At 42.8% G+C, this 113,611-nt stretch overlaps 1 protein-coding gene across 2 annotated transcripts; it reads right to left on the bottom strand.

Moving 5' to 3' along the window:
• Nucleotides 1-47,895: 47,895 nt before the first annotated feature.
• LNPEP (leucyl and cystinyl aminopeptidase) lies at nt 47,896-102,319 on the bottom strand. Of its 2 annotated transcripts, XM_082302069.1 has the most exons (19): nt 102,141-102,319; nt 81,639-81,745; nt 78,773-79,613; nt 76,265-76,403; nt 73,896-74,027; nt 71,072-71,192; nt 70,193-70,347; nt 69,766-69,879; nt 67,518-67,649; nt 64,233-64,364; nt 58,552-58,712; nt 55,921-56,009; nt 55,057-55,237; nt 54,535-54,691; nt 52,973-53,157; nt 52,154-52,315; nt 50,642-50,782; nt 49,550-49,631; nt 47,896-48,563 (listed from the first exon to the last, which is right to left on the bottom strand). In XM_082302069.1, the coding sequence occupies exons 3-19, from the start codon at nt 79,588-79,590 to the stop codon at nt 48,432-48,434; spliced, it is 3,033 nt and encodes a 1,010-aa protein (XP_082158195.1). In that variant the 5' UTR covers nt 79,591-79,613; nt 81,639-81,745; nt 102,141-102,319; the 3' UTR covers nt 47,896-48,431. The 2 variants fall into 2 exon arrangements, with proteins under 2 accessions (XP_082158195.1, XP_082158194.1); XM_082302068.1 differs by lacking the exon at nt 81,639-81,745 and having other exon boundaries at nt 102,141-102,283.
• Nucleotides 102,320-113,611: the final 11,292 nt, after the last annotated feature.

The raw sequence follows: 113,611 nt of genomic DNA, 5'->3' as shown, positions 1-113,611 counted from the left end.
CGCAGGGCATGGAGGAGACACTGCCCCCAGGAGGGACCTGGCCCTCTCCATGGAGCAGCTGTCAGTAGCTAAAGGAACAGCTGAGATACAGCGGCGTCTGTAGCTGAATATATCTTAAGGTTCTGCATGACAGGTTCCTTCCCGTCCCTCATGTGTCTGTCCACAGAGCACAGGGGCAGCGTTAGCACCTGCTCTGGCTGCCTCTGTACCCGAGGAAGAGGCTAAAGAGGAGGAGGGTGCCAATGAACCTGCCCCTGCGGTCAGCCCACGGCCTGAGCAGCCCACATCAGTAAGTGCCTGCTTTGGTTAGCAGTGTCTTTGGTGTCATTTAGTCCCTCGTGTAAAAGCAGCCTTTGGATTTTGCGCCTTGAGTTGGAGAAGTGGGCAGCAAAAGCCGAGAGGTGAAGAGCCCTGGATGTGGCCGGCAGCATCTTCCTAGGGGCTTGCATTTGAAATGGGATTGGAGGGGCATCTCTGCCAGGCACCTTTCTGACCCAAAGTCATTTCTTGTCCCAGATCTCCACCTCCTCTGTCCTGGCACCTGCACGAGCTGCAGCTGCAGGCTCTGAAGAAGCCTCCAGTCCTCGAGCTGGAAACTTGAGCACGAGCAGCTCGTGCACCTGGAGCACAAGCAGTTCCTCTGGCAGCACTGAGGAGCTGCAGGAGAAGACAGAGGAGGAGTGCCTGGCCATGCTGAGTATGTCCTGTGTATTCCTTGTCTGCTGGAGCCTTGTGTGTGCATGTGTCAGCATGAGCTCCTCCCACCTCCTGTTCTCCTCAGCGGAGTGTTGGGTCCTGAGGCCTCCCCACAGGACCTGTTGTTGTGCTTTGAGGTGGCGAGAGAGCCCCGGGTGTTGCTCCTGCCTCTGAGGGCAGCTCGGCCTGGCTTGGCTTTGCCTGAGCTGCCCTGTACGCAGAAGGGAAGCAAGAAACAGAGATTGTTTCTGGCTGAGCAGGAGGCTGTGACCTAGCGAATGAGTGGGCCTCAAGGAGCTCTGTGGGCCCAGCTCCTGGGGGGCACAGCCAAGGTCATGTTCAGAACTTAGCCCGGTCCTAAAAGATGAGGGACCTCATTCCTAAAGCCCACGCAATGGGTTATAAGATGAGCTGCTGCTCTTGAAAGGGAGAAAGGCATTGTTTAGGCAAAGTGCTGAAAGGTGGAGATTGTGCCTCTGCTGGAAGCACTTTGCAATATTCTTCCTGTTCTGGAAAGGGCAGCTGTTGATAAAAATTGATTCCAGAACCCAAGATGCCTGCCTTTACATTTGCAAGGATTAAAGCTCTGGTTGAATGTCACAGAGTGTTTATTCCCAAGAACAGAAAGGTTTTGTTCTTCCTGCTGCCCTTAATGTTTCTAGACAACAATCACTTCTCTTGGTTACTGTTGTCTTTTCTGATCCGTGTCTCCTCTGACTGATTCTCCATGTGCTTAGTTTTTAGTTTAGACAGTCAGGCTTTGCGCAGGCAATCTGTGCTGCAGAGCTGACTGTTTTGTTGCTGTTTTGTTGCTGTGGTGGTAGCGGTGGTGGTGGTGTTGTGGTGCCGTTGTTGTTGTGGTTCGCTGACTGACTGAGCAGAAAGGGCCTGGTGTCCCCAAGGAGAGTGGGGAGAGAGAGTGGGGCTGCCTTTCTGATCTGCTGCAGGGTGGGATCTCTGTTGTGAAGTGAGCATCTTTCCTTTGGTTTCTTTCAGGGATGCTGGTGAGCGAGGGAGATCCCGAGGCTAAATACACAGAACTGGAAACTATTGGCAAAGGGTGAGCGCAGCCACCGTTCCCTCTTCAAAGGGAGGGGCTGTGTATTTTGCTGGTGTCACATCTCCCCAGCGTGACGTCAGGCAAGCTCCAAAGCTGTTCAGACACTGCGTTGAGATGCTCCCGTCCCTCAGTACTGGTCAGCATTTATAGCTGTGGTCCAAAGGCACGGCAAAGACACCTGGATGCTGGCAATGTCTTTTCTGCGGCAAAGAGCGGCACCTGGGAGATCTCCTGTCCCTCAAGTGTGTGGCACCTCTTTGCCGCTTTTTTTTTGGAGAAACCATTTTTACATGTCTCAAAAGAATACAGAATATGTGGGAATGAAAGGAGCAAAAACTGTGTTGCCTCAAAGGTCAAGTTAGCAGCTGAGAGCTGTCAGGGAACAGCTGTCAGTAGCATTTCTTTCCAGTATTTTGCTGAAAACAAGATTCAGTGGTCAGGATGACCATCACCTAGTCTAGAAGCCAAAAGCAGAGGAGAAAGAAGCAACTCTCTTTTATAGCTGAGGTGGCAAAAGCCAAAGCTTCAGGGAAACGCCGGTGCCGATGCACTCTAGAGGAAAAGGCATCACCTGCCTGATGGCAGAGCCCTCATGGATCCTGTGGGGATTTGGCCTTTCCTGCAAAGAATCCCCCAAGCTGTTCCCTTTTGAAAGCCAGCTCTGCTGACTGTAAATGGGATGGATTTGCAGCATTTCCTCTGGGAGCAGCCAAGTGTGCAAGAACTCGCCTGAGGAGTAGAGTCCTTCCTGTGTCTGCCGATGGCTCCGGACCCGGAATGAAGCTGTCTAGGGATCCTCTGTTTAGAGTACTTCTCCATTTGTGTGTGCAACAATGGGGGCCTTCAGCTGCTCTGGCTGTGGCTGGAGACTACTTTCCTTGCCAGCTGGAGGAAGGATCTGTCTCTAGATCTTTTCCTCCAATGGCTGTTCCATGAGTTCAAGGCTTCTCAGAAGGCCTGTGTGGTGTTGCCTGAGTTTGGCAGATAGACTCCAAGGAGAGGTGTGGGAAGGCCCAGCCGGAGTGTGTGTGCCTGGAAAAATCCCACCCATGTGCACACACGGAAAGAAAAAAGGGAAAAAGACCCAGACCAGAATCTGTCATGTCCCATTTGAGATTTGCCCCAGGCCTTTTCTTCCCGCTGGACCGCGGTGTCTTGCACTTGCAGGGACTAAAGGACTTCTCCTTTCTCCGCTGCTGTTTTGTTTCTAGGGGTTTCGGCACTGTGTGTACGGCAGTGGACACTGCCACAGGAGAAGAGGTAAGCGTCAGGCAGCGCCGCAGCTTCTGCAGCTCTCGAGTGCCCTCCCCTCTGCTGTGAGCTGTGGCTGAGCTTTGGCTGGCCAGTAGAGCTTTGCTACAAGGGCCAATGAAGTGCAGAGCAGTGTCCGCCTGCCAAATACAGTGGGGACAGATTTTGTCCTTCTCAGCTGCCCCAAGGAATGCGAGGAGGCCAAGCGGTTTCTCTCAGAGGAGGACACGCAGCCAGCTGGGTCTTAGTGCCAAGGTGGTGTCTTAGAGCATGGCACTGCTCTTTGGGGCCGCAGCTCAGGATTCCTGAATTCTCGTTCCTGGTTTGTAGCAAATACATGGGAATCATGCTGGTAGCTCCTTAGCCACCTGCAGGGCTGCCCTTGGGAACTGTGCTTCGAGAGGGAGGTCTGCAAGGGGACTCTCAAGGGCCTACGCCATGCTCAGAGCCCGGCGTGCATGGCTAGAGGATCAAGGCGTGGGTTATTCCTTTTTGCAGTCAGGCAGTAATTGCAAATGTCCATGGTGTGAAGGAAAGTGTTTTAGTGCAGCAAAACGAAAGCTCCTGAAGTGTGGAAGGGCTAGGGTTGTCTTTTTGGGAGGTAGCCTCAATGATGTTTTCATCATCACAGCATTTTTTCTGTAAAGTGTGTAGGGTTGTATTTCCTGGGGGTTTAACCCTCCGGATGCTTTTAGGACGGCATTTTACCCGTCATGTCTGTAAGAGTTTGCTGTGTTGTTGTGCAATCAAGAATGCCAGCGGTTGCTGGAGTAATGATCGAACCCCCTAGAGCTCCCAGTGGTTTCCCAGCAGTTTGGCTCCATTTTCACCGGCCCAAAATGGCTTCCTGCTTGCAAGAGGTGTGTGAGTGAAAATGCTGAAGATAAAGTAAGGCCCTGGGGGAAGGCTGTGGGCGTAGGGAGTGTTGTTAGAGCTTTGAGGTGGAGAGTTTAGAGCCTGTTTCTCCTGGGTGTACAAAGCAAAGGCTCTCTGGCTCTGTGTCCTGGGACTGGCGCCCAAGCGAGTGGCGTAAGAGGCTCTTGCAAGCTCAGCTACAAATTCCTCTGATGTCCAGTCACAGCGGTTTGGCCCCGCCCAGCTCTGTCATCCCAAAATCACTGTCTCCTCGTTCCCGTTGTGGTCTTGTGCCACAGCCTTCTTTGGTTCATGGTTTTCCATGTCGTTTCAGGTGGCCATAAAGAAAATCAGTCTCCTGCGAGAGAGCAGCACCGAACTGTGCGTGAACGAAATCCAGGTCATGCGCGACAGTAAGAACGCCAACCTCGTGAACTACGTAGACAGGTGAGTGGTTCTGCTCTTCTGCCGTGAAGGGTCATTCCCATCCTGCAAGCCAAAGGATCAACCACTCCTTTGGTGGCTGGCAAGAGAACGGAGCTGTTAATTCCTGTTTCTCTGCTGATCTACGGCGTCTTGGGAGGAGATTGCACTGGGGCTGCATTAATCTTTCCTGGCATACCTAGTTTGAAGTGCGCTTTCAAAGACCTGACTCGGCCCTATCTTACTGAGCCAACAGCCTCAAAGTTCCCCCCCCCCACACTTCATTTTGCTGGGTTTGGGGCTTGATTTTTTCCTACAGGTCTTAAGTGCTGACAAAGCACTGTAGATCTTATTTCCTTTGCCTGTTCCCAGTGTTTTGCATTGGTGTGGATACCAAGAAGTCTTTTAGACTGCACAGAGTTCAAGGCCTGTGGAGCCTAGTGAATGACTATTCACTTGCTCCTGCCTTCCTCCGAGAGAGACATGGAGACAAGAATCCATCAGGTCATGTAACTGTGCGCATTCATCTCCTGGCTGTTGTTTCCTCCTTCCAGCTACCTGGTGGACGAGGAGCTCTGGCTAGTGATGGAATACATGGACGGAGGCTCTTTACACGATGTCATTAGGGAGACTCGTATGGCAGAAGGAGAGATAGCAGCTGTCTCTCGGGAGGTGAGGGATGGCGCTTGTGCTTCCCAAGGCTTGGGTGGGATGGTCCTTCCCAACAGCTGGTAAGGAGAGGAGTGATTTCATCTTCCCAGCTTGCTTTCTGCCTTTCTGTTATGACTGGCAGCAGCAAGAGCATCTGAAGTGCCTGCCAGCGTGCCCTTCTCCAGCTGTGTGTTTGCCTCTCTGAACGCTTGCCTGGACCCTAAGTGTACTGCATTCCTTCCCTGTAAGAGCGAACGTGTTGGTGGCACAATCTCAGACAAGCGGCAAAGACAAAGAGATACTCTCGGGGCTCTCACAAAGCTCAGGCTCAAAGGAGATGCTTGCACCCAAAGGGTTGTTTGCAAAAGCATCCGCTGTCGTCTGGCTGGAGAGAGCACAGCCACTGCAGCAGCGCTCCTTCAGTGTGTGCTTGCAGGCCACTGGCCAGAGGAACAATTGCCCTTTCTCTCTCAGAAGCGAATATGCCCTCAGTTAAAAAGGCACTGCTGTCCTCATGTTGGAGCAGCAAGCTCTTGCCCTTGCCAGCAGCCTGTCCTGCCATGGCTCAGCATCCCCCAGCGAGTCAGTCTTGCAGGTTTGCCACTTCCCTGCTTGTGAGATGAAATCAGATGAGGAACTCTTAGGCTTGTGTTTCTTTTCTCTCTCTCAGTGCCTGCAAGGCCTGGATTTCCTTCACTCCAAGCAAGTGATCCACCGAGACATCAAAAGCCACAACATTCTCCTGGGCTTGGACGGATCTGTCAAGTTGGGTGGGTGTTGTTGGCCAGGCTCAGCCATGGCGGGCTGCGGTGTGGGGCTGCCTTTGAGTGACTGCCAGGTCCCCAAGAGTGGTGCCCGTGGCAGTGCAGGCTGCCCTGCTGCGAGCGCAGAGCACAGCTGCAACGTGCAGGGAGGTGTGGCTGGGAAGAAGGTGTCAGGAATGGCTCTGGATTGTGCGTGTCCCTTCCCAAGCAAGGCAGTTAGGGGCTAAAGCTTCAGGGGACTGAAAGCCACTGCCTGAAACTGGGGGCTTTTGCTCAGTGGCCAATTCCGTATTTCCTCGGCTGCAGGCCGGAGGAATGCCAGCCTGGCCCCTTTTGCAGCCAGATTCCACGCTGCCTTCTGGGACGTTGGTACAGTGGGGAGTTCTTTGGTTTGCTTTCCTAATTCACGCCGGCTTGACCAGAGGGCTTTTTTCTCCTCAGCTGATTTTGGCCTCGCTGCTCAGCTCACCCCTGAGCAGAGCAAACGGAGATCAGCTGTTGGGACTACTTACTGGATGGCGCCAGAAATTTTCACCAGGAAGCCCTACGGCCCCAAAGTGGACATTTGGTCCTTTGGCATCGTGGGGATCGAGATGGTGGAAGGAGCACCTCCTTACCTGAGGAAAACCTCTGCCACGGTACGCTGCAACTGCTCTCAGATACTACCGTCATTCTAACAAAGTCTGCCCCCGCTCTTCGGCCCGGGAAGCTTGCCTAACGCCTGACTACGATAGGTTCCAGGCCGCATAGTCTCTCGTGCTTCTTGTCCAGACCGTCCCCATGGCATTTAATCACAAACAGCACAAAAAAATCCTTTTGTGATGCCTTTTGCTTGATGGAAGCTCTGCCTAAGGGAGCAGTGAGCAGTGTATAAGTATAGATATTATTTTATGTAATAATCCTTGGAAACTGTAGAGTTCGACCAAAGTCCCTCTTGCAAATTGCCTGTAAGAGCTGGTGTCGTTCCTCAGAGAAGCAAAGTGTGCTTTTGCCAACGGAGTTGCTCCCGATTTGGTCAGCCAATGAAATCGGGGGCACAGCAGGAGCCTTTGCATAGTGGACTAGCTGTGACTGTCTCTGGCTTTGGGTTCTTTTGTGTGGGGTAGGAAGGGCATGTCCAAGCCTGTGGCAGGGAGGGAAGTGCCACTGGAGAGTGGAGCTTCTCCCGTGGGGTGTGGGTGAGCAGTTTGGCGTGCGAAGGAGACAGGCGGAGCGTGGCGTTTCCTTCTTCTCTAGGTTCGACAGCTGATAAGCACCGGGGGCACCCCGAGGCTGCAGAACCCCAGGCAACAGTCCGCTTGGTTGCGAGACTTCCTGCACTGCTGCCTGGAGACAGACGAGGACAGGCGCTGGTCTGCCCAGGAGCTTCTGCAGGTAAAAGGCCAAGCGGCTGCAGGGTGCGCCAGCTGCCCGCTGCCAGGGGCTTCTCATCCGCTCAATCCAAGGCATCCGAGGGGCACCAGTCCTAAGAATCTCCAGTCTCGGGGCTTTTCAAAGAAAAATGAAGGAGAATCCTGGGTGGGGATGGGTTGGAAGGAGCCTTTCAAGGTCACCCAGACCAAGTGGTCCGCAAGGAGCAGGGACGTCGTCAAGTAGATCAGGTTGCTCAGGGCCTCATCTGAGCTGACCTCAAATGTTCCCAGGGATGGGGCTGCGAGCAGCTCTCTGGGCGACCTGTGCTGGTGTTTCAGCACTCTCGTCGCAAAGAGTTTCTTCCTTAGACCTGATCTGAATCTGCCCTCTTGGTGTTGAGAGCTGTTATCCCTTGTGCTAATGCAAGTGTCCTTGCAAAAAAACATGTCCCCAGCATGCTGTGAAGCCCCCTGGAAGTCTTGGAAGGTGGCAAAAAGTTGTGCCCGGGGCCTTCTCTAGGCAGAACAAGCCCAGCTGTCTCAGCCTTTCCTCAGAGGAGAGGTGCTCCATGCTGAGATGGTCATTTCTGTGGCCCAGTTTTGTACTTTGGGAACACACTCAGTTTAATGTGGTAGCAAAAGAAGTGAAGTAGAATAATAGCAGGTAGGGAGGGCTGAAAAGGTGGTGGAAGAAGCCAATGAAACCAGCCCCTGGCAATAATTTTGAGATTTGGGTGTGGGAAGGAAGGAAGGAAGCAAGAAAGGAAGGAAGGGAGGGAGGAAGGGAAGGAGGGGCTTTGGGGAGCTCCCAGTGAGCCTCAGAGGGGCCTTGGCTTGGCCCTCCTGCCCCACTTGTAGAGGTTTGTGCCACCAAGGTGGGGACAGCTGAGCAGGACTTGGCCAGGCTGCCCATTGCTGCCTGGCACAGCCATGTAGACGACGTTGTGGCAGAAGGTGCCGCTCGGCTGTCCCTGCTGTGGAGGGAGGTGCCAGCGCTGAATCTGTCAGCCACTTGTGTCAGTGGTTTTCAGAACATGGGCCAAAATCCTATGGGGATCAGCCTTTCTCCAAGGGATTGGAGTTTCCTGAGGAATGCCTTACGCTCCTCACCTTTTTTTAACAACTAAAATAGCCCATGACCTTAGAAAAGGGCAACCTCAAGAAGCCTGTTGAGTGTCCTGATGAAAGGAAAACATGCAAGCTGCGTTCCCACAATATGGGCACAACAAAAATCTCAAGAAGCTGCAGACACCTGCAGGATTAATGGATTTATGGGATTGTGAGCCAGGTTTTCCTATGGTAGCAAGGTACTTGACGTGGAGACAGAGGTGCAGAGAGTGCCCTCATTTCTACATCTTTCTGGTAACCAGAGAAAGCCTGTTTGAGCCCGTGAGGAGTGGAGTTGGGAAAGCAGAAGTTAATTTCTTCCTTTTCTCTTTGGGCAGCATCCGTTTGTAACCTCAGCCAAGCCGACCTCCAGCCTGACGCCTCTGATCATGGCAGCGCAGCAGTTTATGGCCGACAGGAGATACTAGCCCTGGAAGAGGCCACTTGTTGTTTTTTTGTAGTTTGTAGTTTCTTGTTTGTTTAGATTGATAGTCAAAATAAATACTCTATAAAACCCTCATTGGAAGACTCCCTTTGTTCTCACCCTGTGAATAGGCTCTAAATTTGCTTCTGAATGGTCAGGTGCTGCTTAAACATGGGAAGACCCATGGATGGCGTCTGTGGCGTGGTTTGGAAGTGGGCAAAAGTGCGCTTCCTTCGTTATCTCCAGGCCACAACCTCGTGTGGAGGTACAGGCTCACAGTTGTGAATAGAGGAGGGCAAAACGGGGCAGAGCAGTGGTGTCACTGCTGGGGACGGCGCCGTGGCCCTGGTTGTGTCGCAGCTCCTGGAAAGGTTGGGAGTGTCTGTGTTGCTCTGGGCAGAGGGACAGGGAGCCGGGCTTCTTCGCAGGCTCGGGCGCAGGTGAGCGTCCAGCGGGCACGCGAGTTCTGCCACGGGAACTGAGGCTGACGCGAGGGAGTGACAACTTGTGCAGTTTGGATCTGTGTGAGCCACGGCTTCTCTCAGCTCAGCACCCACCATGAGGGACGCAACTGCCCAGACAGAGCTGGCCTGGGGTCACGCTGCATGAGAGCTTGGGAGGGGACACAGCCAGGGCAGGTGACCCAAACTGGCCACAGGTATATTCCAGACCATTTGACATCCTGCTCAGTGTTTCAAGCTGGGCACAAGAAGGAGGAAGGAGGGGACGTTTGGAGTGATGGCATTTGTCTTCCCAAGTCACTGTGAGGCGTGAGGGGACCCTGCTCTCCTGGAGATGCAAAACACCTGCCTGCCCTTGGGGAATGGTGAATGAGTTCTTTATTTTATTTTGCTTGTGCGTGTGGCTTTTGCATTCCCTATGCAACTGAATTGATCTCAACCTGTGAGTTTTCCAGCTTTTACCCTTCCGATTGTCTCCCCAGGGAGCCAGAATGGCTGTGTGTGGTGCTTGGTTGCTGGCTGGGGTTAAACCACAACATGAGGAATAGAGAAAAAGTGGTTTAAAAGCAAGAGGCAGAGGAATGAAGCTTCCAAACTTTGGGGCGGTGGTGGTTTTTCTGTTTTCCTAAGCCTGCCTTCCTGCAGCCTGCCCAGCACCTGCTCTATTTGCTCTTTGCCTCACAGCTTCCAGTTTTGCTGGGACCAGCCCATTTGGGCCCACTGCCTTCCTCCCAGCAGCACCTTCTGAGTTGTCCCACATTGTGTTGGTACTTTCTTTTCTTTCGTCCTTTCTTTATGTCCATAGCAGGCAGCCCTCTGTGGTGCATGGATGAGCCCAGGGAAGCTCCCAGAGGTGCACTTCAGATGGGCAAGTCTCTTGGAGATGCCACAGCACTGCAGCAGCAGGATGATGTGTATGCAGTGGATGTGTTGCTTGGCTTTCCATGTTTTCATCAATCCTACCCTTTGTAGGCCTGTGTCCCACCTTGTTCAGTGGCAAACATGTGGGGAAGAAGGTCTACAAAAGTGCTTCCTGAGGTTTTGTCCCCCAGCTATCATTGAAGGAGTGATTTCCTTTGTTGCTGCAGTGTTCAGCTTCTCAGCGTTCAGCTTCTCAGCGTGGGCTATAGGAGCTTGGTGTGTTTTCAGAGTTACTCCTAGATGCCTTGAGGTTACGGGCTAGGAGGGCTTTTTGTGCTGCTTTGCAGGCTTTTTTTGGCGTTCGCTGTAGAGAAGGTCTGGTCCTATGCATGAATTCACAAAGCAGCCTAGAGCGGCCGCTATTGTGATGTCAGCGGCCGCATCCCGGCGTTGTCAAGGCAAAGTTGCCGTGTGCAGAGCAGCTCTGTGGCATGCTCACTGCAGGCGGATCCTGCTGATCGCGGAGGGCTCTGCCAGCAGGCTGCACCCTGACGGGACTCTTGAGTCTTTTTGGTTTTCCCCACAAGTCTTGTCCGGTGCAAACTTGAGCAGCGCTGCTCAAGCCATGGAGGGAGTGTGTGCTGCAGTTTGCGCAGCGTTTTCCGTGGCTTATTCTGGGTACTTTTTCACCCACCTGGCACGTAAGTAGACGTTTTTGTTCGGTGAAGCATATGGAAACCAAATTGCCATGAAGATGCCTTTAGTGGGGTAAAGCTGCTGTCAACAGCTCCAGCTAAGAAGGGGGTGTCTGTAGCCAGCGGGGTGTGGGCAGCATTTGTAACGTAGCCTTCAGGGGTTCTGCTCCCCCCCATCCCGGCAAGGCCTGTGGCAGTGGAGTGTGGAATCTCCTCAGTTTGCTGGCGGAAGCAAGACATCTTCCAAGATGGGAAGATGCGGAGAGCCTGGCAGGAGTCCTTGTAAAAACTGTGCGCTGCTCTCTAGGACTGAGGGGAAGCATCTTCTCGTCTTCATTCCCCCATCCCAAGGATGTGCCTGTGGAACTTGACATTTCCTGCGTGCTAAAAGAGCCATTCTCTCTGTGATGAAATCACAGAATCAGCTTGGAAAAGGCCTCTGAGACAGACATTTTTAGAAGAGTTCTTGTATGCTCCTGCACCCAGGAGCTGTTCCTGTGCTGTGTCACAGTAGAACTGCCACCACGGCTGAGGGGGACTTGGGGGAAGCTTTTCTGTGGAATCATTTTCAGCAAGCTCATGGGAATTGCTGCGTGCAATCTCTTCAGAAAACTGAAGTACAGGAAAGGGAGGAGCTGTAGCTCCTGCTGGGTGGGGTGGGGCAGAAGCATTGACTGCTGCAGAACCACTCGGACTATCTTAGTCTCAAGTTTCTATGGGTTGAGTGGCCAAACAGGACAACAGGTAGACCCAAGGCAGTATTTTGTGCTGCTGTCTTGCTTGCTGTGTGGCACACGGGTTGCTGCTGGAGGGATGTAGTGAAAGCAAAACGCTCTGCCCTTGGGTTGACTTCTTGGTGGGTTTGCCCAGTGCAGGCAGTTTTCTTGCAGCATCTGGTTCTTCTTCCCTTGTGTGTTGCAGGTCACATTGCCCATGCCTGGAGAGAATCCCGTCCGTGGGTGAGTGGGAAAGGAGCCTTTGGCGTTGGTAGCATTTGACAATTTGGAGCAAGCTGTGAGCTGGGCCTGTTGCAGTCCAGTGCCAGCCTGGTCAGATGAATGAAAGTACAGTCCAGGCTCTTTGCAGCAGCAGCAGCAGCAGCAGCAGCAGCAGCAGCACCAGCTGCAGGGGATCCCTGCCTATTTTTTCTCCACGTTCCATTTCAGAGCTTTTGATCAGATGAAAGTGGGGTTGCTTGGTGCTTTGAGCCATGATGGAATTTCTCCTGTACAAGAGAGTGCAGTCCCATCTACTTGGCCCATTTTACTTGAGTTTGAACAACTGAGGATCCCATTTCTCTGCAGATGATTTCTCCTTAGTGCATCTGGGTCTAGAGCAGAGTATAAAGAAGGTTGCTTGTCCCTCATGCTGCTGTCTGTCTGCAGAGCACAAAACAAACCTCGGAGCGTCCTCTGGCTGTGTGTCTTCCTGAAGAAGAGGCCAAAGGGGAGGAAGGTGCCAACCCAGCTGCATCTGCTGCCACCGCAGGGCCTGAGCACCCAGCATCAGTAAGTGGCAGCTCTGGGAAGCCCTGTGGCTGGAGCAAAGCAGAGCTGCAGGTTTCTGATCAGACAGCATCTCCCGTGCGTGGCTGAAGAGGCTGAGGCCTGGAATCTTTCCAGCACTTCCAGAGCGCTTCCCCCAGCCACGAGCCCTTGAAAAGGGGTGTGGAACTCGGACGTTTAGACATCAGTTTCCCACTATTCTGACAGGGGCCGTGAATTTATCTTAGCAAGAGACAAGAGGTAGCATTAGGATGTCTTTGCCCTGGGGTACAAGGGAGGCCCTTAGTGCCCTGTGGCTGTGCAGGCTCTCTGTCCCCGCTGAAGAGAGCAGTGCAAAGATGCAGTTCACAGCCTTGCAGGGCATGGAGGAGACACTGCCCCCAGGAGGGACCTGGCCCTCTCCATGGAGCAGCTGTCAGTAGCTAAAGGAACAGCTGAGATACAGCGGCGTCTGTAGCTGAATATATCTTAAGGTTCTGCATGACAGGTTCCTTCCCGTCCCTCATGTGTCTGTCCACAGAGCACAGGGGCAGCGTTAGCACCTGCTCTGGCTGCCTCTGTACGCGAGGAAGAGGCTAAAGAGGAGGAGGGTGCCAATGAACCTGCCCCTGTGGTCAGCCCACGGCCTGAGCAGCCCACATCAGTAAGTGCCTGCTTTGGTTAGCAGTGTCTTTGGTGTCATTTAGTCCCTCGTGTAAAAGCAGCCTTTGGATTTTGCGCCTTGAGTTGGAGAAGTGGGCAGCAAAAAGCCGAGAGGTGAAGAGCCCTGGATGTGGCCGGCAGCATCTTCCTAGGGGCTTGCATTTGAAATGGGATTGGAGGGGCATCTCTGCCAGGCACCTTTCTGACCCAAAGTCATTTCTTGTCCCAGATCTCCACCTCCTCTGTCCTGGCACCTGCACGAGCTGCAGCTGCAGGCTCTGAAGAAGCCTCCAGTCCTCGAGCTGGAAACTTGAGCACGAGCAGCTCGTGCACCTGGAGCACAAGCAGTTCCTCTGGCAGCACTGAGGAGCTGCAGGAGAAGACAGAGGAGGAGTGCCTGGCCATGCTGAGTATGTCCTGTGTATTCCTTGTCTGCTGGAGCCTTGTGTGTGCATGTGTCAGCATGAGCTCCTCCCACCTCCTGTTCTCCTCAGCGGAGTGTTGGGTCCTGAGGCCTCCCCACAGGACCTGTTGTTGTGCTTTGAGGTGGCGAGAGAGCCCCGGGTGTTGCTCCTGCCTCTGAGGGCAGCTCGGCCTGGCTTGGCTTTGCCTGAGCTGCCCTGTACGCAGAAGGGAAGCAAGAAACAGAGATTGTTTCTGGCTGAGCAGGAGGCTGTGACCTAGCGAATGAGTGGGCCTCAAGGAGCTCTGTGGGCCCAGCTCCTGGGGGGCACAGCCAAGGTCATGTTCAGAACTTAGCCCGGTCCTAAAAGATGAGGGACCTCATTCCTAAAGCCCACGCAATGGGTTATAAGATGAGCTGCTGCTCTTGAAAGGGAGAAAGGCATTGTTTAGGCAAAGTGCTGAAAGGTGGAGATTGTGCCTCTGCTGGAAGCACTTTGCAATATTCTTCCTGTTCTGGAAAGGGCAGCTGTTGATAAAAATTGATTCCAGAACCCAAGATGCCTGCCTTTACATTTGCAAGGATTAAAGCTCTGGTTGAATGTCACAGAGTGTTTATTCCCAAGAACAGAAAGGTTTTGTTCTTCCTGCTGCCCTTAATGTTTCTAGACAACAATCACTTCTCTTGGTTACTGTTGTCTTTTCTGATCCGTGTCTCCTCTGACTGATTCTCCATGTGCTTAGTTTTTAGTTTAGACAGTCAGGCTTTGCGCAGGCAATCTGTGCTGCAGAGCTGACTGTTTTGTTGCTGTTTTGTTGCTGTGGTGGTAGCGGTGGTGGTGGTGTTGTGGTGCCGTTGTTGTTGTGGTTCGCTGACTGACTGAGCAGAAAGGGCCTGGTGTCCCCAAGGAGAGTGGGGAGAGAGAGTGGGGCTGCCTTTCTGATCTGCTGCAGGGTGGGATCTCTGTTGTGAAGTGAGCATCTTTCCTTTGGTTTCTTTCAGGGATGCTGGTGAGCGAGGGAGATCCCGAGGCTAAATACACAGAACTGGAAACTATTGGCAAAGGGTGAGCGCAGCCACCGTTCCCTCTTCAAAGGGAGGGGCTGTGTATTTTGCTGGTGTCACATCTCCCCAGCGTGACGTCAGGCAAGCTCCAAAGCTGTTCAGACACTGCGTTGAGGTGCTCCCGTCCCTCAGTACTGGTCAGCATTTATAGCTGTGGTCCAAAGGCACGGCAAAGACACCTGGATGCTGGCAATGTCTTTTCTGCGGCAAAGAGCAGCACCTGGGAGATCTCCTGTCCCTCAAGTGTGTGGCACCTCTTTGCCGCTTTTTTTTTGGAGAAACCATTTTTACATGTCTCAAAAGAATACAGAATATGTGGGAATGAAAGGAGCAAAAACTGTGTTGCCTCAAAGGTCAAGTTAGCAGCTGAGAGCTGTCAGGGAACAGCTGTCAGTAGCATTTCTTTCCAGTATTTTGCTGAAAACAAGATTCAGTGGTCAGGATGACCATCACCTAGTCTAGAAGCCAAAAGCAGAGGAGAAAGAAGCAACTCTCTTTTATAGCTGAGGTGGCAAAAGCCAAAGCTTCAGGGAAACGCCGGTGCCGATGCACTCTAGAGGAAAAGGCATCACCTGCCTGATGGCAGAGCCCTCATGGATCCTGTGGGGATTTGGCCTTTCCTGCAAAGAATCCCCCAAGCTGTTCCCTTTTGAAAGCCAGCTCTGCTGACTGTAAATGGGATGGATTTGCAGCATTTCCTCTGGGAGCAGCCAAGTGTGCAAGAACTCGCCTGAGAGTAGAGTCCTTCCTGTGTCTGCCGATGGCTCCGGACCCGGAATGAAGCTGTCTAGGGATCCTCTGTTTAGAGTACTTCTCCATTTGTGCGTGCAACAATGGGGGCCTTCGGCTGCTCTGGCTGTGGCTGGAGACTACTTTCCTTGCCAGCTGGAGGAAGGATCTGTCTCTAGATCTTTTCCTCCAATGGCTGTTCCATGAGTTCAAGGCTTCTCAGAAGGCCTGTGTGGTGTTGCCTGAGTTTGGCAGATAGACTCCAAGGAGAGGTGTGGGAAGGCCCAGCCGGAGTGTGTGTGCCTGGAAAAATCCCACCCATGTGCACACACGGAAAGAAAAAAGGGAAAAAGACCCAGACCAGAATCTGTCATGTCCCATTTGAGATTTGCCCCAGGCCTTTTCTTCCCGCTGGACCGCGGTGTCTTGCACTTGCAGGGACTAAAGGACTTCTCCTTTCTCCGCTGCTGTTTTGTTTCTAGGGGTTTCGGCACTGTGTGTACGGCAGTGGACACTGCCACAGGAGAAGAGGTAAGCGTCAGGCAGCGCCGCAGCTTCTGCAGCTCTCGAGTGCCCTCCCCTCTGCTGTGAGCTGTGGCTGAGCTTTGGCTGGCCAGTAGAGCTTTGCTACAGGGGCCAATGAAGTGCAGAGCAGTGTCCGCCTGCCAAATACAGTGGGGACAGATTTTGTCCTTCTCAGCTGCCCCAAGGAATGCGAGGAGGCCAAGCGGTTTCTCTCAGAGGAGGACACGCAGCCAGCTGGGTCTTAGTGCCAAGGTGGTGTCTTAGAGCATGGCACTGCTCTTTGGGGCCGCAGCTCAGGATTCCTGAATTCTCGTTCCTGGTTTGTAGCAAATACATGGGAATCATGCTGGTAGCTCCTTAGCCACCTGCAGGGCTGCCCTTGGGAACTGTGCTTCGAGAGGGAGGTCTGCAAGGGGACTCTCAAGGGCCTACGCCATGCTCAGAGCCCGGCGTGCATGGCTAGAGGATCAAGGCGTGGGTTATTCCTTTTTGCAGTCAGGCAGTAATTGCAAATGTCCATGGTGTGAAGGAAAGTGTTTTAGTGCAGCAAAACGAAAGCTCCTGAAGTGTGGAAGGGCTAGGGTTGTCTTTTTGGGAGGTAGCCTCAATGATGTTTTCATCATCACAGCATTTTTTCTGTAAAGTGTGTAGGGTTGTATTTCCTGGGGGTTTAACCCTCCGGATGCTTTTAGGACGGCATTTTACCCATCATGTCTGTAAGAGTTTGCTGTGTTGTTGTGCAATCAAGAATGCCAGCGGTTGCTGGAGTAATGATCAAACCCCCTAGAGCTCCCAGTGGTTTCCCAGCAGTTTGGCTCCATTTTCACCGGCCCAAAATGGCTTCCTGCTTGCAAGAGGTGTGTGAGTGAAAATGCTGAAGATAAAGTAAGGCCCTGGGGGAAGGCTGTGGGCGTAGGGAGTGTTGTTAGAGCTTTGAGGTGGAGAGTTTAGAGCCTGTTTCTCCTGGGTGTACAAAGCAAAGGCTCTCTGGCTCTGTGTCCTGGGACTGGCGCCCAAGCGAGTGGCGTAAGAGGCTCTTGCAAGCTCAGCTACAAATTCTTCTGATGTCCAGTCACAGCGGTTTGGCCCCGCCCAGCTCTGTCGTCCCAAAATCACTGTCTCCTCGTTCCCGTTGTGATCTCGTGCCACAGCCTTCTTTGGTTCATGGTTTTCCATGTCGTTTCAGGTGGCCATAAAGAAAATCAGTCTCCTGCGAGAGAGCAGCACCGAACTGTGCGTGAACGAAATCCAGGTCATGCGCGACAGTAAGAACGCCAACCTCGTGAACTACGTAGACAGGTGAGTGGTTCTGCTCTTCTGCCGTGAAGGGTCATTCCCATCCTGCAAGCCAAAGGATCAACCACTCCTTTGGTGGCTGGCAAGAGAACGGAGCTGTTAATTCCTGTTTCTCTGCTGATCTACGGCGTCTTGGGAGGAGATTGCACTGGGGCTGCATTAATCTTTCCTGGCATACCTAGTTTGAAGTGCGCTTTCAAAGACCTGACTCGGCCCTATCTTACTGAGCCAACAGCCTCAAAGTTCCCCCCCCCCACACTTCATTTTGCTGGGTTTGGGGCTTGATTTTTTCCTACAGGTCTTAAGTGCTGACAAAGCACTGTAGATCTTATTTCCTTTGCCTGTTCCCAGTGTTTTGCATTGGTGTGGATACCAAGAAGTCTTTTAGACTGCACAGAGTTCAAGGCCTGTGGAGCCTAGTGAATGATTATTCACTTGCTCCTGCCTTCCTCCGAGAGAGACATGGAGACAAGAATCCATCAGGTCATGTAACTGTGCGCATTCATCTCCTGGCTGTTGTTTCCTCCTTCCAGCTACCTGGTGGACGAGGAGCTCTGGCTAGTGATGGAATACATGGACGGAGGCTCTTTACACGATGTCATTAGGGAGACTCGTATGGCAGAAGGAGAGATAGCAGCTGTCTCTCGGGAGGTGAGGGATGGCGCTTGTGCTTCCCAAGGCTTGGGTGGGATGGTCCTTCCCAACAGCTGGTAAGGAGAGGAGTGATTTCATCTTCCCAGCTTGCTTTCTGCCTTTCTGTTATGACTGGCAGCAGCAAGAGCATCTGAAGTGCCTGCCAGCGTGCCCTTCTCCAGCTGTGTGTTTGCCTCTCTGAACGCTTGCCTGGACCCTAAGTGTACTGCATTCCTTCCCTGTAAGAGCAAACGTGTTGGTGGCACAATCTCAGACAAGCAGCAAAGACAAAGAGATACTCTCGGGGCTCTCACAAAGCTCAGGCTCAAAGGAGATGCTTGCACCCAAAGGGTTGTTTGCAAAAGCATCCGCTGTCGTCTGGCTGGAGAGAGCACAGCCACTGCAGCAGCACTCCTTCAGTGTGTGCTTGCAGGCCACTGGCCAGAGGAACAATTGCCCTTTCTCTCTCAGAAGTGAATATGCCCTCAGTTAAAAAGGCACTGCTGTCCTCATGTTGGAGCAGCAAGCTCTTGCCCTTGCCAGCAGCCTGTCCTGCCATGGCTCAGCATCCCCCAGCGAGTCAGTCTTGCAGGTTTGCCACTTCCCTGCTTGTGAGATGAAATCAGATGAGGAACTCTTAGGCTTGTGTTTCTTTTCTCTCTCTCAGTGCCTGCAAGGCCTGGATTTCCTTCACTCCAAGCAAGTGATCCACCGAGACATCAAAAGCCACAACATTCTCCTGGGCTTGGACGGATCTGTCAAGTTGGGTGGGTGTTGTTGGCCAGGCTCAGCCATGGCGGGCTGCGGTGTGGGGCTGCCTTTGAGTGACTGCCAGGTCCCCAAGAGTGGTGCCCGTGGCAGTGCAGGCTGCCCTGCTGCGAGCGCAGAGCACAGCTGCAACGTGCAGGGAGGTGTGGCTGGGAAGAAGGTGTCAGGAATGGCTCTGGATTGTGCGTGTCCCTTCCCAAGCAAGGCAGTTAGGGGCTAAAGGTTCAGGGGACTGAAAGCCACTGCCTGAAACTGGGGGCTTTTGCTCAGTGGCCAATTCCGTATTTCCTCGGCTGCAGGCCGGAGGAATGCCAGCCTGGCCCCTTTTGCAGCCAGATTCCACGCTGCCTTCTGGGACGTTGGTACAGTGGGGAGTTCTTTGGTTTGCTTTCCTAATTCACGCCGGCTTGACCAGAGGGCTTTTTTCTCCTCAGCTGATTTTGGCCTCGCTGCTCAGCTCACCCCTGAGCAGAGCAAACGGAGATCAGCTGTTGGGACTACTTACTGGATGGCGCCAGAAATTTTCACCAGGAAGCCCTACGGCCCCAAAGTGGACATTTGGTCCTTTGGCATCGTGGGGATCGAGATGGTGGAAGGAGCGCCTCCTTACCTGAGGAAAACCTCTGCCACGGTACGCTGCAACTGCTCTCAGATACTACCGTCATTCTAACAAAGTCTGCCCCCGTTCTTCGGCCCGGGAAGCTTGCCTAACGCCTGACTACGATAGGTTCCAGGCCGCATAGTCTCTCGTGCTTCTTGTCCAGACCGTCCCCATGGCATTTAATCACAAACAGCACAAAAAAATCCTTTTGTGATGCCTTTTGCTTGATGGAAGCTCTGCCTAAGGGAGCAGTGAGCAGTGTATAATAATAAATATTATTTTATGTAATAATCCTTGGAAACTGTAGAGTTCGACCAAAGTCCCTCTTGCAAATTGCCTGTAAGAGCTGGTGTCGTTCCTCAGAGAAGCAAAGTGTGCTTTTGCCAATGGAGTTGCTCCCGATTTGGTCAGCCAATGAAATCGGGGTCACAGCAGGAGCCTTTGCATAGTGGACTAGCTGTGACTGTCTCTGGCTTTGGGTTCTTTTGTGTGGGGTAGGAAGGGCATGTCCAAGCCTGTGGCAGGGAGGGAAGTGCCACTGGAGAGTGGAGCTTCTCCCGTGGGGTGTGGGTGAGCGGTTTGGCGTGCGAAGGAGACAGGCGGAGCGTGGCGTTTCCTTCTTCTCTAGGTTCGACAGCTGATAAGCACCGGGGGCACCCCGAGGCTGCAGAACCCCAGGCAACAGTCCGCTTGGTTGCGAGACTTCCTGCACTGCTGCCTGGAGACAGACGAGGACAGGCGCTGGTCTGCCCAGGAGCTTCTGCAGGTAAAAGGCCAAGCGGCTGCAGGGTGCGCCAGCTGCCCGCTGCCAGGGGCTTCTCATCCGCTCAGTCCAAGGCATCCGAGGGGCACCAGTCCTAAGAATCTCCAGTCTCGGGGCTTTTCAAAGAAAAATGAAGGAGAATCCTGGGTGGGGATGGGTTGGAAGGAGCCTTTCAAGGTCACCCAGACCAAGTGGTCCGCAAGGAGCAGGGACGTCGTCAAGTAGATCAGGTTGCTCAGGGCCTCATCTGAGCTGACCTCAAATGTTCCCAGGGATGGGGCTGCGAGCAGCTCTCTGGGCGACCTGTGCTGGTGTTTCAACACTCTCGTCGCAAAGAGTTTCTTCCTTAGACCTGATCTGAATCTGCCCTCTTGGTGTTGAGAGCTGTTATCCCTTGTGCTAATGCAAGTGTCCTTGCAAAAAAACATGTCCCCAGCATGCTGTGAAGCCCCCTGAAAGTCTTGAAAGGCGGCAAAAAGTTGTGCCCGGGGCCTTCTCTTCTCCAGGCAGAACAAGCCCAGCTGTCTCAGCCTTTCCTCAGAGGAGAGGTGCTCCATGCTGAGATGGTCATTTCTGTGGCCCAGTTTTGTACTTTGGGAACACACTCAGTTTAATGTGGTAGCAAAAGAAGTGAAGTAGAATAATAGCAGGTAGGGAGGGCTGAAAAGGTGGTGGAAGAAGCCAATGAAACCAGCCCCTGGCAATAATTTTGAGATTTGGGTGTGGGAAGGAAGGAAGGAAGCAAGAAAGGAAGGAAGGGAGGGAGGAAGGGAAGGAGGGGCTTTGGGGAGCTCCCAGTGAGCCTCAGAGGGGCCTTGGCTTGGCCCTCCTGCCCCACTTGTAGAGGTTTGTGCCACCAAGGTGGGGACAGCTGAGCAGGACTTGGCCAGGCTGCCCATTGCTGCCTGGCACAGCCATGTAGACGACGTTGTGGCAGAAGGTGCTGCTCGGCTGTCCCTGCTGTGGAGGGAGGTGCCAGCGCTGAATCTGTCAGCCACTTGTGTCAGTGGTTTTCAGAACATGGGCCAAAATCCTATGGGGATCAGCCTTTCTCCAAGGGATTGGAGTTTCCTGAGGAATGCCTTACGCTCCTCACCATTTTTTAACAACTAAAATAGCCCATGACCTTAGAAAAGGGCAACCTCAAGAAGCCTGTTGAGTGTCCTGATGAAAGGAAAACATGCAAGCTGCGTTCCCACAATGTGGGCACAACAAAAATCTCAAGAAGCTGCAGACACCTGCAGGATTAATGGATTTGTGGGATTGTGAGCCAGGTTTTCCTATGGTAGCAAGGTACTTGACGTGGAGACAGAGGTGCAGAGAGTGCCCTCATTTCTACATCTTTCTGGTAACCAGAGAAAGCCTGTTTGAGCCCGTGAGGAGTGGAGTTGGGAAAGCAGAAGTTAATTTCTTCCTTTTCTCTTTGGGCAGCATCCGTTTGTAACCTCAGCCAAGCCGACCTCCAGCCTGACGCCTCTGATCATGGCAGCGCAGCAGTTTATGGCCGACAGGAGATACTAGCCCTGGAAGAGGCCACTTGTTGTTTTTTTGTAGTTTGTAGTTTCTTGTAGTTTGTAGTTTACAGTTCATAGTTTGTAGTTTCTCATTTATTTAGATTGATAGTCAAAATAAATACTCTATAAAACCTTCATTGGAAGACTCCCTTTGTTCTCACCCTGTGAATAGGCTCTAAAATTGCTTCTGAATGGTCAGGTGCTGCTTAAACATGGGAAGACCCATGGATGGCGTCTGTGGCGTGGTTTGGAAGTGGACAAAAGTCTGCTTCCTTCGTTATCTCCAGGCCACAACCTCGTGTGGAGGTACAGGCTCACAGCTGTGAATAGAGGAGGGCAAAACGGGGCAGAGCAGTGGTGTCACTGCTGGGGACGGCGCCGTGGCCCTGGTTGTGTCGCAGCTCCTGGAAAGGTTGGGAGTGTCTGTGTTGCTCTGGGCAGAGGGGCAGGGAGCCGGGCTTCTTCGCAGGCTCGGGCGCAGGTGAGCGTCCAGCGGGCACGCGAGTTCTGCCACGGGAACTGAGGCTGACATGAGGGAGTGACAACTTGTGCAGTTTGGATCTGTGTGAGCCACGGCTTCTCTCAGCTCAGCACCCACCATGAGGGACGCAACTGCCCAGACAGAGCTGGCCTGGGGTCACGCTGCATGAGAGCTTGGGAGGGGACACAGCCAGGGCAGGTGACCCAAACTGGCCAGAGGTATATTCCAGACCATTTGACATCCTGCTCAGTGTTTCAAGCTGGGCACAAGAAGGAGGAAGGAGGGGACGTTTGGAGTGATGGCATTTGTCTTCCCAAGTCACTGTGAGGCGTGAGGGGACCCTGCTCTCCTGGAGATGCAAAACACCTGCCTGCCCTTGGGGAATGGTGAATGAGTTCTTTATTTTATTTTGCTTGTGCGTGTGGCTTTTGCATTCCCTATGCAACTGAATTGATCTCAACCTGTGAGTTTTCCAGCTTTTACCCTTCCGATTGTCTCCCCAGGGAGCCAGAATGGCTGTGTGTGGTGCTTGGTTGCTGGCTGGGGTTAAACCACAACATGAGGAATAGAGAAAAAGTGGTTTAAAAGCAAGAGGCAGAGGAATGAAGCTTCCAAACTTTGGGGCGGTGGTGGTTTTTCTGTTTTCCTAAGCCTGCCTTCCTGCAGCCTGCCCAGCACCTGCTCTATTTGCTCTTTGCCTCACAGCTTCCAGTTTTGCTGGGACCGGCCCATTTGGGCCCACTGCCTTCCTCCCAGCAGCACCTTCTGAGTTGTCCCACATTGTGTTGGTACTTTCTTTTCTTTCGTCCTTTCTTTATGTCCATAGCAGGCAGCCCTCTGTGGTGCATGGATGTGCTCAGGGAAGCTCCCACAGGAGCACCTCAGATGGGCAAGGCTCCTTGGAGATGCCACAGCACTGCAGCAGCAGGATGATGTGTATGCAGTGGATGTGTTGCTTGGCTTTCCATGTTTTCATCAATCCTACCCTTTGTAGGCCTGTGTCCCACCTTGTTCAGTGGCAAACATTTTTGAAGCTCTATGAATGTTTCCTGAGACTCGGGATGCAGAATGGCTGAGGTGTTGTTTTCAGCCCTATCACTTCCTAGCTGATGTTACCTCTGAGGTAAATGGAGAAAATGAGAGGCTTTCAAATACAGGGAATTACACTGGATATTGAAAACGATTACTCTTCAGTAGTATTTCAATATAGAGCTGTAGCTCTCAACAATTGGATAAATTTTCCAATGCCACTCTCACTCATAGTGTATGCAAGAGAGTTCATCCAAGGCTTTGGCACTTCCCCCCTGTTGTCCTGTTGCCTTGTGCCACAACCAACCCGATAGGGTGTGTGATGTCCATTACAAATTCTTTTCAGGATGAACAAAGATACCAGATCACGTGTCAGGGAACTGTTACCTGGAAATGAGGTGAACAAAGAGAGCACAAGAGAGAAAGAGAGAGTGAGGGGGACTGACCCACTTCTTTTTATAGTTTTCCTGGTGCACACCTCTTGTGCAATACAGATTTTTGCCGCTGTTTCGGGCATTTGCAGTCAGCCCTTTGGTGCTCTCCAGGAAGGGAGCCAGGAGTGGGAGTGCACACAGCAGCACTGAACACAAGTCTCAAGGCAGAAAAAGAAGCTGGCTCAGCACAGTGCTTTCCCATATCTGCAACACCCTCCCTTCCAATCACAACTTTCCTGTTGCAACAGTCAGAATGTTTGAGATAAAACATTCTTATGCCTCGTGCTCCACAGTAGGTGATCCTGTAAGTTATTATCTTGTTGTGCATGAGACTAGTGGTTTACTATTCTAGTAAAAAAAAAAAAAATACTTGAAAGCATGGAGCTTTATAATATCTTGTGATATTTTGAAAGTGGAATGTAGTTTTTATGTTTCATGAAGAACTGGTGGTCTGGAGGGTGAAACATGCAGTAAATACCACAAGTCACCAGTGGGAGGAAAGCTACTTGGTTTACCTGAAATCATAGAATTATAGAATGGTTTGGGATTTCAGGGATGCTAAATACCATGTAGTTCCAAGCCCTCTGCTATGGACAGGGCCACCTTCCACTAGAGCAGGTTGTCCAAGCCTTGTCCAACCTGGCCTTGAACACTCGCAGGGAAGGGACAGATGCAGCTTCTTTAGGCAGCCTGTGCCAATGCTTGAGCATCCTCACAGTCAAGAATTTCTTCCTAACATCTAATCTAACCCTGTCCTCTCCTCTCCTTGCCGTTTCCCCTTCTCCTATCACTACATGACTTTGTAGTGTCCTTCTCCAGCTCTCTTGTAGCCCCTTTAGGTACTGGAAAGGGCTCTAAGGTCTTCCAGAGCCTTATCTTCTCCAGACTGAACAAGCCCAGTTGTCTCACCTGTCCCTCATAGCGCAGGTGTTCCATCCCTCTGATCATCTTGGTGGCCTCCTCGGCACTTGCTTTATCAGGTCCATGTCCTTCCTGTGCTGGGGGGGGGCAGAGCTAGACACAGTGTTCTGGGTGGGATTTCACCAGAGCAGAGCAAAGGGGCACCCCCACTGACCTGCTGCCCATGCTGCTGGTGAGGCAGCCCAGGACACAGTTGGCTTTCTGGGCTGTATTCCCAGCTTTGTTGAAACTGATGAGGTTCCCATGGGCCCACTTGTTGAGCTTGTCCAGGTCCCTCTGGATGGCACCTCATTCCTCAGGCATGTCACCTGCTCATCTTGGTGTCACCCACAAATTTGCTGATGGTGCACTAATTTACTCTGTTTTATGTCCTTGATGAAGATCGCACTTGTCCCAGTATGGGCCCCTGAGGAACGTCACTTTTCATTGATGCCCATGGGGACACTAAGCCATTGACTACTATCATCTGGATATGCTAGTCCAACCAATTCCACCTGCACTGAACAGTCCCATCAAACCCACTTCTCTCCCATTTAGAGCAAAGGATGTTGTGGGGATAGTGCCACAGTCCTTACAGAACTCCAGGAGATGACATCTGTACATTCCCTTTTCCATTAGTGTAGTCACTCCATCACTAAAGACCACCAGGTTGTTCAGAGGGACTTTCCCTGGATGAATGTCTGTTGGTTGGCCAGCAGGGCACCGTGCCCTCCTCCTGTGGTCCAGGTTCTTGTGGACTGAGTCATGTTCACAAGATGATTGTGGGGTGCACGGCACACACTTGGTCTGGGAAGCCAGCACAGGCTCCTGCCAGGAACGTACAGCAGGACAGCAACTCCCTGTACAGTCACTGTGCTTGCTGCTTGCTGCAAGCAGGTGGCAAATCTGCAACTTTCCCACTGTGTTCCATCGGCCAACCTTTTCTGTGGTCAGAATGAACTGTCCTAGAGACTGTACAAACATGATAAACAAAAAGGCAATGTGCTAAATGTTATTACTTCTCCTTCCTCCTTTGTCTGCCTTTAGTAATTTCTTCCTGCTCTCCAACAAGCGGATCACCCAAAATACAAACTTAATGTGTCCGAAAACAGTTTCCAAAGTTTTAAAGAGCAACATATATTATTTTTTTCTGGTTTTGGGTTTTTTTTTTCTTGATTGGTTGGTTTTGGTTTTGTTGTTCATTTAGCTTTTTAAAACACACCTGCAAAATGTGTAATTAGTGTCCTTATGAACAGTGCTGCTGGTATTAACCTCCTCTTCCACTCCCCAGTTTGATGCATATTTCCTTTTCCTCCTGCCCTCTTTTTATAGTGCTCTACCTTAATGTAGATTTTAGTGCATTCTATATTAATGTGTAGTTCTTTTCCCTCCCAATGATTGAATGAATTCTGATTGGTTGTACCTTCAGGCTGTTCCTATCTGACTGTACATCATCAAACTGCACATTTTTAACTAATGTCTTAGGCAAAAATTGTGTTAGGCACTATCAGAGTTTTACTCTTCTCATATGATGAATGCCTGGTCAGTCTTTCACTCCTGATGCCTCTGGTAGCACCGCCTCGGTGCTTGTTCAAAAGCTTTTCAATCATCATGGCTGCAGCAGGATTTCCTTTGTGAGGAATGGCCCTGGAGTTGTGGGGGCTCTTGGCTGATGGTGGAGTGCGGGGACCAGAGAAAGGCACCAGAATGGGGAGAAAGTAGCACTCAGAGACTTTGTCAGGGAAATGACAATTTATTTCCTTTTTTCTTGGCTGAAAAGTTCCTGGAGGCCTGCTAGTGCTATTGGCGGGGTGGCCTCTTCTTGGGTTGGGGAGAATCCTGGGGGCTGGGGGCTCTCCTCTTCTGGGCATGCCGGGGCTTCCCAGAAGAGCAGTTCCTGCCCTGACCAGGAGGAGAGGGGCTGCAGCCCTGACCGGATGGACCTGCCGCTGCCGCCGTCTGCTCCTGCTCTTCCTGGGGCTGGTCCTGCTTTGAGCAGGTGGGCATAGATAGGGGGTGGCTGGGACTCCGTTGGAGACCAGTTTCTGATGTACCAGCTTCCTCCTGTACCTCAGAGCCTGTGGGTTCTTTGGCAAGAGTCACCTCTTGGGAGCTAGTGTAGCTGGATCTACTGGAGTTGGTGCTGGCATGATGGAAGCACAGCAGCCTTCGGGCTTTGTCAATGCACTGGCCTGCAATGACATTGGTGATGCCATAGACCAGCGATGCTGTGTGCCCATTGAGGAGAGGCTCTAGCAGCTCAACCAAGGTCTCTGCATTCGGACCGCAGACACAGAGGCCGTGCAGGATGGAGGCCTCTGCAGCCTCTGCTCGCCACCACTGGTCCTGATAGACTGCTGCCAGCCTCCAGCGCAGCCAGGGAAGCACAGGGTCCAGCAGTTGCTGTTGCCTTTGGAAAAGTTCTGCCCAGACCTCAGGCAGGAGGCCACCCATCAACTCTGGCTCTGCAGTCCCCTGCTCATCTGGGGACAGCATCCTTTCTGGAGAAGTTGAAGGGGACACCCCAGGGTGATGGGGGCTGTTTTGGGCCAGGTGGAACGGAGCGCTCCCTGCCTGGCTGCTGTCCTCTGCCAACTCTTCTGAGGCCATGATGGCAAACTGTAGATAGTCCCATTCGCTCCGCTCAGAAAACTTGACAATCTCCATAGGTCTGCTGCAGAGTGGGCATGCTGGATTTGTCTTTGCCCACCGCAGGATACAGCCCAGACAGAACTGGTCATTACAGGGCAGAGCAGAGGCCACATCACTCCGAGTGTTGTGGCAGATGGGGCAGTTCCAGTCTGCCCCTGTGGCCATGTCTTCGTGTTGCAGCAGCCTGGGGAGAACTGAGGGCCAGAAGGAGCTTCCACCTGCAGGCACACTCAACAGAAGTCCAGACTTGAGCTAAACTGGCCCAGCCAGGCTCTGCAGGAACACATATAACCAGCGAGGGATGTGTTATCACAGTCCATCTCCTGGTGATGTTATTCTCCACCACCCAGTGATGTCACAGTCGAATGGATGTCTAGCCCCTGAATACAAGCAGTGAGGGACATAAGGTTACAATCTATCTCCTGGTGATGTCATCCTCCCACCCAGTGATGTTACAACGGGATATCCATCCCTGCATTTTCTTGTGCCTCTGCACACATGTCTGGGGCTACTGCAGCTCCATGTTAACACTCTCTCTTCTCACTCATGTCTTTGGCTCACCACCACAGTTAAATGGCAGTCACCAAAGCCTTGCCCATGTCTCCAGTTTTAATATCAGTTCATCATGGCATTTCTATGGACATTCCTGTGAATTTTTAGATGAATTTTGATTCCTTATTTTGAGCAGGATTTGTGCTTATGGATCTGATCTACACTCAGTTCATTTTTCCCTTTTCCTACCAAGAATTTCAGCACTGTGGAGGCCACAGTTTTTTCTGGAAGAAGTAGTTAAAAGATATACAAGGTGGAAGCAATAGAGTCCTTTTGAAAGGGGAGACCAGGTCAAACCCCACAAAAATAATGACCTGAAGGAACAGATACTCAACTGGAGAATCAGATCCACAACCTGGATTCCATTCACAGAGGTCTTTGCCAAACCATTCTGAACTCATTTCCACATTAGAAGGATGGGTCTTTGAGTGTATTTCTTCCACTTCCTTTGTTCTCCACTTTCATTAGAAGTAGAGAATTAGAACGACAAGAACAAATATAAAATTCACCTTTTCTGAAAAAGGAAACACCACAACAAAATGGGTCTCTTGCTCTGTTTCAATCTTCTCCCTTTTTAGCCTGCAGGAACTTTTTCAGCTCACAATTCAACTGGACCAGGTGGACAATAAAAATTAGTGCTCAACAGGTGTTTTCCAGTAAATGCATGCTTGGCTTCATACCTGAAAATTAGTGTAAAGGGAGGCGATTACTGCAAAAGCTGTTCTCAAATTTATAGAGAATTGGGTAGATAGGTAGGTGAGTAGGTGGGGAGGTAGGTAGGTAGATGGACAGACAGGTGGATGGACAGACATGAAAACTGTTTTCGTTACATTTCAAACTATGTCACATACAAATTTAATACAATTTTATATTTTATATTAACCCTAGGATGCTTGTCCATTAGAAATGTAAAGAAAATAAATGCATATGTTAGTTGTATATGTAACAATTTAGGCTAGACCTAAAAGGAAAGAGCATAAAAATTGGACAGTAACATCTCAGTTGCACATTATCATGAAGGAAAATTAGCAGTATTTCATCAAATATGCAGTATTTCAGGAAAAGCCCCACACCTTTGATATGGAGGACCAAGAGAGAGAATTAATGCCCTATGCAACTAAGAATGCTTACTGAAGTAATGATAAATTAACTCCCTGTTTGAGGCTCTGAAATGGATTTTTGTCTTCCCAGCCTTGTGAAACAAGATTAATCGCTTGAAAGAACAGAAATGGCAGCAGTAAAGTCAATAGCATGTGAGAGAGATGTATTGAAGCAATGATTTAGGAGGTTCAGTGTATAAAATGAATTGTTAGGATCAAAAAGGGTCAAAAGTCCTTGCATTTCATGGCTCTGTAGGAATGTCAGAAGAACGGGGAAAAAAATCCTTACTCCAAGTAAGTGAGACAGGAATGTTTTCTTGGAGTTTTTGTGCACACACCCCCACAGGCACAGGGATATTGTCCAAGCTGAAAATAACTGCAAATGATTCTGTGAAGGCAGAACTTTTTTAGCGATCTTGCCACTTTCATGGTCTTTTGAACTTCAATAACCTAAACAGAAGTATAAAAATTGATGACTGTAAATAATCAGAGTCTCTGGTAAAATAAGGCAGATTCACTGGTCATGCTGACAAAGCATTGGCGGTTTCACTTTGAGCCTTGTAGTCTCTGTTCCTTCACACAAATGGACTTGCTGCTGTTGCCAATCAACATGTTGGAAGTGGTTAGCACAAACAGATTGAGATACCACTCACCACTTGCCCCACCAGTCTAGCAGGAGATATATAATCTATTCTCCGGGCTTTCATATCCTCAGTATATACATGTATTTTGTCAGAAATTGCTGGAAGACTGAATTTAAACCACATTTTGTTATTTATTTAGTAGTGTAATGAAGGAAAAGACAGTCAGAAAATATTGAGGAGAAAATATCTGTAAGCCATACCAAAAAAAAATGCCTGACACAGCTCTGTCTAGGATTGCTAGATTAGCTTTCCTTATTCACTAGAAGCAAACTGTAATCCAACATCATGCTCTGCAGAATGTCAGTAGGATGTTTCCAGGGAAAACTGATTACAACTAGTTAATTTGTAATCAGAAGTTTAAAGGGATATTTTTCTCTATTACCAGTTTTACTTGCTGGTAGTATCCTTCTCTCTTATATATATAAGTGATATAGAGTATTACAGAATAAAAAATTCAAATAAATATGTCTTGTGTCTTCTCCAGTGCAGTTCTAGCTGTGCCTAGTGATATATTACTTTGCTTTTTTAATTAGTAAATGACTCCTAATTTTCTGTGTCACATGCAATTTCACATGTAACACAAGCTCTCTCAGTGCACCCTTTTTCCTACATACGAATATCTAAACAACAGATACCAAGTCAGTGTTGCCAGGTTTGGACACTTTTCATAGTACAAACACAAGAAAGTCAGTTAAATCCAGTGCCCATCTGCTAAGACATTTAGATACAAAGAGAGATACCAAAGATGCAGCCTACAGCAGAAAAATCAATGGAGTGAACACTGAAATGTTTGCTGTCAAACACATGCTAAAACAGTGTGCAGAACTGTGATTGTATTCGCTAGACAGACAAGGACTTGCGCATGCATGCTTTATAACGTGGCACAAGGCAAGAGCTAATCACTCTGAATGAAGCACTTGATATTCCTCACTCCAGGATATGCCAATATTGAATTATTTGCATTGGAAAAGACCCTTAAGATCAAGCCAAACTGTAAACCAAAAACCTGGTTATAAATACAAATCAAATTATTTAAACTTTACAGTTTCCTGCAGGGAGAGGAAAAGCATTGCTTTCCCAGGTGCAGCAGAAAGGTATAAGCCAAGCATGATATCCTGACAGCAAAACAATGACGGAGATATCTGGCAACAAGTGGGATCCAGCAGGGGTCTATCCTGGGATGTTTCCTGTTTAACTTGTGGGCAATGGGCAAAGCAAAGGAGAGCCACTGTGACGCTGGCAGATGATGGTAAACTAGGAAGAGGAGGAGGCTGTCCGTATGTGCAAGAGCAGGACTGCCATCCACAGGTACCTGAAGTGACAGGAGGAATGAGCTAAAAGGAATCCCGTCAAATTCAGCAAGGACAAAGGGGATTATTGCTTCTGCTTGACACTTTTCAGATCACAAATGGCTCCTGCATCCAGGTTATGATCAACAAGTCAAGATGGAAATTGGAAATATAGGACAAATTCATGGAAGGCAACCATGGGAGTGGGGCTGGAGCGCTCACCCTGATAGGTGAGCCTGTGGGTCTAGGACTGGTTCATGATCTGGAGCAGGAACAGCTGTAGGGCATCTGAAAGCACCTCGAGGCTATGGGGAAGGGATCAAGGGGCTAAGGCCAGGCTCTTCATAGATGTGCCTGGCAGGAGAAAAGAGAAAATGGCATCAGCTGAAACTAGAGAGGAAAAACTTAGGACAATGTGGTGGAGTGCGGGCCCAGAGAGGTTTCGCATCCTTTAACTGGTAAAGCCCCAGGCAACCCGGTCTGACCCGATGAACGTCTGTGCTTTGAGCAGGAGGCTGAAGGAGAGATCTTGTGAGGTGACTTCCAGCCCGAATGATTCCTCCGTTCTAATTTTCCCTGATTAGTGACTGCATCGATGTTCGGAGGTTCACTGCAGCGGCGCTGCCGGTGTCTGAGGGATGGCGGAGCACCGCGCCCCCTGCCGGCCCCGTGCCGTTACCCGGGCGCGTGCCGGGGCGGGGCCGGCGCGGCCCTCGCGCCGCGGCCGTTGGCGCTCGGCCGTTGGGCGGGCGCGCGCGCGCCCCCGTGTGTCGCGAGAGTCGGCGACTGTGGGCGATGGCGGAGACGCCCCCGCCGCCGTCAGCCCCGGCCCGGCCGACCTCGAGGTTGTGTTTCAGGCGCTCGCGGAGATAGTTTCTTTGTCCCACCCTGAACTGGATGCCCTCTTGGAGGTGACTGTTCAGTAGCGGTGCTGGAGTGTGCCTGAGAGCTTTTCAATGTTGTCACACGCCTGAGAAGTAAAAGCGTCTTTAATTAAGTGCTTGTTTATTAAAACAAAATTTAAAAAAAAATAGGAGGGGATCAGAACTATCCTGCATTCTGAAGCACGAGACCATTGCTTGTGTCAGACAAGTTCAGGTGCTCATTTTCAAAGGAAAAATGCACATTGCAGGTTCATTCATGTTGATGAAGTGGAAGCTTTTTAGCTTATGTCTTTGATCTTAAAGAGTATTTTGAGAATTGCCACTGAAGGCAAACATTTTTGTTGAAAATTCAGGGAAATGGTTAGATGGAGTTAATAATTTTATGTTTTCTGTGGAAAATACAATTTATGAGCATTTGGTTGGTATAAAGCATTTTCACGTGTTCATACTTTATGTCACCTGACAAGCTGTGAACGTCCTTTGCTCTACCTGTGGCTGGTTCTCCTTGCGTACAAAACTGTAAGTCTCACGTGCAGAGAGGGGCGTGGAGAAGTCGCTCTGTTACAGCACCAAATGCAGTCTCTCCTTTCAGTTTTGAACACAAAGGCAAAGCAAGAGGTTGACTGCATCTCTTGCTGCTGCACAAGATCTGCCTAGTCTGTAGGCACTCAAAATGCCATGTTTGTGTATGTGTTGAAGCTACTATTTTACTGTCCTCTCAGTATCCTGATGCCTTCAATTAAGTTTCTAGGTGGGAAAGCTGGTGCAAACTTGCCATTATTGCTCTCTCTGTTGCAACGATTAGTCTTCTTCCTCTTGGGTGTCTTTCCAGATAGATGTATATTCCAGTGAAATCCACCCCCAAAACTCCAGCCTGGAATATGCTGTTCTGCTCGGTGCTGGGTAGAGAGGAGCACGTCCTTGTCCCAGTGCACACAGAGGTGGCAGGACTCCTTCCTTGATGCCTACTAAGTGAATTGTCTCACCTGCGCTTTGAACTTTGGCAGTTTTGACAGCTTTTGAACAGTGTTTTGAGAGGTATGTATTTTCCATTGTTGAAGGCTTTGGCAATTAGAGTCCAGACTTCCTCCTTAGGAATAAAGGGATTAAGTGTGTGAGGCAAGGAGTTGTTGGGGAACAGGTGTTTTGGTTTTGAGTCCTCATGACTTATGTATGTGATAAGAAGGGCGATATTGGTCCTGGATGTGAAGTGGTTAAAGACTTGTGGCTTATTCTGTGTTTGAAGAGTAGTTCACGGACTACAAGGCCTTTGGTTTGACAGTTTCCCACCTTTGGTTAAAAATCTCCTGTCTTTAACTCTTGGCTCTTCCCAGACTTCCCTGGGTGTTTAGTTCGTGTATTTACCCAGCCTTTTTGCGTATTTTTGTATGGCTTCATCAAAAAATGTCTATTTCTATTAATATATACAGGCATTGCCTTATAAATATTTGAGTAAGAGCAGACTCAAGGTGGACAGTGTGATTTTTTGGAATTATCCATGTCTTATTACCCAGTGTGATGCCCTTTTGTCTTCTGTAAACTCATACATAGCAGGAAAAAAGCCTTCTTTTCCTTAATAGAAGGAAATGTTGCAGGCTCTGAATAATCATTCATCTTCAAGGTACTGATGGATAGGCTGTTTGCAGAAGAGACTAATATTCTTGAATAGATGATAATGAGAATATCTTTCTGTTTAAAGGTGGTTTTTTTTTTTTCTTTTAAGGAGAATATTTTGGGTCAGTGTGAGTCTTCAGGAAGTGAGCCTGTGAACATTGTGGCAGGAGAGCTTCACTTGGCAACATGAGCTGTGGGAACAGTTCCTTTGAGCCAGAGGACCCTGGTAAGAAGAGAGTCCACATGTTTTTAGAGATGACTGAGACAGCTGCGTTGAGCCTAGCTTTCACAGAAAGGGGAGATCAGAGTAGTTGATCCAATAGATGATGGTAGAGTTGTTGGAGGAGCTGCTACGGACTTCAGAGGGCAGTTTCTAGATCCCAGGTAACAATGTTAGTTAATAACTCATCTCACAATGCCCATCAGTTTCTACCATTTAAGTTAGGACTGAGGTCTCTTTGTCAGTACAGAGAAGAAACAAGGCTGGAGTTCTTTTCATGAGGTGTGAAGGTCTTTGTTCAAAGTTCTTGGGGGTGCCATTTACAGAGCTAGTGCTGCAGCTTTTATTGGGGTACTTCAAAACTTTAAAGTTTTGAAAACTTGGGAGAGCTCCCTATTCTGTAAACAGCAGGCCTCAAATTCCCAAGGGAGAACCTGCCTTTCAGGCCATGTTTTCTAGTCACTGATAGAAGTACGATTGCTGGGTGTGCTGCTGAGGGAGACATAAACAAGGCCCAGTGTTGACTCAGTGTTTCCTTTGCTTCCTAGATGTCCATCTGCTGTACCTTTCCAGAAGGGCTGCTCTACATGAGAGGAAGCTACCAGGGGAAAGCCTGTGAAAATGAACTACCTGGGATCCCCCTCTATATAGTTATACTTATAGATGTATTATGTTGTTGTCCTTATACAGTTAGAGGTGTGTGGATATTTAGAGAGATATACTGATATTTGCATGTTTAGATATAGGCAGTACAGTTGTAGCAATCTGCAATAAATTAAATTTTTAAACTGAAATTGATATTTGTGTATTTTTATATAGTCAGCAGACTCTCTGCCCATGTCTCTCTCCCAGGCAGCATGTGCATCCTGACCCAGCACTGCGAGTTCAGATCAGTCTTCCAGGGTGGGGAGGAATAGCAGAATCAATGCCATCACTCTCTGTCTTCCTTGCAGACCCTAAGAGCTGTGAACACCATGCTGGAAGCAATGGTACTCAGCTCTCCTGCGTCCAGTCTCGATAAGGTGCTGCATGGCATCTTTGAGTTCTGGCTTGTGAAAATCATGGGGGTCTCAGGGCTGTTCCTCACCCTAGATAGGAGGGATTTCCCTCTCCTGGGTGGCAGGCAATGTGCTGTGGGGAGGGTGCTCACTTCCCACTTCCCCTGGAGAAGCACCAGGGGCTGACACCAAGCTCTTTTGGAGTAGAATGGCTGCAGAGGATGGCATCTGCCTTGCAACAGGGTTGGCCTGGGCCTTTGTCCCAGGCCTACAAGGGACTCCTGGAGCAGGAACCCACCAAGACTTTGCTCAAGGTCAGAGGAAGCCTTGAGGGACCATGAAAGTCTTGCCCAGGAGCAGAGTCACACTGCTCCTGCGGGAGCGGGTGTTTGCTCCCAGGGCTCATCTGCAGCTTCTCTTTTTCCAGGTGCTGCTGGACTTCACCAGTTCTGAAACCACTGCTGTGCAGAAGACAGTCTTGGGGAGGATCAGGAATCTGAGTCGTGGGCTGGCTGACATTTCCAAATGGGAGGTAAGGCCCAGGCACCTTCCAGCCAGGCCATGCCACCCTCCCTGCTGCTCTCCCCAAAAGGCTGATATCCAGCTGGCTGTTTCTAAAGAAAGGCCTTTCACGGCCTGGTCTCACCTGGATCCAGCCCTGAACCCTGCTGTTAAGGAAACTTCCCTGACTGACCATCCAGAAGCCACTCTGGCAGCCACATTCACACCACCTGAGCTGGAACTGAAGCCCCTTCACAGCTACACCTCCCACACTCACAGTCTGAGCAGGACTCCTTACCAGCTCAACCCCAGGTTTCCCACAGCAGATTCTCAGACATCCAGGTCCTTCAAATAGCTTAATCATGGTGCAATAACTGAATAACAACAGCTCGAGCTGGTGCCTCTGAGGAGGGACTGTGAACAAAGGAACCCCTGGGCTTTTGTACCCTCACAGCACCGAAGTCTGGGGGTCTCAGCTCCTGCTGTGTCTCAGTGTCCAGTTCCCTGGCTGGTGCCACAGGTCCCTGTGCCCTTTCCTGTGCCAAGAGTTGGCAGTTCATGGCCTCTTGACTTGGGCTCCCATCCAGAGCTCAACCTACAGCTCTCATTGCAACTGCAACTTTCTCAATAGCCTGCCTCCCTAACAGGTAAGTGCCAGCCACAGTGGGGCATGAGGGGAAGGGGAAAGGCTCCAGAAGGGGGGGAAATCAACAGCCAGAGACTGTGTGAGGGAAATAATTAATTTCCTTTATCCAGTGCTGGAGTCCTACTAGTTCTGTCAGTGAAGTGGTTGCTTGCGTGGCTGGGGAGAATCCTGGGGCCAGCAGCCCTCCTCTCTCGGGCATGCCAGGGCCCCCGGTGTGAGTGTTCCCAGCCCTGACAAGGAGCAGTGGGACTGTGGCTGCTGCCCTTGATGCCTAAAGATGTTTGCTTTCTATACATTTTTCAAGTATTTGTAGATTTGTAGACTACTAATACATGGTTGTATCTTATAGTACTTTTCCTACCCTTTCCCCTTACCTTTTAGAACAGTAAGCTAACCTTCTAACACATTCCTTAAATACTGTTTTGTCTTGCTCTTTAGGCTAGCAAGGACACTGTGTTTTCCACTTGAACATAGAAGATATAACAAGAAAGCCCCTGGAATAACTCCAATGGGGCAGAACCTGGGGGCAAATTACCTAACCAAGTGCTCTTCTAATTGGACAATATTTGTTAGATTTGCTAATTTGCTAAACTTAGAAAAATTACAGAAATCTGGTGCCAAGTGTGCCCATGACCATGAGGGCAACTGGAAGCTTCCAATAAAGACCTGCTTTTTTTCTTACTATTTTAAGGCTGTTGAAAGAGTTTTCTCTTTTGATATTAAGCAACACCCTGGGCAGAGGAACTTGCCACCACTGTGTCCCCATGCTCTTTCTGGGGCTGCACCTGCTCTGTACCAATTTGCACAGGTGGCTGGAGGATGCGGAGGGCACAGAGGGCAACTTCTGACGTGCTGGGTTGGTCCTCCATGTCAGAGCCGTCAGGGCTGCTGGCAGGGGTTGGATGCCAGGTGGGAGCCTCTCCGTGGGAGCTGGTGGAGTGGGAAATGGCCTCAGGGCTGTTGTCCTGCTTCCCAGCAGTGTGGGAGCGCAGCAGCTTTTGGGCCACCTCACTGCATTGGTCAACAATGAAATTGACAGTGCCATCAACCAGCTGTTCTGTGTATTCCTCCAGGAGAGGCTGCAGCATCTGGACCATGACCTCCCCATTGTCATGGATCAAGTGGGAGCTTCAAGCAAGCCCTGCCTTAAACTCAGATTTTTGGCAACAGCTTAAATTGGCAACACCTAAAATCCCTCTGGCCTGCAAGTTCTAAGGATGGCAGATCAGGTCTACTTATAAAATGAGTTATTTATTGAATAGACAGCAGATAACAGAAAAAAGGCCTTAATCAGAGTTACTTACTACAGTATAAACCAAAAAGCACTTCTAGTAGGTTACATAGAACAGCACACAATATTACAGTACGTATATTAAAGCTAGGAAAAGAAATAATATAGCTTAGGAGTCAAATGTAATTTACCACTGAAATGATAGTGTACACCAAATCCTTTCACTCAGCCTCAGAGGAGTAACCACAAAACAGATGTCCCCACTTTGGGGGAAAATCCCACATATTTCCAGGGAATGTGCAGAAGATTTCCTGCTTTGTGAAAATTTTGTGTAGCTTTTGTAGTTTAAAGTGAGGTGTCTGTCAGTGAGAAATTCCAGCTTATCTTTCCAGATATCACTTCCACAGCAAAATGTTTGTTGTCAGCTGGGAGTGTTACTCCCATGGTGCGAAAGTAACTCACTACAAGACAGCTTGTCCTGTTTGCGTTATTTCACTGATTAGCGAGAAACAGGTAAGTTCTTCTGGGGCAAGATGCTCTGTTATTCCACCAGCTAAAAGCAACAGATAAGCTCTTCTGGGGCAAGATGCCCTGTTACACCCCATCTGGATCACAGAGGCATAGGGCATACTAGACTGGTCTCACTGCCAGCCACCATGAGGACCCTGCAGGCCCCTGCTTAGCTGGGGAGAGTTTCCCTTGCAAAGATTGAAGAACACCTGCAGGGCACTGGCAGCTGTTCCCATCCAGGAGACAAAGAGATCTTTCTGCCTGGATCCAGCGCTGGATCCAACCTGGCTGCTGGTCTCTGGTGATTCTCCCTGGGGTGTGATGACACACTCTAGGTATTTTTGTTCCTGCAGAGAAAACCTGACAGACTCTATCAGTCTTCTGCAGAGTGGGCACTCTGGTTTCTTCTCTGCCCAACGCAGGATGCAGCCCATGCAGAACTCATGGCCACAGGGTATCACATAAGCAACACCCTCTTGCTTATCATGGCAAATGGGGCAGCTCCACTCTGTTCCCATGGCTCTGTCTGTTCTCCATGGTAATTCAAGGAGTCCTGAGAAGCTGCTCCCCATCAGTGGCACTACCAAAGTGTCTCACACAGTGCAACAAAACGGAGAAACCTTGATCCCTTGCTGTCCCAAGGAGGAGAGGAAGAAATGCCCAAGATCCTGAAGGATACCCTCCTGACTCCCCGAGCCCTAGTGCCCTTCTCACCAACACCCTGGGGAGACTCAGCCCTCCAGATCTTGCAGGCATGCTTGACACACCGTGACTTTTCTGAGAGCCTAGGAAGATGGTCTCTGGCAGTTGAAAACATATAGGATTGAGACTCCTGTCTGTGATAAACAGATACTGGCAGTCAAGTGGTTCAATACCTTTCAGGTCCTGAATTTTTAATTAGATCTCAGGGCTAGGGGGGCTGGATTTTTCCTTTCTATCTTTTTAAGTTCACTCTTGAATCAGAAAATGTCATTAATTGAATGCAGTTTTTATAAGGGCAAGGTTATTTTCTTACAAAGTAAACACTGTGGACAAAAAGATAATGTGGCCTTAGCAGGCACTGTGCATATCAGCTGGGTATGCTGGTCAAGCATCACCTGTGCAGGTGATCTCTAGTGAAGATTTCTCTCCCTGCTGACAAGGCTTTGGGGCTCACAAGGCTTTGGGGCTCACAAATTTTTATTAACAAACTACACACTCAGTATGGCAATTGGTATATGCTTTGCCTCTATCTTCTAATAGTATGAGAAGAAAAAGCATAAAAGAAAAGAGGGAAGAAAAAGGGAAAAAGAAATCAGATAGGAGAGGAAAGAAGATTGCAGTCCTGGGTCCAGCACTGATCCAGCCAACAGCTGTCCAGGGTCCTGAGAGCATGCCACCCAACCTCTGTGGTGGTACATTTGTATAGGTAAGCTTTCCCCAGCCTGGGATTAGATTCCTCATTATTCATACAAATGAATTAACATGTGCAGCCCAGTATTCTGGACCTTTCTGGAAATGGGCTGGGGGGCTTTGAAGGTTTTTTGGTGGTCTTGATTCTCCCTCTATTGGTCTTGCTTGCTCCTTGACTCCACTCCTACACTTAAGCTGTCCTTTATGTTGTGTGGTCACCATGGACTGGAACAGGAAATTCAGCTGCAGAACAGTTCTGCCTTACCTTCATATGGCTCCCCTTTTCAGGCACATCCTGTTATAACTTGCCTGCTTGATGACTGTTGGGGCATTGGGGCATAGCAATGCATTAACTCTTTACTGCTTAGGTTTCTACGTTGGTCAAAAAACCCAGTTACCATCTGATAGGAACAAAAGTCATCCTTAGGGCACAGAGGAGAGTGAAGGGCTTCACATTCTTAATGGCAGGGCATTTTTGCCCTTTGTCTCGTTTTCCTAGTCTTGTGTTTCTTGCACTTGTTGTTGCAGACTTAAGGTGCCAGATGCTACTTGTCCACTGTAGAGGTATCAAGATCTGTAGGGAAGGCATTGATCTCTACAGAACAGAGTGTGAGGCCAAGTTCTTCCTAGATGAGGATAAAGGGATATCTGAGTTCAGGCTGCTTGGGCAATGATCAAGTCAGAAGGATTTTATAGAATTTGGATGCAGAATATTCTCAGAACAGAAAATACAAGTTTGTTTTGTTTTTTTGTTGTTTTTTTTTTTGCTTACAATTTAAAATTTTATTCAGTTCAATAAAATTCAAATTAATATAACTCAGAACAAAAGGGTTGTGGTCCGCTGCAGCCTGAACTGCAGCTGGTCCATTCTGCCATTCAAAACATTTTTTCCTTTAGGAACTGCAAGATCTCCTTCAGCAGATTAAAGAAATTCAGCAGCTTTTCACGTGAAAAGGGACAGGGCTGCATTGGTTTTGGAGGTAGCGTCTGCAAGGGGGTTGTGTAGGCTGGCACTGGAGTAATTGCTGGCTTTTTTCTCATCATGGCCTGGATCCAGTTGTAGTAGTACTGAGTGGAGCTGGAGACTGCAGGCCGTTTAGGTCTGGCACAGCCTACTCCCCAGCTGGTCACACCAATTTGCCAGAAGAAGTCACCACGTTTGCTTTGGCAGACAAGAGGCCCCCCGCTGTCACCCTGAAGCAGAGCAGAGAGGATTAAGGTGCTTTTGGGAGCCCCTGTCAGCAGTTAGAGTTAGCTCCTTTGCTCTCCCAGCCTGTCAGAACTGGATTCCCACCAGAGCAAAGCTCTGTTTGAGTGCTGGAGCCTGCGGAACCTTGACACCCTTGGGAGCAGGTTGGGGGCCTTTAAGGTAGGGCTCTCTGTCTCCCTGTGCTTGGATGTTGGCATCTGGACTTCACTGAGCAAGGACCCATGGATGGGAAAGGGGGTAGAAACTCCAGCGTCAGTGCGGAGCTGGGGCTGGGAGGGTTCTGGTGCCAGGGAAAGCATGGGCTGGGCTGTGCTTGGGTGGTATGATGGGGCCGCCCACACTGCTGGGTGCTGAGGGACGCATAGCACACTCCTACCTGGCAGGTGCCAACGCCGCCCTGCCCAGCACACACATGGTAGTCATAGATGTACCCCTGCAGCCAGTCGCTGCTGTTGCAGAGCTTGTTATTGATGACTTGGACCTTGGCCTGCTGCAGGATATCTCTACCTGAAGCTGTGAGCAGAGAAAGGAATGAGCTCCAAGCAGCTCCTTGCCCATTCTCCTAGCCTGTATGTGAAGTCCTTCCCTAGGGCTTGGCTCTGCCTCCAGAGAGGCGTTGGAGTGCTGTGTCACTGCTGTCTGGCTTTGGGCAGCAGGCCAGACCCATCTCTCCAGAGGCATACGTCCCACAGCCCAACTCTCATTTTGGCCTCTGCTGTCAGGAAGCCCCAGCCATCTCTCCCTGGTGTGCCAAGCTTGCCCTCAGGGCACAGGTCCTTTATGGGAACTCACATTTTACAATCCTGTCACCCCAGCCAGCAACGTAACAGTTTTTCAGCTCTGACACTTTCACTGTGGGACCAGGCAGGCAGGCGAGCTGAATGGAGGAGCTGCACGGGACTGGCCGGTCCAATTCCAGCAAGGCGATGTCGTTATACTCAAGTTTAGGAACATAGAGTTCATGAATGATCAGCCGCTTAATCCGACGCACTTCCACCTCATGGCCTGACTGACTCAACGAGGTGGCCCCAAGCACCACGGCCCACTCGCTGATGGGACTGGAAGGCAGATGGAGAGAGGCATGAGAGGGAGTAAAATCATGTGCTGTTACAGCCCAGCACTTCTCTGCCTTCTGCTTCCTGGGGCAGAGAGGAAAACAGCACTACAAAGAGTGAAAGCAGGCTCAAGATACATTAAGCTGGATGCTGCTAGGAAGCAGCAGCATGAGCCCAGTCTTCTCCCTGAGCAGTCTCTCAGCTGGGCTCTGCAATGCCCTGGCACTAGGCACACTGCAAGGAAATGGGATGGGAGTAGCACACGCTGGTGGTGTGGGGATATCCCCATGCCCAGGTCCTCCTTACTTTGTTATGTTGGTAAAGCAGTGGGCAGCTGTGAGGAGCCACTGTGCGTCAATGAGGGTCCCTCCACAGACATGCACGGATACTGGTGGTTTCCAGAAACAACGGATACTGGCAATTCCAGCCCAGGCCCCAGACCCTGGCAGGACATCTGTGCCACCTACGACGCGTGATGAGCCAAAGGTAGCATGCATGGGCCGGAGCCCACAGATCCCTCTGTAAGCAGAAAAATCATTACTGTCCTGTGCAAAGGCTTGCTGCTGTGCAAGCTGAAGGTCAGCCAGCTTCCCTTCCCACAAGGCTTTGGTTGCAAAGCCAGCAGGGCCAGGGAACTGCCTGGGGCGTGCGTCTGTCTGCCTGTTTCTGCTTGAGCCCCATAGACAAGTTGTGCCAGCAGCCCAGACGCTGGTAATAAACTGAGGCTCCCACCCAGGGTTTTGGAAGCTGTGGTATGGCCACGGGTGGCAAGTGGGCATCCTCAGAGAATGCCCAAAGCCTTGCCTGGGTCTCCCCACAGAATCTGGGGCTACTTACCCACAGGTGCCATGTGCAGACCCGCAGAGAGCCAGTAGGATGAGGATGCAGAGCAAAATCATTGCTGTCAGAAACACAGGTCAGCTGCAAAGAACGAGGACTTCTCACCTCCAGTGCCTCTGCCAAGGTAGTGCCCACAGCACTTCATTGCCCACATTGTACTTGGCCCTGGGGCTGATGTCACAGAGGAGCTTGTTCCATGTTCTGGGTATGGTGCTGGCCTCTGGAGGTGGGGGGAGGGCAACATAGAGTCAGAAAGGTCTGAATTGGAAGGTACCTTAAGAATCAACTAGTTTTAAGCCCCAGCCATGCACATGAACACATTCCATTACACCAGGTTGCTTGATGTCCCATCCAAGCTGGCCTTATACAGTAAAAAGAATGGGGCATTGTACTAGTTTGAAAACAAACTAGTGGGAGACACCAAGTCAGAATAACAATTTAATAGGGAAATAAAAGGAGGGGGGAAGAAAAAAAAAAAGCGGATAACACTGGGTTAAACTGACAGAGTTAGGATACAACCTGGCACCCTGTTAGTCAGGGTGGTGGTAGCAGTCTGGGAGAATGGTGGCTGCAGTCCTCCCGAAGTGGCGATCCTGTAGAAAAAGGGTCTGCTCCTCCTCAGGAGGTCCAGTGGTGGCTTTGTAGCTCCTGTCCTCTGGAAATCCAGTGGGAAGGCTTGTCTCTGGTGTTCAGTCTCAGATTATATCCACGATGGGATGCTTGGTTCCTCCCTCTGGGTGGAGCATCTCACAATGGGGTAATGAGTCATGAGGCCAAGTGTTGATTAGGCTCATTAACAGATGATAGTCCAGAGGGAGTTATCTATGAGTCATGCGGCAGGACAATGATGGGCCATTAACAGCAAGATAGTCTGGGGGGAGGAGGCAAGGAAACACTGCCCTACCTGATTTCAACAGCTCATGAGGATGTTAATAGAATACACTGTAACCCAGGACAGGCATCCACAGCTTCTCTGGGCAACCTGTGCTCATAGTGTGCCAGTGGTATAAGATTTTGCTTGTCATCCAAAACTCTTAACAGAATTCGCAGCAGCAACAACAACAACTAAAAGCAATACACATTCTGATTTTAAAACAATCTGTGACATTGTTTTCATTTGCTTTGCTTGAGACAGGAAAATCATCTAAACAAATGTAACTGTCTCAAGGCCCAAGTTTTTTTGGTGTTGTTTAGAAAAGTAACTATGAAGAACTCTAATTAAAAGTAATATTCCTTCTACAGAAGTGGAGTCCCTTTACAGCTGAGCCTGTTTATTTAGTTGCTTCCATTTGACTGCTAAACAGCTTACCCTTATTTCAAGAGGTACAGCAGAGGCTGTGCATTGGACTGCTATTTCAGTTACAGCCAACAAGTTCCTCTCCTTGATGATCAAATTCCAATTTCCTTAGCTTTCCTTTGATGAAGTTCAAGGAAGACCAGGGAGATGGAATGTTCCTGCCCAGATATCTAGAGTCCAGTTTCAGGTTCCCTGGTGTGCTGTACAGCACACACAGAGAAGGATCAGATGTGAGCAGCCTAAGACAACAGTGCATTTCCAGCGGCTGTCCCCCAGACCCAGAAGCCCCTAGGACCTGTGTTCCCTCCTTCCACTGCACCCTTTCCCTCCTCTATGAGTGGGCACAGTTCCAGCCCTTTGGAGGGCCCTTTATCTTCCTGCCTGACTTGCCTGCCCACAGCTGCATTTTGCAGGTGCTGGCTCAGAGAGGCCTTGCCTCGCACAGGAGAATGAGTGGGACTGCAAACATGCTCATCTGTGAAAATAGGCCACTTCATTTCCACAGCGACAAAGTCACCATCAGCCATTGCGCACATGTGGAGGAGGAGTGTGGGCAGGACAGAGTGGGCCTTTGGCACTGAGGCTGCCTTTGGATCAGCAGGCACTGCCCCAGCAGGAAAGGGTTGTGGTCCACTGCAACATGAACTGCAGCCAATCAATCCTTCCTGTTATAAACATATATTATAATATTGGCTTCTCGCAAAGTATAAAGGTAGATATTATATAATGTTAGAAATGCTTTTTGCTGTGTGGATGTAGTTTTCTCTCTTTTTAGCAAGAATGTTAGCAAGTGTGAGCAAGTAAGATAACCTCCAAGCGAGCAGAGGATGAGGCCTGAGAAGCCGCTACTCAACACTTTGTCCAGAGAACAAAAGGGCCCAAAGGCTACTCCACCTGGAGAACGGGCGGCCAGGAGGGTCCGAGAGCCCTTATCACCGCTCTGCCCGGGGGGCAAAGAGGCCCAAAGCTGCAATCAGCCCTGACTGTCTGGAGAATTAAGAGATCCACCCTACCATCGACCCTTACCTAGCGGGCCCAACCCCAAGAATCAAAAGAAATAAAACCACAAGGCAGAAGACTACGCATGCTCTAAAAAGGCAGAACCAAGGAGTGGCCATGCAGAACAGCTCTGGGAAAAGTTTTAATATGAATAGAGAACAGACAGTAAAAATGGTATAAAAAGGACTCACCTCTAGCATCAGGTGTGCTCTTGGCAGAGCACCAAGGCACCTGGCCGTTACCTCTTTGCTTTATTTTATGTGTCTCTTATTGTCTTTATATTAAACCCTTTAAATTCTCACAGGAGAGTGAACCTCGTATTTCACATTCCCTAGCATGCTTAAGGCTCCAGGCTGCCTGTCTTCAAGCTGCAGCTGGACTTGAGTGAGAGATGTGGCTGGGTTTTTTTTTCTTTGAACTCAGTAAATCTGGTAATCCCCTTCCCCTGCCTTGGTTACAGGGGGAAAGAGAAGCAAAAATACTTCAGTTTGTTGCTGTAGTTCTTTGGCTTTTAAGGCAGAAATATTCTTCATGCAGTGCCAGCAGTGGTATTTTGGGTGAGGTGGGCATGAGCTCTAGGCCTTTGGCTTTTGCAAAAGGAAAAGGAGAAAAAGAGAGAAAAAGAGAGAAAAAGAGGAGAAAAAGAGAAGAAAAAGAGGAGAAAAAGAGGAGAAAAAGAGGAGAAAAAAGAGGAGAAAAAGCAGAAAGGTTTTCCATGGAAAGTGTGTTTGCACCAAGGGAAGTCTGAACCTCATTGGGCTGAAGTTTCGCCCTTACAGGTTTTTGAGAGCTTTTATTGTTAATGGCCACGTCCTGTGACCAAGTGTGATCTGGGGAGGCTTGCAGGAGACTGAAACTTCGGAGAAGTTTGGAAGTTTGGAGAACTTTGGAGAAACCTTTGGAGACTGAAACTTGCTGTGGTCAAAACTGCAGGTTTTTGGTTTTGCTTTGGTTTGGTTTTTTCTCCCAGTTTGGAAATTCCACCCCCTCCCCCACCCCCGCCCCACCCTTTTTTTTCTCACCCTTAGGAAGTGCAGGAACAAGGCAGGAGATTTATTTTTGGTCTGAAACTCTCAGCCTCTCCCTCTGTAATAAATACTTACAGATTCCCAATGCATACATTACAGGTGATGTCATGGGCTGTTTTATATGGGTATGGGAAAAACTACAAGTCCATGTTTTTAGAACTGTGCCTGGAGGAAAAAGCATTCAGAGGTGTAATGGTTATGGACTTGCATGAACGCAGGGGTGGATGATGCTTAGGAGGACATAAGGGAGCTGTACACACCCAGCCCCAGCTTGTACTTTCCTCCTGCTATACAGATGAAGAGGCAGCAACTAACTGGGGAATGATGAGCAAGGCTGTCAATATTCAGTATGAGAAGTCAAGAGAGGAGTCTCTGCTGAGATCCTGGTAGAAGGGCCACCAGTAGCGTGTTTGTCTATTGCACAAAGTCCCTACACCAGTTGTACAGTGTTACAGCACATGCAGCAAAATGTGCCATGATACTACATGAATAAGCAGAGTTATTTCCACAGGCTTTAAAAAATATTACAGCTTTTAAACCAAAGGGGAAAGCCTCCCCAGAGGCTCTGGTGTGAGCCTTCACCCCAGGGTTGGATAATTCATAGTTTGATTTCTCACAGAGGCTGCTCCTACCTTGGAGAGGTCAGAAGAATGGTGTGATGCCTGCAGACGTTGGTCTGTGATTTTTCTTTTTTTCTTGAGTTCATTGTTATGGGACTGATTTGACCTTGTCGCCTTGTGCCATGCAAATATTTTAAAAATACCTGCTGTGTCATGAACAAACCTGAGTTGTCCAGCCAAAGCTGAAATTTGGGAAGAGGTTTCATAATTTCAGGAACACCTCTTGCCAGCACCTGTTGCAAAGCTTGAGCAAAATGGACTTGGAAGAAAGGACAAGTCTGTACCATTGAGGGATACAGTGAAAATTAAATCAACTGGTGCCCATCTGTTCTCTGAACTGGATGAGATCTGTATGAAAGACGCTGAACATGCTGAGTAGAAAGAAATGGCAAGGTAAATCCCTGCTGCTGGTTGTGATGGGAGAGAAGTGTCTACGATGGCAGTACCCTTGGGCTCTGCTTTCTGCTCACTGGAACACAAAGCTTCTGCAGCTGCAGGTGCTAATGTGAGGAGCCTTCTCTTGCCACCCCAGAGCTTTAACAAAGGGGTTGGAGACTTGGAGCTGAAGAGGAGGTAAAAGACAGTGTCCTACGTGGCCACTCTGTCCTTGCACAGCCTCTGAGCTGAGGAGCTGCATCACCAATGAATGGATGCAGCTGGACAATTGTTCCAATAGCATCAAAGACACTGAAGGTAATGTTGGAGCCACATCCCTCTGGAGTGGCCAAGCTTGGGTTGTTACAGCATCCCTCACTCCCCAATTACCCCTGTCCCAAGAACACATCCTTCTTCAGAAGTCCTGCTAGATCTTTAAATTCTGTAGTCATCTCTCATGCACTGCTAAGCTGGCTCATTAGGTCAATTCCTAAGGCATCCACGGAAACATCTGCTTACTACACTTCAGCCTATTTGTACAGCCCCCAGGATTTCATGTCCTACACTTGGTAGTCTCACTTACTAAGTACTACTTTGTTATACTTACGTAATCTTGCATTTCCTGGGGCAGCTTGAACAGTTCAAGTCTTTGTTCTGCACCTATGGCTAAGCTTAACCCTCATACCAACCCTAACCAGAACCCAACTAATGGGACACCCAGCTCTCTATGGCTCTCAGGGAGGAGTGGCAGTCCTCACCTTCCCTTGGTGGCTTTTTCACAGCCCTCCTAACACTGAGTTTCTGCTCTTTGTCTTGCACTGACACCTCACCCTGCCCGAAGCCCATGTCCAACATGAGCCGTGCCCGCAAAGGCTGTCTGCCTTGCACCAGGTCTTAGCCATTTCAGTCTTCATCAATTCCCAATACCCTCAAAAAAGGAGAATTATATTTAAGCACTTCTCATGGAAGAAGCTGTCTCCACTACAACTTATTAATAGGGCTGGAGATTCCCTAACAGAAAAACAATTTAAAAACCTCTACAACTGACAAAAGTATGCATATGCAACAAATAGTAAAATGAAAAAAACCTCCCCAACTTTCCAGAATTTTTTGGTACACCTTCTTGTCTAAAACTCAGCTCCATGTTATTTCTCCATAGTTATCACTAAAGCATTTTAATATAATAGTAGATTTTTAAAATTCTAGAGCAGAAATCAGGAAGAAGATGGGATCCTCTACCACAGTTTTGATTTTAAATTTTTAAAGACTCAATACTGTGGCCAAGGATGAAATAAAACACATGTGAGAGGAAAGAAAGGATAGAAAAGTGGAAGTTTACCATTGACTTCTAATTTAATTTAAGAAGTGATTAGGGAGAAAAAGCTGAGATATATAAATATATGTGTATATATATATACACACACACACACATACAAATACTCAAAGATGGAAATAGTATTTCTGTAGAATTTCAAAGATTTAAAATAAAGGAGGAATCAAAGTAATAACACATGACAGTATAAAAACTCCAAGAATATACTTAATTGCAATCTCATTTCATAATTTAACAACAGTTCTAAATCTGCTTCTACGAATCCACAAAAGATACACTGGTAGTGAAATGAAAAGGAAAAAAAGTATGCTTACTCTTGCATGTACTGTACATATATACTATACCTCCAAAATGGGTTTTTTCACCACTTCTGAAAGACACAGATTGCACTGCAGGTATTTGCCTTTCTAGTGGAGCACGTTAGGGTTTTAGCTCCTATTCTTTAAGGGAGTTTGAGGATTTGTCTCACAAGATTTTTCACAGTATTAGAAAAACAAATCATTAAAATCTAAATTAGAAGCTTTCCTAAAACTAATGCCATAAGGAGTGAGCAATGATGACAAATTATACTGTGATTTGCAAGGCAATGAAAGACCAGAAGTTTACAAAAATGAAGTGACTGACATATCTATCAACTGCAAATCCTCTGCAACAAGTGGTGAAATTGGAAGTCAGTCATCAAAAGGGCACAAATCAGTAGTCAGTCTAAAAGATGAACCAACCTGAAAAAATACAATTTTGTGCAGTTGGTCAGAGACCAATACAGCAAAATCAGTTAAAGTTCGATGATTAATGATGAGATTCTCAAAACTATCTGATAAATTCAGAGTAGAAGTTCCAAAGTCACACCATTGTTCCTGGAAATCCCATATCTAAACCACTTGGTTTTGCTTTCTGTTTCTTCTTTTCTATACTACTCTCCAGCCACTTTATATATCAAATTGTATACTATTAGCACAATATTTTTTTTTTTACGTGTAATTCCTAAAGAACACCATGAAAATAAAAAATCCAAACTTAAATCAAATTGGAATTGTATTTATTTCACCTCTCAAACTTTGTAACATTCACTACTACTTACATACTTGAAATACAATTCTGTTTCACAACAGCTTCTATATCTACAAATGTGGAAACCACATACAGTTTTGCATTAAGAACAAAAATCTACTGCTCAATGAGCAGTCTGCAAAATAGTAACAGTTCACGGTAACTCTTTCTTTCTTACCTGACTGCCAATATTAACCCCCCGCCAAGAAATTATAACACAACTCCAAAAGACAGGGCGTAAGTTTAACATAGAAAATTATATTTAATCATTTGTGCAGATGTTTGGTCTATAGATGAAAACAGTTTCAGGGTAAATACTTACATATTGCTCAAAAATGCTTCAAGGAAAATAAAAATTTATCTGAGACATGCCCTGAGCTATCTAGACTCCTTAATAGTGCAATGTTGCAGTGATGCCTGGTTTCACCCTGGCCTTTGCAAATGAAACACAGTAACTGCTCACAGAGCTCCTAAATGGCTGACACAGCACAGTATTATATGTACTATAGCAGTTCTTGTAGCTTTGCCAAGTTTCTCTCCATCCACTGGATATTGAGCTGAATTGTATCAATTGCATCTTTTACACAACGCAGTTGAGAACTCTCCTCTGACTTTGACTCAAAAAATGACTTGACCTGCATAGCAAGAATAAAGAAAGAAAAAGATCTTAATTAAAATCAACACTAGCCAGACAAATAGGTTCAGTAGCAAAGGCTACACACATGTTGCAGAAAATCAATTTTTGAGAATTGTTTGTATCTATGCAGTAAGTAAACCTCTCAAAGGAGCTCCCAAAATGAAAGAAAAGCATTTTTCATGACTACAGCAGCCATAACTCATTCGTTTTCAATATATCGTTTCACCAATAAACAGAAATTGATTTACCATATCACAAAGCCAACAGAGAGTACACAGAGTTCTGGAAAATGAGTCCTATTCTGTGACACAGAATTGGTTGTTGCAAGCGACCCTCTTCAGCATTCTGGAACAGCCCCCACACCCAATCATCATTATACCTGTCAATGCTAACAGTTAAAGTATTATAGGTCAAACCATTAACAACTATCTCTACCAAATTATCTGAATGAAAACATTAGACTAAATCTTGAATGATTCTTGATATATTAACTTCAAGACCTTGTTAGAGAAGATGACAGAGCTTTCTAAAAGCTATTAAACAATTATTGACTGATACTCAATTTCCACTATAACTCTTTGGGATTGCTGACAGGAAAAAACAGCATAAAGCCATTTTTATGGCACATAAAAATGTATCACATTTCAGAGGTGCAAAAAGCATAGCTTGTTTACAAATTCTAGACCAAAATTATATACAGATCAAATCATTATTTTGTGAGACACTGTGTATACACAACAGTATAAACCAGTAACTACGTTCAATTCTGTAATGCAACTCTGTCACAGACTCAGTATATAATCTCCCAGTGTTTATGGATATATTTGCCATGTTTGGAATAGGGAAAGCAACTGATGTATATCCTCACAAAAGGGTGTCGAGGATATAAGTAACATGTGAACATGTGTATTCATCATCGTTCAACTAAATGAAAACAGCATTGGCACTAGAAGATACCCGTTCCTGGTAGATTGAGCCACCAACCTCAAGCAGATGTGCCTTCGTTGCAAACTGAGAAGTTGACCAGCTAATGATATTCTGGATAGTATATGAGCCTAGGTGAAACCTGAAAGACGAATAAGTATTTTCAGCTAGGAGACACTTTAAGATGGAGTTTTGGTATATGTATACATTCTTTTCTACTATTTCTACTTTTTTGTTTAGTAGTTGGAAATTATTAAAAGCACTTAAATTCAGTACCTTACATTACAACTACAAACCTTATTTTTCAAAAGAAATATACCGTCCTAGAAATCCAAGCCTCTAGCTCCCTATTCCCTCTAAAAATGTAACACAAGAGCAAAAGCCATGGAAAATTTTCAAACTTCTATCACAAGTCAAATAATAAAGAACTGAGGACACCATACAATGAATATCAAGATCCGTGTTTGTAGTATGTATGTATTCTAAAGCTCTACTATAATTGAACTTGCAACCAGGTTTCATTTCAAGTGAAGTAACTTTGTAATATTGGTTATGAAGGGCTTCCTAGAGCAGAAGTTTTCACTGAGGAGAAACTTTTTTAGTAATGTGAAACTGTTTAAAATCAAAGCTGGGATTTAGAAACACAGGTTTCTAGTACTGTTAGATTTTGAAGACTTGGGGGGGGGGGTCAGCTTTCCTGCTGGGTACCCTTCAAACCCAGTTAAAGAGAACAGATTTCTGAAGCAAGTGGGATATTTTGGTTACTTGGTTTTAGGAGTGCTGTAACAATGCAGAAAAAATAAATGCTGAATTAATTCTCTGGATCATCTTCTGAATCCATTTGATCCACATAAATAGCCTGCAACTGAACCAATCATCTTAGAGACAGCAACCTTTCAAGAAAAATTAAGATCAAGATTGTTTAGAATTATGCTGAGGTTCTAGGAAGCTCCAAAGTCCCATCAACAACTGGTGAGACTTCAAAACTTACGTAGCAAGTTATGTTTGTAACCTCTGATTTTAAAACATTATTTACGATTTTAATGTGAATCTTTTTATATGAATGCAACTATTTATTGTCTTGTTTGAAAGAAACAAACAGGTGCTTTTACCACTGTGAGTTTTAAGTTTCAGCCGCATCAAAAGCCTTACTTTCGTGTAAGCTTTTCCCAGTTCTCTTTGACGAAGTCCCAGGCCAGCAAATACCCAGGCAAACTCTGGCTAACAGTTGCTATGATATGTGAAAGCTCCTGTGACCTGATGATTTCTCCTTCAAGACTGTTCTGCATTAGCCTAGGAGACAAAGCATATGAAAAGAGACAGGAAAAAAACTTCTATTCATATGTTCACATGGGTTTCCCAAAAGTCCTCAATTAGATGGAAAAAGTTTACATAATACATCAAGCAAGCAACTTCTGGCATCTGGAAGAAACCGATGTTACATTTTATTACAACAACTGTACTTACTCAGCTTTAATTTCCAGAAATCAGAGTGACCTTAGCTCTAAACCAAGTACCTGAATTTTCATTGGTGTTGGAAAAGATGAAGTAAATTCTAATAGTTTGTAAAAGAAAAACAATACATCAAAGAGGTAAGAGACGGAAGCTGGATTAGCAGGAGAAGTTTGTGCTCTCTATGAAGTACTGAGATTTAGTCCATAGAGGGGAACATAATGCAAAGTCAAAATGTCACCTAAAGAAAGGGAAAAAGAAGAGAAAAAAAACCCAAGCAAAAAAATACCTCAGCTTGTGGGAGACAGAGGAATAGAAACTCCTGCAATTAAAGAAGGCTTTGATTTACAACCCTGGAAGAGACTAGGTCTGGCTTAATTGACAGACATTTGTGGACTTTAAGCAAAAGGATTACAAACTTGTGTTCCTATCATTACAAGTAAAATTGTACACTGGGTGTTTTGGTGAAGGGTTTTAAAATATAATAGTGTGATTTTATATAGTTTAAGTTAAGAATGTAGATGGTGTAAGAGAGACAACTGTGTGTACGTGACATGAGAAGTTACTGGTCAAGACATAGCTGCATTGCAGTGAGAAGTGCCACAGGTGTTAGGTCATTAATCTAAAACAAAGTGTCGTTTTAAATATCTATTGGATTAGAAAGTTATAAATTACGATGTAACCCTAAATCTTGTGACTGGTCGCCATTACTCGGAGGTGTTGTAAAATCTCACGCCTCGACTGATGCGTTTGTTATTTTAAACAATAAATTCGTGTAGTTGCATAGTCCCATCCCTTAAAGTTATTTTCCTCCGACACATGAAAGCGTGGGAAACGGACATCAACTAGTTTTTGATTATAACGATATACCAATCTTTTAAGGTTCTATAGAACAGCCTGCAATTCTGTTACCCATACTGCGAAATCTAAAATTTTGTGTTACCAGTAGTACAAAGCCTTTCAGTTAAATTCTTTCCTCTTTATGCATATTCAGAATTTGGTGGTCTTTTGTGCTTCTCTATTACATAAGTTATTTTCAAGTAAAAAATGTCAGGTTCTTCATGTGTATAGAAGCCTGTGCAAAACATTTGGATGGATTTTCTTTAGTAATCAGAAATGTTTTCAGCAGTAGAAAAAAGACAATGCACTTTTCCAAGAAGATTGTTATCACTTGTAATTCACACAGCATACAACTTTTTGGCTTCTTCATACCAGATCAGCTTTCTGGCATCTTCTGTGCTGGCCAAGGCTTTAATCATTTTGCTTTTCTCTGCTTCAGAAACTGAAGAGGAGTACATCTTCAGGAGGAATTCCCAGCCATCATTAGACTTGGCTCCAACTGCAAATATGGCTTTCATAACATCACTAGGCAGACTACAGGGAAAAACAAAATCAACAAAACAAATAAACTAAGGGGGCACAAAAATGCTCACCTGAGAAAAGAAGAAAGAAGTCACAAAATTAAAAGATTAACCTGAAAGAGATGCTTCTCTTTCGAGCAATTTGATTCTGCAGCAATTGTTAAAGTTTGCTGGACTGAATTCATGCCAATCTAATACTTTCAGTCACTAGGAAAAAGCAAATAATTTAGTTGCATGAAAACAAAGTAAATTGTACAAAAAACCTGAGAGTTTTCTATGACTCAAAACACAAATGAATCCAGTGCAGAATGAATTCTGCATGATAAAAAAGTGTGCTTTGGCTTTGCCACTAAGTAATCTTCTTTCAACATGTAGCTCAGGAAAGGCAGATGACAGCAATTTGTGGCTGGTTTTGCTGTCACACTTAATGACACTGGAGACAAAGTCTAGTGCAGTCATTCTCTCACTGTGAAACAGCAATTACTTTTACACAGGGAACAGTTAAAGATAGATTTACGTTCTTTATCAATACTAAGCAGGTAGGGTGGTGTGATGGGGTTTTTTTTTCATTGTTCTGTGTGTTGTTGGGGTATTTTTCCCCAATACAATGGTGGCAGTGTAACAGGAAAACAGATGAGTAAAAGAAGTGGAAACTCAGTTTTTGTGGTACCTTATTGTTCCGTTAGACTTCATCCACGTCTCAAACATCTCAGTGGCAGTTGTTCTACAGTTTCTTATATCATGGGTGCAGGCAAAAGCCAGCAGTGTTGACCGGAGCTCTCGTTCAGACAGGGTCCCATCATCTGTCCAGTGCTGTTGATCAATTTTATCCCCAAGCAAGTGCTCTATTCTACGCTAAAGGAGGAAAAACTTACTAGCAATAGTTAATTCCTTCCAAGAGGATTTTTTGTATACAAAATTAGTTTAAAATAAGAAAAAAAAGTTGAGCTTTATAACTGTGGAAGCTAAACATTGTAGTTTTTCATCTATTTATTCCAATTTACACATGTTGTTTCTTAACTGTAGGAATAAGTATCACATAGCACATAAATCTGAAAGGTGGGCCAGGTTACATCTTAAATTGCACACGGAAACTGAAGACTACTCTTCAAGCCATGGCTCAGGCTGGCTTGTAAACAGCTTACAACCTCAACTAACTACAACTTCTGTATGTTTCTTTTAACTTTACCAAGTCACAGTTAATATACCTTTGTTTAACACAAAGAAACAACTTTTGTCTGTCTATAGGCTGAACACCCTTCAGTTTTGTAGCTCTGTAGCTTGCCAAAACCACAGCTGGATGCCTGATCAGCTACCACATCTCAGCTGAAACTTTTGAACTTAAATAAAACTGCATAGACACTGCATTGCAAACCAGAGCGTGGGATGTTTATAGCAGGTATGTAACAACTTTGGGTAAATTAAAAGAGTGCTTTTTGTTTCTTATGTTTCCTTAAGCACTTGCTAATTATCCCTACCTAGCATAAAGAAAAACACCTGCTATTTTATCTAATCATTTAATAATTTTCTTATAGACTAAATCCCTTTACTGACATTTTACAACGTAAAGCAGCAAGGATCATATTAAACCAGTGCATGAATATGGAGAAGAAGCTCCATAATAAGACGGTAAACAGAGATATGATAAGACATATCCTCTTCAAGAACTGAACCTACAGTATTGATTTCACTGCAAAGTCTGTAGCACTATATTGTATTAATCTATTACACAACTGGAACGGAACAGTGACAACTATCCTTGTGTTTCTATTTTTACAGAAAACAGTACAATTTTTTTCTCCTGTCTCTCTACAGAGCAATTAGATTTCCAGCCACTCTAACTTTTGAAAATAACTTTTCTATCTAAGAAAAGTACACGGATTCTGTTTAATTACATATTTGTGCTAAATTGACCTGTATGGACACTTTAAGATAGCCCCAGACACCACTGTGTTCCCACTGCACCACACTCCCTACAAAACAGTTTGGGGCATATGGGTATGGTATGGAAACAGGGGAAGGAGAGGGGAAGAAGCTGATCCAAAAAATGTAGCATTTCGAAACCAAATCATTAGAAAAAGCTGGCAAGACTGGTAACTCTCTAGAATCCCCATCCAACTTAGTGAAATTACTGAGTATGTTCAGCAGTCAACACGTAAAAAGATAATATAACTATAAAGAACATTATAGCTAATTATTTCAAATTATAATTTATGAAAAAGTAAGACGTACCATGACTCGTCCTGCCAGTTGTTGTTCACCCTTTTTGTCTAAAAGGTTGTATATAAGACTCAGCTGAAACAAAGCTTGAGTAAGTGGTGCAGTGCAGTTCTCTTTGTTAAGGTAATCAATCAACTCAAAGGCCTTTTCCAGAGACTCTCTTCCTAGACTATGGGTAAATGAAAACAAACATTAAAATGGATTACAAAACAAATGCACTCCCTGAAACAAGATCAGAACTGATGCTTTCCATTACACTAACAGAGAAATAAGACACTAAAGAAAACAGCGTCTGCCAGAAATGGAAACTATCATGTGCCTCTATGTGATCCCAATAAATGGATGATGCTATAAAGAACAGGAAGATAACATCTAGCACCAATATGGAAGCATCAGTGAACAGTTCCAACAAGGCTATTGACTGAATTAAAATGTCTCTAATGCAGCTGTTTCTAGAAACCAAATCTCATGTCTTCTGACTTGGAAAAAACTCCAAACAAGTATTAAACCTGTTGTCCCAGACAGAAGTCTTACCGTGCAAGGTTGAAGATACTGTTGATCAAATTCGCTCTGTCTTTAGGACTCAGAGCAGTGTGGTTCTTTTTCAACAGGTCAATCAGTATTTTCCAGTCTTCAGCATAGTGTACTATGTAATAGCCATTCATGTCCACATTGAATTTTATCCATTCCACCTCTTCCGGAAGTTCAATGACAGCTAGTGGACAGACACTATGTTATCAGCAGAAACAAATATTTAACAACTGTTTGTTCAAATCAAAGTCTGTGAAGTAGACTAGTTTCAGAGAGTGAATTCTTTCGTGCTATTTCCCCGTACTATGAAGAAGGAAAAGCCAGTACAAAGGTTTCGAAAGGCTCAAAAATTCCAGGTTGTACTTCCTCATCCTTCTTCCTACATCTGATTGAATGAACATTATCACAGTCTGCCCCAAGCTGCATCAGTTAATTCCTCTCCTCCTGTCCAGTCCTTCTTTCAAACAGCCCCATCTACTGTTCCAAATACAGTATCTTCCTACACAATTAAATAAAATAAATATTTCAGTGGAAAGTTACTTCCTAACATTTCAACAAACCGTCAGACCAACTTTCACATTTCTTGCTCTCTAAAGACCCTGCAGTTTGAGAGATTGTGTGTATGCACTGTGATGAAAAGCATAGGCTTTTACAAATTTCAAACCTGTGCTTCTGTTCCAGTTGCTGTCATTTATTTATACATACATGCTATAGGGAACCAACTCTCTGATGATGACAACAGCAGCAGTGCTTTCCTCCAGATCTCTGTAATTACTTTGTACCTGTATGTTTTCACCTTCACATCTTACTCAAGGGTGTTCTCAGAAAAATCATGTCAACTTGCTACCAAAGTTATGAGTCACGTACCTGACTTCTGATCCAGTAAATATGCATTAGTACAATGGGTAAAGTTGCACCTATTTGTAATGTAAGTGAGAGGAATATGCCACAGGTAACTGCAAAGGAAAACAAATGTTAACTGACATACTCTATACATACTATCACTCTTGAATGGTTTGTTTTGTTTCATTTTAAGCACTTTTGTATACTAATAATACTAGAATCACTGAATGCTAGAATAATAAAATATAAATCTCACCTATATAATCAGGACAAGATGAAAGAATAAATGCACAGCATGCACAGAAATTAATTTTTTAGTTCCACCATGTTGAGAAATGAGTAAATTTTATAGAACAGCTTGGAAGAAAAGGTTTTAGAAAAGACCTTTTAAGGTCATCTAGTTCAGCTCCCCTGCAATGAGCAGGGACATCTTCAACTAGATCATGATGCTCAGAGTCCCATTCAACCTGGCCCTGAATGTTTTCAGGGATGGGGCATTGACCACCTCCCTGGGCTACCACTGCCACTGTTTCACCACCCTTACTGTAAAAATACTATTCCTTATAGTCTAGTCTAAATCTACCCTTTTTTATTTTAAAACCATTGCTCCTTGTCCTATCACTACAGGACCTGCTAAAAAGTCTGTCCCCATCTTTCTTTTAAGTACCTGAAAGAGTGCAGTGAGTTTTCCCCAGATCCTTTTGTCCTCCAGGGTGAACAGCCCAAACTGTCTGTCTGTCCTTGTACGAGAGGTGTTCTGTCCATCTGATCATTTTTGTGAACCTCATCTGGACTCACTCCAACAGGTCCCTGTCCTTCCTGTGCTGGGGACCCCAGAGCTGGATGCAGTGTTCCAGGTGGGGTCTTACTAGAGGGGAGCAGAGGGGCAGAATCCCCTCCCTCCCCTGCTGCCCACACTGCTTTGGACGCACCTCAAGATACAGCTGGAATTCTGGGCTGTGTGTGCACACTGCTGACTTGTGTCCAGTACCACCAGTCCCCCCAAGTCCTCCTTTGCAAGGCTGCTCTTGATCTGTTCATCCCCCAGCCTGTCGATATCAGAGGCTGCCCTGACCAAGGGCCCACTGCTCAAGTTTGTCCAGATCCTTCTGGATGGCATCCCTTCCCCCAAGCACATCAACTGCACCGCTCAGCTTGGTGTCATCCACAAATTCTCTGCAGGAGCACTTGATCTCACTGTGAACATCATTGATGAAGATCTTAAAATGCAGCAGTCCCAATACGGACCCCTGATGGACTCCACTTTTCCTAGTACTTCTTTCCCAGTTCCAGCATGCTAGGTAGCTTGTCCAAAATCATATAGACAGTAAATCTCTGGCTGCATCAGAAATTCATCCAGTACTATTTTTACCTGAGTCCAACATTGTTTTTCTGATCTTTTACAAGTTTTAACTAAAATAAAAAATGATCCAAGTACAAGACTCAAATACCAATCCATGGTATAGAAACCATAATTAATTGCATACCACAGAGACTTTCTTAAGTGAACTGCAAGCTGGAAGAATAAATGCTAAGGAAGCTCATAATGATGATAAGGACTTGGCTATTTAGAGAAAACACAGGTCTGAGTGGGATGAAAGAAGCTGCACATATTAATCTGATTTTGACAGGGACCCCCTCTATGTATGACTCACACAGAGTGCTCTTCTTCAAAACCTTTTCATGCATGCCCCAAATTTACATCAATTAGAAACAGAAATTACTTAGCTTAAAAATCCTTCCCTTCCTCCCTTATCTGTCAACCCAACATTGAAATTTTCTTCCTCCGCATAACCAAAATAAAACAGAGCCCTCTAAATTCCTACATTTCAAGAGACAAATTTCTTTCACAGACCTAATTTTTGCCAAGATGGTGCAAAGGACTCAGTTCCTGTTAAAACTTCAAACAACTGAATAAAACCAGCAAAATCCCAGAAGAATTCACACTTTCATATTTTTGTTAGAAAACACTGTTGAAGGTAATAAGGTAAGTTATATTTGTAGTAAATGAAATTTTAAAACTACCAACTGCCACATCTTTGCTTCTTCAGTATTTGCATATGTACTTCCTTTTAGGTTTTGGTACAATGGATGTTGCCTCTGTTATATATTCAGTCATTTGATGTCATGCATTAGTGTCATCTTAAAATTTCAAAGCCAAGAAAGCATTCTTTCGAGATTCTCTACCTTCCTCTAGCAAAGCCCAAGATGTACACTGAGTTTTGGCAGTAAGAACCAGAAGCTCTAAAGTAGGATGCATGCATCTGTAACTTCTGTAAAACTTCTGCAACCTGCCTTCCTTCAGATTCTTGTTAAACACAGAACTTTCTCAAATGTAGAGAAACCTTTACTTATGAGATCTGCCTTTTGGTATTGAAAGCCAACTCATGATGTCAAGCTTAAAAGCTTCAGGAAAGGATGCATGTAAGAAACTCAGATTACAAAGGGTGTCACCAATTTTTACCAGTTGCTTCAGTGGAAATAGACATGGGTCTTCAGGTAGATACTAGATGTGTGAGTTTCTGTGCTGAATTCTCTATTACTACCTGCCTCCAAAGGAAACACTAAAAGGCCTGAATACAAGTGAGAAAGATATACAAGGTTTAAGACAGCAGCTTGCTTTTAATGGATAAAAGGTATTGAGAAGGTAATAACCTTGCATCTGATGTCCAATTTTCTGGTTCCACACGATACAAAAATTTCTCTTGTTGTACTGAAATAATCTTTCCCTTTCGGACAACAGTGACTAAAGGAAATCCTTTATGCACAATCCAAGTCTTCATCATTTTTTTTACATCTAGTGTTCCATTGGTAATCTGTAAAAACAATCATAACATAACAAGAAAATAGCAAATGGAGAACACTTAACTTTCTTCTTAAGTTACCAATTAAGTGGTACCATGATTTTGCATCTGTAAACAATTGCTTTGACAGCAAACTTCTACATTTCATAAGCAACAATTTAGGGGAGCAAGTAGTTTTTATTTTAAGTTGAGGGAATCCTAGCCAAGCAGTAGAAAGACAAACTGGAAACATCAGGTAAGTTGAACTGATATTGTAGTAAGGGTAGAGAGACGATGTTACAGAAAAGAAAGCTACAGTAAGATCCCAAACTCTTCCCATCCTTTCCCTTTCCTTATTGGTATGCTGACATTATGTGAGTGTTTCAAGTTGAAAAATCTTTTTTAAATTCTGAAATTAATATTAGAAATCGAAGTACAGCGATGGTATTTGTACAACAAACCCACATATCCTTTATAAATTTATTTTTTCCCCCTATCACTTACCAGCCTTTGCATAGCTTTACCTTTGACTTCTAATCTTCTAATCTCTAAGGAACATCCCCTCTGAGAACAAGTACTTTATAATGGCTATGTATTACCATCTCTTTATTAGCAGAGAAAACATTTTACCCTGAAAAAGATAGTATGTCCCCCAACTTGCAAAAATGTGTTTTAGGCTGAGCTATTGGGAACATAAGGAAATTAATACATCATTATTCAAGTTACATTAACTTTTACCAACCTATACTGTGTCTTTCAATAGTTCAGAGAAGCATCTTACTGCCCACTGTTCTCTGTTCAAGCCTGTAATATGTAAAGTTCACCCTTATGGGAAAATACGATACTATTTATGTAGAGAATGACCATAAACCTTCAATAGGGGTTTCACTTTCAGGAAAGCAATTCTATATCAAACACTTCAGATTTATAGAATTTGAAGTCTGCATGTTTGGGTTTTTTTACTTTTTACATACTCCCCAAAACCACTCTGGCTAAATCCTCTTTCTCTGTCTTATTATCTCAAGCTTTAACTGGTACTACAGTGTTGCCCACTGCTGGCTACCTAAAGACTGGCAGAAAGGTTTGTGTGTAATCTGTAGACACACGAGTAACTTTGAAATTTGCTCCACTGAAATAATTCTATTCCAATATAAAATCCCAAATCACCTGAAATAAACCAATTATTCGAAATTATTGGTTCACAGTTCATCTTCGCAAGAATTTACTGTCAATAATTTATTTTCTTGACATCTCTTCTTTGAACAGCAGCTCGTAACTTCAATGAAAACAACACAAGAAAATGATTTCATCCTTCTAGGCAATGTATACCAAAGTTTTCTTGCCATGTTGATGTTTCTTTTAATGCCTATGCATGTTCTCATCTTCACTCCAACTGTAATTAACAGGGGCCCTTTATGTTCCATTTCCACAGAGAAGGTTAAGACTTAAGAAATGATAGTGCATTTTGCCATGTGAAAAATGTATACAAAAATTTATGTTCAAAGAAAATGACACTCTCATAGTTTGAATTTTTAAACACCTTCAGCCTAGACATAATTAATGGCAGCACAAGGGAAAAAAGAGCCAGTCAATTTGCTGAATATCACAAGTTTGTTTTTACTATTACTATGCATATGGAAAACAACTGAGAAGTATACCAAGTATCTCAATACATGGTAATACTAATGAGTTAATTGTTACAAGGAAGACTCAGTGAAACAGTACATATCTAAACCAGAGAATGATCAAGAAGTCCAGACATAGTTACGGCCTCTTGAAACTTGGAAAGATTTTTGTTTCTTTTCCTTTTTTGAAGGAACTTCTAACAGTCCTGGACACTGGCTAGAGTTCAAGGGCACTAATAATGGTATCAAACAACCCAAAGATCAGATAGGAACACAATATTTTGTGTGACCTATTCACTTACTTATAGTTCACATGATTTTAATTACTCAGACATTTACTGGGGGAAAACATTACTAAGCAAAAACTTTCTATCAGGCTCCTAGAATGGACGAACCTTTGATACCAAGGACAGGGGAAATAATCAGCCATGAAGCCTGCCTAGATTTTGCTGTCTGTCAACAGAATCTGGCTCAGAATTTGAAGGTGAAAGATCATCAGAAAGCAAGAGAAACCAAGAATTCAAGAGACAAGAAGAAAAATATTGGACAGAATGAATACCAAAGCAAAAGAAAATGGGCACAGGGACAGTACATTTCAGTAAATTCAGAAGAGCAATAGAAAATCAGTGGGAAGAAAGGAGTGCAGAAAATTGACACCTTCTCAGGGAAGCAAAAGGATTAAAAGCCCAAATATAAACTAATCCATTGCAATACCAAGGGGAATATGAAAGCATATGAAAGTGTAGGCTGTGTAAAAACACAAAATGGACAGCATTAACACTCACATGCAAGAAGCCCACAAACCATACCAGAGACTCAGCCACAAAATGAGGTGCAGTCAGAAATGGACAGAAGGAAAGGGAAACATTATAAGAAGCATCAGAAAACACATAAAGAACCATTTGGTGGGCTCCTCCACACAGAAGGGTAACTTCAGTCAGACAGTTGTTAAATACCTAATGTCAGCAGAAATTTGGTAACTATTAAATTAGCACGAAATACAAAGGATTGTTTATCAATAAAAAAGGAAACCACAGTGAGTTTTCAGACTAGATGTTACTAAGTTTGTTGGATGGGATTTATTTAGCAACAGTAATACAAGCAGGTGAAGCAATCCCAGAGTTGGAAACCATTACTTTTTGACTCTTACAAGATGATAACTAAGGTTCCAAACAACTGGAGAAAGGGGTCTGCTGAGTTTGCAGAAAAGGTAAAGCAAAGAGTAGGGTAATAATAATAATAATAAACAACAATGACAACAGCTACTCTGAGCCAGAGAGACAGACAAAGCAAGTAGTCTAAAGTTTTGAGGATTACTCTTTTCCTGTATTGTGGTAACAGTTAAATCCTGCACCTAATTAGTTAAGCTCTCGCATTAATTAAATGTGAGGCATTTGTGAAAGGTTGAGGAGAGGAAAGTCTCTTTGGCATTATAAAAGTCACTTTTCCACAAGAAGAATTCTCTGTCACAAGAGTCACAGACTGCTATCAGCAACAGTCAATCACTAACGGGCCAACTAGTGACTACGTTATAACTAAACAGGCGAATTTACAGCCACCTGTGACAGCTGACTCCTGTTCTTCAGAAATTTGAGTATCATAAGGTAGATGCCAAGAACCAAAATTAAATATTACGTCAGTACCCTGCCTAGAACTCGGCTTCTGTGAGGGAACCTCACATGTATTTCAGACTTTAATATATACTATGCAATATACACAAACATTGGGAAATCTGTTCCTTTCCCTTATACAACTACCTTGACACTCCCTGAGGTACTCAGCAGCTCTTGCTTGTTAGAGTCACTGTCTCTCTAGCACATATTCACTCCCTCTTGAGCACTTCCTCTACTGCACTCTCTCCTACTCTCTTCCCCTTGTGTCCTTTTTCCCTTCAATCCTTATGCCTCTACCCCTTCCCTGCTCTCTGACCTTCAACAGCTCTTCATAGAATCACAGAATCACTGAAGTTGGAGAAGACCTCTGCAATCACCAAGTCCAACCTATAACTGAACATCATATCAACTAAAAGATACTAGTTGCTTCTTGAACACCCCCAGGGAAAACTCCACCACCTCCTTGGGCAGTCAGTTCCCATGCTTAACCACCCTTTCAGCAAAAAAATTCTTCCTGATATCCAACCTGAACCTCCCTCAGCACAGCTTCAGGCCATGCCCTCTCACCCTGTTGCTGGTTGCCTTGGAGAAGAGACCAGCCCCCACCTGGCTACAACCTCCTTAGAGGGATTTTGCAGAGAGTGATAAGGTCATCCCTGAGCCTCCTTTTCTCCAGGACAAACAACCCCAGCTCCCTCAGCTGCTCTTCATAGGACTTGTGCTCTAGACCCATCACCAGCCTTGCTGCCCTTCTCTGGACACACTCCAGTGCCTCAGTGTCCTTCCTGAACTGAGGGGCTCAGAACTGGACGCAGAACTTGAGGTGAGGCCTCACCAGTGCTGAGGGGGGGACAATCACTTCCCTGGTCCTGGTGGCCACTCTATTGCTGATACAGGCCAGGATGCCATTGGCCTTCTGGGCCACCTCGGCACACTCCTGGCTCAGTCTGGTTCAGCCACTGTCCACCAGCACCCCCAGGTCCTTTTTCATTGGGCCACCTTCCAACCACTCTTCCCACAGCCTGTAGCACTACAAGGGATTGGTGTGACCCAAGTGCAGGACTCAGCACTTGGCCTCGTTGAATTTCATACCACTGGCCTTGGCCCATCAATCCAGCCTGTCCAGATCCCTCTGCAGAGCCTTCCTGCCCTTCAGCAGGTGAACATCCCTGCCCAGCTCGGTGTCCTCTAAAAATTTAATGAGGATTAACTTGATCCCTGGGTCCAGACCATCAATAAAGATACTAAACAGAACTGGCACCACCACTGCCCTGAGGGACACCACTGGTGAGCAGCCCCCAGCTGGATGTGACACCATTCACCTCCGCTCTCTGGGCCTGGCCGTGCAGGCAGTTTTTAACCCAGCAAAGATGCACCTGTCCAAGCCATGGGCTGCCAGCTTTTCCAGGAGAATGCCATGGGAGACTGTGTCAAAGGTTTTGCTGAAGGTCAGATACACAACATCCACAGCCTTTCCCTCATCCACCAGGCGAGTCAGCTGGTCATAAAAGGCGACCAGGTTGGTCAGGCAGGACCTGTCCCTCCTAAATCTGTGCTGGCTGGGCCTGATTCCCTGGCTGTCCTGTATGTGCTGTGTAATGGTTCTAAAGATGATCTGCTCCATGACCTTCCCTGGCACTCAGGTTAGGCCAATAGGCATGTAGTTCCCTGGACCCTTATTCCTTCCTCTGTCCTTCCTGGTGTCTCTCCACCCTCCTTTTCCTGGCCTCTCTGACTCCCACAGCCTTGCTGACTCTGGCTCTCACTCTCTTCTGCTCAAGCCTTTGCTTTCTTGAGCCCTTCACACTCATTTTAAAATTAGACACAACCTTATGCTTGCCTTATCATTTGAGAGCTGCCTGTACAGTCTGCTTTCCTAAAATTTCAGCACATTTGTTAAAACAGAAGTTATCACAAACAAAGTCGCACTAGTCGAGAGTAACCCAAGACCTCTACGAGGCTGGATTTAGCTATTCCTTGAAAGTAAATTTTATCCTAAATTTTATTACTTTCATTCTGGTCTTAACACATGTAATTCAAGAGAAGATACATGCATACTGGATGGACACGCATGGCAGCACACACCCACTTACAGTGCTTTTTTGGGATGATACTCAATGTAACCCTAGAAGCTTCAGGAATCTCCCTATCTGTATGAGAGAACTTTGGAATAGGATGAGCAAAAATTTTGGAGTATTTACCTGCAGTCTATTATCTTGTATTTTTCATAAACAAGGAAACAAATAAAAACTTACGACACTTAAAGACATGGAGAAAAAAAAAGAAAATAAGAACCATGTGTTGAAGACGGATACCTCATTCATGCTGTCCCACAAGTCATCACTCTGGGCAGTTCTGTAGTTGTGATTATGCAAGTATACCTCAATGCCAGCTTGGAAAACATCCTTAGTGAGATAATGCTTCAGCATCAAAAGAAGTGAAGCTCCCTTTAGGGAGAAAAAAACAAAAAAGAAAATTCATCAGTAAATTGAAGTTACAGCACTTTTTAAAGCATATGCATATTATAGCTCTTTCACAGTACAGGAATAACTCAGAAGCTAGCAGATTTTATTCCAAATAATATTCTTCAAATAATTACCTTTACACTCAGTTGCCTTGAAAAAATATTCTTTTAATATTTCACAAACTCCAAATACAGTTACAGAAAAGGCTAATGCAGTTTGAAAATTTTTCCCACCTGCTTTGGAAAAAATATATTTTAAAGGCTCAAACTACAATTACAAAATGGACCAGTAGAATTTGACATTTTTTCCAATTAACATAGTCTGAAAAATATTGCCTTCTTACTGATATGTCTCTGCTGGATGCCATTTTTCATTACCAATACTCATCTGTATGGTACAGAACTGCACTTGTGAGTCAGTGTTTAACAGTCATATGATTTGCAGTTATATCAAAAACCTAAAAATACAGGAAAAAGATGAGATACACTTGATAGGCTGAAATTGACTGCAGAAGAACAAGTACATTTTGATGTGTTTAAATACAGCCACGTTTTGTTAAAAAAAAAAGTAGTAACTGAGTAGTTTTAGTATCAAAAGAGCTGTGAATGTTTCTATGTCACAGCCACTAATAAGTAAATCGCCTGATGACTTGCGTACTGTAGAACTGAATGCAGATGAGCAGCCATAGATCAAGAATAGTTTAAAGGTGCACTTTATATTTTTGGTGCTATTTCTAGGAAAGAAACAAGATGTAAAGGAGCAGACTTTAAAGAGATAATGCATTGTTCTCACACATTCCAAATTCAAGTTTTCAAATTTGAGTAACATCTTACCTGAAACTGAAGGCTTACCTCAAACTGCAGGAATAGCCCTCACTACAGTTTTTAATAATTTGGCCACAACTTCCTCTCCTGTATGCATCTATACTTAACCTACAGCTCTGCTACTTTGTTTTTCCTACTGTCAGAGACTTCCATACACTCTGTTGTTGCAGGTGGATCTTGTCCCACCCATGCATGTTAGGTTTACTGACAGTCTGCAAAACAGTCAGACTAAAAGTAATATTGTACAATAATTTCTATTCCAGACAGCAAAATGTAGAGGTCACCTACTAATCTGTGTCAGCTGGCAGTACAGCAAAACAAACTATGTTATACAATTCAGTAACAGACAGCCCTTCGTTTATTAGGGACTATACTGCAAATGTCTTCTCACTTAAATCGCCAAGAACTCTAACTAAGCTACAGGGACAAGAGTAGTGGAATACAAAAACTTCATGCCTGAATGAAATGCTATGCAATGAAATCCTCTGAAACACAGAAAGCAACCATGAAAACACTATTTCTAACAATTTGCAAAACCTCTTTTGGTCAGCTCTTAAAGGTATAGGTTGGTACAATTCTATTCAAAATTTGCAGATACTTATTAGTAGCAATAAAGTAATACAATCATTCTCCAAATATAATGTTATACTAATTGACTGAAATGCCAATCCAACCACTTATAGAACTTTTCTACTGAAACTATAGAGAGAAGTTTCAATCAAAGACTGACAGAATTTGTATCACTATAGTTGGCTACAGACATGATTGTGCCCAATGCATAGCTTCCAAAAGCTCACCAAAAAGGGAATTACTCGAGACAACACCTCTGAAGCATGAAACAACAGCCATGCCTTTCAATAAAAGGAGAGAATCCAAATTAATTTTGCAACCAAGGTGACCTGAAAATCACGCATATCTGTTCTTGCAGTTGAGACAGAGTCCAAAATAAATGGAAGCACATCACTACCCTAGGTCTATTTGGCATCTCAGACTATTCAAGGATGCCAGACAACATGAGTTGACCAGCTGAGACGTGCAAAAAGACATCAGAGGAAACAAACCAAAACTGTCATGGGAATGGCATTCCACTGAGCAGAGGAAGATGTAGTATTTAACTATTTTCTAGCAAAAAATAGCTGTCCCCATGATTTCTAACTAGATAAAAGTACAAGACAACAATGGAAAAAAATGTCAGCTAATCCAAAATAAGCAAACGAAAGGTTTTCCTCCAACACTACCAAAATCTGGTATCTAAAGCTGAGACAATGTAAATAAAAATTTTGCAAATACAGGTATTTCTTCTCTCATGCATTTTTAAGCAAGGCACTGAGAACCTTTAATAACATAAGCCTCACACACAACTCTCACTAGACATTAGGAATACTCAAGTTTCAGACAACCCGGATATTCAGTAAAATAATTTACATTTAGAAGCAAGCTTCCAGTTCAGGATATCTCTAAAATACTGGATTTTTTTTAAACCAGGATGAGTATAAAATTGAGTGATGACTTCAATGTTTTGTTTTTACTCTTTTTTTAATCACTTGATACTGTCTACTATCAGAGGAGGAATATATGCCTAATTGGATATGTTACTTCGCCTACTGGTGCCCTAGGGTGGCTGGTGAAATACATTACAAGGCACAGAGAGTTTTCAGTAAGACAAGTTCCTAGTACCACAAGAATCACTTTATGTTAGGGTGACCAGAAAGGCTTCTCCCAGGATGCACTGTTCTGTTAATCTATCCCAGTTTGAATTCCCTGGTTGGCTGTTGGCCTCTACCCCTCATCACTCCCCCAGAGCTTCCCCACTGGTCCCCATTCCCTAGTCCTGCCTTTTCCCCGCCCCTGGATTGAGTTTCAGGATCATGTTGGTATTTGCCTCTGCAACTTTGGACAGTGTAGCAGCAATAAATGCTCCTGCCAGAACACATGCAAACGCCCTTCTCGACTCTCTGCTACCAACAATACTACTGAACCCACCCGTGAGTCTGTGGGGGCACGCAGGACCCCACAGAGCAGAGCAGGGACACTATTAGTCCCCCTGTTACATCTTCATGAGTATTATACTTTGTGCTCAAGCATTCAACAAGATGGTAAGTAAGGTGAAAAATACATATACATAATATTTTCCTAATTAAATGCTATGTAAATGTTTGAAAACATTATTGAGAAATCCTGCATTGTTTGAGTTGGGTGTAAATAACCTCCAAAGATTTGTCAATATGTGCCTATTCACTTGTGATTTCACACTAATATTTTCAATAGCTAATGTATCACTTCCCTAGTATTTTGAAATATTTTTAGTTACCTTGATATAAGAAAGAGCATCAAACATTTCTTCAATTTGCTCTGAAGACTGAACGGCAGAAGAGACTGGATGTGAAGAATTCAAGGAATCCTTCATCATAGCCTTGAAAATTAAATTAAGGAAATCTTCATCCTAGAAGAGAAACATTTTTAACTGTTTAGGAAGCTGAAACATACCTGTTAAGCAGAAAAGTAGAAGCTGTCTCTGCTTTGCTCCTCCATTGGTCTAGGCAGCAAAAGAACTGTCGGGGTAGCACTTACAAAAGCTACTACTTCCCTGCCACATTTTAGCAGTGGAATCTCACTTTTGAGTTTGCATCATTATGAAGACCCTTAAGCCCCTGTCTCTGGCAAGTGTGTCATTGGCACTAGATGAAAAAAAAGAGCACCTTCTAAATAAGTGTCTGTTTAATTTCACATTTATCTCACTAATGCTTTCACTTCATTTACAGTAGGCAGGGAATACAAGAATATGACTTTCATGTGCTTTAACCATGAAGCCTAGGGAAATTATTCACTACAGTGATATTTGTGAGAATGTAAACAGCACCTTATCTAGTTATTACCAAAGTCTCTTACTTCTTTTCTTCTAGAATGAGGATATTTAATATGTTGGTACCAGAACAAGAAAAATCCAAGCACTGAAAAGAAGCTGATCATACTGGTATTTGTCCATTTCATTTCATCATGGCAAGCAAACAATTCTCTATACAGTAGAGAGTTAAAAAACAAAAAAAACACCCCCCCCACCACCAAAAAAACCCCCCACAAACAAACAAACAAAACCACACCACCCCCACCCTTCCCCCCACCAACAAACAAACAAACAAAAAAAAAATCACAGAAACCCTCTGTGAAATACAATAAAAATAACTGTTAAAAATATTAAGGTTATTCTTCCTGAATGGAGAAGTTCTAGGTGATATCTTTCACCAAAACACATTCTGGCACCATCAAACGAAGAAATAAGATATTGGTCAAGGCAGCTTGTCAGACACCTTTTGGAATGAAGCACACATATGTTAGATGTGTCCTTGTTAAAACCGGACACTACCTTTGTGTCCTGCCCTCAGCACATACATACCCAACAAGCAGAACAGCTACATACTGTCAGTGACAATCCAACTGAACAACCAAGCTAGGCCAAATGGAAAAGTTTTGAAACATCCAGTGCTGAGAAAGAATTCTACTGGACCAGGTTAGCAACTCAAATTTCTTAATAGTAATAAGAGTGATTTAAGAATGCAAAACTAACACTTCTCCAGAATGCTGAGAACACTATCAGGCAGGAAACAGTCTGTACTAATCAGGTGTTAAATCCCATGACTAATGCAAATCACATAAACACTCCAAGAAGTTGATTTCAGGGCTCAGGTATGTCCTCTCCTTAGAGGTATCTTTATCCAGAATGCAAAATTAGTCTCTCCACTACCCTCTACATTTAATTCCACTAATCTGTATTTGTCTGCCTGTCATTCTCAGTGACCAGAAAGGTTTATACAGTAGCTGATATCCTTTCCTTGGAGAAGAGAGATCAAATTTGAATCCATCATGTTTTCCAGAGTCTGAAAAGCTAGGTCACTCAGTACCTGAGTGAGTTTGTAAATAATCACTACATTATTGTACCAAAAAGATTCTATCCTTCAGCCATACATGTAAATGGAAGTGCCTGTGGGAGCAGTGCTTTGTATTACTAAGTGTAACTCAATGCTATCAGAATCCTTTGTGGGGGACCATTTGATACTTTTCTGACAGCTCTGCTAATTTGTGAAACCCAGACTGATACAGACACAATCAAGTACCACGATGATGGAAAGACAGGAGTTAATCTCCAGCATACTTAATAACCTAGAGCTCCTAGGTCTATTACGAAAAGTAGAAGTAGACAAACTTGTTTAACAACATGTCTGGACTTGTTCTACAAAAATTTTAAGTTATAATGTGATATATAAACATCTGCATGTTTTAACACCTGCTATTTTTCACAGAATACTTTAACCTTCACAAAACACAGTAGACTGCATGTAGATTAGTACCAAAATAAAACAAAAGAAAATTTAAAACTCACAAAAACAATGTACCATTCTCAAAACCACTTCCAATATAATAAAACACCAAAGTGGAGATGTAGCATGATCTCAGTGGTGCCCAGAATTTCAGTATCAGTTTGTAAGTATCAATCATTTATGGGCAGCATTAAAACCATGTTACAGTGAGGATACGTAAGTGTAATTACAGAAATTACTTACTGAATGTAATTCTGGAAAAACCTCCTCCATGGCAAAGTATTCCATAAAAGTAGCAAATCCCTCATTCAGCCAGAGATCATTCCACCATTCCATAGTTACTAGATTGCCAAACCACTATGGAATACCAAAAACATGATTATTTTCTTAGAATTAAAATCAAATGAGAAGTGCTCCATTCATTGCCTGCCTTATCTTGTGGTAAAATGAAGTTCAGTCAAAACCACAGTAAAGCCTTTGCAGGAACAACTCCTTAAGTATGTCATGAGAGTTGCAGTCTGCCTGTTGTGCTGTAGAAACCTGCAGGTTTTCTGAACAGATACAACGCACAACCCAGTCACAGTGAGGGGAAGGGTGAATTTAAGGACAGAACTGCACTTAAAAAACAAACAAATGAAAAAAGAAAACAATAATCTCCCCAGACTAGTACCTGATGGGCAAGCTCATGTGCTATCACTGCAGTTACTAGCTTTTTATCCTTTGCTGAAGAAGTATTATTGTCAAATAAGAGTGTGGTTTCTCGGAAGGTGATCAAGCCCCAGTTTTCCATTGCACCAGACTGAAAATCAGGAATTGCTACCAGATCTGGAAAAGATTTGAAAAAAGCTTTGAAAATAGCTAGTTAAAGCAATCCTGTCTTTCAAGCCTACCTATTATATTACATAATCACTAAAAAATTCTTAATTTAAACTCTGTGGTATGGACATACATTCAAATCTCACATACAGAAGCCCCACAGATTTATAACCATGTTTCTCTAGCAGTACTATGACAGTATATAATATATATATATATATACTGACAGTATATAACCATGTTTCTCATAGCAGTACTATGACACAAACAACTTAAAGAGACCCTGCCTATAGATCCTGCATGAACAAAAGTAACATGGAAATGAGATAGCTTGAAATGGACACTACTGTAAAGTAGTGTCTTAGAAGAGACTGCATTTCACTATCTTTCCAGTCAAAGTAATGCATGCAAAGGAGTCAGGCTGCAGATTTTGCAGTTGTGAACATGATTCACAGACTGAGAATTTCCTCACTACAAAGTTAAATGTACACAGAAGAATTTCTTTGGTGTTATTTATGTAAAAATATAAGCAATCTGGTTCCAAAAGCTCACAAAAACTTTCCAGCTTGGGACTCACTTAATACTTGCACTCAGCCAAACATGTAATTAGTTTTTAAAATTATTTAGTAATTTAATAATTGTAATACTTTTTTTAAAAATGAAAATTCCCATGCATTTTTCAGATCAGGGCTTCTTCTGTTTATTTTTTTTTTTTAAATCCTAAAGAACTTACCTAATTTTTCAAGAGGGTATTCTATTAGGAAGTATTTTTGGTAAAATTCCAGAAGCTTCACTGCTGTGTCTAGGGCATACTCAACTTGGTTTATATGCTGCGGTATGGCATGGACAGATATCTAGTCCAAACAGAGAAGAGAAAATATTTTGAAACTTATAGCTACAAAAGATTTAGAATTGCAGGAGAAGCTGGCAGGAGTTCTTGAAACAGGTAAGACACATTTTTGCAAGTACATACACAAATTACAAACAGCAGTAATGAAGCATCTCATAAACAGCTGATTTTTCTTACTAGAGCTTATAAACTAGTCAAAATACAGGGACACTGGCCTGTGTGTATGCAAGAACAATTCAAGGCTGACAACTTTAAGGAGTCTGTTCAAGAAGGGTCAACGTGAGGAATTTTAAAATCCCTCATGAGTTATTAAGCGACCTTCCCTGCACAGCTCAACTGATCTTTAGGCTATGGTAGCATGTATGGTATGATGGCAGTAGTACAATCTGCAAGAAATTCTCTCTAAACATAGTAATTGGCGCAAAGCTCATCCCCATCTAAGGTATGGCCATGTTAGACACAATGTAAGAAGCATTTATAAAAATTGAGAGGTTACAATCTCCCTCTTTTCGCGTTGAATTGTCTGTATCAAGAAAACAACTTCAATTAGGCTACAGGTAGATTCACATTTAGGACACCCTTTCCTACACAAACACAGAAACACATGGAGAACCATTATCCAGTTCTATAAAAAAGAAGTCCCTCTTACTGTGCTATAAATTAGTTAAACAAATGACATTTCAAACAGATGGAAAAGGGCACCTTTTAATTTTTGAGTTTGAATGAAGCACATATAAATAAGAATCTAGTCTAGAGTTCCTGGAGTACAAAAGTATTATTAGCTGCAAATCTTAAGCTCAAAAACAAAATATAAGAGCCTCCCAGGGTTGTCTGGAGTTGAGAAAAATTTCATTGGATTATGAACAAGAAGGAACTTTACTTCAACGGTAAGTTATCTTAAAGCATTTATGACAATAAATTTATTCTGTGTGAAGCTCAAATTCTTTGAATCTCCCAGCCACAAATTGCTGGAAGCATTCTAAGTATGTACTTCCTGGGAAATGTATGCTTCCTTCTTATGGACTTCCTTGGCCTACTAGACACTGCTGAGACTATCTTAGACCTACTAAAACTCTGGCCTTACTTGGTGTTCTTATGCTTTCTCCCTTCAAGCTAGCAACTACTCTTAATAAGATTAAAATACTAATAAATTTAAACAAAAATAAATTGAAAATAATAAATTAAAGAGGAGTAAGAACTATTCTATTAAGTTAAAAAGTTTTCTGCCTCAATGAACTGACTGTATGGTTTTACCAGAGTACAGTTCAAATACAGACCTGAACAGCAGCCACACGCCAAAAAAAAAAGGTGTAACAATCTGTTCTATTCAATCAGCTTTCATTAGAAATACTTGTCTAGATCAGAATTAAAGCCATGTAGTACCTTTACTTGTATATATTAGATTAAAGAGAGGGCTTCTCCTTCTACAGTGTTACTAGCACTATTCCCTCTGACGTTTTTTAGGTAGACACTTCTGACATTTCACCACAAAGGGGCAGTTTCTGCTAAAGAGTCATGAAAGTAATTTCTCATATGAAACTTCTGCACTTTCTAAAATAAGATTAAGGAGCATCTCCTAATATTACCATGTTTATTCTTTAGCTACTCTAACAACACACATTGCAGTGATGCCTTAGGATTTTAACTTTTAGGTTTTTTGCATATTTGTAATTCTGCAATGCTTTAGTGTGTAACTCCAAAACTCCATATAGGGTCTTAGCTACTGTTCTCCCATCTTGGTCAGTCAAAACAATCCCTCTCTAGGCCTGAAACTCAAGGATACCTTAAGGTCTCAGGCCCCGGGAAATGTAAACAACAGGGGGGAGGGGGACAAACTTGGAGTAAATTACTTCATTACATGAAGCTGTAATTGGAGAATTAACCCCCAATATGCAAATGGACCAAACTTATGAAAGTATGAAAATTTGTGACCTGGTCATCCATTTTGGGTGTACCCCCAGAGGGCTTTGACTGCCCTAAGTGTACCTGAAGGTCCTTCACAATAAATATGCCTGCTTTTTTTCTATTAGTTTTGTCTAGCCTCTGTTTTTAGGTAGCCCCATCAAGGCATCAGTAGAAACAGGCCAATCCCTTGCAAAGGGCAAAGCTCAAGCAGGACCAACTGTCTGATGTTTGGAACCTTTGGAAAAACAAAAACTCCACAATTAAATAATTGTATTTAAGTGACTACATGCAGATTTAAAGTCAGCCTAAATTTGCTTTACTGTAGGGCCTGGGTTTGTTAGATATGTTATCTTTGCATGTACAAAAAACTTTCGCAGCACTGCTTGAAACCATGTGTAGGTGTTCCTGGAAATTTGTCACATTTCTTTACATCCTCAGAAGAACTCCTGGTTTGCATGACATTACTGTTCACAGATGAAGCAGTGAAAAGAAGAGTTGAAAGCTTCCAGCTCTGAAATCTCTTACGAATTTTACATTTTGCAAATTTCCATTGTTAACAAGACCTGATGCAGAATCCCTTGCTGTCAAAGTATATTCAGTCCGGTATCAGCTGTGAACTCAGTCCAATTTATAGCATATGGCTTTTGTCCCCTACCTATGATGAGTATAATAAAACCAAGAAGATAAATAAATTTAAAAGAGACAGAGTTTGCTTGTTGGTTTGAGGATCTTTTTGTTTTGTTTAATAGCCTGGTTGGCTGGGGAAGAGTGAAGCACAACTTGAAGTGAAACAAACACATACCAGAGTCCCATTAGTTTCCCTGCTAATGTTTTTCAAGTCTGCAACAACAAAAGCTACTAGATATGTGCTCATCTTCAAACTGACAAAAAACTCATCCTGAACAACTCCATTCGTCACAGGCGTGGTGGCTTTCTGCAGGGGAAATGAAATATTATTAATACAGACAGAAGAACACTAAGACATAAGGTAAATCAATGTTAAAGGATTATTTCATGCTAGGAACAGTTTATAGGCAAGCTTTCATAATATCTTTATATTTTTGTTATATTTCAGTGGGATTGATGATACTTACAACAATGTAACAAACTTAACAAGACACAAAACATTTACACTTATATACACAAAAATTATTTGTCAAGTTTTATTATGTAGTATTACCAAACAACTACTCTGTTGGAGAAACCAATCTAATTTGGTTTGCATTTGAAGTCCCAGTATAATCCAAAGTCAACATATTGATTAGCATTAATTCAGGGGAGCATTAGGCTAGACCAGAGACACAGTTCAGCATAATCTTCTAAAAATACTGGTATTACGTGAGTTAAATATTTGTCTCTTCCCATAAGTCTCAGCAAAACTAGGTAACCAGACATACATACTATTTTAAAACAGAACAAAATATTCCTCAGATGCACTTTTACAAATCAAGAGAGAATGCATTTTAAAAACTGAGGAAAACCTAAGGTCTCTCAGTAACTTCAAAGCAAAAACATGCCCAACTTAAACACACACTGGCAACAGTAACTGTCTGCCCGGTCTTCTGAGCACACAGTAAGATACCATACAGAAGTAAGATACCGTGCTGTATCTCAACTTACTTTTTGTGCAGTTTTCTTTAATACTAGTCCTAGAAAAGCATGCTATATGCCTGGAAGTACTTTTCTATGTATTCCTTTACTTGCATAAAATACAAAAAGAATAAAGCAAAATGTTTAAAACCACTGTAGTGCAGAATACTAAAGGTAGTCCATTTCTAGCCTTAATCCATGTCAGACACTATATATTGCCAAGTTAGTGATGTACATGCCAGCTGACAAGGCCTACTTCTGAGATCTCTTGCTCATGTAGGTATAGGTGATTATTTCAGCAATGTCAGCTGCACACATCACAAAATATTCTGAGTTAGAAGGAACCTACAAGTATCATGGAGTCCAAGTCCAAGCGAATGGCCCATATGGGGCACTAACCCACAACTTTGGCATTATTAGTACCCTACTGTCACCAACAGCTAATTGTCGGTGTATGCAGCAGTGCTAAACCATCATTTACATTCTGTACATGAAGAACTATGGAAGCTGTTGAAAGATGCCTTAGCCACTTGTCCAGCTCCTAGCAGAGCAGAGTGAGTGAGCATCCTTTCTTGTTTATATAAAATAGAAGAGTGGTTCACCAGAGTCTGTTTCTTCTTGTAATTGTTAAGAATCACTACGAATCCAGGAATACAAATGTTCATACACAGTGAAAAAGATACTATTTCATAAGGTTGCAATTACTAGCTTGGTTTTCAAAAACAAGGTATCTGCATCAGCACCTGAACTTCAGACAACTTTCTGGAACCTAAGCTGCACAGTGTTCATAAATGTACCAGCAACACCAAAGGTGTAATATTCTCATTACTGATTAGACCAATGTCAGTATTGAGTTTCTGCTGGGTAATAAATGGCACTGAGGTTTTGATGAGAGAATATCTAGTTCTGACACAGATTAGGTAATGTTAGTCTTGCTCATCTGTCTAAACGCATTAGGCTTCCATAAAGGTTTGTCCAAAGGCATAATAGCATAAAACATCACCAGAAAATTCAGATATGCTCTTACAAGATTTTGTCTGAAAATTCTAGCTGAAGGAATTTCAGATCCCTCATTCACATTCTGGAGCTGACTCTGTCTGTATTCATACCCTACTTCCCCTCATTTAGGGACAGAAGCACATCCTTCAAGATCAGGTGTATCTTTCACATAGACTGGTGCTAGTTACACAATCAGCTGCTAAAGGTTCTCCAGTACTCTGCACATGTGCAGTAGAAGCAAAGACAGAAAACTCGAAAGCAAATCTCAAGGGCTGTTGAGACCAATGTCACCACCAACAAAACTTCTGCAAAATAACAGTTCATTTAATTTCAACACGAATCCTTCAGTCATTCAATTGTCAGGAACATCCTTCACTGTGCAATGCACTGAACAGGTGTTCTCTCTACCAAGTTCAAGTCTTTGAGAATGGAACAGTTGTTTTATTATAAAGTCATACAGTTTATAGCTTATCCACTCAGGTCAATCCCCTGGACATTAATGCAATAAAAACACAATCCAAAACACTGGAACAGATTACCTAGGCAGCAGCTCTACTAAAATTCCCCTACAAAAGCAGGTACCTTTGGCATATTTGACAGAGCGGAAAGTTTCTCATCTCTCTTGATCTTGATTAAAAAAGTAGCTTTAAATGATGGTTCATCAAAGCATGGAAAAGCAGACCTTGCTGCCAGAGGTTCAAACTGAGTTGCTGCAAACCACCTAATGGGAAGAGTGGAGAAGAGCAAAGTAAGAATTATTAAAAGCATAAATGTCAGTTTATTTATGATAGAACAGTCACTTCCTTCCCAAAACTTCTAAGAGCTTGTTACGGGAACAGCTTTTTGAATAGTAGATGACAAGGCTGGACCAGTCAGAATAAATGTTGCGTTAACAATTTTTTTCTTTAAAGCTGAAAAACCTACTTATTTGAGGAGTAATCTTCTTGGCTATTTTTTGCTTTCTGAACAAAGAAGAATGCACTTAGAATAACACAATTACAAAGCAACCACCAAAATATAAGCCAGCCTGTTTCCAGAGAGAGGGAACAAAAAGAAGATTGAAAAATTAAGTTAGTGAGCATGCCTACTAAATAAGAGTTTGGAAACATCTGCAGAAGACAGGACTGCAAGGAAGGTTTTTCATCTAATTGCCAGGCTATTTCCTGCAGATGCTCCCACAGTTCAGCTAACTGTATGCCTGCTCCCTGTGCTGGCTAGTAGATGGATTCTGTCCAAGTTCATGTACTGTCTTGTCTCTAATCCAACAGCTATTCATATCACAAGAAGACTTCTCAGGAGTCTACGTTCCTTCCCCACTATTTTTATACTAACTAGCTGTGGCATTTACAGCTTTTGGTGGAGAGCATCTCTGACTTTTGCACCCACAAGACAACACAGAGTACAACAAGTTTATTAACTGAAGTATTTACTGAAGCTAAACAGAGAAGATGCTCCATATTGCTTTTTTATCTTGCTGGGTTTTTTTAACATACTGCCAAGCTACCTGCAAGTGTTTGGGGGGTTTGTTTGTTCTGCATCGTCATTCCAACTGTATTTTTGGATATACAGCTTTTATGAGAAGGCACACTGCTGACAATTCATAGGATTAAACTGCATGCCTGCTTTCAACTTCTTACTCTTTTCTTCCTCCTGACAAATTAATACAGTTTCACCCCATGATTGTGCAGAAGGAAAAACAAAGAATAAAGAACCATTCTGCATAAAAATATAAATAAGGTCCAATTTATTTCTTTATTTTGCTTTTGGCAACAAGTTAAGCAAGTTATTTTGCGATTCGGTAATTTTTGTATTTTTGTGACAATATAAAAATATTCAAAAGAAAGTAAAACTAAACTAAATATATTTTCTTGCAAAATCAGCTTGATAGTTTGAGTTTTATACAGAAAATGCAGTAACGGCAGAGATTATCAGAGCAGTCTACATTTGTAAAACTACAGACAACAGGCACACAGAGACAATGCACCTGCAAAAAGAAGAAGCGGGCAAGGCAATGGAAATTATGATATCACTGAAGAGTTATCTGAAAAGGATTTACTGAAAAACATGCAGGTTTAAACATGTGCTACATCCTGTTCCTGAACAAAAGCAGTTAGCACTGGACTGAAGGGGGACAAAAATTCAAAAAATTACTCACAGATTGTATTTTTTCTCTGTGAGCAATTATGTGTTCTCTTTCTACTACAGTAAATACAAAAAGAAAAGAAAACTGCAGCTACATCAAAATATGAAAAAAACCACTGAGTTTCAATCATTTAAGTGATTTTTGCCTTCTACACTTACTGCACTCTTACACCCACTTACTTCATGGGAATGAAAAGTCTTTAATGTTTGCAGTAAGTTGCTTAGCTGACCCGCACGGCTTTTCCTGTCTCTTGTTTATCACACCACACTGTTTCTAGAAGACGTGCATGGACAGTTACTTGCCCACAAAGGCATGAACACTCTTAAGCATATGACCAGCATAAGGCCCATTTGAAGTGGGGGGGGAGAGCAATTTTTAACAATCTTCCTGACGAAAAGCACTAATTTACTCTTTATAAAAATGAGTGCGATGTTTCCCTTTTCTCCAGTCACCTGAGACTTTGCCTGACTGCCATGACTTTTTCATATATGATCAAGAGTGGCTTGGCAACAACCTCTCCCAGGTCCCTTAGGACTGTGTGATGCATCCCTTTGGGCCCCATCGGGTTCCTCTGGTGGTCTTGAACCTGACCTCTTCATGTGATGACAGGACTTTGTTTCTTCAGTCCCTGTCTTGAGACTCAAGGGCTCAAGAAATGTGGGAAGAATTTCCAAAGAGAGAAACATAAACAAGTCAAAAAAGCCACCCTACAACTACCTACAACCACCACACTGCAGTACATTTCACTGTAGGAGAGGCTGCCCTGACTTAAGGAACTCATCCATGAAAGAAACTTCTCAGGTAGATTAATCAAGAGATTAAAGACTGACTTTCTCAACAATAATAAATTGGATAAAATGTCCAATAAAAAAAGCAACCTCTTAACTTCTGTTATTAAAGCACAATCCAGAAGTGACAGAACAGAGAAGCTGTATTACAGGGCATACCTTTGCTGAGAGTTCTCATCCTTGTAAGAAATTTTGTAAAAGCCATAGTAGGTGTCTGATAAATTAGATGAATATTCCATATTGACAGTATAATTCTGTCCTGCAAGGAGAGCCTCCGGAGCCATGAGTGCAATCTGGTCATGCAATGGATATTCCAGGAATTCAACTGGCTCTGCTTGATGCCCTTGAGCTGAAGTAATCGTTGCCTTGGTGATATTAAGTCCTGAGCTGTGAAGTACAATCTTCTGAGTAACATGGAGGATGTTGACCACTATTTTTACAGAGCCTGAAAATTTCAGAGTAGTTAGGTTTGGCTGCAAGACAAGATCATAGTGCAGTGGTATAACATCAGGAGGAAGTCTCATTTTTGCCCATGGAAATACTTTTCCATTGGTTGCCAAAGGGTATATTAGTTCCATTGTATGATTTTTTTTATGGCAGCCTTCTTTGGTAAAGGTACATTTGGGAAGAAGATAAAGCACTACTATTAATGAAAATGCAATCACAAAAACAACTGTGCAAACCACCATGGTCCTCGTAGAGGGCACTGAGCATGATCCATTTGGATTTTGCCTATATACAGACATGTTATTCTGCAGACCCGAGCTTCTGTTCATGAAGGACATCCCCAACAACTTTGCTGATGACTCATAATCCTCTTCATCATCGTCCATTTCATGCTCTCCAAGGCCACGCACCAAGAGGCGGGAGCTTCTTGGTTCATATTCCACTTCATCAGGCTCCAGTGGATGTAAACAAGGCTCTTTGGCCAAGTCAACCACATCAGGCTCCTCTTCAAACATACTGTTTTCAATCATATTCCTGGGCAACTGAATTCGATCTGAAAAGAAATTACCATATATTACATGATAAACAAAAGGCTTGAGTGTGATACCTCAAAGATATATTACTGAATTACAGAATGGGAAACACCTTTGCAGTATATACCGTCAAGACCTCTTCCATTTTGTCTCCTAAGTTTGCTTCCAGGAAATATTTCTATGCTTTTCTGCCTACCACAATTTTGTTTCCCTTGTGCGTAAGCACAAGCACCTTACACTGTAACTGGAGGTCACCTATACCACTGCATCGTTCTCCCAGCCCACTGATGTCACTGGCTTGGTTGCATTTCCTCTACTCCAGTAAACTATATTTGTACTCAACTAAATTATTTAAGTTGGATTATTTCTTATGTCGCACAGTAAAGCACAATAGCCAGTACATTTCTAAAGGTGTTTCAAATATGCTGCTTGTTAAGTTCTTCAGCACGGGAGAAAATCTGCCAATGTGATGGCAGCCACACAAATAAAATATCCATTTGACATTTTTAAACTTCATTTTTCACCAACATTGCAAAAAAGATAAAAATATTTCTCACATAAAAATAGCAGTATAAAAATTATAGTTCCAATTGACATTTAAGATCTAGCTCATACAATCCTTGAAACAATCCATGCATCTAAGAAGTCAAATCAGTGCCAATCAGACTGTTTGCGTCCATAAAACTTGTCCTTAATAGATAATGGATCAGGGAATATAAATGATGAATTGAAATTCATACCAAATTTTAAAATCACGTTTTTATAGCATGCAGTTATATTTTAATGGTCATATCTGTCATTGTTTATGTAAGAGGTTATCTTTTAGCTAATTAGTCTCCTGTCACAGGTTCTATCTAAGGGACTAGACAATACTTTTGCCCAACTGCAAGGCTTCAGAAATGAACCTAATCTCTTTCAGACATGAATGTCTACTGTCAACTGAACAATATTCACATCACACTTCTATCTTCCACATTCTGTTTCCAGAATGAGAAAGCTGAATTCTTCTCTAGATGTAAACTTACTGTAAAGTAGGCTTACTTTTATTAATTTCTGACAAGAATGTACATTTTTCCAATATATAGACATCCCAGAATATGACTGTTCCTCTAATGTATTATTTATTTCATTTTTCATTTTATTTAAGTCAAGTATCTATATGGCTGAAAATCTCAAAAGTGAAAATAAAACATCTTAAAGAAAAGATGGCAAGAATATTTTCAAACCAGATATACTAAGTTCCTCAACATTCACTCTAGATGTATCCAGAATTCCTGTTTCAAGGCCAAAAACTCAGAAAAACTGGAGTGTCAGTAGCTATAGCAATGAAAAGGCCTTAAAATAAGGTAAAAAGGAAATAAAAAATCCTTCCCCAAAAAATGCAATACAAGAAAGGTGCAGTAGTCAACCTGTACAAGAGATATAAAGATGTATGAAAGCAGGGAGTTTTCCTGAAATTTGTATCTACTTGTTCTAACTAGGAATAGGAACAGAGGATCACAAGATATCTGAGGTTGAAAGGGACTTCAGGAGGTCATCTGCTTCAACCTCTAGGCAAAAGCAGTTTCCAGAATTTTCTGTTCTTATGACATTTCCCAGTACATTGCTCATGTGCCAGCCTTCAGGCTGCGGTTGCAATTCAGTGCTCTAGCACTATGGTCTCTACACTGGAGCATGTACCAGACTGGAGGCCACACAGAACAGAGAGGACAGAAAGCTAAGTTACAAGTGAAAACACACAGACAAACTAGAGGAGGAAAAAACGTGGGAAGAATGCATTGTGCAGCAGAAGCTGTTTTACAATTCCTCCACCCAAGAACAGTTTATCAAGAACTCACTAGGCTACTTCTAACAGAAGTTCTTGATTACTCCCCTCAGCTGGTTGCTTTTGAAATCTGCTGACTAGCTTCAATCAAATTTGAAAACAGACTCAAGACCAAATTTCTTCAAGTCCCAATGTAATCCCACCCCAAAACAACCAGCTGCTGGTGGAAGACACCCAAATCCATATCTGCTATGTAGAAAAGGCAGGTATTAAGACTCACATCTTAACCGCTCCAAAAGGTAGCAGTCAATCAGTACACAGCTCCAACCCCAGCCATGGCATGTGCAGCTGCATGGCCAGCAAAAGAGGTAGAAGACAGGGGAGGCACTGCAGAGGGAAGGAGGAGAAAGATAAAGAGCATAAATCTAGTAGAATGTAGGTTTCATCAGCTCCGATGCTTAGAGAACACTTTGTTTTTGGAGAGCTTATTCTCTAAGTTTCTTCTAAAGACAATATTTTCACAGTTGCATGCAAGTACTAACAACTTTTTCAGCCAAAAAGAATTATACTAAAGAATCTCAAACTGAAACTAAGACAGAACAGTTAAATTAGAAGTTAGCTTCAAGACAATTCACAGTTTTAATACCTAGAGACATATATTTCTAGGCAGACAACCATTATAGCCAATTTCTACAGAAATATTTGCACAAATTGGAAATAATAAAAACCTGTAAGATCAAAATTTTACTGCAAACCAAAAGCATCACCAGACTACTACTCTCCACTGGAAAGAACATATCAAAAGTATCAAAAGGTTACTAGAGCTATTTATGCTGACACAGAAGTCTTTTTATCATTTTCTTTATTCACAGAATACATTTTTTGGAGATGAACCATGGCAAATTTGTTTAAAACTTTAACACTGAGATAAACTCTGACCTCTTTGCTTCCAGCTGGTTGACTGGAATTGGTAACATGATAGCATGAGTGAATTGAACTTTTATGACATTTCAATTTTAACCCATGGGCTGTTATAATATGAGCTAAACAGCCACATGAAGAGGAAAAAGCAGTATTCTTAAACTGAAACATGCCACAAGGAGTAAGGAGCAGCCTGAGGAGCATGATTGCAAGCATCACATTTCACTGTCATCTCTCATACCATGTATGGCCAAGCAGCAAACATTCCCATTTAAAAACATAAACAAAGCATATTAATTCAGATTCCAAATATAAGAGAGGACAAATTAGTATAACTGCAAGAGTAGGAAAATTTACCTGTAAAGAAGCTACATGGTTCCAGTGAACTACCACTGTCATGCCAGAGGTTGCAGGTGCACTGGAGACATTTGTGGTCACACCAGTTCACAGTTACGAAAGTACTGATCTGAGCTGCTAAAATGCGCTACAAAAGCTATCTGCCATCAAGCATGGCAATTTCAATCTAAATCTTTACTAAACATAAGTTTAGTGTGAGAGTAAAAAAGGAGGTAAAAGAAAAAAGTGTCTTGGAGGTGAATCCTGTTGCTCTCTAAATAGCACTAACAAAATGATGCTAAAAGCTTGAAGATTAAAGGTTAAGCTTTCAGCTACATCAGCCAAAAGCTTAAACAGAGCCAAATAAAAGTGATTTTACACAATTCTTCTACAAATTTTTATTCTGAAAACAAGAGATTTTCAACATCTTCCCCAATACATGATCTATTATCACATCTAGTGGTGAATAATGTGAATACTCACAGTTAGAAACAATACTGAGAAAAGAGGTGAAGTTAACTACTAAGTGGTCGACAAATCCAGAAAACCAATCTTCCTCATACTGAAAAACTGAAGGAAGGCAGACATTTACTCAAAACTGATGGTTCTGAAAGTTTCTTTAGAGCTGCCTCCTGCAGCACAGATGCCCAAAAACCCATTGCAAGATATCTCCTCATTACAATATTCAGGGATCGTAACAAGCTGGGTCTGTTCTTTTCTGTGAGGAGGACAGAATGCTTAGACATGAACTTCAAATGCAATTTGTACCAAGCCAACAGTACAACAAGCTTGCTATGTGTACTGCAGTCTTTGATAATGTGATCCCATAGGTGTACCTAGCTGGTAGAAAGTGGCATGACTAAGAACACAAAGGCAAGCGATTAATTAGCCACACAGCTTGTTCCTATAAAACATACATTTTTCACCCCTACACCCTTTCACAAATTAGTCTTTAAACTTACAAAGCAACTTTACCACAATACTCAAGTTCAGTATGAAACATAATCCTACAGGAACAATCAGGTGTTGGAGTAAAACAGTCCAGCATTTGCTCCAAGTACTTATTTTGTCTAAAGAGGTCCAATCTCATTACAGAGGAGAATGTAAGCTCTACCCTGAAGTTTAACATGCAGCACAACTTACTGAATCTTAGTGTGTCCAACAACAAAGTATCTCATCATGTTTGGTTTTTGGAATCTGTTATAAATACTCCATAGAATAAAATAATAATAAAAAATCCATTATACTTCAGAGGCAGTATTTTCCTGTAATGCTATTGATACCTCTTTTTAATTCTAGAAGCATGTACTTTTCCCGTGCAAAACAAAATCAGTAGTCTCTTGTCTATTGGGATTCATGTCTGGGTATTCTACCTCAGAACAGAAATCTCAACATTCAAAATTCTTATATGAATCTAAATGACCCATTACTTGAGTTCATTCCATTTTAAAACATATGCAGGAAATGCTCAAAGGCATTTTATTTTTCAATTTCTCAATTCCAATTAAGAGGCTAAAACTAAAAAACCTAAAAATCCTGTTCAATCCTATTCAATTTAGACAGACTGTTGCCACTTCTGGAGACTGAAGTTCAGCACAATATGATCTTTAAATAATGAGTAGATATCATACAATATTTTAACAGAAAAAAATGTTAGAGGAATTACAGTAACAACTGACAAGTTGTAGCAACCAAACTCCAGACTGCAGATAAGTGAGAAACTTTCTGTAACCCTGGAATAACCTAGGAGCAAAACAACTACTGGGTAGCATCTACCAGAAGCAGCAAAACCCAAGGCCAGACCAAACCGCCCTGTGTAAAGAGGCATAAAGTGTGCCAACCAACTGGAATAAAAACTGATACCCACTGAATGTAAACTACTTCAGTTGCATATAAATAATGGGAGAGAAGGTGCAGAGTTAACTACTGCCCAAAACCAGACATCTGTGCCTGGTGGGTCCAGAAAGAACACCGAAAAATGGTGAGCCAAGTACTTGTTTTGCTACTGAGCAACTCACTGATACTACATCAAAAAATAATTTTGTTCAATGATTTCAGGAATAGATATTTAACAATGCCATTAGCTATTAAGAGCCATAATACTGTTTTTCATACCTAGCTTTTACATCCAAATTTGAAAGCACCAGCCCTTTTTTTGGCAGAAGCAGCTGCTAACAAAACAGCAAATTCCATAGACAAACCACATAAACTTGCTCCTATTGAAAGCCTGGTTGCTTTTGCTAAGGCCATCCAGCAGGGCAAAAATCAACTCTGAGGTGGATTTTTTCCCTTTAAAGCTATTTTTTATCTTCATGTACTTGTCTAAATGTTGCCTCAGCTAGAAATAGCAGTTAAACTCTTGCAAGATTTCAGCACAGACAGTAAGATCGGACTATGTGATTCCTAATACATGAATGAGCTTGCTACCAGGATGGTGAGTTTGAGGAAAAGATGCTATTGCACACAAATACTGTGCCACACAGTCTAAAACCGAAAGAACAAAGGCTCCACTATTACTTAAGAATCGGAAAATTAGTTCTACACTGTTAACATTTAGCAAACAGCATAAAGTTCCCTGTTTCCAGGACGCTGAGGAGTTATTTGAAGCACTTATGAGCATTTGCAAATATTTTGTGTATGGCAGGTAAGCACGCTCCAAGCAGAGAGATGCATGCTTGTATGTATGTGTAACTCAACTGTAAAAATAGTAAGACTGGTTAGAGTACATGGAACCTGATCTTCTCTCCTTTATTTGGTCTTTGGGACTAGTAGTAAAGGAAAGGAATGTGCTAGTGAAGACTAAAGCAGATCACTGATACACAGCCATGGATACAAAACTGTACAAATGCTGCTGCTCTTTAAGTTATTTAATCCTTATCAGTAACTAACTCTATGTCACATGGAAAAGCCAACAAAGGAATTCTCCAGAAATAATGACACATATGAAGCCACCGCCCTCTCGTATCAAGAACACTGAATTCAGTATAACCATTTCCCAGAAAAGGAAGAAAACACAAAGCTTGTAAATTAGGTATCAAAAAAATGTTTCCACTGAAACTTAAAATTTATATTTTGCTTAGTGAAATGATAATTTATCATTGTATCTGAAAAAAAGAATTAGAAACACTCTATAAATTAAAAAGCATCTATTAGCCATGACAAACGTATTAAAGTTTTCTTCTGTGCAGCTAAAATGCAGACATAGCTCTAGAAAGTGTGCAGATAATAGATGTACCTGCTATAAAATCTGCTCTTTTAGGGAAAAGAGGAACATGTTACTCACAGTACAGTACTCATCTATATTTATAAGAGAGGAAACAAAAAATATACCTTCTTAGTGAAATTTCTCACACATCTTACGTCTTCAGTCATCCCAAGCTGGTGACCAGAACAAGATGAAATATGAGACCCAATTAAAACCAGATGTACTTGCATTGTACAGTTTGCATGCAAGAAGGAACGAAACAAGTTACAAGAAAACAGCATTAGGAAAATTCAGCAAGTTTTCAGAAATGGTATGTGTGTCTATTACTAGCTTCTATTTAAATTTAAAATAACTCAAGATTTTAAATGCACAAACTACTAAGGCTGTCACTATGAAAAATAAATCTCAATGATCCTTTCTCTCCTAGAAAGGCTAGACTTGACTGTAGAAACAAAACTGATTTTTCACACTGAAGAGTCATCTAAAATGTGTACAACATCTGAGGCACTAAGGATTTGGAAACACTAATAAAGATTTACACTTTTCCTCCTGAACTGTCTGATGTAAATCTGCATCTTCAACCTCAAGCAGGAGAAGGGTAGAGACAGAGAAATGTTTAATATACCAAATCTCTCTGAATTGCTCTATCTAAAATTTCAGAAGTGTTACTATAGAAAAGCAACATAGCATATAGTGTTCAATCACCTTTTCAAAGTTTGGGGTTTTTTTAAATTAAATTCAGCACAGGCCCAGCTTCAACATTTAACTAATAAAAGGCATAAATCTATTTATTTATACCAAGTTACTTAGTATAAATGTAATTTTAACAGAATTGTAAAAATTAAAACTGTATACTTGGGCTCTGCTCTTACTAATGGCAGTTTACCAATTCTACTTAACAGGAAGCAGCAGATCAATCACCCCAATTTCGAATTGCCAAACATTAATGTTCTTATAGAAGACAGAAGGGAACATTCACTCTTATTTGTGTACCTCATGCTGGACTCATTGCTTGAGACTTGCTCCTAATCTTAGATCCTACTCTCACCCCAAACTACTGTCCTGGTTGTTGTTTCTACATTGTCTGAGAGACAGAGATGGGCAGCCCAAAGGGGAGTGCCAAAACAGATTGACTGTCACAAATGCTGAAACTGACATACAGAGGCATTTTGAAGATAATTTTGATTCCAAATACTACAACAGGAATTCAAAAGGTGAGAAATATTTCAGAAAGTGCAATCACTTCCTCAATGGAGACTAAAAATCACTGGTTCCATATACCACTAATTACGGGGTTTTATTACCGCAAATCAGCATTAGAGTTTAAATCAACAGAAATAACACCCAGTGATATAGATAAAGTACAACTGTTTATCAGGGGTTTTTTTCAACAGATGAGGAATAAATGGCTGGCAAAGAAGAGGTTTAAGTGACAACTAAGTATCTGAATTGGTAGAATTTGAAAATGCACACTTAAAACATTCATTGTTAACATTTTCTTAGATATAAACTTGATATTTTTCTAAACCTAAAGATGAAATAAGGCTGGAAACTTTAGCTAATGCTATTTATGAATTGCATAACCTAATATGACAGAAATGAGTTTCAAAAATCCAGCAGAGAAGGAAGCCACATTCTACCCTACTTAACCAGTTCAGCAAATGAAATGTGAAAAGACAAAGATCAAGGAACAGAAGTGACAACTTAGAAAACTGAAAATATTTGATATCAATAGTTTCATGGAAGATTAATATTTTAAGAATAAAACCCTCTAAAGATTATTAAGGCAATAGGGTTTTTTGTTTTCCAAAATCCCACTTCCCTATTTATTTAGGCATTCAAATCCATATATATCTATTATGCCCGATTTATATGCTGTATTGTAAGATATTTGGCACAGGATTTGAACACATAAATGACATTATCTCATCAATAGGCGACATCTAATTTTTTCCCCCCAAATTCTCAAAGAATACAAATAATCAGCAATGATTGATCTGTGGCAGTATATGCCCGTAAATGCTCAGTCTACAAGTAAATGCTTAAGAGAAAAAAAACTCCTGCTATCAAAAGCCTTCTGTTACGTTTGGATGCAAATTCAGAGTTGCTTTCTGTGTTACTGCAATTTCAAAACCTACTGGTCAAATCAGAAATAACCTCAGTTCTGTAATAAGGCTTATGACAGGTTGCGTGCTCAGGCAACAGAACAGAAATTATACAAGAGAGACTTAAATCAACTGGCTAAAAGCAACCTCACTGGTACTTAACCTTTAAACTGTAATTCACTGTTGATGCAGCATCAGCAGCTATAAAAGGAAAGCCAGGCTTTCAGACCACTGAGTATAAATATCAAGTCTAGATTTTTAAAGTCAGCTAAAGCAAAGAGATAAACGAACAGACCCACTCATATGCAGAAGTGCTTGTCATCTTGATGTTCATGGACAGTCCCAACTATGGGTTGGAGTCTCTCAATCCACCCGAAAACTGAGTACATAGAAACTCCACTACCTTTTGATATCTGAAAGGAGACCACCTCCAAAGTTACTTCTGAAGCAGAATTGCCTCCCATCTCTGCTCAATCCGAGAATTTAACAGAAGGAGTACAGTACTGACTGGACCTGGACCAGAGATACGCAAACAGTTCCTGTTGTCACAGACAACCCAAACAATTGATGGACAATCCAGACAGATTTTACATGCAATTCCATTCCCCCTGAAAAGTGAGAAAATATGAATCTGAAGCCATAACCCACAATCCTTTATACTGCCTTAGCACTATCTTCTGTCTATTTCACTGATTACTTGCTACCTCAAGGAAAAAGTCTTCAGCATACAAAAGGAAAAAAAGGGTGCAGTGAAAAATAAACACTCAGTAGCATCAGCAATGCTACAGACAGTCTTGGAAAGTTTCTGTAGTTTATTTGCTAGCAATATTCCACGCTCAGCATGCAATTATTCTCAGAACTGCAGGTTCCCTGCTACTACCTAGCAACCATTCTTTAACGATTAGATTTGCCTTTTGTATGAACTGTTAAGTGCTGTTGTCTAGTGTCTTACTTTTCCTTGATGAATTTTGTACATTAGGATAGTCAAAATCAGCACACAGTGGTTGCTGTAGATCGCATTATTAAAAAAAAAAAAAGGAATAAAAGAATTGAAAATGAGAAAAAAATAAAAGGCAGATATTTTATATATTTAGCAGAAAAGGGTAGTAACAGTTCATCAGACCTGTGCCTATAAACAGTTAGGAGAATTGCTACATGATTTCATCTGAGAGGTATTTACTTTTGAAAGAACTTAGTTTTAAATTCTTCATTCACTGCTTTCTGATAAGTTCTTCTGGACAGTCTGAGCAAGCAGCATTCTATAAATCTGTGCCCAAGAGTACAAAACTGAAAAAAAAAAAAATCACTTCTAATCTGTTTAGGTCTGGGATAATTCCTCTAAAGATATTTGCTCTTATTTTAGCTGCATTTAGAATACATTGCTCCAAGGCAACCCTTGGCCTAAAGGTTTAATATGGCCTGTAGGTTAGGCTGCAGTGACAGTAGATCCCTTCAGTGACAGCTGTTGAGTCAGAAGCAGCACTCCAAGGTTTGAGCAAAAGTTAACTGAACACAAAAGGCTTCTAGTGGCTAAACAGATCTTGAAGTTATAGAGCAAGTACTACAAACTTGTCTTCACACAGGTGTCTACAGTTTGATTTCTGAAATTGCTGATGCAGACAACAGAAAAATAAAATCAAAGGCTATGCTTAACAACAGCTGTCTAACATTACCAGCTCCCCAAGACACAGGCTCTCTCCTCTTTTGTAAAACAGAGGTTTAAAAAAGATATAAAGGTGTTATTTGATAGTTCAGCAATGATTTTTTTCTGGGATGAAGTACTTTGAATCTCAGCAGCCCAAGTGAAAACAGCACCTCATCTGTACACTCCTCTATGCAGCAGATATTTTGATGTCCTCAAATTTCTTCCAAAACAGTTGAGCAGTTTCTTGTGTTCGTGGATCTTTTTTTCCTGGCCCATAGAGCCAGTTTTCCAAATTCATGATATGTAAAGTCCAACTAAGACCAACAAAAATACCCAAAAAATTATTTGCTACTGACATTTCCACTTCTCAGCTGTTCCACTTTTATAGCTGTTCAATTAAAACTTATGTGAAAATACTCAGGCCTTGTTCATAAAGATTTCTGCAGCTCAAATACATGAAATATGGGTAAAGAGTGGGTTATTTAAAAGAAAAAAGAAACAAGCAAACAGAAGTCTGAAATTACTTTGTTGTTGAAAAACAAAAGCCAGAATTCTGAGGCTTGACAGGCAACTTTGCCATTTGCATTTCCATATCTAGTTCTCAAAGAGTCTGAGTTACTGTATGGGCTTGGGGTCGAAACATCTGAACAAGTGTAACTTAAACATTCAGTTACCGTCGTGGGAATTCTTCTGGGAAAAAAATGATGAGCAGTGAACACTTCCTCTCCATAATGATTAAAACAAAGCAGAACTTTGGTTAAAGTTATTACCTCATGAACTCATGGAGCCACTGCTGAAAGTTCAAGATGAAGGAACTCAGGTCAGTATACAAATTGTCTTCTATCCAGAAATTTAATTTTTATTTAAATTCTTATTTTATTATTAAATCTGGCTTGGGATATTTCTTTCTTCTTTGCTCTATCAATGGGTAAATTAGTCTAAATCTAAGTGAGTTGAAATAACAAAAATTTAGAGCCAAAATGCTGAGTTAAGTTACTTAACTGTACGCCAGTTCACATACAAGATAGAGAATTCCCATTTTTACACTAAATTTCAATGACACATTCTGTAGAAAAACAAAAAACACATCAAAACACAAAAACAAACCACAGTTAAGTAACACAGGAATTTTCCAAGTTACTTAGTTTCTCTCCAACTACCTGAAAGGAGGTTAGTGAGGTGGGTGTTGTTCTCGTCTCTCAGATAGAAGTGACAGAACAAGAGGAAATGGCCTCAAGTTTACCAAGGGTGGTTTAGATTGGATATTAGGAAAAACTTCTTCACCTAAAGGGTTACCAAGATTTGGAACAGGCTGGCCAGGAAAGTGGCGGAGTCGTCATCCTTGGAGGTATTTAAGGACACGTGGATGTGGCACTAAGGAACATGGTTTAGTGGTGGACTTGCCAGCGTTTGGTTAACGGTTGTGCTCGATGATCCTAAAGGTTTTTTCCAAACTAAATGATTCCATGATTCTATAAATAATTGCTTAGCAGGGGGACTTCTAATTATGTAAAAATTACATAAATCTGACTGAATCAAGTAAATTGCACAATTCGTAGACCATCTCAATTTCTTTGCTGATGCAATACTGTATTCCTAGCTGTTAGAACTGGTAGAACATCACTCCGAACATCATTGGGCCCATTCTGCCATCTAACTCACCACTCCACCTAACAGAAAGATACATCACCCTCTCACCATATCCCACCATCCTTTCCCAGACACCTGTGTTCCAGATAATGCAGACACTGTTTTTTTCCCCATCCTCCTCTTTGTTCTTTTGCTCCTTTCAGAATAACAGTTCTGGACATCCTGCTGCTGCTACCTAGCAGAAGATAAATGATTAAAAATGTAAGCAAGCTCTTCCTACTTCTCCTCTGAGCACTACATTCACTGACTCACTGTAGGACTGCATGCCTATTTCCAGAAGCAGCTAACATAGGAGTCAGTGTAGCTCCTTATTCTGAAACCTTCACAAACTCTTAACTACGTCCTTCCTTACCTTGGTTTCCACGCAAAGATACAGGAGTCACTTAGTTTTTCTAACTACCAGCTCTCCCTGCTCTATCACCGTATGTCTTGTCTAGTCACAGCTTGAAAAGAAATGCCTCAAAATTTTGGAGGAAGCAATTAAAAAAACCCCTTTGAATTGGAAAAAAAATACTTAACTAACAAATATTAATTTTAGAAATTGCTTTGCTGTTCTTCTGAACTATCACCCAAGAGAAGTTATATCAGTTTTGTTGAATTTTGCTCATAGACAATTGATTTACAGCATAGTCAGTAAATAATCCCTGTTGCCTCCTGCTTGCTCTTTGAGACACAGAAATTCACTTACAGAAAGAGTATAAGGCCATAGGCTCTTGATGATCACATGCAAAATGTCTGAGTATATTGGGAAACCTATGCAAAATCCTAACTAAAACCTCATGCTTTCGTGGGTCAGGCAAGCAGTGATGTTTCAGGTTCTATCCTCCCTCCCCCTGAGGAAAAGAAGTCTGAGGAGGAAAGTCAAACAAAACATTACATTTATTCAAAGTCTTCACGAAAGCAAATTACTCATCTTAAGGCATATCTTTACCCAGCATTTAACAGAAAAACTCTGTGAAGACAGGCTGCATGGATCCTATAGAAGACAAGCACAACTCCTTAAATTCAAGACATGCTCAAATTTGAGTTCACACATTTACAGACAAAAAACCCCCTGAAGATTTACTTATGAAATCTAATGTTTTAAAGATACTCTACTTTGTTAGTGGAACACTCTGTAAGTAAAACGTAAGTAAAGAATAAAACAAGTAAAAATCTTCATATTTTCAAAACTCTGTCTGTGAAATTGCATATTATAGAAGCAATGATTAATGTCACTGTACTAACACTTAAACATTGCATTACACTATTTCTTCTTGTGAGCAAGTATCAACAGATACATCACATCAGACATTAAAAATTACTGAATTGAAGAAAGCAGTGATTTTTTACAAGGCTGCCTTTTAATTTTATAATCTTTTCAGCATGCTCTAAAAACTTACTTGTTTATGATTCTTATTCCCTGTCCTATCAATTTAGCTCTTCTTTCTATAATGTGAATTACTTCCTGTACTATCATGCTCTGGGCTGTCTCCAACTCATCCAGAAAAAATTCTGTGCTTGGAGGGAATGAAGAAAAGCTTATCTTTTCCAATAAGCTTGTTCAGCAAACAAAGCCTAGGTCCACAAACATGTTAGTTATGCTAAGATTCTGACTAAAGATTTCCTTCTTCTCTACTGTGTCTCCTTACTAATTCCATACATTATAAGTTCCTTCTGAGCAAGAAAATAATTCAATTCTACATAAAAAAAATATTTACTTTTAGTAAAGCAGGACAGTATACAACGTCATTCATGTAATTTCAAATCTGTATCTATCTGCAGTAAGAAAACAGTTATAACCTTTACTCAGCTAACAAAGACACAACAAGCCACTGGAATATCAAGGGAATCAGATGACCTACTGGAAAGCCCTTTGCCTTCATTTCATCGTGGTTTCACCTACCACTTTGGAACTGGGGCTCTTCTTTGCTTGTGCATACACAGCTTTTTAGTTTTTTAGTTTTCCCTATTACACTGTCTTTATCTCAACTCCTGACTTTCCCCCTTTTTTACCCTTCTAATTCTCTCCCCCATGCTGCTGCATGGAATTAAGTACGTGGCTACGTGGGGTGTAAATGCCCATCAGGGTTTACCCACAACAAGAACATTTAAGCAGATTTTTTACTTGCTGGTATAGTCAGCGTATAGGGTTAATATACAGCCACTTACAGGAAAGTACAAGTCTTTGCATTTCAGAACAAAAACTTTCATGCCTGCAGTTATTTTTAATGTGTTCAATCTTACTTTAAGAACCTTTCCAGGAGAACAACATTTCTGGGGGAAAAAAAAAAGGTTAGGCTGCTACAAGATAGATGTCACCATTTTTCTCTCTCAAATTATTTAATTCAGACAAAAAAATAGGAAATAATCAAATGGGAAAAAAAAAAACAAACCAGGAAGTAATAGGCAATATGAAGCATTGCTATGAGAATCTCAATCATCCATGGGATTTGCCTGCTTTTAGAGACAGAACAGAACCCATAGGTAGGCTAAGAGCATATTCTTCATTCCCATTATGCTGCAAGATTACATATGCATTGCATATTTTTAATAGATCAAAACTGGATATATATATGCTTATATATACTTTTATATGCTGAATGCAACTTAAAAAAAAAAAAAAAGGCACACACAGACTCCAGTTAAACAAAACTTTTTTGTTTGTTGCTTTTTGTAGTGTCAACATCGACACGCAAACAGATACGATGACTACTTACAATTTTAATAAACACTCAAACTGAAAGGCAGACAGTACCTAATGTCTGCCCATGACCTGAAGCACATATGCCACTCTACAAGGGCTTGATTTCAAGATATAAATAACTGGTAGAGGTATACAAGAATCTGTATAGTTCAGCATATATCATGGCTTACACTGGACAGGCAAAAAGTCTACAAAACAGATGCTGGTTTGGGAGAAAAAAACCAAAAAGCCCTTCTTTCTCAAGAAAAATCCTTAACTTGAAAATTAATAGATTTTCCTGTATTGCAATGGAGGACAAATGTTGTTTTCCACTCCAAAATAAGCATGGGAACTCAAGTTCCAAGCCTTACAAGTCACTTGCACCTTCAAGCTATGCTGCAAGGTTTACTTCTGCTGTTTACTTGCTTATGTGGCTTTTTAAATGAATGTGAGATACATACTGCAATGACAAGCTTCTGCACACAGACTGGAGTAAAACCCTGCCAATTCACTGTATCATGGAAATTAAAAACAATATGTGATTTTGTATTTTAAGACACTCTCTTATCTGAAGTTGCCATAAGAAACATGAGCGAGGAGTGTAATTCCAAGGAAGTCACTGTTTATTAGTCTTGGGTGCTTCTGAAAGGTTCTCTGAAAGCCTCTTCCTGATTTTTAAGCAAAGTACCATTGCATTTTCTTTGGCAGGACCTCAGGCTGAAGAACTACATGGATCACTTAGATTTCAGCATCTACCAGTTAAATTTATGCATAGATAGCCAGGATACTACCAGGACTTCTTTTCAAATCTTCACTTCCATGTTATCAACAAAAAGAAAATACCATAGAAGGGGAAAAAGTGAGTGGATCATTTACTGAATACTCCACCCATACAACTGGCAAAAAACTGTAACTGGTTTTTGTGATAATTATTTATCTGGAGCTAAGAGGAAATAAGGCTGACCAAACCAAGGTTAGTCAGGATTTTGATACCCAACAGAGATATATCACATCCAATCACATTTAACCATATATTCAAGTTTAAATCTGGTACCAGTTAGGCTCCCTATTAGAAAAGGCAGGGAAAATGGAGGGAAGGAAAGAGGAAGTGGTTTTAAATGACACTTTGCTCTTTGGATACCAGAGAAAGAAAATCTTCCTCAAGGTTGAGGCAGTGTTCAATCCTCAACCACTGGGTGAACAAAACACAGGATAGGAAAGAAACACCTGTCTTTAATTACAGAATACGGTTGTTTTAGTTTCCTGTTTCCAATCTTACCAAAGGTATGTTTTGTGTTTAAAATCATATAAAATGTTTAACCACAGGGGTCTAATGAAAAGGTCCTGAATCTTAGAGACACACAGGAAGTTGTATCTCAAATTTCTTGAGCTACTCAACTCCCTTATTCAGAACTGCTGATATCCTCTTCACAACATCTGTCCATAAATTTCATGTCTGATAAATACCAGGCTCATCACAGCTGAGGGTACAAAATATTTCTCTGCTGGTATCAGTTGTTCTAAAGAAAAAAATTTTGAGAGTTCTCTGAAACATCCAACAGTCAGGTACAGAACCTGACAGACTGTGTACAAACTGATGCCTGCCTAATCTTCTTGTTCATTTGTTTGCTTTTAGCAATAAATTAATAGAACTCATAGTTCAGAAGCAACAATGTCTAAAGGTTACTGCATGTGACTCCCGATGCAGTAAGTTTTGTATCATCTCAATGGAGCAAAAATGCATCTACCTACATTTTTCTCAGTCTCATGATATAACAAGACAAAGGGTATTGATAAAGAAAGAAGTGGCAGTGTGTCTGCCTGGTAGCTTAAGACATACTGAGATCTAAATTGCTCCAAAACCCTATCCAGGTATCATACATCAGCCTTGAAATTACCTTCGTAACAACCATCACCATGGGAGTGTGGGCAGCTCGGATACCAGAAACTTTTCAGAAGGGCCCTTGCAAACTAACCCATTCAATGATTCACACTTACGATTATTCACTTGTGCCGAAAGAGACACTAAGGCTTCATTATTATCTCCATCAATGATAAAAAGCACAAGTTTTGACAACTGACAGTTTACACATGCTGTATTCACCGTCCCATTTTCTGAATACCTACTCTTTGTTGTTCTCTTATAATGGTTTACAGGTTGAAGTATGAGGCCTCTAAAGTATATTGAAGCGTTTTGGACTCCCACTAACACAATTCGTGCTATTTCCAGAACTTTTGTTTTTCATGCATGGAAAATAGTAAAAGTGCTTCTACCAATATGCTGCCAACTCATTGTTACTGACAGAAACTGTCTGTTTTTATACAAAAGAAAGGCTTAAATAAAAACCGCTATTAGGCCCTAGAACAGTAGGTAAATTAGGCACATTCTTAGTTTTGAACACAATCGGTTCTTCATAAAAGTCAATGGCACTGTAGTGAAAGTATTGTTACACAAGAACTCCAGTGAACAGAACATATTCCTTCAATGTCAGAGCAATTACAACCAAAGGAAAGCTCTCTGCACACAGTTATGTTTAGTAAAGTACACTGAAACACTCCTCCAAACATCTTGGTGGCAGTTTTGATTGGAATAAAAAAACAAGTCCCAAAATCAAAACTCACCTTACTTCCAGATGAACAAACAGCTGATCAAAAGCATCACGTGTTTCAGTGGAATCAGGATTCCACTTCTTCACTCTCCACCAGATGTAGTAAAGAAGACCACTGCTGCAATAGACTACTACAAGCCCTGAATAATCCAAAAGAAGAGCTGGGCTCTGAGATCTTCCTTGAACATCTACTTTAAGACAACACTCATGAAGCAGTGAAGGATCAGCTGTGTGCTAGGGACACAAGCTGCGCAGAACTCACTGCAACACACGTACTACCCTTAAATTCCTGTCTCTTTGATCCACTGGATGGATTTTCCAGACATACTCCCTCCCCTGCTTACTCCAAATTTCCTTCAGGAGTGTCCATCTTTCTGTGCACAAGAAGGCACACAATCCTTTTGTGATTATTACAATTTAAGGTTAATATACTTCCACAGTTTAAAGCACTATCATAAGTAGTCAAAACACAAGTTCAAAGGTACATATGTACTTTTTAAAACACTTAGAAGCAAATAAAACCCAGGTCACACAAAATCCTGGTTTATTTTAAAAGTTAATATGATATTATTTTAAGGTACTGTTGGACAGAACTCTAAGTAGCTGCCATGCCTACATTTCTCTGATAGACAAAGGAATAATACTGCTCTCAATCATAAAGAAATCTTAATGTTTTTGCTATTCTACACAATCTTTGCTTTTGTACTTCATGAAAAAAAATATTGTGTGGGAGAACTGGAAATTCACAGAACTTTCTTAAATCACTGAGTAAAGGATGAAAAGAAAAACCTGAATTCTCTGAATTCATTACTACTGAAATCAGAGGATGCATTAAATAAAGATAAATTCAACTTCTTTGTATGTAATTGTTGCACCAATGCCCATCTAATATAAAAAAAGTAATCTGACTAGTTAAACAAACAGAGGTGGTTTTATCCTTGCTTTTATTTGTTTCCACCATTTTTTACTGCAGGCATTACAGTGCTTTATCCAGCACATGTTCCCACAGCCTCAACAATGTGAAACATGGTTGCTCAACTTTACATCATCTTCCCAAAAAAGATGACAAGACAGTCCTGGAATACTTTTACAGGTAGATACTGACGTCAACATAAGCTTTCAACATTTTTTACTTAGGAGATAAACACACGGATACTCCATGATTTCATTCTGCAAGTGGAAGACTAACTCCTTAGTGGAAAAATACTAACAAATGATCAACAGTGAGCACCTACACTCTCATCTTTAGACATTCTTTAAGTTACTGAATTCCCCTTCTGAACATCCATTGCTTGGCAGGGAGCTCACAGCGAAGCAGCAAAAGCAAACACATACACAACACATTGGAAAAACAGGCTCCTTTCAGCTGAGCTGACACAGGAACACAAGTGCAGATCCTGTATCACAGCTTTGTGGAAAACTACCCAGCACCATGCACTTGAACAACATAAAACTCACACTTAGGAACAGATTTAATCAGCATTTTTTTTCCAGTAATATTTGATGGGATAAGCAAAACACAGGGGAGAAAAGAAGACATTAAGAACAGACCTCTTTGATGTTTTCTATCCAGCATCTTACCAAAAAAAGATTACTCAATCTGTTGTTTAGGACTGAATAACAGTTTAAGACAAACAGCAACCCTTCTGCTCCATGACACAACAGTGTAAAATATTGGCAGTCAAGGCTATGCCTGCTGTCCGCAACAGAATTAATGCTACGCACATAGGAACATGCACCTACAATCTCCAATACATTTCTGTACTGAACAAAATTAACACAAAGAATAAAAACATTTTAGAATTGACAGGAACTACACGAAATAACTAGACATTGCAAATGACATTTGCATTTTGTAAAGGACATTACCTGGCCTGATTTATTTCTACTTTCCAAAAAAAAAATCCCACTTCTTCCCGTAAGAGTCTTTTTATTTTGTTCACCAATTTAGTTATGTCATTAATATCAAAGATTGCCATCTGTTGTGTATGAAAAGGATGAAAACAATTCAGGAATGTCAGTGAAAGTGAACGTTATTTGCACTTCAGCAGATCATCACAAGTTATCCCATCTGCAGCTGCAAGTTCATGCATGCACCTGTCTTAAATGAGAAACACTGGAATAGCTCACTTCTACCTTTTTTTTCCATCTCAAGCAGAAAAGTTTCATATTTAATGTATTAAACAGGAAATGATGAAACTATCTTTCCGAAACACATACAGTCTAACAAATAAGCAAAAGACTTGCAAAATAATTTGTAATAATGTCTGAAATAGCGAGGTCCAAAATTACATGACATATTCCCTTTAGTCTATATGTCACTTCTTCCATTTGGTTTTTTGGTTCTTTTAATTTTAGTGAAACTGTTTAGGTAAGAAATGATTAGTCAAAATAAATAAATTCTGCTCATTGATTCGGAGCAGAATTCAAAGGAATGTGAGATCATACAACTTAGGGGGAAAAAAATTATGTGCAACAATAAGGAAGACTTCCATGCACTTTTAATTAAACTCTGATAATTCATTCTTGGGGAAAAATCTCAAATTAAGAACAGTCATGCAAAGTAGAGGGATCCATCTAAAAAAAAATCCTACCATAATTTACAGCATTCATAACATTCATGGGGAAGTTAAGATGGAAATTAGGGAAATGTTCTTCATTGAGAGGATGATTGGTCACTGGAACAGGGATGTGGTTATGGCATCAAGCCTGCCAGAGATCATGGAATGCCTAGATGCTGCTCTTAGTTATACGGTTTAGTTTCAGGTAGTCCTGAGAACATCAGGGAGTTGGACTCAATGAGATTCTTACAGCTCCCTTCCAACTTGAGATATTCTATGATTAACTCAGCTATTCCAGGTGCTAAAAATAAATACGCAATTAACTGTTCTTTTAGAGCTACAGACCTCATACATTATCTCCACCTAAATTCCTAGGCAGGGGGAAAGACATAGCCGAGACCTCTTCAGAGAGGTCCAAAACTAAGTTTACGGTACAGGGGCAAAGCAAAAAAAACCCCAAAACCAAAAAACAAAACAAAAAACCCACAAAAACAAACAAACAATCAACCCCAAACAAACAAAAAAACCCTTAAATTTATTTAGTTTATCTGAACATTTCCATTGGAGAAACTATTCAAACACTAAAGAGTTCAGCACACCCACTAGGATTTCAAGGAAAGATTAAGAATTTCTTTGACTTTTGAAATGCATTATGGCTGTGTTTTTTCTTTTATTTAAGGAAAAGAAGAATAAACCTCCCCAAATACTGAACTAGAAAACCTGGGATTCATATCCACTTTAGTGCATTTGCTGCCTTAAAGTCTATTTTAAGATTCATATTCATTCTAACACAGTTCTACTTCCATAAAGTAAAACAAGAAATTGTCTTATTGCTAGTTTGCCAAATGGGCATCAGAGTCCTGAATTCAACTAAAATACTTTTTAAAAATCTTAAGATCCAGTCTGTTCCCTGTTCCCCCGGTTTTACAAGGGCAAAAGCCCCGAAGAACTCAGAGATCTACAAATATAACATTGTAAGCTTTCTGTGACAGGCATCCTTTCTTCTGAATTTACACAGCACATTGCACAGGAAATCATCATAGACTCACAAGCAGAACACGTAATTATTGTATAAGACAAAACAAAAACCCAGTTTATATGAAAAATTTGATGCCCACAAAAGGTTCTAGATCACCAGGTAGGAAAATGAAAATTCTATTCAAAAGGCCAGTAATGTAAGCATCCTCTTCTCTTCAGATTTTTGCAGCTGCTATTGAGCACCAAACATGCCTGAAGATCATCAAAGATAAGGAGCAACATCTTCATTCTAATATTTGCATATTCTCTGTGGTGTCCCTTCCAGCAGTAAGCTTTCAGGAAGAAACTTATTGACCAACTTCAGCTCCAAATTTTCTTCCAGTCTCACCACCATGTGCAAGCTTTTCATTCCAGGAAACAAAACTAGGAAAGTCAGTGCATGAACATTGCTTTTCTTAAGCTACATGCTCAAGCCCACAGGTCCATTTCTTCCACTTGCATGGAGCAGAATTTTTTAAATGTTTTGTTGCACAGTGCAGCAATAGTATTATGTCAAACAGACCTTTAAAACATTTCATCGCTTTCAAAGGGATTGGTCTTAGCAAGATGACTCTAAAATACAATTCTCCCCAAAACATCATTACTATTAAAGACAAGCTCTTTATACCATGCATACAAGAATGCAGAATACAGCCCTGTGACTGAAATAGGCTGGAGCTGAAAGACCTTGTACTAAGGCCAGGATTAACTAGAGAACCAAAACATCAACTGCTTGTACAAACTGTAATTTTAACACGACGATAACAAAGAAAAAAAAAAAGGAGGGAAAAGGCCTTTCTTGCTAGTTAGGGCACCAAAATATGCCCAGGGTTCATAACCTTCAGATTCTTTCAGATTCTAAACAGCAGCATCAAATGATAGGGGATTTTTCATGTATTTCAGGCAAGGCAATCACCATATATTTATAGATCACAGAACGGTTCATAGAACCATAGAATGGATAAGAAGGAACCTTAAAGATAATCTAGTTCCAGCCCCCCTGCCATGAGACAGAAAATTTATTTAGTGCATGAGTTTTTTCCTAAATTTGACAAAAGTTTCACACTCTGACTTGGCAGGTCACTGAGGAGTTAAAATACGATGCAGCAAACTGTGCCTGGTACTTTAGCGATGGCTATCCAACATTTAACAGACCAAATCCCACCTGTAACAAAAGTGCTGCGTTTTCAACAGGAAGGCTGTTGTTTTACCCACTGTCTAACTCCATATTTGGCCATGGTCTTGAATCTAACCAAACATACTTTAGTTTCAGTTTGAGCTGAGAGCTTGATTTCCTCCTCTGTCTCGGACGGGCAGAATGTGTTGCTATTAGTAGAGGCAGTAGCAACATGGACTTTAAATGGCTTCATCTCAGGCACAAGCACAGGATGCACACACACTGCTGTATCACGGTGTCAGCAAACGCTCCCGGTAAGCTTATCTCTCAGCATATGCAACTACGTCGGTATTTCAAGCACTTCTGTCAATTCACGGGCAGCTCTGAAAGCTTTCTGGCTTTCACGAACACCCTGAAAACACTGTTTCGTACACCGCTGCTTTCGTACACTTCTGTATTTTATTTCTCCTTTCGCTCGGGGAAGGGAAAGAGGCGGGGGGTAGGGGCGGGGGGGGGAGGCGGGGAGAAACACGCTCTGGTGAGAATGCCCCGATCAGGAAAACGCCATGAACAGCGGGTTTGGTTCCTCCTTCCCATCAGAATCATGATGGCTTTGGCACTCCAGACACGTGTAAGGCTCCTTCATCGGTGCCACGTACGGCGAGCGCACACCTGGTGTACAAGGGGCCCCGGCTTCCCAGTGTCAGTGAGACCCCGGCCGGGCAGTGAGAAGCGCAACAGCGCCGAAAAAGGAGGGAACTCCTCTCACCTCGCTCGTTCAAGACACCTATGCCTAATTAACCTGAGACAATTTTCAAGCCGCGGACCACGGGGGCAGCACGACTACGAAGCCTCTCCTGTTCCTCTGGGCAAGCAGCTCCCGCTGGACGCGCCTCCGCCGGGAGGCCCCGCGGCCCCGTCCCGGGCTCCTGCGGCCGCCCGGGTACTCACCGCTGGGAAAGGGCTCCATCTTCCTCCCGGAGTCCGCTCTCAGCGGAGGCGCTGCCACAGCTCTTCACTCCTCCTCCTGCTGCCGCCGCATACTCCCAGGATAGGCTCAGCCCCTGCCCACCGCCAGCACCGCCCCGCAGGGGCCGCAGCGGGATCAGCCCGCGGCTCCCTCCCTGCTCAGCAGCTTTTTCAGGAGAAGGAGCTCCTGCCAACCAGCACCCGCCGCTGCCTCGGCGCTCACTTCCTCCTCGCGCCTGCCTGGGCCCCGCGGCACCGCCTCCTCCCCGCATGGGCCCGCCTCACGGCGGGGATGCGGCGGGGGGCGCCGGGCCGTGAGGGAGCGAGTGTCGGCATGTGGCGAACCGTGGGCCGCTCCGCAGAGCGGGATGACCCGGCGGCACCCGGGCCCGCTGCGCGGCGGCCACGCAGGCCGTGGCGGTGCCGCCGGGCCGGCTGTGCCTGCATCTCCGTGCCGTGCGCCTTCCGTCGCAATTTAACTTTTTTATTTAAACAAATAAATAAATAATTCCCGTATCATCCAGTAGTGTTCTGCTGTGCAAGATGCAAGAATCAAAAGGCACAACCGACTGTGTGAAATGTGACCAAATGATACTACAAAGAAAGACTGGATAGTGTTCCAGGAACCAAACACAAGAGACTGAAACAATGAATTATTCAAACCGGACCTGGTATTTGTGAAAGAGAGCCAGGCATCCATGGTGGATGTCACCATGAAATACAAATGTATTGAAACATCTTTAGAAGCGGCTGCTGTGGAAAAGGTAGATAAGTACAAACATCTTCAAGAACAAATTCAAGTAAAAAACCGCTACAAATATTGTGTTTACGGGTTTTGCACTTGGCACATGTGGGAAGCAGTATCATGGCAATTACAAACTTTCAAAGGCCCTGGATCTCTCCAGCTCGAGGCAAGAGAGGACTGCCCATGCTTTGGTTTCCAGTGCACTTTTTACTTCTATGGACATTGTGTACATGTTTGCTAGTAAAGCACGTAGTATTGTATCATCTTAACCTACGTAATATTTAATATCTACATAACATCTTGTACTACTGTGTTGTAATATGTGTTCATATCTATAATGAAGTATTGATAGGTGACAGTAACACATGCAGGCAACCCCTCTCCCCCCAGAGGAGTTGGGACACAAGAGACAAAAGTTTGTGATTATGGCTGGACATCAAGAAAGATTGAAAGTGAACACCATGAATATAAAGCCACTTCAATCCTCTTGGTATTGGGGAGGGATTGTGGGTAGAGCTGCAAAAGGAATCATGGTACGATATGTCACATACCATCAATTTGGGACAAAATTTTCCTGATGTTGGTCAAGGTGGCTGGGCCATCTATACTTAACCTGGAAAAGGAACGTATAGAAATTATATGTGTTCAATACATAGCCTCATTACTACTTGCCTGTCCCCTGCTACCCAGCAGCTATGCTTCTGCTATCAGGTGATTGACTGGCTAGCTTTTTTCTTAATACAGGAGATTTTTAGACACTGATTTTTGGGAAAGCAGAAAATATAAGTTGATTACTCCCAAAGAACACAAATTTAATGGACCAATATTTATTTAAAAAATGAAAAAAACCGAATGTAATTGTTTTTTGGGTAAAGAAAGGGACAAAGGCCAGGGGTCCACAACAGCCTAGGCACTAGTGCAGCCCTGTACCTCTTCTGTGTGTTTCATAAACCTAGAAGTGCACTTTTTTACACATGATCATGTTTCACAGACTTAGTTATGATGACAACCTTATAGCACAATCTAGGTCAATATCATGTTTCACACTAAGTCCTTGGAGCTTAACATTGGCCCAAATGCTGGGCACGGAGCTGTATGAATTTTAATAACCATTTACATATTCTCAGACACCCCTTAACATACCACAACAGCCCATCCTCAAAAGAAAAACTTCTTAAAATTATTAAATCATCAAATAATTTCTTTTAATAGGATGACATGTCTCAAGAGCTTTCTTTTCAAAGCACTGACCCTGTCTGGCCTATATTTAAATATATTAAAGAAACATTAATACCTATATAGCTAACTTTGCTGGGATTCTACACAGTGTCATGCAGAGCCTGCAGAGAGGCCTGAATGGTGATTTTTGAGCACCTTATCACTTGCTTTCACCATTCTCCATTTCTACCAATCAAAACCCCTTAATTAGCAAAATACATTTTTGTGAAGAGAAAAGCTAAAATAAGATCATGCTCCATTATATGTAGAGAGATTTCCATATCCAGATTTTCCTATTAACATCAAGTTTTAAGATAATACAATGGGAATTAGTCATAAAGGAGAAGTCAGGTACAGAGCTCATTTCTCAGTAGCACTATTTGTACTATGGTAGAAGAATTAGGGTTTTGCTGTAGTTTTGTATAACATCATTTAGAAAAAAAAATGAATGGATTTGGAGGTCCATCTTTGCTCATGTCGGTAAAAATCTAGAATTTCTACAATATGATTTTTTTTAAAAGTGTGTCTAAAAGTTACAGGTCCTTTTCACTATGAAATAAATACATTTTTACTTATAGCTTGTGAGTGTTTTATAAAAGTGAAGAATTTTAATCTGGTTCTTTTTTTCAGATTTTAAGTCAACTATTATCACATTTTGTTGTTGTTGTTTTTTTTTTATTTTAAGATGCAGAGTAAAACATTTCTTTGATTAAATATAAATATATCCTAAATATATCCTTGGAGCATCTGCAATAACCTGTATTGTGCCTTAGTTTGGTAGCTTCCATTTAGCAATATCTTTATTGAGACTTTTTCATGGGTTAAAATATGTTTGCCAGCAACCCTTCACCTTTTTCATCTTTGAAGACAAGCTATCTCTGAAGAATGCTTTAGATCTTTCAGCTTTTAAACACCTAAAAACATGACTCAGACTGTCTTTTTCCGGTTTATTTTTTCTGGTGAAGGCCACAGAGATTTCATGGACAGTACAAGTGTCAGTCGACACTTGGGTGCTTTTGACCCAGTGGAAAGTTTTCAATTGTTTTCAACCTGATCTGCACATAAGAAGCAATTACACAGAGTAAAGCTTTGTAGCTGAGAAGTTGCCAAGCCTCCAGGGGTTGGAAGGTGAGGGTTCATCAGTCTTGCTAAAACATGTCAGAAGTAGCCTAGACTCAGGTGTGGAACTGGTGAATCATTTGGCTGACAACCTTAAAATAAGATGAAAAAATTGTCCCAACAAATACTTGTGCCTAAAGCTTGAGCCGAGAGATAAGGGATGGAGAAGTTCTTTCTATTTGTTGACTGAAGTGGTTAATACTACTGATTAATATGTTAACTTCTTCCTTAATGTGAGGTTTTGTATTTAAAGCGAAAATTGGTTCTTTGGTGTGCACACCACTCTGAACAAATGTGAAACACTCATCCCCTGCCAGCAGGAACTACAGCTGCTTGTAACCGCTGTCCACTCAGAGTACTGTCCCAAGCAATCCATAGCACTGTGTATCCAAAATAAATATCCTTATCTATGCGTCTATGTATTTCTACAGGTGTAACCAGTTAAATCATTTAAGTAAATAGTTTTGTGAACAGTGGAGCTAAATGAGGCATGGTTGTTTTCACATATCTTGTAGCAGATTCTTGCCAGGAGAAGCAGCTGCTCCCACAGAAGCGTCACTGCTATGTGCTTTATGTTGCCTTACGGTTGTACCTTTCAGCAATACTTCCTAGATTTATGTTCCTCTTTTAAATGGAGTGTGGTTAAGTTTACACTGTTACCTTGCCTCTCTCCACATCTCTTTCAGAAACTTTAGGACCACTGTGTATTTTCTTAGAATTCAGCAAACCATTTATTCTCTGCAGACTAGAACAAGGATTTGACATGGTGCCCAGTCCCAGTTGCAGTCCCATTCTCAATAGACATGTAGAAATAAATATGTGGCACATGAGCCTTTGGATGGATTACAGTGCTGCATTACAGATAAAAAACCCCCAAGCTATTGTAAGGAAGAGTCATAGCAGGGTTAGGACACTAGAACATTTTACTGTACTATAGTCACTTTGCCATAAATACTTTTCTTGTTTCTCTGATTTCCTTTAATTCATAAAAATAAATAAGCTACTGTAAGAACTTTCAGGTCCCAAAATTAAACCAGTGTATTTTTCCCTTTCTCTTGGAATATTACTAGTGTGTTTATATCTCAAGTCTAAAGACCTTCATCCAGTGTTTCATTTCTTTAAAAAAGCATGTACTAGCTAGAAACTATCATGTACTATAAATATATCCACCAGGTAGCACAGAAGTAATTTGCCAGTTTTTGTGCCCAGAATGCTATGGGGAATGATGCAAAAGTTGCTTTTTCCATAGGTGAAATTAGTGTGATGATTTAGGCAGATTTAGCAGCTTACTACTTTCCAAAATGGCAACGTCCTCTTCCCTGCTTAGTTCTTGCCTCATGTTTCACTGCTTACCTTACACCAACACTAATGCTTGTTATATTCCTCTATGGGCTGATTTCAACTCTTCAGCTGCCTAATCTAGCTGAAAACTAATTCACCAAAATAATGGATAATTTAATTTTAGGTTATAGTTTTATCAGAACCTGCAAAGTATCTGGATAACAATAGCAAAAAGACAACTCATAAATACGCAGCTAAGCAACCTCAGCTGAGAACTCTCCTCTGCTTCCAGTGATAAAACTGTCTATGCCAATCTGCCACTTAGGGTTCTGTTCTTCAGCTGATCCATTGATCATCCCTAGATTTGTCTCTCTTTCCAGTGATTCTATTCTCAGCTCAGCTCGAGAAACAGTCACTTCCTCTTATCCACCATTAATTGAAGCTATATTGCATTGAAAATAACCATTCTTAAATATTGAGAAAAAATGGCAGCAAATTGATTCACTAAGACGGAACTTTTATACAGTAGGAAGTCTGCCCAGAATAAATCCACACTGAGCATTTTAAAGGCACTTAGTATTGAAAACACTTTTTCTTATTGAAGTCAACAGTAAATTACATCAACAGCAGTAAAGCAACAATGGTTGTGGATTTTGAGAACTTCAATTACTGTGCTTAATGAACAAGATATAAAAAGGATGCTTAATAAATAAGAGATAAGCATAAGTATCCCATTTTTATAGCCACAATAACACTGGAATTTAAGAAGGTATCCATGCTTGTGGCTCATCTCTGAAGTACCTCATTAAGCAACTAAATAGTATTATTTTCTCCTTTTCCAAAACTCTTCTCCAAAACTGGAGAGCTGGTGAAGACCTATGTCTGAAATTATCAACCACTTATCAGATGCAGTGCAAAACTAGCACTATTTATTTAATGTATTTTTATTAATGTATTTATTAATTTTTGTCTAGTACTATGAAGTTAAGTGATGTAAATCAGAGAAGTATTGAATATGATAAATATGAGATTGATGAACCATCTAAAGTAACTTTGCTATTGATATGCTGTGTTCTGTGAACCTGCTTACCATAAGGTATTTAGCTGATTCATGTGTTCTCAATCTTCCATAAAGCAGAAGCAAGCACAAGGCGTAGTGGAATGGTCATTGTAACACATCCATATTATTACATATACTTCTCTGAAGAGTTCAGTGTTGACACCCCTAATTTGATTCTATTTGCACAGGGCAATGAGGGCAAAACCCCTTGCACCTATTAAAAAGATTATAAAAGAAAAATGTGAGAAAACAGTGTGAATAACACTTCTGTAGTAAATAGTGTACTTTAGTGATGATCTGTCATAGTCTTGAATTATTTAGAAAGCTGTAGACCTTTTACTTGCTACAAAAATGTAGCCTTCAGTCAGATAGCATATGTAACAGGGTAGAGAACATACCCTACGCTAAACAAGGTGCACATGCCAGTGGCATTTATTAAGCCATGGTGATCTAACTTACAGCATGTCAGGACAACAAGAAAGTATAAAGTCTTGCCAATGTGTTTGAGCTCTAATTCAAGTATATATTCAGAAACTAGAGTTCTTTCCACTTGCCTGTAGTGAATTTTTCAGGGGTGTGTTTATTTCACTGAAAGTATATCCACGTGTTGGCAGTGTTCCTTTAAAAACAAATCTTTGAGAAAGGCAGGTAGAAAATGACCTGATAACACCATGTTGAAGAGACATATCATTGTTTCTAATTAAACATTGTAATTACGTTACAAAGTTTTTAAATAAAAAGTGGAAACAATTTCAGATATTAATACAATCCTTTTATTTTCTCTCTTTTAAGGAATAATGCTTAAATGGTAATGCTTTAATTCTAAATGCTAATGCTTCAATCTTAATGCTTTTAGCCCCTTTTTATTCCTGTTATCCATTCTAAGCAGTGGATTGAACTTAATGGGGTTTTTGTGCTGCTGCTTGATGCTAGTTATGTGTTATTTTGAGAAACTAGCTATAGAATTGTTGCTGATATTAAAATTATAGTCTACATCTGTCCTTTGAAAAGTCTCTGTTCATACATTTTTTCCACAACCACATTAAGAAATACCGATTTTGTGTGATTCTTCTTATTAGAGTAGCAGTATGTTTACAAGACTTCAGCAGAGAAAGTAAATGCTGTCTGAGTCACAAAACAGTGCAGTGAATACTCGTGGGTAAGATATATGATCACACACACAGAGGCGTGTGAACTTTGCAGCTGATGGCAGATAGGAAAGATAGCTCTGGGTAGTGTACAAAAACATTAATTTAAAATCCACTGGCCATTTGGTCAGGCTAACTTTGACCCAGCATATTATATAGATGTGAAATGATAGACAATCCAAATAGCTGAAAAGCACATAATTTACCAGACAGGTATCACTAGCAGTTAGCAAAACTTGGTATGGATTAGAAATTCATAATCCTCCCACCTCTGGCTCCAAATGCAGGGAATAATTACCAGTAATGAAAGCAGCAGCAATGCATGAAACTGTTTCTAGACATAAGACATAGTACTGGATAATGACATTTTATCTGGAAAGGGAAGGGGAAAGGGAAGTGCAAGGGAAAGGGAAAGGGGAAAGGGAAGGGGAAGGGGAAGGGGAAGGGGAAGGGGAAAGGAGAGGGAAGGGGAAGATACAATTCTCCAAAACAACTAACTGCAAGTGTGCTTATGCAATTACTAGCCTGGTGTTGCAACATCCTAGCTTGTTTTCCAAAATACCCACAGCATGTCTGCACTTATCAGTCCCTATCATAATTAAAACACCATTCTTTCTATCCTACTCTCTCCACCCACTTCATTAACCTCAATAGTATAGGAAACCTATGCAGAAAACCTAAGCCACTGTTTAGTAACCAAGCTCCTAAGAATGGGATATGGAGAACAGCTCACTTGAAGCCTGCAACTTTGAACTTTTCACACTAACCCCGAATTATCCTCAGTGACACAGCAAAAACAGTGACCAAATAGCGTGATGCCAGGAATGTTAGAGTTACTTCAACAGTCTTAGGAAGTGCTGATCTAGTGAAAATAAAATAGTTGGTTGTGAATAACATCCAAGAGTCTTGCAGTCCTGTTCCTGAGGAATTCATGTGACTTGGATTGTGTGTACAGCAGCTTGTTTGTGCTTGCTGTTCTGAGAAGTTTAGCACTCATCAGTACTACCTTGGAAAAGGATCAGTGTCTTGAAGGAAGAGAGGTGTAGAGGCTATAAAGAAGGCTTGTAAGACTATGCTATAGGTGAAACTTTCAAAGTACTTTTCATGTCTGGAGGGAATCTTACAAAACCATCATGAACACCAGGAGATGCACACACTATTAGAACAGAATGATGCTTGATAGGATGTCTGTCTGGAATGCAGAGCATGCCTTTTGAAACATCAATGTTCTATGAGAGAATATAATACTAGGAATATGCAATATAATCAGCACATAACAATGTCAGGGGTAGTCAACTGAACATCCAACAACTGCCTTGAATCACTTAGTGCTGATTCACAGCAGTATGTTTCAAGCATAGATAATACTGTACAACTGCCAAATGAGAATACAAGCTGCAAACAAAACCAGTCGCACTAATATGAGAAGGCTACTAAAAGAAAGAACATCTCCATAGGCAGCCGACAAGATGTTGCTTCCATATTTAACTAAAAATTGTGTGAGACGAGTGTGTGCCTGACGGACGCTGGTATCCAATAATAGCATTGCCTCACACAAGCTCTTTCTATGGCAAAGGTTTCTGGGCACACCCACTTGAAGAGAAATCTGAGCTGATCATAAACAAGCAAGGCTGGGGCTGGGAAGCAGCTGGAGCATATGCCTCCCCAAGACAGTCAGCTCTATGGCACTAATGTGGCACCTGAGTGCTGCAGTGTGCAGAGGTGGTGAAGTGCCACGACCTTCCCAAAAGCGTCCCCAGAAAGAGGGAGCCACTTTGGCTCTGAGGCCAAATGCAGGCACAGGCACACACACCCTTGGTGGTCCAGCCACTCAATCGGACGTCCAAAAGGCAGCAATCAGTGGAACAGAGGTGAAAAGGGTCTTTTGTATGGGGTTCCAGCAACACCAGTTAATTACACAGATAGACGGCCCAGGAACAAAAGACAAAGTAGAGGAGGAGGTGCAGGTTTATATACGGGGCCGGTAGGGGCAGGGAAACATTAGAACCAATGGTTTGAGGGCAAGGAGGCAGAGTGAGGGTGGAACAAAGGTAAAACAACCAATGGGGAAGTAGGAGGGGTGGGCAGGAGAACAGAAACCATGGGGAGAGCCCAGAGAGAACTTTCTAGAGGCGGACCAAACAAGGTATAAAGGGGTGGGGACCAACAGGCCAATCCAGAGTACAGAAACAGCATATATTAACATAATAAAAGATTGTGGGAAGGCTCCTTGTGGTCACCACAACGTTGGCGGCGGTTCAGGACTTAGGGGCTGTCCCACCAGCGGACCTGTTTTGTCCCTGGGCCAGCTGGCCCACTGGTCTTGATGACACACTGCAACACCTGAGCTTCATGAAACACTTGGACTGAATTCCTCAGAAGACACTGGAGTCTTCGGCAAAGGAACTTTACTGCGTCCAGATTCCCCTTGGCTTGCAAACTCAGATGCTTAGCTTCTTACTTTCACTTCCAAGTGAAAAAGAAATCAACTAGAAAGACAAAAAGGCACATAGAAAAGTCTAAACTCTCTATGTATGATGAATGGGTTTATATTTAGCTTTATTTAATTTTGCTTCAGTTACTGTTCCTATAAGCACCAGAAAATAATATCCTACCAAAAAACAGGTGCCAAACTAAGGAAAATAACTTTTTTCTTCCTTCAGTTGTGAAAAGATACTAGCAAAAATTAAAGTAAAACCTTAAAAAAACCCCTTGTGGTTATACCAGCAAGATAACATGATGTCACATGGAGGTTTTTTTAAATCCCCCTTTCAAGTGCCAACTGATGAATCACAGGCCAGAAGTACAATATTCTTAGACCAAATTTAAGGTGTCATGTGGCTGATAATATTGAAATATTCCTACTTGCCTAACTACTTTTGAGATCCAGTTATTTGGTATATTTCATCTTACGGACAATGTATTTAAGCTACAGAAGAAATAATGTCTTCAGCTGCTAAAATTTGGAGGTACACTGATATATGTCTTGTATGTTTATGCTTGGAAATACTGAGAGTGATAAATAGCAAAATCTTCGAGGAAAGCTCAGGCACTTCCTAGAACTAGTTGAGAGCTTTTCAGAGTAGTTTTGGAAAAGCACTGCTTGCCAAACTGCATTTTTTCCCCAGAAATGTGCTGTTGCTAATAAAATGTTAGTTGGCAAAGATTTTTTACATCAGATGTGGAATTCCTAGTTGGTTTTAAAGAGAGATTAATCTAATGAATTACCTGGCAATTGTAGTAGTCTTCTATAATGCAGGTGTCTTTGGATATGTCAGCATTTGATATTTAACTCAGCCTGAAGAAGGTAATCCTTGCCCGTGCTAAATAGAAGTACCAATGATTTCTTGTTCTGTCCCCATTCGGCTCTCCACTCTGTTCTTCTTTCTGTCATATCACTAGGGGCAGAAACTGGAGAGGAAGATGACTAGAGACAGAGAATCGTAGAACTTGGATCAGCCATGTTCTCTGGCTTAGCACATGCCTGTAAAATACACACAAGAAAGTAGCTCATCCTAAATCTAAAGAGTCATCTGATCTGCCAAAGTGTTACTGGGATATAGTAAAGATCAATTGCACGTCCTGAAATGTTGGAGGGAACTTGAAAAAATAGCAGGGACTTGATTTTAGGTCGCTGTGTCCTAGTTAACATACTGATTCTTGCAGTCTTATGCACAGTATGTATTACAGCTGAGACAGTATTAAGGTCAAAATCTGTCCCTAACAGATGAGTTGCTAAGGTCCTTAGTGAGACAGATGGTGTGATTCTGCAGGCCTGACCACTCATCACCTCTAAGTCAGGTAAAGTTAGAACTGTAATCTGAGCAACCAAGCCTTAGGTAAGTGTCCTGACTACTTGCAACTGAACAATACAAAGCTTTGTCTTGTTGCTATTTTGTTTGTTTGTTTGGTTGGTTGGTTGGTTGGTTGGTTTGGTTTTGGTTTTGGTTTTTGCTTGGTTGGTTGGTTTGAGGTTTTAGGGTTTTTTGTTTTGTTTTGGGATTTTTTGTTTGTTTGTTTTTCTGCAGGTAGAAAATTTCCTCAGAAACATTCCTAAATTCATTTTCACATAAACCTCGGTATTGTTTTCCGATAAGCAGTCATTCCAACTTCGCTCCTTTCAGTCCTGCATTAGACATTTAGTAAAAATTTCTTAGTAGTTTGTTGGGCAGAAAGTGAACAGGAAAAGTTCACCAGCAGTAAAGCAATTCAATCAGAAATGTCAGAGTGGAGTAATAACCTAACTTCAGAGTAGATTCACTTAATAAATTTTGTTCATCAGACTGTGTGTCTGCACACAGACATTTGTAGTGTACCCAATGATTCCAGCAGTAGTTCATTACACCATTGTAACTTTATCTCATGCTTGATCTCTTCTCTCTACAACTTCAGAGTAGCCAGGTGTACTACTGTCTGTGACAGTATTTTCTTCTGAAATTGAATTCATCATCTTCATATTCACACATCACTCTACAGTTACTTTGTGCAAAATTACTTAACATGAGGAAAATATGGAGTATATAATGGAACAAAGCAAGTATAGAAAATTAAGGGAAATTACCTAACAGCGATGGCTGGCCATTGCTAATAACAAGCCCTCTGGTTTTGAAAGAATTGCTAGACCAAAGTAGCAGTGGTCAAGCAGAAAGAACAGCTCCCAACAAGCCAATTTGTATAGGCACTGAGTAATATATTTTCCAGTTCTTTCACAGAGGATTATTAGGGCTATTAGCAGAATTCAATTAGTTGTGCAATTTTCATCTTCTTAAATGTAAAGAAAAATCTCACTGTATACAGTAGTATTTCTCATCATCTGGGACCCTGAACTTTACAGGAAGTGGAAGATATCAGATACTGTCAGGGAGCAGCTCCCCACTTTGTT

Source organism: Coloeus monedula (assembly GCF_965178545.1).
Source record: "Coloeus monedula genome assembly, chromosome: Z".
NCBI classification, from domain to species: domain Eukaryota; kingdom Metazoa; phylum Chordata; class Aves; order Passeriformes; family Corvidae; genus Coloeus; species Coloeus monedula.
The sequence above is the reverse complement of the archived record's forward strand: the minus strand, read 5'-3'. Positions and strand labels throughout refer to the sequence as shown.

Bases quoted from the DNA above. Each gene is read 5' to 3' on its own strand.
- LNPEP (XM_082302068.1), bottom strand. The intron at 69,880-70,192 runs GTACTAGTCTGG...GGTATTCCATAG, and splicing joins CACATGAGCTTGCCCATCAG to TGGTTTGGCAATCTAGTAAC. The intron at 55,238-55,920 runs GTACGTGACTCA...TCTGTCCACTAG, and splicing joins TTTACTGGATCAGAAGTCAG to CTGTCATTGAACTTCCGGAA.